Genomic DNA, 128,528 nt, shown 5'->3' with positions numbered 1-128,528 from the left:
CTATTTTTTAAAATTATATTAAGGAACCTAATATAATTATGGATGATAAATTTTAACTTCATATCATAATTTTGCATTAATCAGTATTAAAAATAAATAAAAGTTTTTTGTTTTCGTTTTAAATAATATAATGCTAATTTAAGGAGGTGATTAATTATATCAGATGTTTCCGGAACCGTATATTTTATTCAGTTTTTTGAAGGAACAACATTAGACTTTTCGTTTGCTTTCATTCTGAGTTCAGTGACAGTTCTTGGCTTCTCTGGTTCGCTGTGTGGGTGTGGGAGAAGATGTCTTTTCCGGGTAAATACAGCTTCAAAAATTTGTTCTAAAACTCCATCTGCTTGTTGTATCCAGGTGATGTAAGTAGTATTTTACTTTTGCAGTTGATTTTGCGTTATTATAGTTATATAGCTTTTTTGTGAGCTTTTATTTTGTAATCGCTACTTGTATTTTGTTTGTATTGATGTTTGAAATATTATTGATGCATTATTTGTTAATTTGTCTTACATGCATGTCTTATATTGTCGTTTCCTCGCATATATTACGTTGCAGGGATTTGGGGATTTTGAAGATGGTTTTATGCTGGAATCACCAGTGCAGGAAAGCAAAACGACAGCGGTTAATTTTAACTTTTGGTTTCGGGTGGGTACCCGAGGTATATACTGCCGAGGTAAAAAGACACTACTTTATGCCTTGGTTATTAACCCAAGGCATATTTAAATCGTTACTGCCTCAGTTATAATTCAACCGAGGCATATTAATTATTAAAAAAAAATCATTATAAAACCCACACCTCACTCACTTTCTTTTCTCTCACACACATGGGACCCATACCCGACACATTTTTTCTGTTACGTAACACTCTCTCACCTCACTCATAAAACACACACTATTGACTTCTACACTATTTCTCTTCTCTCTTCCAGGGCCTCACTGCACCACTCTCTTTTTCTCATTCACATGACCCACCCATCACACACTCCTCTTCTCTCACAATCACACACTCTCTCACAGAACCCGCACCATACACCCCACTAACCCACACAAAACCCTCACTTCACTCACTTTAATGCACCACTCACACTCTCATCTCACTGCACCCACAACCCAACACTCACACCTCACTAAAACCCAACACACACACACACACACTCATTTCTCACAGAACCCACACCTGCATAATTCGTACAAACAGTACACAAGCAAAAAATTATTTACAAACTCAATCTCCGTCAAATTACAAATCCAATTTCTACCATATATCTTAATAATCTTAAATTCAAGATTGAAAATACAAGAGCACACAAACAATGCAGAAAATTAAATCAAGGAGAATCCAAAAACAACCCAAAACGTAAAAATAAATATACAAAGGAACGGGATTAAACAAAGGCAATGCTAGCGGTAGCGGCATCGGAACAACCTCCTCGACGGTGCGGTGCATCGGCGGTGCAGGCGGATTGAACGAAACAGCGATGCAAGCGGAACGAACGCCCCGAAACAGCGATGATGGTTGGTCGAAGAAGAAGAAGATGCGGTGGTGCCGGAAACCTCCTTGACGGTGCAGCGACGGTGCAGGCAGCACAAAGGGCTGACACGTAGTGGAAGAGTGGACCAGGTGTGCGGCGCTCAGAGAAGAAGAAGAAGTGCAGAATGTGTGGTGCTACAGTGTGAAAACATTTGGGTTTTTTTAACCCTAAGAAACGATATTGCCTCGGTTAATTCGAAACCGAGGCATATTGGCTTGCTCATATGCCTCTGTTGGCAGGAGGACCGATGCATAAGTCATCTACTGCCTCGGTTATAAAAGAACTGAGGCATAAAAGGATGTAAAAAATTTCAAATTTTGAAAAAGCGGGAATTGTCAAAATTTTTTTACGCTATATGCCTCGGTTAGAATAGTAACCGAGGCATAAAAGTTGACTTTAATTACAAAAATGCCACCGCGTGTTTATATGCAGCGGGTGTGTAAGAACCGAGGCATATACTACGATGTAAAAACTCTTAAATGCACTAGTGAATGGGGAAACAAACTGACTCTTGGTTGGTTTTTCGCTCTTTCTTCTTCTTCATCTCGTCACATTTCTTTGATGGGTTTCCTTCCTCTCCAGATCTCCATCGCATGGAGGGCGAAAATGAGCTTAGAAATTTGTCTAGGTTTTTGTTTTGTGTTCCTTTTTGTATATTATAGTTTACGTTTGTCTGGAGTAAGAAATGAAGGGTTTTGAGATCTTGCAAAAGAGTTTTTCATTATCAAAATGCCTTCTACCACCATAATGACTCATGCTTATGACTTATATATTGAATTTGTTTTGTTTTTTTGGTATTTGGTTTTTGCATTGTAGTTAGTGTTAATATGACTTTTTTACCTATTGTACGAATACCTATTGACTTTCCATTCTTTGTGATGAAAAGTAGGGACAATACCATTTTGTAATTGAAGAGATCGAAGTTTCCTGTTAGGAAGAAGATCGTCACTTACAAAGTAATAAAAAGGTGTGATTTTTTTTTCTTCTTGAATGTTAGTTCCTTGATCTTGATCTTGATCTTTGTATAATTTTATTACTAGAAATCCTGAAAAATTTAGCTACAAGAAACGATTTTGAACCCAGAAAAAAGGTTGTGAAGGAAAAGTTACCCAGGAACATGTAACCTTTTATATTCACTCCTTGTCCCATGCCCCATTTTAATTGGTCCTGAATTTATTATTGTTTCACTTCCTTTGTTGGTTAAATGCTTTGTTGGTTAAATGTGTGATTTGAATCTGTTTCCAAATAAGAGGTAATATAGAAACAATTGCTTACACCCATAATGATTGAGCTTTAATTCCATTAGTGTCACTTTTCATTAGGATTTGTAGTTATAAGAATCTTAGAATTTATTTGGTTAACATAAAACAGCCCAATGGACATCGTAGTGGATCCTCTGATAATGCCTATCAAGATTTTATTGTTGCTTCTGCCAATGTGTTAGATACCAAAAAAAATGTTAGAATTTTTTAGAGTAGCGTGTGATGAAGCTGAGGAGTTTGTGGAGTCTGTGAAGCAAAGGATGAGATTTGAGTGTCTATGAAACAAAGGATAGAAGCCAAAGAAAACTTAACCTCTTTCTGTAAAAATGGATTTGAAAATTTAACTGGCATGTACACGTCTTTCGGTAGTTTTTAGTAAAAATATAGGTTTCAGTAGTTTTCTCTACAAGGCTAAAGTTTTGTCCTATCATGGTAGATTCTAACATTTTAGATGAGTGTGCTTAGTATGTAGACATCATGTCCTTAATAAAGAGACATCATGTGGGCATGTCTTAATTTATTAGGTTGTTTTTGTCCCAAAGACAATTAAGTGTGGCACTGTTCTTCCATACTTCTCCCTCTTCAATTAGAACATACAACTCCCAAAGGAAAGTAAATGGGAAAAAAGTAGCAACCTCTGAACCATAGCCTTGAATATAACAATACCAATAGGAGGATTATTTATGTGGATGAAAAATGAGGTTAATTGTAAATGCAAGAAAAAGAAAAAACTGATTTTTCAAGTAGTTGATGTAATGAAGATTGAACATTTAATGTTTCATCACTGCTTTCTTTGTTATATTGTTCAGAGGTTTCAAAATTTTAGATGCTTTAATCTTTGATAAAGATTTTTTTTTCGCATCGCCTTTAATTATTTGTCTTGTACGTGTGATGAACTGTTAGGGTGGAATTCATGACTTCCTGGGCTCACCAATTGGAGTGAAATTTGACCCAAATGAACAAGAAATGCTAGAGCATTTAAAGGCAGAAGTAGTGTTTGATGCATGCAAGCTTCATGCCGTTATTGATGAGTTCATACTGACTTTTGAAGGAGAGAATGGGATTTGCTCTACGCACCCGGAAATTCTACCGGGTGTTACATGTTTAACTTTATTTTATTTTTAATTATATTATTTTTGTATAATTAGTAGTATGGTATAGTGTTTTAGAATACCTGTTTTATATATGTTGTGTATTGCTTGCTAATGGGATATGTCATGCAGGAATTAATTAGTAGTAAAACCAAATCACTGGGTTTGAGGTATATTGATCCTATTATTTGGGTGAGACACACAACACCATTTCAATTTTGATTAGATATGTTATGGTTGATTGCATCTATCATATATCAGTATAAGTTTATACTCTGACGACTCTTGACCAAACCAAATTCTATCATGATTTTATAATTCATAACACTATTAAAGAAGGAATCAGCCAATTATTTTCTCAACAACTATCATAAGATGGACACATATAAGAAGATTGATTTTTTCCATCACATGATTGTAGTTAGGTGGGAATTTTGGCAGTAGTTACTGAATTTTGTACCTAATAAGCAAAGCTATATTGATATCACTAAGAATGAATGATTTCATGGTACTCTTATAAATTGTTTAGAAATATCAATTGTTTTTGAACATATTGTTTATTGAGATGCAGGTGGTGTGGTCCACTTGCGTTGGCAAATGATGGGACTAGAAAATTGCTACTCCGGTACTCATAATTTTCTCAGATTTTCCTGAAAATGATTTTTTTCATAGCCAATTTTCGTTTTCTAATTTCTTCATATATTTTTCATATTGTATATTGGTTAAATATTTTTACGAAACTTTTAAGAATTTTATATTCAAATAATGTTTCTATGCACCTTCCATGATCGAAGAACAGATAAATACTCTTTCAATTCACAAATATAGGATTGTTGTTCCCCAGAGGTAGTTAATCAATTAAATATGTTGTTGTGTTCTTCCTTTAAATGGATATTAATATTTTATACTAAGAATTCATGTTTCTTTGATGTAACAAAAAGTACTGCTCTTTATTTTCATGTTATTAATTAAATATCAATACATTTGTTATTAATTCAATTTTTGTACATTTTTTAGGTTAAAGATTATAAATGGTAAATGAATAAAACACTCATGATCAAAATATTTTTAAATAGTTATTTAAAATCCAAAAAATATTAATTATTTATAAATATATAATACTGTAAAAACTCTCTGCCTTATTCCCTATTTTTACTCTATAAAAATGACTTATGGAATGTAATGTTCAACTGCAAAGTAAGATATAAGTTTCACTCGGTCAAAAACATTTGTATCTTATGAATATATAAATACTTTTTCCTCATGATATTGCTTTATACATTACATTATTTTATCTTTCTTCCTATTTACAAATAAAATACATGAAATAAATAATTAAAACCTGCACCAAGATGCGTATAACTATTCCACTACAAAAAAATGCATTTTAGCAACCAACCATTTTGGTCGTTAAAAGGTATAAAATCAGTCCCTAAACCGTTAGCGACCGAAATAGCAACCGAAAATATATAGTTGCGAAAACCTTGATGATAAATCAATTAGCAACCCAATTACAAATCAGTCGCTAAATAACAACCGAAATTTCAGTCGCTAATCCGTCACTAAAAGGATTGGTCACCTTCTTCAATGAGACTAATTTAGCTACTAAATATTTGGTCGCTAATTCAGTCGCAAAAATGAAAAAAATTTAGCAACTCTCTTTTTTGGTGGCTAACATGGAAAAATTATTAAATTTAAAAAAAAAATCAGTTACTAATTCGGTCGCAGATATGATAATACAACAACCATTATTTTTTGGTCGCTAATAGATATATTATTTTATTTTAATTAAAATAATTTTCAAATTTAGAAGCATTTAGTGACTATTATATTTTTATGACTAAATTAATAACAAAAATAAAATTGTTTCCATGTGACTATTATATTATGTGACTAAATGACTACATCGAGACAATAACACAATACAGGTAACTAAAGTAACGCCATGACCATTTTAAGTTTCCTAAACTAAAAGCGTATTAGTGACACTTTGTTAAAATGCAGCAATACCTCCAAAGTTCTGATTCAATTCAAACACCACACCCATATTTATTACAAGAACCAATTCTAAAGTCTAGTCCACGAAAAGAATGAAAAAAAACCTACACGATGTAAAAGCAAACATTCTACATTCTACTAACTATAACATTTGCATAGTTGTACCGCAAAGTAATATCATAAAGCTATACAATATTCGAATCTTCAAGCATCTTGGTTAAACTAAGTATTTATGATGCAGCCAACAAACAGATTCGGGCACTAGAGTACCAAACCAAATCAGAAAAAAAAAAACAAATCCTATGGTAAATATAATAAGGCAATAACTATCAACATGAACTACTAATACTCGTTAGCAAAAGCAGTGACACAACTATTAAATATTTCTGCGCTGCATGCTGAATAGAATACCTCTTCGATTGTCTAAGCGAAGTTCCGGCAGAAACAACCGCTTTATCCTCATCTAAGAATTTGGCCAGAAGAGAATTTTCGACGATCTGCTCCAATTGTTTGAACCAAGGCCAGTGACTGGTAGAAATGCAGCCACTGTTCATTTTTTTTCACTCCAATTTGTACCTCTTTCTTAGGTTATCTACCTTGTTCTTACACTGTTCCACGCTCTTCGATTGGTTCTCGCACCGTTCGCTCACCACAAACGCAACCTCCTCCCAACTCCTTCCTCTCAGGTTTCCCCAATTCAGCTGTGTGAACTTCTCCGTGTACGCCTCGAGGAGGCACATGATGGCTGTGTCAAGAACCTCAATTCTATTTCCTCACGAATACCTCACATTCGACTTCAATATTGGGGGATTCATTAGGGTTTGTCAATACAAAATAATCAACAAATTAAAGAAGGGTTTCTATCCTTACCTCGTAAATCTCGTTGAAATGGTTGAAATCAACCACAAGGTGATTCACCTCAACCTCCACGAACGCTTGAATACAAAACCAAGCCACGAAAATCAAAATCCCAATCGGTGCTAGAGAGAAAAGGAGAAAGCCCTTGTGAGAGTGGCGCTTGTGAGTGGTGCTTGCGACAATGGTCACCCTGAATGAAGCCGAGAATGTAGTTGTGAATCCAATGTTGTGGAGCATTTCCAGGGTTTGTCGGAAGGAACATGAAACAGAGGAATGGGGGAAATGAGAGGGTTTCAAAGATGAAAGGGAGGGAAACAAGATTTAACTAATGAATTTTTCTTTTTTACGAGGCGGGAGAGGGTTTGGAAAAAAAAAGATTTAGAAATTAATTTAATAATATATAATTTTTCTTTAATTATAATTTAAATGTAATAATAAGTATAATATTTTTAAAAGAATTACATAAGGTTTTTTATATATTTATCTAATTTTAAATAATTTTATGAATTTAAAAATAAATAATTATCTTCAAAATTATTATTGAAATAATATATAAATATTTTAAATTTTTGCATTAAATTTGATCGAAGTTAAATAAGATTTAAGTAAAATTTAAATAAATATTTTTTATGCCCATTAATTATTTGTTATAAATCTAGTTTCTAATTATATTATTATATTAATAATAAAAATATTTTGGATATGCAATCCAAGTAAGGGAAACTAATATTTTAGAAAAATCATAGTTAAGTGCTTATATAGAGGACAATAATCTTCGTTCAAATTTCCTTCTCTTCAACTATGTTTGCTAGCCATGAACAACAGTCAAGTTGGTTCGGATTCGACCTAATGAGACTATTGCGATCTATGTCTAGCAGATCAAAGCATATCAAAGCATATCAAAGCAATAATAATGATAAATACATGTTTCTGAAGAAAAAAAATTGAAAGAAAAATATTATGTTTGTGAATTTCTTTAGTTATTTTTTATACATTAAGAGAGCAACATACATAAATATATTAATGTTAAAATTAATACTTGATCATAAATATTTTTAAATCATAATTATATTTGTTACCACACAATTATCTTTGTTATGACTATGTGATATTTTCACCATCAAAATGTGATAATCATGACAATAACAATAATCAACATCCTAAAACTTAAGTCCATATCGAACAATTTGGAAACTTCTCAAATTACAAAGTTTTTTTTTTTTGAATAAGACAAAGATTTTAGCATTTTATATAATTCAAAAACAAAACTTTTATTTCAAATTATATAATCATCGTGGTAGATATTTTGTTAATAATATTATCGATCATTGTTTTAGTTGTTACACAAATTAATATCATTACACATTTATTTAGTTATATTTTAGTTAGTAATGAAAACTTGAAACATATTTAGCGACTAAAACTTTTTGGTCACTAATTCGGTCACCAAAAACATTATATTTAGCGACCGAAATTGTTTGGTTGCTAATTACCTCATCATACATATTTTGTGACCACCAATTTTTCGGTTGCTAATAAAATATTTATTCGGTCGCTAATTCGGTCACTAAATACATTACATTTAGCGACCAAAGTACTTCGGTTGCTAATTAACATATTGTATATATTTAGCGACCACCAAATATTCAGTCGCTAATACAAGACCCATATTGGTCGCTAATTCAGTTGTTAAAAATATTGCTTCCAAATTGAATAAATAGCAACCGATTTAGCCACTAGATTTTTGCTACTGAAAAATCCGGTCGCTATTTTAGTTGCTAACCATATTGTTGTCACTTGAAAGGTAATTTGTGACTATTTCAGTGGCAAATTTGCAACAAATATTGTTCAGTAGCTATTTCGGTCGCAAATAGTGACCTAATTTTGTCGGTCGCTAATTTTGGTCGCTAAAAATCTTATTTCTAGTAGTGTTCCTCAAATATTCACTAGGAAAGTCATAGTAGAAACAGTTCCAAGTGAAACAAATTTACAATACAATGATAACAAAGATAATGCAATTAGTGTTGATTCAGAGTGGAACTATCGGGACATTTTTGTTAACATCTTATGAATGTAGATTTCATGATATGAGACCAAATCAAATAGGTTACAAATGATAGATAAGAAGTTAAATTGTACTAAAGCGTCTACAAAAACCAGTTATAAATACAGTTTGTTACTCAACAAGTCTTGGATATACCTAACCTCAAGTTAAATATTACAAGGCATAAATGCAGCTTATATGCATGAAGTCATAAACAATGACGGACCTATGAAGGGACAGGGGGAGCCGTGGCTCCCCAACTTTTTTTCAAATTTTTTTATTTATGTTATATGAAAATTACTTTGTTTTTTATTTTTAAATTATGTATAAGAAATTTGATTTTTTAGAATTTTTTAAATAATAAAAATATATATTGGAAACTGATAAGAATTAAAATAGGTATCTTTTTATTTATTTTATAAAATATAATATTTAATGCTAATAAATAATAAAGTATAAAATTAAATTTAATAAAAAATAAACAAATTTATTAAGATATTTTTTATTTTCTCTCTCACTATTTTTTGAGTTTCTCACATATTGTACCCACTTTGGACTTTTACTTGTTTTGTTTTCTTTTGTTTATGAAGATAAAAAGAAAGTTGAACACAAATTCATTATTTTGTGCTCTCATTTTTGTATGCTTTCTTCAATTATTGAAGAAAAATGTAATTTTTCTTCTCAATTGATAGTGAAATATTAGTTTAATAATTAATATTATTTTTTATCTCACGAGCATTTGGTATATTCATTTTTATAAATATAGAAAAAAAATGCTATGCACTAAGTGTTTTGTAATAACTAGTTTTTAATTGTGTCTTGATTATCATATATTTTTCTTTTATTAATTATGTATCGTAATTTTTATTTAAATTATGATAAATTATCTTTTAGTATTTTTTTTAAAACATAAGTATATTGATAAAAAAATAAAAGAATAAATTAATTATTTAAAAGTGATAAAATGGAAGCTACTGTGAGGAAGAAAATAGAAAAAATCAATCTTTGACAAAAATAGGAAGTCAATTACATCTACTTGATTGATTTTTTAATTTGTCTCGTCTTGTTTTAACTCTTCTTGTTTCTACAACTATATCAGAAAGATAATTTTCTACAATCTACAATGAAAATTATCAAAATAAGATTGCAAAATAAAACGGAAGATGATTTTTTTGCTGACGATATGATTATTTACATTAAAAACAAAATATAACTAAAAATTTTAATATTGATTCAATTATTATTGAGTTCAATAATTTTACGGATCCATAATTAAATATATAAATTTTAAGTATATTTTGGCACCCCACAAATATTGAGTAAGGTCCGCCACTGGTAATAAACACCTCACAATAAGATTACATGCCCTTAGCACCAAGAAGATCAATCCACTGCAACGAATCTTCACTTCATTACATTCCACATTTTGCAATCTAAGGATCATATCTTGCACAACCTTACCATTGACATAAGTGATGCCTCTAATCTATTTAAATATAATATAACTATATTATTCAATTAGTCGATAATCAATAACAACATATGTACTGTACGTCCCTTCGGTCATTCAGCCAGAGTGGAAGAAGTAATAAATTAAAGGCCATCGGTCAAACGGTCGAACAGCGAATCGACTTGGTCGATCAGCCACGTAGCATCGTTAAAGGACCATCAGTCGAACGGATCACGAATAGATTATAAGACCATCGGTCAAACGGTTGAACATATAAGTCATGACCTAACCATGTTCATATCCATCGGTCCATCGGTACATCGGTTCATCGGACAAGTACGTGTTGCACCTAACCAGGACACAACAATCAACGAATCGACCATCGGTTTATCGATATCTTCAGACTTGTGTAGTCCTTCGCACGCGTCTGACGGTCGACCAGACCCACGCAAAGGTTGCATTTGTTACAGTATAACTAATCCAGTCAAGCGGCCATCGGTTGCGCGGTCAAAGGATCAGTCAAACGAGTTAGTTAACGTTAAACGAGTCAGTAACCTTGATTAAGGGATCATTGGACCGTGATTAAGGAACCCTAATCACAGGCCCACACAGAAAACTATAAATAGGACTCAAAGGTAGGTTGGTAAGGATCTTAATTTCGCATTTATTACAGCAGATATATCGGTCCACCGATTGGTCTTTTTCTGACTTAAGCATCGTAGTACTTTAGACAGGTACCCGATCGTCCTCCCAACCGATCGAGCTAAGGATTGGATTTCGCTGAAGTTGCTGGTGTGGAGAAGGATAACACAAGTTTGGAGAAGCTCTTTTGTAGGTGCTTGGTCCCTACACCCGAAACATTTTGGCGCCCACCGTGGGGCCGAGCAGCCTTTTTTAGGAGAGTATACCCTTATGGTGACCACAAGAAACCGGAATAGCAATATGGACGGAGGAAGAACGGCAGATGATCAAGCAGACACTTGGGAGATGATAAGGGCGATGCAGCAGAGGATGGATGAGATGCAGAGAAACTATGAAGTGCAGATGCAGATCTTGCGGGAGGAGAATGCCGCCCTGAGGAGGAAGGAAGAAGGAATCTCGTCAACGCCTACCGTACCCGACCCGCTCGGCCTAAGTCGGGTACGGCAGCATCGAGATGCCGTGCGGGTAGAGAGTCGCCTCCCACCCACGGGACAGGAGCAATCACAGCCGGCTCGGGTCGAGAAGACGCAGGCTTCGAAGGGAAATCCGTCGAACACTATGGCGGAGAGCTCGGGAGCAAATGATGGGGGCCGCCGATCTCGTCAGCCGATCTCCGTGTCGGGAGTATCCCCCTTCACACCTTTTATTTTGGAGATGCCACTGCCGGAGAAATGGAAAATCTCGACTTTCGATAAGTACGATGGCACGACCAATCCGGATAATCATATGCGGGTCTTCATGCATAAGATGATGTTCCATGCAGTCAGTGACCCCATCTGGTGCCGTGTCTTCTCAACTTCGTTGACGGGGGAGGCCTTGGAGTGGTTTTCCGAGCTGCCGGCCGGTAGCATTGACTCGTTTAGCACTCTGAAGGCAAGGTTCAGCACACAGTTTGCGCCCTTGAAGCCGGCCGTTCTGACGATCGACAACCTTGTGAATATCCGACAGGAGGACGGGGAATCGCTGAGGAGTTATCTCGATCGGTACAATCGGATGTCGGTCAAGATAAAGGACCTCAGCGATGAGATCGCACGACACCACTTTTCATATGGGCTCCAGCCGGGAGTTTTCGCGGACAAGATAAGCCGCAAGAAGCCGAAGACGATGGAGGAGATGAGAGAACGCGCAGCCAAATTTATACAGATGGAAGATATGCAAGAGTTTCGGGTGAAGAAGAGGGAGAAGGAGGATGCCGCAATGGCAAAGCCGGTCGCGCCTCGGCCAAACAAACCTTTGTCCCGCTCCAGCGAGAAAAAACCATTGAAGTTCACGACGTACACCCCCCTGGCTGTTCCTAGAGCCAGGATCCTGCAAGAAGCTTTCAGTGCCGAATCACTTCCCGCAGCCAGAAAGAAGCCTCCACCACCCGATGCTGACGGTAGTAAGCACTGCCAGTACCATAGGACGATCGGCCACACTACGGAAGAGTGCCATACCCTCCGCGACAAAATTGAAGAGCTTATTCGGCAGGGACACTTGAAAAAATACATCCGACAAGATCGTCCCCCGCAGAGCACGGTCAGGAACAGAAGCCCGGTGAGGAGAACCCCCCGGCCCGATATGAGAAGCGAAGAGAGCCCGATCGCGAGAAACGAAGAAGACGACCCTCCCGGTCACATCCGAGTCCCAGGAGGAGCCGCAGTCGGAGCAACGATAAACCCTTTAGGGGTTATATCAATACCATTTCCGGAGGGTTCGCCGGAGGAGGATCGAGCTCAGCGGCTCGAAAGAGGCATGTGCGGGCGTTGAAGACGGTTCATCTGGTCGAGAAGAAGATCTGGTCGATGCCCCCCATCACGTTTACGGATGACGACTTCAAGGCGTCCGATCTCGATCATGATGACCCGATGGTTATCTCGATAGAGGTGGCCGAGTATGGGATCGGGAAGGTGTTGGTTGACCAGGGAAGTTCCGTCAATATCTTGTACTGGAAGACCTTCAGGAGGATGAACCTCTCCGAGGACCTCATCGTCCCGTATAATGAGCAGATCGTCAGTTTTTCGGGCGAGCGGGTCGACACGAGGGGCTATGTGGACCTTTGTACGAGGATCGGTTCAAGGAAGGATGGCCGAGAGGTAAGAGTTAGATTCCTTTTGATTGAAGCTAATACCTCGTACAATGTATTGCTAGGAAGACCTTGTCTGAACGCCTTCGGGGCGATAGTATCTACCCTGCACCTGGCCATGAAGTTCCCGTCGGACAAGGGGATAATCTGCACGGTGCATGCAGATCAACAAGTCGCCAGGCAATGCTATGCCGCAGGATTGAGGATCAATCCTTATAGCCGCCCACGAAAACAGCACCGTTCGGAAGTAGCAATGACAGACCTGGACCCCCGAACAAACACAGAGGATCGGCTGCAGCCAGAAGGAGAAACTAAGGAGATCCTGATCGGGAGCCAACCTGGACAGATCACCAAAATTGGGGGAGCCCTGACCGCTGAAGAAGAGGGGCTCCTTAGGGCGGTGATCTTTGAGAACAAAGATCTCTTTGCATGGTCGAGCGCAGATATGCCCGACGTCCATCCAGATGTGATGTCCCATAAGTTGGCCGTCTTCCGTGAAGTTCGGCCGATCGCTCAGAAGAAGAGAAAAATGGGAGAGGAGCGGAGGAGAGCGGTCGAGGAGGAAGTCAGTAAGCTTGAAGGAGCTGGTTTCATCAAGGAGATCAAATACACTACGTGGCTAGCAAACGTGGTCATGGTGAAGAAGACGAGCGGAAAGTGGAGGATGTGCACGGATTTTACCGATCTCAACAAGGCTTGCCCGAAGGACGCATACCCATTGCCCAGCATCGATCGGCTGGTAGATGGAGCCTCAAGGCACAACCTCCTGAGCTTCCTGGATGCCTACTCCGGATACAACCAAATCCCCATGTATGGCCCGGACAGATCTAAAACGGCGTTCATCACCGACCGAGCGAACTTCTACTATGAGGTCATGCCGTTCGACCTAAAAAACGCAGGGGCAATGTATCAGAGGCTGATGGACCGGGTCTTCCGGGAGCAGATCGGTCGGTCTATGGAGGTGTACGTCGATGACATGGTCGTAAAGTCACAAACAACCGACGACCATGCGCGCGATCTCAGGGAGGTCTTCCACCAGGTGCGCAAATACAATATGCGTCTTAACCCCGAGAAGTGCGTCTTCGGGGTGCCGGCAGGGAAATTCCTGGGCTTCATGCTGACGGCCCGAGGCATAGAGGCGAACCCGGACAAGTGTGCCGCTATTGTCGAGATGAGAAGTCCAAAAAACCTGAAAGAGGTCCAGCGGTTGATGGGGCGGCTAACCTCTCTGGCACGTTTCTTACCCAGGCTGACGGAGAAGGTTAGACCGATACTGAAGATCATGAAGAAGCAAACTACAGAAAAATGGGATGATCAGTGTGAGGCGACGTTTCAGAAGATAAAGGAGATGATCAGCAGCCCCCCCATAATGTGCCGACCGGTAGAAGGAGTGCCTCTGCAGTTGTACCTGTCGGTATCGGACGACACGATCAGCGTGGCTTTAGTACAGGAAACCTCAGAGCAGCGACCCGTTTACTTCATCAGTCGAGTGTTGCAGAGCGCAGAAACGAGGTATCAGCTGATAGAGAAGATAGCATTGGCGCTATTGACGGTCGCACGCCGATTGCGCCAATACTTCCAGAGTCATCAGGTGATCGTCCGCACTGACCACCCCATTGCTAGGATACTACAGAAGCCCGAGTGGAAGAAGTAATAAATTAAAGGCCATCGGTCAAACGGTCGAACAGCGAATCGACTTGGTCGATCAGCCACGTAGCATCGTTAAAGGACCATCGGTCGAACGAATCACGAATAGATTATAAGACCATCGGTCAAATGGTTGAACATATAAGTCACGACCTAACCATGTTCATATCCATCGGTCCATCGGTACATCGGTTCATCGGACAAGTACGTGTTGCACCTAACCAGGACACAACAATCAACGAATCGACCATCGGTTTATCGATATCTTCAGACTTGTGTAGTCCTTCGCACGCGTCTGACGGTCGACCAGACCCACGCAAAGGTTGCATTTGTTACAGTATAACTAATCCAGTCAAGTGGCCATCGGTTGCGCGGTCAAAGGATCAGTCAAACGAGTTAGTTAACGCTAAACGAGTCAGTAACCTTGATTAAGGGATCATTGGGCCGTGATTAAGGAACCCTAATCACAGGCCCACACAGAAAACTATAAATAGGACTCAAAGGTAGGTTGGTAAGGATCTTAATTTCGCATTTATTACAGCAGATATATCGGTCCACCGATCGGTCTTTTTCTGACTTAAGCATCGGAGTACTTTAGACAGGTACTCGATCGTCCTCCCAACCGATCGAGCTAAGGATTGGATTTCGCTGAAGTTGCTGGTGTGGAGAAGGATAACACAAGTTTGGAGAAGCTCTTTTGTAGGTGCTTGGTCCCTACACCCGAAACAACATCAATTTAAAAAGTTCCTCAAATGCAATGGTTTACTTGTGGTCATGAAATCCAACAACACAACTTACTATTATCCCTTCGAGCTTATAGTTTGATTCTTCTCAATCACAAATTCAATACATCAAATTACTTTCTAATAGATAAGTAAAATAATATAGAAAGTAATAAAATAAAACATTATATATTTTTATTATTATATAACTATAAGTAAAATATAACATACACTAATATAACATAAACTAATATCATACATTGTTAATAAATATATTTTTCTGTCTGCACCGTTTTTACGAAAATTAATATATCCTTACGTTTTGCAGTGATATTTTATTTGCACAGTAGTAACATTATTATTATTATTAGTAGTAATGTTAGTACTATTATCTTTGATTTTATATATCAATATATTTTAATATATTTGTATGTGTTTGTCGATATCTACATCTGTTTTTATTTATAAATTTTAATATTAATTTCATGTTATTTTTATTTTCTACGGAACCATATTTCGATTATGTGCATATTTTCTACATGATGATCATATTATTATTTAAATTAATATGAGCAGCAGTAGTAGTAACATTATTATTATTATTTAGATTATTCTTATTATTAGTAGTAGTAATGTTAGTACTATTATCTTTGATTTTATATATCAATATATTTAATATTTATATGTGTTTGTCGATATCTACATGTGTTTCTATTTATAAATTTTAACATTAATTTCATGTTATTTTTATTTTCTACAGGACCATATCCGTGCGTACACATTTTATTTTAATATAACATACAAGCATCTATCCATTTACATGTGTTTCTATTTAAAAATATTAAGATCAATTTCATGTTGTATTTATTTTGTACGAGACCATATTATATACTATGCCTGCATTTTACCTTAAGAACAACATGTGTATATGAATTTCATTTTAATATAATATACATGTATTTATTTTTATATGTGTTTTTATTTAAAAATTTTAACATCAATTTCATATTGTATTTATTTTGTACGGGACATTATTGCACAATATACCTATATTTTATTTTAACCACGACCATGCATATACATTTTATTTTAATACAGTATATAACTCAAAAGTATTATTTAAATTTTAATCATGTAACTTTATTAAGCATTACTAATTAATTATCAATTTTATGATTTAAAATAAATAAAATCATATTTAATTATTATTTTTTAATTTTATTATTATTAATATAATCTATTATTATTAATACAACAATAATTATATAATAGTAAAATATAATTATATAAATAAATAATTCATTCAAATATAATAATTATTATATTAATTTTTTTATCTAAATAAAAAAAAAAAAAACGACCCGTGCGTAGGCACGGGTCTCATGATAGTTAGATTTGGAAATATTTCTCAAAGTGATTTTAATTCTCAAAGTGATTTTAAGTGAAAATTAACTTCTATATGTTGACCAATTAAATCTTTTGGCTTTTAGAGCACAAAGAACGAGGTTAACACTAATGGGGGAATGTTTTAAAATCTTTTTGACAATTTTTTTTCTGTTTTGTTTTAATTCATTATACCTTTCTTACACTTTTCTTTCTTTCCCTTTTAGCAGGTGGCTCACTATGTTTAAAAAACTTTACTAATACTATATTAGAAAATAGATTTAAATTTAATTTAATCACATAAATTTAATACTATATTATTTTCCAATGCTCCAGAGAGCCGTCATCTACTTAATCACGTAACTCGTCCATGACATGCTTCTTTCGTTTATTGCGGCACTTATAGTGATATTATTATATATTATTATTATTATTATTATTATTATTATTATTATTATATGCTAATATATTGTGTACACTCTAGTCTAGATTTATACTAACTTTTCGTGAATGACTAGATATTAATATTACCCGATATATATTTTTAAAAAATTTACTAGATATTACAGCCGAAAAAAGTTGTTTTAAGTATTATTCATTTAAAGGGGTAGTTCTGAGAGAGGATGATATACGAACCCTATATTTTCTGTTCAACATTTATTTAATATTAATAAAATAATATTTTTATTTTAAAATATAAAATAATTTAAGATAAATTAATTAAAAAGTAAAAGTATATATAGATATGGTTATCTCCGATTTATTTAGGTTATAATAACGTGAAGAACGTATAACGACAAAGATCAACATTAATTGAAATTCATAGTAATTGAATCACTTACTGATAAATTATTTTTAGTTTTAAATAGTTTCTTTGAAGTAATTAAAATATCTTATATTTATTTTTTTTATAAAACAATTTAATTTTTATTTTAAACCAAATTCAATTTCACTTTTGAACCTGAGTTGTGTTTAGTTCAATCTTCGATTCAGGACGATTTATTTGGACTTTAGTCTGGACCAAGTCAGTTCAACCTTCGACCTAAAACATTTTGGCTTAACCTCGGCCCAAACTGGTTTGGCTTGAATTTCGACCCAGGATGGTTTGACTCGATATTCTTCCGGAGCCGACTCAACTTGACATTTGATCGATGTCGGCTAAGTTTGACCTTCAGCTAGAGTCGACTCGGCTTGACCTTCGATTCGGGTTCATTATGCTTAACCATTGGTTTAGGGCCTAGTCAACTCGACCTTTGGCTTTGATCGAAGGTCAAGTTTGGCTGAGCTCATAGTTGAGTCGAGTCAGGTCGGGCTTAATGTTAATGATTTGGCCTGAGTTGAAAATCGATACGAGTCGACTCTTTGGACTTGTGAACATTTTTCATCTTGACTAATGAGGAATTCACAGCTTGTGAAATTTCAATTTCATTCTTTTTTTAGCAAATTTCAAATTCCATCACTTTAGGTATTTGAAATACATTCTCAAAGATCTTCAATTGCAATTTCCTTATCCAAACAAGCAATTTTACTTCAAAGAATTTCAAGTTCTCTGAATAAATGAACTATTCTCTTAAATTATCTCTTCCAAACATAACATAAGTGTTCATTCTCTTTTTGTGTAAATTAGTTGTCATGGAAGGAAAGTGAAAAAATAAAAAGGAAAAACAAAGGAATAAAAAATTAAACAACATGTGTGATAAGAAAAGATAAAAAATCATAGAGATAGAAGTGAATTGTGAATGGTATAAAAATTATAGGCTTAAAGTTTGAAGGTAAATGGAGAACTCAATAAATTTAATTTTTTAAATTGAATTTCTGTTATTAAATTTTTGTTAGGTGAATGATATGACTCTTTAATGACTAAGGTGTTTATTATTTTGTCATGTCATATTACTCATTTATTGTTGCGTATCATTTATTAATTTATAATTTTATAATATTATATTTTTATAATTTTAAAATTCTTAAATTTATCACAAACTCAATTAAAAGTTCCAAACTTTAAATGAAATCTTGTAGATGTGGTAATCTCAAGGAAAGCTTCAGAAGAAGAACGTTAGAATTGATTATAAGGTGATGAACATTTTAACATTTAGGAAATATGGTAAATAACTTGGATAGACCCTGATATAAAGATAAAAGTGGTGATAATGTGGAATAAGAATAGCCAGAGAAAGAAATAAGGCAGAACATAAAAAAAAAAAAAATATTATGGAGGAGACTACTTTTCTTAAGATGAAGACAATTTAGAAAACGTTCTCATAGTCGCAATAAAATAATAACAGATGTGACAAATATCAAATTTCGGTATTGTTAGGCGCATTGTTTAAAATGATGATGTTGTTTTGCTCACTCAGTTGGAAGCATTTTAATCAAACAAATAAATTAATATGTATAATTTAAATGTTCAATAAAAAAAATTTCTTTCATGAACAATGTTAGTCGTAATTAATATGTTAGCTTTTGTTGAAATAAATTTTATGTAATATTCGAAATTAATTTATGTATAAAGTTGAAATAATTTTTCAAAAAGGAATTTATAAATTTTTTATAAGGTAATCCATATATAACTTAAAAACTTTAATTTATAAAAAAATTTATCTGTGTTCTCTCTTAGAAAAGTTTGATAAGTCAAACTCAGTGTAACATTCTCCTTGTCCATATATAAATATTTTGTAAGACATTATTCTTGTCTATTTAACCACGCTTCTCCGTTTCTGGTTATAAAATTTCCCCACGTTTTCGCTCACAGCAAAGAAAAGAAAAAGGAAGAGTTTCAAGTTTCTCCATTGTCTTGCACGGGCTTTTTTTTTAAAAAAAAAAAAAAACAGGATAGTTTTGAATCCGTAATCGCAAAATAGTTTCAGTTGAATTTAAAAAAAAAAAAAAAGGATGAAATTGTTAAGATTTGTAACGACATTCAAACTAAAATCGTCATAAATTTGTAAATAAAAAAATTGAAGTCATTATGACTTATGGCGGTGAAGTCGTGAAGACTGATGACCATGGAGATCACGATTATATCAGCTGAAACCCTATGCATGAACGGAAAACCAATAAGAAAAGACACATACGTTGTTGTTCACACGCAATCATGCACCAAATTCTTCAAAACAAGGACAGAAGAAGAGGGTGGGAGAAAGAACCCTTCATGGAACGAGGAGTTCTTGGTTGATGGAGCCAACAACATCACGTTAGAGGTGCAATGGAAGACATGGCTGGGTTTTAAAAGTGTGGGAGCAGCACGAATAGCGGTTTCTAAGTTTGTTTCAGAAAATAGCTTGCAGTTTTTGAGTTATAGGATTTGGGATGAGAAGGGTAAGAGAAATGGGTGTTAGAATTAATTGACAAATTAATTCTAGGTATAAATACATATTTGATATCCAAACTTCTTCGGAAAGTTCAATGTGGTACCCGAACTTTAGGAATGTTTAATTTGGTACCCAATTTTCTAAAGAAGTTCAATTTGTTCCTCTCTTGGAGTTAACACCGTGTCCGTACAGGACACGTGTCAAGCCATGAAATTCTTTTTTTTTAATTTTTTTTTCAAAAAAATTAAAAAACTGTCACGTGTTAGTTGATCATCGTGCCACGTGGCAGCTTACAAGCATGACACGTGGCAGTATAATAGTTGTTTTCAATTTAGTACCAAAATTTTAATTTTTGGTTCAATTTAGTACCCAAATTTTTTAAAATGATCCAATTTCGTCCTTTCCTATTTGAGACCAAATTAGTAAATAAGCTTAATTATAATTTATATAAACATGTTAAAATAATTGTTTTGAATTTATACATCAAATCACTACACCTAAATATTCAAATTATTTTATTTTTTACAAGTGTAAAAAATTTCATGTATAAAAAATTACAAAGGTTAAAATGAAAAAAATAAAATAATTTAAGTATTTAGGTGAAATGATTTGATGTATATATATTAGAAAAAGTTATTGTAACATGTATATATAGGTTGTAATTAAGCTTATTTACTAATTTGGTCTCAAATGGAAGATGACGAAATTGAATGATTTTAAAAAATTGGGGTACTAAATTGAACCAAAAATTTAAATTGGGATACTAAATTGAAAACAACTATTACACTGCCACGTGCCATGCTTGTAAGCTGCCACGTGGCACGATGATAAACTGACACGTGGCAGTTTTTTTAAATTTTTTGAAAAAAAAAAATAATTTTTTGAAAAAAAATAAAAATAAAAATAAAAATTTCATGGCTTGACACGTGTCCTGTACGGACACGGTGTTAACTCCAACTTAACAGAGAGGACCAAATTGAACATCTTTAAAAAATTGGGGTAACAAATTGAACATTTCTAAAGTTCGGGTACCACATTGAACTTTTCGAAAAAGTTTGGGTACCAAATGTGTATTTATACCTTAATTCTATTAGTGACTAATATTATGATGGACCCAATTGTGATTTAATAAAATATAAAGACTTAATTGCTTATTATTACGGGAGGTGATAATAAAATAAAATAAAGATAAAGATAAAATAAAAACCAACTTGATGGTTGGTTTATACAAGGAACTTGAGGTTCTGTTTCTGGGCATAAGGTTCTTTTCACACAGTAACTCATCAAGAACGTGTGAGAAGAGTGTGAAAGGCAAAGAGATAGATTGAGAAACGGTGATTGAAGAGCACACAAGATTACAACAACTTTGAAGAACGCATATTCATAGGATCTTTCATGGATAAAAGTTAGTACTCTATTATGTTTTATCGAGTGAGAATCATAACTCTTAAAGATCCTTTATTAGTTTTACCATGTGGTATCAGAGCAATGTTGTAGAATTTATGATTCTTCTATGATGTGATATTTCTCCCTTATCATGTTTTCCCCTAATGCTATAAACCCTAATTTAATTTTATCCCAAATCTTCATGAACTCTAATTATTACTCGAGGGTTATTTAAGTTTTTCGTCGCTTTAAAAGTTGAATGCGAATGCCAGGGCTGAAAATGAGAATTGTTTTTCGTTGCTGAAACTGAATTCCGTTGTGTTGCCATTTAAAATCGGAATTGTTTGTGTGTTTTTACTGTAACATGTTTTTTATTTTGACATTGAATAAAAAAAAATAAAAATAAAAACCGTTCCTGTGCACATGAATGTGGAGTGATGGCATTGAATGAAAAGCTTAAAAACCGTTTGTTTGAAATGAAGCACCGAATGACATAATGTGATAATGGCATCAAAAAATTGTTACTGTGTGAACGTGTGTTGTTATTGTATGAACGTGCGCAATTTAAAGTTTTCCAATTTCATAACGTGTGAACATGGTTAATTAGGATTAAAGTTTAATGTTTTTATTTGTTTATGTTACGAATAAAATTAATATTAATTATTTTATTTATATAAATAATTAATATTTTTATTTTAATTTGTAATAATATTTATGTTTGTTATTATTGAATTAAAATTAATGAGGATACTATATAAAGTTTATAGCAATTAAATATATGTAAATATATGTGTATTTATTTATTTGAAATTAAGTATGATAAATTTTGTTAGTTACCAAAGTGGCCAAAATTTTAAAGTTTATATGATTTCAAATTATTAACGTTTTTTATTTTAATTACCCATAGTATGGATGCTAAATTATGAATAATTAAATTTATGGGTTAATTAAAATTCATTAATTATAAGGCATTTAAGGATCACCCAAAGGTTGATTAATTGTTCTCATAATTAATGAACATGATTATAGATAATTTTGTATGCGTCACTAGTTTTATTTATATACCTAAAGGTAGTAGGTGATTCTAGTTGATGCATATTTTAATTATCAAAAATGTTATAATATGATTAGCATCATTATGTTTATGGTTGTATATTATTGGATCTCCCAAAGGAGAACATTAGTATGCATAGAATGATTGTTTATATCTGAATCTGTTTGTAAGTTTAGTTTTATGACTCAAAGCATTGATGTTAGACATGTGTTAATTGCAATCTCTATTCCGGTATCTTTACACTCGCATGCTTCGTCTGTTCCAATCTTTAATGGGTTGAATTTCCCTGACTGGAGTGAGCAAGTCCAATTTTACTTAGGTGTGTTGGATCTTGATCTAGCTTTTCAAGTTGAAAAGTCGGCTGCTATCACGGATGCCAGTAGCAATGAAGAGAAAACCCATTACAAAGCTTGGGCAAGATCAAACAGACTTAGCTTAATGTTTATGAGAATGTGCATAGCAAGCAATATAAAGTCAGCTCTTCCCAAAACCAATGACGCAAAAAATTTATGAAATTTGTGGAAGAGCGCTCCCAAACTGCTGATAAGTCTCTTGCTGGGACACTAATGAGTATGTTGACCACTATGAAGTTTGACGGTTCGTGTACTATGCATGAGCATGTGATCGAGATGACAAATAACGCAACAAGACTTAAGTCTTTAGGAATGACAGTGGATGAAGGTTTTCTCGTGCAGTTCATTCTGAACTCATTACCAGATGAACTACAACACCATGAAAGACAAGTGGAATGTGCATGAATTGCACAATATGCTAGTTCAGGAGGAGACCCGACTGAAGAACTTAGGAAGCCACTCTATTCAATATGTGAAGAATCAAGGAGATGTTGGAAAGAAAGTTGCTAAAAAACATGGAAAGGGTAAAGGACCATTGAAGATTGACGAGTCCTCAACCAAAATCCAGAAGAAAAATGACAAATGTCATTTCTGCGGGAAGTCTGGACATTTCCAGAAGGACTGCATAAAGGGTAGAGCTTGGTTTGAAAAGAAATGTGAGCATAATGCTTACATATGTTTTGAATCAAACTTAACTGAAGTTCCTCATAATATATGGTGGATTGATTCTGGATGTACGACTCATGTTTCTAATGTGATGCAGGGATTTCTTACAACCCGAACCATAAACCCAAATGAGAAGTTTGTTTTCATGGACAATAAAGAGAAAGTTCCAGTGGAAGCGGTCGGGACTTATCATCTAATCCTCGACACTGGATATCACTTAGACCTTATGGATACTTTTTATGTACCTAGTATCACTAGGAATTTAATTTCTTTGTTTAAGCTTAATGTTGCTGAATACTCTTTTAAGTTTGGGAATGGTTGTTTCAGTTTGTTTAAGCGTACTTTTATGATTGGATCTAGTACACTTTATGATGGTTTATATAAATTGAATTTGGATAATTTATATGCTGAAACTCTTATGACTTTACATCACAATGTTGGCACTAAACGTAGTTTAGTGGATGAACGATCTGCTTACTTGTGGCATAAACGTTTGGGACATATTTCCAAAGAAAGAATGCAAAGATTAGTAAAGAATGAAATCCTTCCGGATTGAGATTTTACTGATCTGAATGTGTGTGTGGATTGTATTAAAGGCAAACAAACTAAACACACAAAGAAATGAGCCACGAGAAGCACTCAACTTCTTGAAATCATACACGCCAATATATGTGGTCCGTTTGATGTAAATTCTTTCAATAAAGAGAAGTACTTCATCACCTTTATTGATGACTTTTCGCGTTATGGACATGTCTATCTACTGCATGAGAAATCTCAGTCAGTAAATGCCTTAGAAGTTTATATAAATGAAGTGGAAAGGCAATTAGACAGAAAGGTGAAAATCGTAAGGTCTGGTAGAGGTGGTGAGTATTATGGAAGATATGATGAAAGTGGACAACACCCTGATCCGTTCGCTAAGTTCCTTGAGAAACGTGGTATTTGTGCTCAATATACAATGTCAGGCACACCACAACAAAATGGTGTATCAGAAAGGCGTAATCGAACCTTAATGTATAGGGTTAGGAGTATGTTAAGTAATTCATGTTTACCTGTATCATTGTGGATGTATGCTTTAAAAACTGCCATGTATTTGTTGAACATGGTTCCTAGTAAAGTTGTTCAAAAGACTCCTTTTGAGTTATGGACGAATAGGAAACCTAGTTTGAGACACCTGCATGTTTGGGGTTGTCAGGCAGAAGTAAGAATATACAATCCGCAAGAAAAGAAACTGGATGAAAGAACAATCAGTGGATTTTTCATTGGTTATCCACAAAAATCAAAAGGGTATATGTTTTACTGTCCTACCCATAGTACAAGAATCGTTGAAACTGGAAATGCTCGGTTCATTGAAAATGGTGAAACCAGTGGGAGTGAAGCTTCACGAAATGTGGAGATTAAGGAAGTTAGAGTACAAGTTCCATAACTAGTACTTCTTTATCAAGAGTTGTTGTTCCACATGTTGTAGAAACTCACAACAGTCAAGAAGGACAACAAATTAATTATCCCGAGATTAATAATGAACCGATAATAGAACAATCACAAGAAATAGTATTAAGAAGATCTCACAGAGATAGAAAGTCTGCTATTTTGAATGACTATGTGGTTTATAATTTATTTTATCTATCACATCAATCAAATCTCTCACTAACTTTTATAAAACTTATCTTCAAATCCTTTCACTTTATCCTCTAAATTTATTAAAAAAAAAAACATAAATTATTCTCTCAAATTTAAACAAATTTATTTTGACACTATCTTTCAAATCTATCAAATCTATGATCTTTAAACGAAGACACCCTGAACAATGCAATGAAAAAAGGACCTGTTCAAACTTCATGATGGTGGTTGCCAACCAAAATGTCCAGCTTGCAGAGAGGGCAGGTAGCATTGATTAGCAGCCAATTTGTCTATGCAAGCGCAATGAAAACGGTGGTTGCAAGGAAGTTCTCTGATTTCAGCACCATCATCTTATATGGCGAGAGACAGATACAGCATTCCTGTCATTATACCACAATCATTCATGTCAGAAGTGGGATTTCTTTTTTAGCAAAAATGAATTTTTCTCTTCCAAATTCAGAAAGTGAAAGTGTGAAGCCATCCATAAAAAATATACAGCTACCTGGTGCAGCAGGCTAAGCATTATAAAGGTAGACTCGGCTTTAATAACAAATATCCAAACTTCAACCAGTAAGATCTTTATATTTCAAATAGACTCGGTACACCAAAAATATAAAGAGTTTAGTTCATGTTTTAAGTATTCTAAATGTACCCAAAACCTACAACTTTTTCCAAAATATTAGGAGTTCCTTCCAACAATTAAACAATAATAATCTAAACATAGATTTGCTTTGACACGATTTGGAGAGATACACTTTTACTTAAATTTGTGTTCAATTGTGGTGAAACATAATGATTTGAGACGAAGGATTTTCTAAATCTAATAAAAACTTCATTTTTTTTTGTTGATGAACAGATTTGAATGAATAAAACTGTATTTTACCAATTTACTTCCTTACACATATTTTCTTTTACTCTCATTTACGTGTTTGTCATTAATAATAGTTATTATTAATAATATATATATTTAATAATTAATAATTAAAATTAAAATATTATTAAATTTAATATTTTTTATTTATTTAAAAATTATTTAATTTTATTTTTATTAAAAGGACAATTTGGTAATTTTTGAATTTTATTTATTATAATTTATTTTTTAATTTATCATATCACTCCAATCATTTATTAACTTTCATAAAATTTATCTTCAAATCTATTCATTTTACCATCTAAATCCACTAAAAAAGAACACATATATTTATCTACACAAATCCACATAAATTCATCTTCATATTTTCTCCTAAATTCATTTTACGGAGTATAAATGTTTAAAATAAATGTTTTATCTGCTATCGTTGATTAATATATTTTAGTTTTAATCATCACAAACATTATTGTTATAAATTGATATTTAACAAACATTATTGTTATAAATTGATATTCAACAAACATTATTGTTATAAATTGATATTTCAAAGTTAGTCACTGTATAACAAGTTGTTCCTTGGACTGAGTTTCATATAACAAAAATTTATGTGTATGTTTTTCTGAACCACAACTAATATGTTTGACTGTTTTGTGGCCACAGAATTTGAATGATCAACTTTTCAATGACGTTATTAGCATCTTCTTATGTTTCTTTTAGGATGTGGCACAGTTTTGTACCATGTAAACTGGGTCTCACTATGACCGACACAACTTGTATTTTTTAATAATATACTTTGAACCATACAAATCTTTACAACTCATTTGATATTATTATTTATTGTCCTCTACTTTCTCGTTTTTTCTATAAATAAAAAATTATTTTTTATGTTTATTTTAATGTGTGTCAAATATTTCTCAAGTGTGTCAAAATCATGACTCGTTTTTTTTTTGGACAATGGGTAATGAGTGTTCTTAGAATCTATCATCGAATAGAGTTTGATTTATATGACCATACATACACATGAATTTGGTGTTTTAGGAGTATTTCGTGATACTCGTTTTGTGGGACAGAATATATTTGGTCAATTTTGTGGCCATTTTCAAATTGTAACTTTTCAGACCTAAAGTGGAAATTGTGGTATTTATGGATTACAGCTAGCCACAGCCATGGCATTTCTAAACCCTTCTTAAACAATCCACTTCCCTATCCTTGTCATTATGTTATAACATACACGTTTGTAATATAATATTTTAAATCACATTATTATTATTATTATTATTTAATATTTACATATTTTATTTAAAATTGCTAATGCATCATTCATAGCTCAAACCATATTAAATAATTATTTAGTTACAAAATTATATCATTGAATTATTTAGTTACGAATTATATAAAACGTACCAAATTCATGAACTTGGGATTCATTTCAAAGAACGTCTCTATATCACGTTAGTAGATGGGATTGATTTGAAGTTAGAGGATAATTATGTCAAAAAATAATTGAGAAGGTTAACTCGTGTTTAAGGTATTAATTTTATTATTTTTATATTGAAAATCGAAATTGTGAGACCCTAGAAAATGGTGTTTTAAAAGTGATAGTGGTTTAAAAATAGTGAGACTCGATTATTTTAATAATAAAAGATTTTAGTATAAATAGAATTGTTATAAACGAGTTTCATTTTTTTAAAACACACCATCTCTCTAGAAACCACTTTTCTAGAGTTCTCTGACTGCTCTCTAGAGGTTCTGTCAATCTGGTCGTCTGATTGAAGAACCGAGACCATAGGATTGATCCTCTCGGTGAGCTCTTCAAATTGGACCGATCAGTTTCTCCGTTCGCGTAAGTTGAGTTTCCGCTCTTTTTTTTAGTCTTTGTCTGTTTTCCGTTGCATGCAAGCCCTCTTCCGCTTGCATGCGACATTTTAATCATCAGTATGAGTCTCTGCTGATCAGTGATCATAACGGTATGTCCTGATCGTTCTTGTGATGTTTCTATGTGTAGATAGAGCATCCTGTGGAGTTAGAGGTGTTGACGTTTTTAAGGCGTTGACGTTTGTAAAACTGTCTAAACAGGATAACAGGTAAGGGAAGCTAACTGTTTTACTTGAATTTCGTATAGAAATCATTTTGATGACTTTGAATTGCATGATTGATTGTTGTATGAGTGCTTGAACTGTGTAATTGAGTGTATGCTTGGATTGTGCTAGATTTCTTTACTGTTGTATGTGAGAACAGATTGGAAATCTGGTATTTTCGCCTAAGCGAGCAGCTCTCGCCTGAGCGAAAACACCAGAAACCCATCCCTTGTCTCTGCGCGAAATCTCGCCTAGGCGAGCCAGTCTCGCTTGAGCGAGAGTCACTCTCGTCTAAGCGAGACAGCTTAGCCTGAGCGAGAATTCGCCCAGAGTTTGGGTTGTTCTCTGTTTCAGGCCTCGCTCAGGCGAGAATGACTCGCCTAAGCGAGAGAGCCCTTTCGCCTGGGCGAGATATTCTAGCTTGGGCGAGAACCTCTGCAGTTGAGTGTTATTTCCCTTGTTTCTAATGGATGAAACTATGTTTAAATGTTAAAATGTGAACTTAGTTATGATATGCATGAATTGTTATGACTGGTAATATGTGTGGTGAAATTGCATGAAGTTGGAATATGAGAAGAAGTGGTTGAATTAGAATTTCAAGGAAAATTCAGAAGAGTATGTTAGTGTGTGTAAGGACATGAGGACTCCGTATGGGTTGGTATCCTGACGCTCCAATAACCATTAAGGCTCATGTAGAGTGTAATGGATTATGTCGTGAGGAGTAGCAGGAGGTCCTAGTCTGTGGACCCGATTCAGTCACAGACGCGAAGGGGACTTACCTTGGGAGTGGTTGGGTGATAACCCCGTGTGTCCAAACTCTGCAGAGTTTGGGAACCGTCACAGGTGCAAGCCACCCAGAGATCCAATGTCGCTTACATAATCCGGATATCGAGTCTAGAGTAATATATCTGCATTGTGTTTGGGGTGGTTTATGTGATTCTGGTGAAAATGAGAAAGATTGCATGATTTCTGTTTATAATTGAACTGTATGATTCATTTAATCAGATTAGCTTACCCTTGCTTTCTGTGTGTCTGTCTCGTGTTGTATGTTTCCTTTTGCGATGATCACCTATTCGGTGGGAGCAGATGTGGTTACAGTGTCAAAGGCGCTTCTGGAGGATGAAGAGTCATCGTTTAAGTGTTGAGAAGGAGGTTTCCAGTGGGAGCTTTAGCAGTGGTCAGTTTAAGTATAGAGTTTATTAGTTTAGTTTAAGTGTATAAGCGATATATTTTTATAGTCATATCTTTTGTAAGACTGTATTAATATATTGTGTACACTGGATTATCTGTTTTGGAACTATAATGAAACTCCCTATTTTTATTAGCTTTAAGCTGCTGAAATTGGGATGTTACAGAAATAATTAACTATATTAATTAAAATAATATAAATGTATATAAAAAATTTTAAAAAGATAAAAATATTTTTTAAAATTTTTAAACAATAATTCTATTATACAAAATAAGTATTATATAGAATTTGTAAGGTCTTTACTAAAAAGTAGGAAAAAAAAATCTTTCTAATATATGACTAACTGTATTTATAATTAAAAATTTTAGATATTAAAATATTGTATGTTTTTTCGATATAAGAGATTTTATAAAGTTAACATGAATTATCCAAAAGGTTATTGAAAAATTAGAGAAAGAAAATTTAAAGAAATTTTAAATTGATAATTTAATTGTTTTTTATTTATTTTTAAATATTTTAGATGTTTAACAGTGATTTTATGTTAATTTAAAAATATTTATGTTTAATTATATTTTAATTTTTAGCAACATAAAATATAATTATTCTATTATTTAATTATTTTTTAATTTTTATTGATAAATGTTAAATATAATATTAAACATAATTCTATAATATTTATGGACATTTAGATTTTTTAAATAAAATAAAATTACAATAATAATTATTAGGTCAAATTTCATTTAATAAAATAATTAATTAATTATGACTTTTCTGTAAAATTAGGAATTTTCTTAGAGCACTTATTAGTCGTGTTAGTCGGAAACAAAAATAAATGAATTATTAAGTTTGAACATTATTTTTGGAGTGTGGTTTTCAACTTCACCAATGATTTCATATTATGGAAAACCTCGCCAATGATTTCACTTTATGGAAAGGAAAATGAAAAAATAATTTTCCTTATGGAAAATGAGATTAACATTTTCCTAAGGAAAAACATTTGAATAATATAATAATATGTATTAGTAGTAACGACGACTACCACTAAAAGCTTATCTTAATTAATTGGTACCAGTTCTGTTTCGTGCCAGTATCTCACGCCTACCATTCAAAGCTTATCTTCATTACATGTTTATTTATAGTGACAAATTTTGAGAGCATAAAAAAGTTAAGCAAAAGAAGCAATGAACACTCCTTCTAAGCTTCTACCTTTATTCTTGGCCCTTCTTCTCTTTCTCATTCCCTTAACATCCATTCTCAACACTGACTTCTCTGTCTTCACTGCTGCCATAAAATTCATTTGCAGACAAAGGCATAAACCCTTTCATGGCCTCACCGCCACAAGTTCCAACCAAAGAGACAAAAATATTGACCACTCATTTTCCATCTCTAGAGCAATATCTCTTAATATAAGCCACTGTTTTCCTGTGGAGTTACCTTCTAATCCAATAACAGGCACCCATTGTTGTCCTCCTACACCGTCTTTCTCCAAGCTCAAAGATTTCAAAGATTTTGCTTCTCCCAATGCAACACTGCGAGTCAGGAAACCATTTCACATGCTTGATGAACAATACATAGCTAAATTTGAAAAGGGCATTGCACTCATGAAAGCCCTCCCTCAAGATGACCCACGTAGCTTTATTCAACAAGCTAAGGTTCACTGCGCCTATTGCAACGGGGCTTATCACTTCTATCCCCCTTTTCAAGACACAAAATTCGACATTCATAGGTCATGGTTTTTCTTTCCATTCCATCGTTGGTACATATACTTCTTCGAACGAATTTTAGGGAACTTAATCGGTGACCCTCACTTTGCTTTACCATTCTGGAATTGGGATTCTATAGAGGGCATGCAAATGCCATCTTGTTTCACAGACCGTAACTCCTCACTTATCACCAACTCCGACACCAGAAACACTTGCCACCCCACGTCGTTGACCTCAACTATGATCTTGAAGATCGCCACGTCCCTTCTCAGCAACAAGTTTCGTATAATTTAGCCACCATGTACAAGCAAATGGTGCTTGCAAGCACCACCGAATTGTTCATGGGAAGCCCTTTTCGGCTAGGGGATAACCCTCATCCTGGTATCGGTTCTGTGGAGGATGCTCCACATAATACCGTTCATAGCTGGGTTGGTGAGGCTGATACCCCACACCGTGAGGACATGGGCACGTTCTACACAGCTGCTAGAGACCCCATTTTCTATGGTCATCACTCGAACTTGGATCGAATGTGGGCGATATGGAAAACACTGGGAGAAGGAAGAAGGGACTATAGTGATGAAGATTGGTTAGATTCTGAGTTTTACTTCTACGATGAGAATGCCGATTTTGTTCGTGTTAAGGTAAGAGATTGCATTGATATTAAAAAGTTGGGGTACGTGTACCAAGATATTGATCTTCCATGGTTGCGTACGCCACCCACATCACGAAAAAGTAAGCTCCTGAGACAAAGGAAGAAGGATGAAGTTCTGAGTTCGAAGCCGATAAAATTTCCTTTGGTTTTGGATTCCGTAACGAGTGTCATTGTTAAGAGGCCGAAGAAAATAAGGAGCAGGGAAGAGAAAGAAAAAGACGAAGAGGTTTTAGTGATGGAAGGGATTGAGTTTGGAAGTGATAAATTTGTTAAGTTTGATGTTCATGTTGATGATGACGAAGAGAGGTTGAGTAATCCAGATGAGACAGAATTTGTGGGAAGTTTTGTGAATGTGCCGCATGGACATGGCCATAACATCACCACTACCTTTAAAGTTGCCATATCCAAAGTTCTGGAGAATTTAGAAGCTGCAGAAGACGATGATGTGCTCGTTACTTTGGTACCTCATGTCGGAAAAGGAGACATAATCCTGGGTAACGTCAAAATTCAGTTTATTCCAAGAGAGTCGAAGGATTAATTAAATTTCAACTCTCCATTATTTTAGGTATTTTAAAGTGAATTTGTGTTAAATTTAAATGAGTTTAAGTATTATTCAATTATTTTTTTCTTCGAGTGTCCACATCTTATTTGTTTATATGTATTGCTATTGGTTGTTTATAGGTTAAAATACTTTTTTTTTTGTTGAGTTTGTTAAATTAGTCTTAATTTTGATTTTGTATTTAAATAAATCTTAATTTTGTCAATTTTGTTTAATTTTGTCTTTTTTTTTAACACGGTTTAAATTATTACACTGACCGTCACATGTTATTTTGTAATTTTTTTTATTTATTTATTTTTTAAATTTCTTTAAATGTTCACGTGTCAAAGTGAGCATGTGTCAGAATTAATTTTTTATATTCAATTTAGTTTCTATATTCATTATTTTTTATCAATTTAGTATTTTTTTTAACATGAACCAATTTTGTCCTTTTCAAAATTGATACCAAATTTAATTTTTATATTAAAATTCATATTTTTTATTAAATATATTAAAATTCACTTCATTATAACTTTTATATAAAATTTAAATTTGGTCCCAATTTCGAGAGGAACAAAATTGCTTAAATTTAAACAAAATTGGAACTAAAATGAACAAAAATAAATATAGAGACTGAATTGAATATAAAATATTGACTTTAACTCGTGATACGTTACAATTTGGAGATGTTACCCAAATGATACTTGTGTGTGACAATCAGGTTGTTCTTCATATTAGCTCTAATCCTGTCTTTCATGAGAGATCAAACACATTGAGATTGATTGTCATTTCATTCGGGAAAAGATCATGTTTGGAGACATCAAGACTATGTTTGTTAAATCAAGTGATCGGTTAGCAAATATTGTTACTAAGTCTTTACTGGGGCCTAAAATTGATTATATTTGTAACAAGTTTGGCAAGGTGGACATTTAAAAAAGTTAAAAATTATAACAAAAATATTAAAAAGAAAACTCCAAAGTGACACGTGGTCGTCTCGATTTATTACCGTCAACGTCAACGATTTAAACGGTATTAACGAGAAAGGACGAAATTAAACAAAATTGACTAAAATTATAACCTATTTAAAAATAAAATAAAATAAAATTAAGACTGATTTGACAAGACTTTACTAAACATAGAACAAAAAAGTATAGTCATTAATTAATTAAAAAAATTAAGCGACAAAAAACTTAATTAAAAAATATAAAAATGATAATAAGTAATCATAAAATAAAATAAAAAATTATAAAGACTTATTTAAAAATCATCATATTTAAGAAAAACTTGAAATTTAATTAAATTACTGTAGAAAACATATATTTTATTTTATTTGTGTGTATTCAAATTATGCTTTTCACTAATTAGAAAAAACATAAACGTATGATCGTCCCCACAACTATCCGAAACTATTATTATATAAAGAATTAAAACAAGATCAAACAAAAGCAAGTTTGAAAAATAATAAATAAATACTGGTACCTCATTATGTGTTCGCTTAACTTTTTCTTCTTGGTGATGAAACATGAAGGTACATATGTATTATTTTCCAACCACTATATCTCTGAAACATGAGACATCGAGTTGGTTGTTAACATAAATTGAGGAAGAAAAAGAATGTGAAGACCATCTCAAATTTCAGACGTGGATGAATGAAGTGGTATCGAAGATCATTATGAACTTATTTGTACTGTCTTTGAACAGTATTTTTTAATTCTAAAAAAAAATTGATGTAAAATTTGCATTTGTGATTCTTTATATAAAAAAGTGATTTCAGCTAAAACACTTTTATTTGGACAGGTATAATAAAATTTAAAAAAATATACTGTCACTCTTATTTTTTAATTTATATTTTATTTATTTTTATCTAGAATGAATAATTGATTAATGTATTATTATATTTTATTTTAAAAAAAATTAATGATTTACATTAAACCACGTTAAAAAATAAAAAATAAAAGTAAAAAAAATAAAATCACATAATTATTTTCTTATAATTTAATATCATTAAAATACAAACTATATTTGGATGCTTTTAACATGAATTGGCATCCGCATGACTTGTCCATATCAACGACGGCTACAGTTATTGAAAGGTTTGTTCATAGTTTTGTTGTAAGATAAGCTTGGATAATATTTTATATCATCATTTATTATTCAATCATAAATATCTTTGTATGCTTATCTTTAATATAGGTTAGATGTTCACCATATTATTCACGTTGAAATATATATATATATATATATATATATATATATATATATATATATATTTATTAAACATTAATAATAATTTAATAGCAATTAGATAACAAGTCACACAATAAAATAAATTAATTTATTAAATAATAAATTTTATAAAAATTTTAAATCTAATTAAATTTAAAATATTAACTTTGTACGATAAAATTTATATCCATTATAAATTCGTCTTATTTTTATGATATAAAATCTTTAAACATAATAGTGAGGATAAATATAAAATTATCTCACAGATTGAGTAAGAATATAAAAATGTAGCAATGTATAAAATCTAAAAAATGTTATGCGTATCAAGAAACTGAAATTATAAAAAAATAATTTTGAACTTAAACATAGACAAGGATAAAAAATTTATGGAAAGTTTTAATTTAACAAGAATCCAAATAATTGTATTGACATTATTGTTTAAGAGGAGAAAGTGACACATATGGCCAGTAGTAGATTGGTCCAAAAATTGAAAATTGTGGAGCATATGGCTAGTAGTTGAGTACATTGGTCCTAAATTTGAAAATTGTGGAGGTTTTATTTCACCAAATTAAATAGCCATTAATTTAAAGAAATTCTTAAAAATAATTATTTTTTAATATGTCAAAGAATTAGAAGGACATCACACTATATTAACTCATTTCATTATTAATACATAAAATTAAATTTAAAATTTAACAACTATATTTTTATTTAAAAGATGTATTATTACAAATTTCAAAATTTGATTAAATTTAGACAACATTTAAGAATATATATATATATATCAACTTGCTGATCTAAATTTGAAATAAAAACTATGTTGCATTCAATTAATTTTCTTTATAATAGATTTTCCATGACTTTTGATTTAGACATCAAACGTGATTTTAATACCAATATATTTTACAGAAATAATAGATATTATTATTATTATATAAAAATCTTATTAAGATTATAGGAATTCAAGATCACACGTTGTTGTCATTAGCCGTGGCGGATCTTAAGCCACTGTGAGAGAAGCTTTGTACTCCAATTATTTTTGTATATATATAAATATTTGTATATAAATTAGAATATTATTTTAAATTTTAAAATATTTGGTGCCGTTAATTTATATACACCTATAAATAAAATTTTGATACTTCCCAACTATTTGTTAAAGATTCGCCGATCTTATAACTTCTAAATTTTAAAATTGAAGATATAAAACTATTTTTTATTTTGTCTTTGACATTTTATATTTTATTTTTGCTATTTTTTTAATGGACCCACGACCCATCCTTTCTTTTTCTTTTTAATTTTCCTTTCATTTTTATGTGTATCATCTTTTTTTCTAGTATTCTTCCTTATTGTACAAGTCTAGTTTTGATTATTTTAAAAAATATCCTACCATTTACACGATGAAAACTATGTTTGATAACTAACTATACAATTGTCTTTGATAAAAACTTATTTTGGAGTAAGTTTCTTTTCTTTTTCTGCTAAAATGTATTATTAATGTTGTGGGTAAGTTCTTTTAGGTTTTACCCGTTTGTTGAAGAGTATTATCTTAACTAGTTCAATCTTTGGTCTTTATTTGTGTTGTTTTGGTTATTTCTAGGTTTAATTAGTCGGATGGTACCCACTTTCGTTTGGATATGTCAATTTGGTCCCCGCAATTAAATGTGTCAGTTGTGTCCCAATTTTGAAAAAGTGTTTCAATTAGGTCCCTTTCAGAAAAAAAAAAATTAACGTCGTTAACGGCGTGTCACGTATCAGTCTATAGTTTTTAATTTTTTTAATTTTTTTTTAATTTTTTTCTGTCACGTGAGGTTCCTAGTATGCCACGTGACACTATAAGTACCACGTGACAAGGTACTGTCATGTGTTAGTGTCACTACCAAGTATCATTATCTTGATTTCAATTTAGTCCACACATATGTCTATTTGTTTCAAATTAATCTCCACATATGTCTTTTTATTCAATATAGTCCAAAATCTTTTTTTTTTCAAAATAGAAAAATATTTTTTCTCTCTCTCTTAAGACGAAATTTATTTATATAAATGTTATATTGATATTTGTTATACAAAATGACTTACAAAATTAATTCCTGATATTTATATTAAATGTTAGTGGTAAAAGTCATGAATAACAAAATATGAGTTAACAATTAAAAAAATGTAATATGTTATAACATCATTTTTAATGAAAAATATGGAATCGTAGGATTGATTTTCCAGGCAAGCTTTTCAATTTGGACCGATTAGTTTCTTTGTTCGCATAAGTTAAGTTTCAACCCTTTTTCTTGGTCTTCTTTTGTTTATGTTGCACGTGAGGCTTTTTCTGCTTACATGTGAGGTTTACATCATTTATATGAGTCTCTTTTGATTAGTGATCATAACGGTATATCCTGATCGTTCTTGTGATATTTCTATGTGTAGATAGAAGATCCTGTGGAGTTAGAAGCATTTTGGTGTTATGAGAGTTGTTTGGGTTTGTGGAGCTAGTTTGTCAAGTAAAAGAAGCTATTATGAGTTATTTAAATTTGGTGTTCTTTATTATAATTTAAATAATGTATGTGGGTAGTGAAAAATTCGATATGTTGTTATTATGTTTGAACTTGTGATGAGGTGTGTTGAATTGATGAGTTGTATGTTGAACTAATTGATATTTGATTTGTGTTTTGTCTTGATTTGAGGAAAAGTCTGAATCTGTGTCTTGAGTGATTGGGTATCAATTTTTAACTCTATAAAACTATTTGCAATAAAAAACACTAAAGGAAAGATGCCTAATTAGTCAATCACACAGAATCAATTTTCCCCAAATTGTTGTTTCTAATACACTGTTGGACAATATTACATGTTGCCGGGTGCTAGGCCACTGACTTGGTGTTTGTGTCGCCGAGCGCCATTTTTGGACCGTCACGCACTAGAATTCATGGGTTCCAGGGGCTGGGTGTCGGGTGCCACTTTTCCAACGTTTAGTGCCACCTTTTTTTTCTAGTCTGCATCATCTTGGCAAAATGAATATCTTGCTTCATTAACCGTTTGATCAAACTGAAATTTTGATAGTTGATCTTAGATATATGATTTTTCATTTTGACCAATGGGATCTTTGTTTTTAAGTCTGTGGTTAGAGAAATGTTTTCATCGTTTTGATGTATTTTATGTATAACTCCATTTGTCTTGTTTTGCATGATTGTCCTGTTTAGGTGTTTCTGAATGTTCTATGATTAATTCTAAGCATATTTATGATGTAAACTATTATTAATTGAAAAGATGATATGATTATGTATATGTATGGTGTTTATTATTATTAATTGAGATGATGATGCAATATGATGTTTAAGGATTTTCAAGGAGAATTTCCTAGTGGTGATGGTTGTGGTGGATTTATTAGTGTATGCCTTGATATGGGAGAATGACAAATAGGAGGTATTGAACTCTAATAATCATTCACACTCAAGTAGAGTAAAATGAGTTATATGGTGAGAGTAGCAAGAGATTCTAGTCTTGAGATGTATTAGGCTCTAGGCATGAATAGGATTAACCCTATGGGTGGTTGGGTGATAACCCTTTGAGGCTAGAATCTGCAGAGTTTAGGAACTATCACATGTGCACACTTCTTGTGTCACCTATATCAAATGCATATATCCGGATAATTGAGTCTAGAAGAGTTTGGTGATATGTATGATTTAGTGTAGTATGTTGTGAATATAAATACATGTATACCTCTTTTCAGCTTGCTTACCCTTGCACTTGTTGATTGTTGTGTTTTGTCTTTTCCTTTTGCGATGATCACCTATTCGATGGAAGCAGACAAAATTGCAAGTTTAGAGACACTTATGGAGGATCAGGAGCTATCAGTTAGAGTTGTAAAAGGTCTTAGAGAGTTTTAGTAAGTGATGAGTTTTGTATAAGCTTGTTAGTTTACATAAATTGTGTAAATGATATATTTTTATAGTCCTATCTTTTGTAAGACTGTATTAATATTTTTTTTACACTGGATTATCTATTTTGAACACTATAATGAAATATCCTATTTTATTTGTTTCAAGCTACTAAAATTGGAATGTTACACCGTTTGAGAGTAAGGTATTTTTTTTATTTAAATTCACTCAACGAATTGGATCCTACTTGATAAATTTTACCTGCTTCAAACATAACATGTTCAACTAAGTTATATGAATTGAAATTATTATAAATTTATTTGTATGTAATGTATATGACTAGCTATTACCGACCCCACAAATTCATAGGTAATACAACAAATTCGTAAGTAAAACTAAGTTAATTACGAAAAGAAAAATTGTTAAGTAAATCTCTGGTATATAATTGATAATTGGTATTAATATGTTTTTATTTTTGTTTATTTTTATTTTTATTGTTATTTTATTATTTTTTTTAAGATATTTTTATTATTAAAAGATGTGAATGTTAGAGTTAGAATTAGAAGTAATTGTTTGGTGTCTTTAATTTTAATTGAATAAAAAACTCAATCCAATGAGGATTTTATCATATATTTTCTTAAATCAAATTAATTTGTTTTTATTGTGCGAAGTTTATAGTTTTAGATTTATTTTTCATTCATCAAAATGTTTCTTTATTTGAAAATGTTTAACCTTCGTCACTAAATAAACATAATTTTATTAAACCACATCAGTTTTTTGAGAATTAATATTTGCTTTTTCACTTTATTACTTACGATTTAGTATATTTGTCAATCCCGTAACATTAATTTACATATTAATTTTAGGAATTTATAGGTAAATTCATACATAAATATTCATAAATGACCATATTTTAACATATTTTTAGTAAAAAAAATATTATTTAGTATTAAAATATTTTGTAGCATATAAATACTATCATAGGCATATAGGTTTGTTTGCCTTTGAAGGTAAATTTGGGTGAGTGGGAATATATGGGTTTTGGGGGATATATAAGAGATCGGTATTGTTTGTTATGAGGGAAGAAGAGGTGAAAATGAAAAGATCTGAAAGAAAAATTTGAAAAGGATTTGATGAATGTAACAAACAAGAAAACTTATAAAGTTAATTTTACGTTATGTTAAAGTTAATTTATAAAATTACAATTTAAAAATAACAGTGATATTTAGAGACTAATTTAATATTTATTTTTATAATGTATAAGTTATCTTTTTCTACACACTTTCCTTAAAAAAAATAATGATAAAGTGGCATAGACAAATTTTTTAAAAGTGAAAGAGTATAAATTGTGGGTTGTTAGCCGTAAGAACCAAATTTTGCATATTATTACTGTATGAGTGTCTCACCACCTTGTGTTAGAAGATAAAAAACAAAACTTAAAATTATATCTATTGCTCAATTTTATTTTTTTGTGGACAAAATATATTAATAGTAGAACATTTGGACAAAATATATTAATAGTTATTGTAAAAATCATTTGATCATTGTGTCTTTCATAGTTTAAACCTTCTTTTATATGTTTTTATTTCTTATAAAATGATAGCGACTCTGTTAAGTATTATATAAGCATTTGACTAGTACATGACGATCTAAGAATAAACCTTGTAAATATTTTGCTGATAGAAGAAAAATAACAAAAAAAAAGTTGAATATTTTAGAAATAAAAGCAATATATATATATATATATATATATATATATTCTTATTACGAAAATTTATAAAATTCATTCTCTACTGCATTCTTTTAGAAATCACTTTATTAAAGTATCGAGTTTATATTAAATCATAAAATTTCTGTGATATCTTAATTTATATTTGATGAACATTGCTCGTAGTTTTACTAGTTTAATAATTATTTATCATCAATATAACTTTTTTTATATGATCATTCAATCAAAAGGAAATACTATTGCTGTGATGTTTAAGATAAATATTTCAAAAGCTATTGAGTTTGGCAGAGTAAAACTAATTTTATGCTATCACAGCTATTATACATTTTTGCCGTTGAACACATTAAAATAAGACATGTTTTGGTGTAGTACATGTTTTACATACATATATGGCCTTGATATTACACTAACAACATAGTTTATAGTTTGGTTTCATCAATTTGTGTTGAACATGAAAATAAAAATTGGAAAATAAATATAGGGGGTGCTTAAGTGGGCTAATAGCTGGCTTGGTGTGTGATTGTTTAACAGCAAATTATTTAAGTGATAATTATAACTTTTCTATTGTGTGGCTTAACTTGCTCCAACTTCGAATAAAACTAAGTACTAAATGAACATGAATGGACAAAGGTTCGAGGAAAAATATGAAAGAGGGAAAGATTTTACGTGAAATATCATGTCATTGTGATAAATAGAAGACAGGGAGTGAAGGGCAATGTCTGTTCATGTTGGGTTGGAACAGTTGGGGCTCATATTACCACTGTCTCTTCACCAACTTGTCATAAACCATTAGTGAAGTTAATCGATTCAGTAGTTGAAAATTTACTTTTTCAGAGTATCTCTTCATCTTTCATCAAATTAATAAGAATTTTATCTGGTCCTTCATTCTTTATGATGTTGTCACTAATAACGTGTATGATTTAAGTAATTATTTTTTGTCAAAATTTATCGTAATTCACCGTGCTTATGTATTTGTTTTTTGGATTTGATTGTATCGTAGCATTTAAATTTGGACCACAAATCTGATTTTTGTAATGATATATATTTTGGATCACAAAGCTGAAACAATTATCTAATTCAATTATGTCTTTTACAACAAGTATTTTAAGAGTAACTAAAACAATTATCAAGAAAAATTAACGAGAAAACCTGAATCATGTACAAGAGTTGGATGTGTCAACCAAAATCTTCTGGCAGGTACTATGATGGTTTAAACAAATTTATCGACTTTGCATTTAGTAATGCAGCACAAAGTAATCAAATTTTATGTTCGTACAAGAATTGTAATAATTGTTGTTGGAGTAACCGAGCAAAAGTGTATGAACACTTAATTTGTGATGGATTTGATAAAAGATATGATAAATGAATTTTTCATGGGGAAGGTGGATCTTCAAAAGTGGATAAAGGAAAGACTAATATGGATGATAATTTGAATGAACTTTTAGAGGATACTTTTATGATGTTTGAGTGTGATTTTGATGACATCTTGGATGAAGATGAAGATGAAGAGTTCGATGTAGAAATGGTGAGGATTTACAATTTAGTACATGATGCTCGTCAAGAAGCATACACGGGTTGTAAAAAATTCTCAAAAATATTAATTATTGTTCGTTTACTCCATATTAAAAATCTTTATGGGTGGAGCGATGTATCATTTAGTACGCTACTATTATTGCTCAAAGAATTGTTTCTTGAAAACTCTTCTTTGCTAGTAACATTCCAAGATTGCAAATACTTAACCAAAGAGTTAGATCGTAATTATGAAATATTTCATGCTTGTCGTAATAACTGTATCCTATGTTGAAAAAAGCATGAGAATGAAGATACATGTCCAAATGTGGTGCTTCTAAATACAAAGAGAGAGTGTCTAAGAAGAAATTTGCTTTCAAGGTAGTTTATATTTAGACTTATAATTTTCATTGAGTATAGTGCTTTTTCCCTCTTTTCTCTCATGTTTCTTATGTTCTTATCTCTCTCATCCATTTCATCTAGCTTTCTCAGAACTTATACTTTCTCACTGGATGGCATTACCCCTATTTCTTTAGCTAGATCCCATATGTTGACACGATCAAAATTTCTCTTTTTTCCATAGCAATCTATTGCAGTTGTTTTTATTTTTATCTATTGTTAAAACTAAAAGATTAAATATGTTTTCAAGTCATACAAAATAATCTCAAATTAATTTTCATTAAAAAATATTTATTTTCCATTCTATAAAATTTAAAATAGTTATTTTTTGTATTTATAAAATATTAAAATTTTAAATTTATATTTGTTTCCCTCCTTTTAAACTGAGTTATTAACTTTAGTTATAACATATATTTTCTAAAAGGGATGTTATGTGTTACGCATTTTCAAAACTTTATTTATTGACACTATATCACAATTCTAATAAAGAAAAGTCCAAAGGGCCATTTTATTTTTCATTTAACACATGTAAATAATAACGCCTGTCACATAATAATTATACGTCAAAAAACAATGATTTTGAGTTTAAATAAAATAAAAAAGTATTACAAAATAAAAACTAAAACATACTCTATTTACAAAAATTAAAGATATATTGTTAAGCTACATATAAAATAAGAATTAACAATGAACTGGAACATTGGAAAAAAATTACGTAACATGAGTTTTAAATTGATTAAATTGTTATGAAATAAAGCGAATAACATAGAAAATGACGACAAATAATAGAGAAGATAAGAAACAATAGAGAATAGAGAATAGGGAGCAACTCATTAGTCTATTATTATTGATAGGAAGAGTTCTATTTATAGATACAATATGTAATCCATAAAGGAAACAAATCAACTTAGTTAATACAAATATTTACCATAAAGAGTAATGAATCATATGAGTAAATGTATCAAATCAATGGATAATCATTAATTCATAACACTCCCCCTTGAGTGTCCATTGATAAAGAATGTGGCTCGTTAAAACCTTACTAGGAAAAACCCATTGGGATAAAAAACCTAGTGAAGGAAAAAGAGTACAACATTCTGTATTCTTTAATACAATATTGTTCATCACATATTCTATTTCTCCCCCTCATGTAAACTTACATCATTAAGGTGACAGAGTCCGAATTTGTGAGTCATTTGCTCAAAAGTTTTTCTTGGCAAAAACTTTACAAATAGACTTGTCATATTTTCAGATGAACGAATTTTTTTTTGGATATCTATATCATCCTTTCAATTGAACAATACACTATTGTCTTCATATATGGTTGTTGATTCCATCTTTCTCGGGGATAGTCACAAGTTTCTTGCACATGTTGAATTATAAACCTTAACCAAACATATTCACAACTTTCCTCGTAATTTTGTATGATTAGACGATGTTGCTACTATGGTTTGTTTCATATACCTTCATGAAACCATTGTACTACCACATGTGAACAAACATCTTGTTTGTGATCAACCATTGTGACATTGTAAGAATATGTAAAATAACATGCATATCCATAACCCATTGGTCTGAATCTGAATCATTTGGATGGAATAAGCTCATATTCGTAGTACCCTTAAAGTAACGAAGTATATGTTTTACTCCAAACCATTTTCTTCTTGTAGTTGAAGAATTATATCTTGCTTAACAAATTTATAGCAAATGCAATATTAGATCGAGTATAATTCGCAAGATACATTAGTGTTTCTATGACACTAAGATATGGTGCTTCTAGACCAAGAAGATCTTCATCATTTTCTTGAGGTCTAAGAATAGTCTTTATCAATATCTAACGACCTCACAACTATTGGAGTGCATAATGGACATGACTTGTCCATTTAGAACATTTTAAGCACCTTAATCATATAAGCCTCGTGATGTATAAAAATACTTTTATTTAAATACTCAATTTCTAATTTCAAACAAGACTTTGCCCTTCAAAGATCATTCATCTCAAATTCTTTCAATTGCCTTGTGAGCTCATTAGTAGTTTCAACGATGTTTATGTAATCTACATAAACAATAATTATGAAAAATTGAATTTCTAATATTTTCATATAAATACAAAGACAAAAAGGATCATTTCCATATCCTTATTTTAATAAGAACTCAATAAGATGGTTATACCACACACATCCTTGCTTTAATCAATAAAAGAGCATGTTCAATTTTATTGAATAACCCTTTTTAGAATTTGTCTTGTTGGGCAAATAAAATCCTTCAGGGATTTTCATATAAATATAATTCTCAAAAGAACCGTACGAATAGGTTGTAACATCATCCATTAGATGTAAATGCAAACCTTGTTGTGCAACTAGGATAATCGAATATTGCAATGTTGTTGCATCCAATACTAGTGAACATGTTTTTTCACTAATCAATACAAGGTTTTATGAATAACCTTGAGCAACCAATTATGCTTTGTATCTAACAATTTCATCATTTTTAATTTGATTTTTGCGCAAAAATCCATATGTACCCAATGGGTTTCACAACTTCAGGAGTGCGAACTATACGTCAAAAAACCTTTCGTTTAGCAAACAAATATAATTATGCTTCTTTGCATATTTTCATTTTGGCCAATCTTTTCTTTGCCGACAATCTTCAATGATCATTGTTTATTGATCCTCATTGTCATTCATAGCATTCATCGCTATGTTATAAGTAAAAGTTTCGTCAATGTTAACTTCATTTTGGTTCCATATTATATGATTCATGACATAATTTATTGAGATCTCATCATTTTCAACCATTTCAGGTACCTGAGGTTCTTCTGGAACCGAACCATTAATTATGTCAAATGAATCTTTTGGGATTTCAACCTTTTCGATTAAGTTATTTTGCATATTAGCCCCCTTTCTCATTCAAGAGTTTTTATCTTTGGAACCAATAGATCTACCACGCTTCAAACGTGTTCACATGAGTTTTCAACCCTTTTTTTTTCACATCATAATAACTGATCATGTCAAACAAGGCAATCATTTTGATTTGTAAACTTCTGGTTTACCATGACATGCATTTAAATTGTACTAATAAACTTGTAGTACAAACTATAAGAGAATGTTGATAATTTCTCCAACACACTTTCTTTTTCAACTCAAACATAGAGATATAAAGATATTTCATATCTTTTTCATTGTTTGTCTCAATATAATATCCATTTAGGCAAATATCATTAAAACTTAATAAGTTTCTATTCAACTTCTTGGTAGAAGTATAGTAGCTCTTTTAGAGTCTTCAAATATATTTGTAGTACTATAAATAATACTAACATCGATGTCTCACATTATCAAACAAGAGAAAAATTTATTACTCTTGAGAATTGTATAAGTTGTTGCACTATCAATAAGACACATATCTTTTGGTACTAGTGCAAAACATTCGTTTTTCATATAAACGTAAATATCAATATGAGATTTTTTTTTTCAACACTCTCATAATCAATTAGGTGATCAATGCTTTCATTTGCTTTAGCAAAGAAAATAACAATATTAAGATGAGTAGCATCCATATGGCCATAATCAGAATCACCATCTTCATAAGCAAAGTGTGTTTCTATGTTCTTCTCATTATTTGTAAGATGCTCTGGTGTACAATAAGTACAACTCAAATGGCCTTTACCATCGTAATGATAATATATACCTTCATCTTTTTGTCAATATTTTCACATTTTCCTTTTACTTTTTTTCACATTATCGTGCCACTTCTGGTGACAAAATGTGTCTTTGAAATTTTCTTTATAACCATGTCCAAAATCAAGATCATGATCGATCATGAAAATATAAATAAAATGTTGCTGCATTCACTTCTGGAAATGGAGCAGAACCAATTTGGACAGGTTTCATGATTTTTTATCAAAAGCTCATTGCTTTGTTCAGCCATACAAAGGCATGAAAGAAATTCATAATATTAATTGCTGCATTCACTTCTGGGAATGGAGCATATTAGGCGGATTTCATGATTTTTCATCAAAAGCTTTATTGCTTTGTCCAGCCAGCCATACATAGGCATGAAATAAATTCACAATATTTGTGAAATCTCTTTTCACAATATTGTTGTCATGTTGCTTAGATGCTTTATTTCTTTATTTAATGGTATCCCAATATCCATTGCATCTAAATATATTTCAACAGTTAAAATCCAATATAAGGAATTCTTCCTATCAAGGGTCACAAATCCAAATTTTGCAACATTTCGTGTGTTTAGAACTAGCACATAAAATAATTATATTAATAATAATAATAATAATCACCGTCAAAATAAAAATAAAAATAATAAGACGAAGATGAAAATTGATAAAGTTAAATAATTCTTATCACAAGAGGAAGAATATAAGGTAAAATTATAATTTGAGAAAGGATTAGAAAGAGCCTGGATTGAGACACGCATAACACTGTCGTTATAGAGAAAAAGCTTTCACTAGTCCTCAATTGGTTGGAGCATCGTGCTGATAACGTGTTATGAAATAAAGCGAATAACATAAAAAATGACGACAGATAATAGAGAAGATAAGAAACAATAGAGAATAGAGAATAGGGAGCAACTCATTAGTCTATTATTATTGATAGGAAGAGTCCTATTTATAGATACAATATGTAATCCATAAAGGAAACAAATCAACTTAGTTAATACAAATATTTACCATAAAGAGTAATGAATCATATGAGTAAATGTATCAAATCAATGGACAATCATTAATTCATAACATAAATATATTTTTAGTACTTACGTTAAATTAAAATTTTAAATTTTGATGTAATTTGATCTTTAAATTAAAGAAAATGAATAAATATAATTTATTAATTTAACTGTGTTAAATTATGACATATTAGCGTTTTAAGTTAATGTTTCAACATTCTTACTCAAATATGAGTTTATATCATCTCTTAAAATTATATTAATTTCTTTTTAAATTTGAAAAAAGACAACAAATTTTAATCTTATAAACTGCAATCCTATTATTAATTCTATTTAATGGGTGGAGAAGTCAAATTAAAATTTATAAGTCAGAGATTTCCTTCTAAAGTTTGGTCCCGCTTCCTGATTTTTCACATTGCATGGGACCCGCGTAAAATTTCCAAACAATGACAACCGTGTAATATGCATGAAACATGAAACACGATACCTTCTATATTATTTTTAAAAAGTAATACTATAAGAAAAATATATTTTAATTTAAAATAACGACAATAATATAAAAATGTGTGCTAAATTTTTCAAATTAAAAAATAAAACAAATATAATTAAATATAATTATATATTGAGTTATGAATTGAGTGTATTTTATTTTATAAAAGTAAACATATCACCACCGACACACGATCTTTCATTGAAAAGCTATAATTTCACCACCTAACAAATTCCTACATTTATTTTTTACTTTTTATTTATTCATAAATATAAAATTTTAACTTTTTAATAATCATATTATTCCTAAAAAGTAAGAGAAAAAATGGAGTGTGAAAACATATAAAAATAAAATAATATATAAAAAATAGGTGTAAACATTTATTGGATATCAAAATTTATTCTATATCTTATTTTTAATTTAAGAACCAATGTAAACCTAATATAGGTTGGAGAACCTGATTCTTATAAGAGGTGTTTCTATGTTTCTACAAACAAGCTGGGGTTTGTAAAGAACCATGTAAAGTAGTTATTAGTGTGATTATGTCATCGATATTTAGGGTTTTTCTTAGTTTTTAGGTTGAAATTAAAGATTTCTATTCTTAATTTGAAAAAATGTATATAAGATCCATTTTAATAATAGTGGGTATATATATATATATATATATATATATATATATATATATATATATATATATTCAATTTTTTCTATAATAACAAAAAATAATGAAATTATTATTGTAAAATTAAATATAAATATTTTTTTAATTTAATTGTATATATTTTTTAATTTATTTTGTAGATATTTTTTATTTAATTTAAAAAATAATTAAATTTTATAAAAATAATTAAATTTCAAAAGATGATCCCTTAAAAGATAAAATTGAAAACAAAATATGAATACAAAAAAACTTTTTATTGATAATCCAACACTTTAAAATATATAAGAATAGAGAAGTTCTATAATTAATGATTTCAAATAAATTTTTATTGTACTTTTAAAATTTTTTAAATGGAGCTCAATTGATTCTCTTAAATATATATTTGTTATTATTGATAAAAAAAATTTATTAATGTTAGTGAAAGAAATGTGTTTTCATGATTAGAGAATACTTTTGATAAATGTGTTTTCTACAAAAATGAATTTCTTGATGTTTTTGGACGGTGAATGCATTCAGATTCCTTTTCCTGTTATGTATTTCATGTTTCACATTGCATTAAGATTTCTTTATCTTTTAGTATATAAATAAGTTGACACATAGTTTTTCCTAATATCATTATATAAAAAGAGTTTACTCTTTTGGTTTACATTTTATTTTATTTTTAATAAATAAATAAATAATTTTTAAATTAACATAGCTATTTTATCAATTTTATTTTTTGAGTGATATTTTTTTAAATTTAATCATTCTTTAATTTGATCATCTTTTTAAACTTAATTATTTTTAAAATTTAAATAATTATTACAACACAATAAATAAATATTATTAAAATGTGAATTTTAAATCTAATTCAATTTTACTGATTTATAAATGAGATTTTCAATCAATTCATCATGTATACAGATCTCAAGACTAAACATTATTCTAACAACCATAAATTGATTCTCTTAAATATATACTTGTTATTATTGATTATTGTTTTTATTAATGTTAGTGAATGAAATATGTTTTCATGATTAGAGAATATGTATTTTCTATTAAAATGAATTTCTTAATGTTTTTGGAGAGGTGGATGTATTCAGATTCCTATTCCTGTTATGTATTTCATGTTTCAAATTTGCCTTAAAATTTCTTTATCTTTTAGTATAGTATAAATAGGTGGATGCCTTCAGGTTCCTTTTCTTGTTATGTACTTCATGTTTCACATCTATTACATTAAAATTTCTTTATTTTGTAGTATAGTATAAATAGATTGACACGTAGCTTTTTCTTATTCGAAATAATTTACTCTTTTGCTTTACATTTTTTTTAATTTTATTTTTCAACAAATAAATAGTTTTTAAATACATAACTATTTTATCAATTTTATATTTTAAGAGACATTGAAATAATTATTACATACAAATACATAAAAAATAAAAAATAAAAAATGTTAAGAAATGAATTTTAAATCTAACTTAACCTTATAAAATTAGTTTATAAAGTGAAATTTGCAGGATATCCCTTACGTCAAGATATATATATACAAATTTTAAGTACTACGATTAAACATTAATGGTGATTTGATAACAAAATCAACAAGCATCAAATTTTGATAGACTATAACCAAACTCAGGTAGGTACCATATTAGAAACTGAACTTAAAGCATAATTTTCAATTGTACAAAATCAACTTGTAATATGAAGTTTATCTCTGTTCATATGTTATAAATTGACTTTATCTCTGGACGATATAACAATACCAATGACAACTATTTATAGTAAAATTATAAAAATTATTTATATTTTATTTTTATAATTATAATTTTAAGATTTTTTTATGATAAAGATGAAAAATCGACAACATGTATAGATGTCACTGGTATAATTAATAAAGAATATAGATTGCTTTAATTTACTTTTCGCGGTAAGATTTGGAAAAGAGTTTGGCTCTATCTTTTTAAAATTTAAGAAACATCAAATATATTCTTATTATTTAATTTAGGGAAATGACAGATTAAAAAAAAAATTTGACAAACTACCAAATAAAGTAAAAAAGTACTACTTTTATTACTTCTTTTTAATTAAAAAATAAAAATTTAATCTACTTTAATCCTATTTATAGAAAGTTTGTCAACTTTGTCAAAATATTTTTTTGTCAAAACCTCATTTTCCTTTAATTTATTCATAGCGATGAAAAATTAAAAATAAATAAAATAAGAAACTTTGTTATAAAGTACATGTATCACTCCATTCCCTTTCTTTCTCCATTAGCAAAACCCACACCAAGTTTTAACCCTATTCTCTCCAACCTTCTCCCATGGACTCAAAACCCGGACCACACGACTCTCTGAAGAGAACCCTAGACCTCACTGTTCTATCGGTGGAGGACCTCCACGCCAACTGGAGGCACGCCGCTCAGAGCCTCTACGTGGTGGTGCGAGCGGACTCCATCGCCAGCTACGCAACCGGCATAGCCACGGTGGAAACCACCAGCGATGGCAGCGGCAACCCGTCATGGAACGAGAAGCTAGAGGTGGACGTACCGGCGCAGGCGAGGTCCATCACGCTGACAGTGAAGTGCAAGAACGCGCCGAGCATGAAGGACGTTGGGATAGCGAGGATAGACATAACCGAGGTTCTCAGGGCGGCGGCGCCGGAGCAGAACCTGCAGATTCTGAGTTACGGGTTGAGGGATTGGGAAGGGAGGCGCAGTGGGGTGATTAAGTTCTCTGTTAGGGTTAGGGAACGGGACATGCTGTGTTCTTCTTCTGCCAACGTTGTTGGAAATGGTTTGATGTATGACTGATTTAAGAAATGTCGAACCAAACATTCTCAACTGTTTTACCTTGATTAAGGCACTCAGATTATTTGTGTAAATAAATAATTAACTTATAATACTAAAATCTATTGATTCAACTAAATATCAAAATTAATTAACCGAGTGAATAAGATGAGATTATTTTACCAAAATCGTCTGCAAATTTATATTTGACTAAAATGTAAGTTTTACAAGGAGTTTACGAAAAAAAATCCAAACCCTGTTTTTAAACAAGATTTGATGCAGAAGAACACTTTTGCAAGTAACTAATTAAGACAACATTCATTTCTCAGTTTAAGTAGTTTTAAATATAGTTTCGAGATTGATCTTATAATTTTGTGTGGTATGCTTAGTTAGAAACTCAATTTTTCAGAATCCACACATGGTCGAGGTCAGCATGTTAAACCTAATTTTATTATCTAAACTTTAATTTATAAATTTTATTCTGAATATGTATTAAGAGCATATTTGGAAAAACATTTCTTTAAATTTTTTAAAAGTAACAAAAGCTTATATATAAGTTAAAATTAACTATACAGAATAAAAATTAAGAATTTAGAGAAGTTATATAAAAATAAAATTCATTGACTAACTTATAAAAGCAAATTACAATAAGGATGAGAAAAATCCAAAGGGGACAAAACTTAACCGTAGGATTTATTCTATAGTTGCAGATCAATTACGTTTCTGCGTTCACATATAAGTATTGAAGTGAAGCGAATCGAAAGAACTGGAATCAAATTTCGTTACCTGCACTGCACGTCATAGGCAACCACAGTCTGCTCTGCTGACAGGTAGAAAGAATTCCCACTTATGGTGACACCAAGTTATGACCTCTAACTACAAAATATATAAATATATATATATATTATATATAAATCACTTTAGTTAAGTTTCCAATCTAAAATATTTTTAGAGTTTTGTTCTTAAAAGATAAATAAAGGATTGGAGAAAAAAGATGCATTTAAATTATCTTTAACCAGACTTTTAAGTATTATGAGACAAATATATATTTGAGACTTCGATAATAGTTTAAATTTTTTTTCTCTTTCACCTCTTTGAAATGCCTTTTAAAAATGAAATTATAAAAAAGTTGCAGACTCCAAAACGGATAATAGCTCAAATGTGTTGATTGACTCTAGTGATATTTTTTCAAAAATTTATGATATTTTGACTACTAAATTTTGACAATTTTCTATTAGAACATGATGTGTCATCTTCTAAGTGATTTTGAAATATTAAGAATGAAAAAATAAAGAACCATTTAAAACATGTCACCTAAGGTTGTAAGAGAAAGTTGTCAAAATTTAGTAGTTAAAAAATCATTTTCCTTCAAAATTTGAGATCGAAACATTAACAGCGCATGTAGGAACAGAAACAAGATTATAACTACAAGACCTTGTTTTCTTAACCTCCACTAAGATGCTTAGATCTCTACTAGGAACTTGTTCCAATATACTCAACATATCATAGGAATCAAGATTGTAAACGGTTCAAATATGGATTTCTTCTTCAACTCTTTGAAACATCTTTTAAAAACAAAAATATTATAAGTTAAAGACTCAAAACAAACAATACTTCAAAAGTGGTGATATCATTCACCCTAGTGATCCTAAATCTTAACCTATTTAGGGTCAAAACATTGAGTAATATATAAAAAAAATCACAAAACCTATTATTTATTGCTTTAATGTTTTGGATTATTGAATTTCTCTGTTAAGTTTAGTTCTTTTACTAATATATCTCTTTACAAATATGTCCATTATGGTGAAAGTGTGATATAAAAAAAAGTACTGCATAATCACTTTCAATTAAATACAGAGAAATGGTCCTCTTAATGATAAGCGTAAATGTTATCCTATTTATATCTACACACATCTAACTTTCTTCTCCGTAGTAAAAATCAAATTGGAATTATTTATTATATAGTTTTTCTTTATTAGTTGAAGGTTTTTTGTATGAATTGATGGTGACTTATCATTCATGATATATATAGTATAATACATTCATTTTTTAAGAGATTTTTTCATGAACTATACGGGTGCTACTTATATTTAAATACATGTAAACCAGTAAATTATTTAGAAATGTATTGCAATACTTCAACATGACGAATAAAAATGGTAAACAAAAATTACTTCACTGCTTATCAATATGAATTATCCTTAAACAACTCTATCGACAACAGATTTTGATTGAAAGGCTACTTAAATAATAATTTTGATTAAAAGGCTTTATCAAAAACCTTAAACAGTAAAATATTGGTGTATTTTCAGACAAACAAAATACTTTGTCATGTTAAAGAAATATATATATTCTTTTATTCCAGAATAAAAGGCATATATAGGTTTTGTCGAGCATCACATTCTTCGATACGAAAGATAATCTAACAAAAACCCTAACAAAGTGAGTTCATACTCATTAGTTTATGGCGCAGATCCTTACGTTCCTTCATCATAATAAACAAAGAAAAATGGGTCACTGAACTTTAATTTAAAGCCACTTTTGTGAAATAAATTCAATAATAATAGAATTTTCTTTTAACTTTATGATCTGGGCCGACAAAAATTGTAGGCAGGCAGAAAAGATTGATGGAATCCTCCAAATGAACGGAAGTTAGAAGGAGGATTTTTTTTTTTTTCATTTTATTATTTTTCAATTGTTTCACTCATTCTATATTTATTAAGGTTATTTAAATATCCTACATATTTTTGATTTATTATAATTTTAAGTACACATATTTTCTTTTGTTTTATTTTTTATATGTATTGCATTTTAAAAAAGGTAATTATTAATTTTCTGAAATTAAATTGTCTAAATTCTTAATTTATTAGATAATTTTTTTTTTGTTCTTAATTTCGTTTATTTGAATAGTTATTTTTTAATTACACAAATCTTCATTGTACAAAATATTTTAAGATTTAAAATAAAAAAATGAGTAATAAATTAACAGAAGGATAAAAGAAACAAGCAATCAATGAATTATTCATTTATCTTACTAAGATATTGAAGATAAAATTAAAAGAAATAATAATAAATTATCTATTATAATAATAAAAATAATAATAATAATATAATAGACTTGTGATATACTTCCATTTTTGTGTACAGGGAAATGGAAAAAAAAATGGAAAAAATCAATTATTCATTCGGTTAAAACAACTACACACCATTATTTCACAATACCATTACATTTTTATCTTTCTTTTTCATTCAAATTTGCAATATATTGTTTCACATTATAAATTACACATCAAATATGAAAAGTAATAATACATATATATTTTTACTTTCCTAATAACTTTAGCATTTCCTATAAAAGAAACAACATGTTTGTTTTAGCTCTGTGACTTCAGAGTTAATACTTCATAATAACTCACTTCTGTGATAATGGACCATGAAGAATTAATTTAAGGATGAGCCGAAACAAAAGAAAATTTTAAATTAAAAAAGAAGAGGAAAAAGTCGAGAAAATGATGAAGGGGGCTTCAAAAGGAGTCGTGACAAGAAAAAAAAGTTAAAAAATGGGAAATAGAAATCGTATTAGGCCTTTTCATAAATTTGATAAATGAGAAATACAGAGATTGCGAAGAGAGTAACTATTCTCCTTTTTTACCAATTAAATATTTTGGCTTTTGGAGCACAAGGAACGAGGTTAACACTAATGGGGGAATGTCTTAAAATGTTTTTCACAATTTTTTTCTATTTTGTTTTAATTCATTATACCTTTCTTACACTTTTCTTTCTTTCCCTTTTAGCAGGTGGCTCACTATGTTTAAAAAACTTTACTAATACTATATTAGAAAATATATTTAAATTTAATTTAATCACATAAATTTAATACTATATTATTTTCGCATGCACCAGAGAGCCGTTATCTACTTAATCACGTAACTCGTCCATGACACGGTTCTTTCGTCTATTGCGGCATTTATAGTGATATTATTATATCTTATTAATATTATTATTATTATATGCTAATATATTGTGTACACTTTATTCTAGATTTATACTAAGTTTTCGTGAACGATTAGATATAAATATTTACTCCATATATATCTTTTAAAAATTTATTAAATATTACTGTTAGAAGTTCCTAAAAATAAGATAACTTTATAATTATATAAGTGAGGTACAAACTTCACTTTACAAGTCGATTTTGTTTTGAGATTGAGCTAGACTTAAAATTCATTTTATAACATAGTATGAGAACCATTGTTTAAAAAAAATTAAAGTCTATTATAGGAACTTTCTTAGACATTCTATTTCACTCGATATCGGGCCGCTAATAGACCATTCATTCATTTCTAGTCTCACGCACGAGATATATACAAACCAATTTTGTGAAGTTAGGCTTAAAGTCCACTTCTAACCATTACGGTCAAAAAATTTTGTTTTTTAGTATTATTCACTTAAAGGGGTAGTTGTGAGAGATGATGATATACGAACACTATTTTTTCTGCTCAACATTTATTTAATATTAATAAAATAATATTTTTTATTTTAAAATATAAAATAATTTAAGATAAATTAATTAAAAAGTACAAGTATATATATATATATATATATATATATATATATATATATATATATATATATATATATATATAGTTATCTCCAATTTATTTAGGATGTAATGTGAAGAATATATAACGATAAACTATATAAATAGATCAACGTTAACTGAAATACATAGTAATTGAATTACATACAATTGAATTATTTTTAGTTTTTAAACAGTTTATTTGGATGGAGTAATTAGAATATATTATATTTTAATTTTTTTTTTGGATAAAACAAATTTAATTTCTATTTTAAACCAAACTCAATTTCATCTTTAAACCCGAGTTGTGTTAGCTCGACCTTCGATCCAAAACAACTTGTTTCGACTTTAGTCCGACCGAGTCAGTTCAACCTCTGACTTAAGACGTTTTGGCTCAGCCTTCGGCCCAGAGTGGCTCGACTTGAATTTCGACCTAAGACAGTTCGACTCGATATTCGTCTCGAGTCGACTCAGCTCAACCTTCAGTTCTGGTCCATTCTGCTTAACCATAGGCTCTGGCCTAGTCGACTCGACCTTTGGCTTTGATCGAAGGTCAAGTCTGGCTGGGCTCGTAGTAGAGTCAAGTCGGGTCGGGTTGATGTAAATGATTTAGCCTGAGCTAAAAATTGAGATGAGCCGACTTTTTGGACTTGTGGACATTTTTCATCCTAACCAATGAGGAATTCACAACTTGTGGAATTTCAATTTCCTTATTTTTTGAGTGAATTTCAAATTCTATCATTTTAGTTATTTGAAATACCTTCTAAAAAATTGTCAATTGCAATTTTCTTATCCAAACAAGTCATTTTACTTCAAAGAATTTCAAGTTCTCTAAATACATGAATTACTCTCTTAGATTATCTCTTCCAAACACAACATAAGTATTCATTCTCTTTTTGTGTAAATTAGTTGTCGTGGAAGGAAAGTGAAAAAAAAAGGAAAAGTAAAGGAATAAAATGTTAAACAACATGTATGATAAGAAAAGATAAAAAATCATAGAGATAAAAGTGAATCGTAAATGGTATAAAAATTATAGGTTTAAAGTTTGGTGGTACATTGAGTAGTCAATCAATTTAATTTTTTGAATTGAGTTTCCGTTTTAACTTTTTATGTTAACTTACTAATGTAGTTATTATCTTGTCATATCATCTTACTTTATTATCGTCACGTGTTATCTATTATTTTATTATTTTATAATTTTATAATTATATAATTTATATTTTTATAATTTTAAAATTATCAAATTTATCTAGAACTCCATTTCCATTAAAAGTTCCCAAACTTTAAATGAAATGTAGACGTGGTAATCTCAGAGATCTTCAGAAGAAGAACGTTAGAGTTGATTATAAGTTCATGAACATTTAACATTTAGGAAATATGGTAAATAACTTGGATAGACCCTAACATAGAGATAAAAGTGGTGATTATGTGGAATAAGAATAGCCAGAGAAAAAAATAAGGCAGAACATAAAAGAAAATAATGGAAGAGAGTACTTTTCTTAAGATGAAGACAATTCAGAAAACGTACTCATTGTCGCGATAAAATAATAACTGATATGACAAATATCAAATTTCGGTATTGTTAGGCGCATATTTCCAAATGATGATGTTTTTTTCTCACTCAGTTGGAAGCAGTTTAATCAAACAAATAAATTAATATGTATAATTTAAATGTTAAATAAAAAAAAATCTTTTATGAACAATTTTAGTTGTAATTAATGTTAGCTTTTGTTGAAATAAAATTTTTATGTACTATTCAAAATTAATTTATGTACAAAGTAAAATAATTTTTCAAAAAGTAATTTATAAATTTTTTATGAGGTAATCCATTTATAACTTAAAAACTTTAATTTATAATAAAATTTATCTGTGTTCTCTCTTAGAAAAGTTTGATGAATCAAACTCAGTGTAACATTCTCCTTGTCCTTATATAAATATTTTGTAACACATTATTCTTGTCTATTTAACCACGCTTCTCCTTTTCTGGTTATAACTTTTCCCCACGTTTTCGCTCACAGCAAAGAAAAGCAAAAGGAAGAGTTACAAGTTTCTCCATTGTCTTGCACGTTAAGCTAAACATTTTGTTTTCAAGCAGGAATGAAACTTTGTTTACAAATGTAATCTAATTTACTTGTTGTGTTAAAAAAACTCTGAAATTTCTTTATTCTCACTAAATATCATATCTTTAGAATTTTAAATCACCGTGATAAACTTGTCCACTGAGACGCACACAGAGAAGAATGAAATTGCTTTTGTAGAAAATCTCCAAATTCTAACAACTTTTGTGCAGAAAAGTAAAGATTCATTTAATCTTCCGTTATACTCAGTGGAACAGGACCATTCCCACTGAAATTTACTTTCCAACTTTTGCTTTTTCTTCTAATTTCCTCCAAAACAGTGACAGACAGAGAAAGCAAGCTCTCCATCAAATACGTACAGTTCAAAAATAGCTGCACCTCCTTCTTTGAAATTTATATATATATCATATTCAATCTTCTCAGAATTTTCGAGTTTGTTAATGTCTTATCCATCGCTATTATTTTGTTTATACAAGACTGCTGTGTTGTATTATTCTTTCTTATTTATATTCAATTTCTTTATTTAGAATTAAATTTTAAATTTAACTCAATTTTATAAAATTGATTTGTAAGATGAAGTTTACATCTATTATATATTATAAACTTTTTTTTATCTCTATTCCATGTAAAAATTTCAACACACTGTTATCACTCTGATGTATATACATGTCAGACGTGAGACTAAATATTAATGAACAGACTGATAGCGGATGAAACAATGAATCCAACAAATAATAAATTTTGGTAGAATAAATTCTAATATATAACTATAATATTATATTAAAAATTGAATTTTAAATATAAATTATTTTTACAAAATTGACTTTTAATATAAGATTTATATTTAGTTATATATTCTAATTTGATCTCTGTAGAACTTACTTATAAGTCTAATCCAACAGTGGAATTTCTTGACTATTGTAAAGAAGGATATTGGTATCTGCATACAAATTTCTATCTTCTTTAAAATTTCTCTATAGACCAAACAAGCACCAATATTATTAAATTATATTACGAAGCCATTTCTAAAGGACAAGAAAGCAAGCACACGTTTCATGTCTCAGACATCATGGTCCTTCTATCTTAATCTTTTTCATTTTCTGTCTCTGTAAAATCTAAATCCCATAGATACTTGCATTCCTCACTCACACCATGGAGATCACGATTATATCAGCCGAAAACCTTTGCATGAACGGAAAACCAATAGAAAAAGACACATACGTTGTTGTTCACACGCAATCATGCACCAAATTCTTCACAACGAGGACAGAAGAAGAGGGTGGGAGAAACAACCCTTCATGGAACGAGAAGTTCTTGGTTGATGGAGTCAACAGCATCACGTTAGAGGTGCAATGCAAAACATGGCTGGGTTTTAAAAGTTTGGGAGCAGCACGAATAGCGGTTTCTGAGTTTGTTTCAGAAACTAGCTTGCAGTTTTTGAGTTATAGGCTTTGGGATGAGAAAGGTAAGAGAAATGGGGTCATCAATTTCTCAGTGAGGGTGGTGAAGGCACCACAGGAGCGTGAATCTTCGTGTTCGATGGTGGAGATTGAAAAGAATTGGAGAGAGTTTGGGATGCAAGTGACAATGGGTGAGAATGATGCTGCACGAACTGTTACTGGGGTTCCTGTTTTCTGGAATTTCCCTCTCAATATTCCAAGATGAATGTTTTTGTTTTCTTCTTGATTAGGTTAAAGTGTTTAGTTGGTAATTTAAGCTTATTGACAATGGTTTAGTTTCTGACACTAGTTGTAGAAGTGGTAAAGTATTTTACTAGTTTGTTCACCTCTGTATTTCGGGTGTCAATAGTCTCTTTAACTATACACGGATGAATGAGTTTATAATGTACCAAAAAAAAAAACAGTCAATGTTTGTTGAGAAAAAGACAGGTTTTAAAATTTTTGTGTATGTTCTTCGTATCGTCTTCTACTTCTAACACATGTTATTTTGAGCACACAAAAGAAATTAGTAAGTAATATGATCAAATTAAAAGAGAAATAAGTGAAGTGTAAGATGAGTACTTAAAAATTGAGATATAAAAAAATAATGAGAGTTAATAGATTGTACCTTCCATAATTTAGGTTTGAGGTATATACTCTTCAAGTCAAGCCACGTAAGTACGTACTTGTGAACTAGTTGAGTATGATTGAACTCAATTTAGTTACTCTAGATTCAAGACCGTGTATGTGTTATGTTATTATTCAAACTATAGATATCCACCCTTACACATGCCCCGTCAATGGATTGAACATTATATGATATACTCTTTACACCGTGCTTAGTAAAACAATTATCAAGCCACAACTTAAACATGCAAAAGGACAACATAACAATTTTCCTTTATGGAGCTTGAAGGAATTCTATCTTTTGGGAGAAGTAGGGCAAAACCATGGCAAGAGATCTCAACTTCCACAAGATTTCATCATTCATAGAGACTGATTTTAACGGTGCATTTGGTTGAAAAAAATGAGATGCTGAATAAGGATAGAATTAATATAGGTGTTTGGTGTAAAATAAAGAAGAAAAATAATTTAAACAAATATTACGACCTTTATACTATATGTCGCCAACTTTTATTTATCTCTCTTTTTCTCACCTTTTCTCTTTTCTTTTTCAACCAATCATCTCTTAATTTTACCCTACTTTTCAGTTCTCTCATATACTCTACCAATTTATTTTGGGTTAAATTGTTTTTGGACCCTCAAGTTTCAGTGAAAATTGGAATTAGTCCCTCTTCAAAACTTTTGACCAATTTAGTCCTTCATCTTTCAAAATGCGAGAATTTAGTCCTTTTAACTAAATTTTGTTAAGTTTTTTTGACGTTTCAAACGCATTTCATGATAGTATTTAAATTATTTATATTGTTTGACACATTTTTGTTTCAATGTTAACTTAAATACTATCATGAAATACGCTTGAAACGTCAAATAAACTTAACAAAATTTGGTTAAAAGGACTAAATTCACGCATTTTAAAAGATGAAGGACTAAATTGGTATAAAATTTTGATGAGGGACTAATTCCAAAATTTACTAATACTTGAGGGACCAAAAACATATTTAACCCATTTATTTTCATGTTACATATTTCTATCTTCTCAAGCAAACAAAATATATGAAGGTAACATCGCTCCCAAATAGGAGGAAGCTAGAAGATCTCACACAAAAAAGAGATGGATATTAGAAACCCATCAATAGAGAGATTTCAGCATTACAGCCACTAATAACCATGCATGAAAAAAAAATGTAGTAATCATCATATTTTATCTTGAAGACTTCGAAGGAGTAAAACAACAACAAAAAAACAATCGCATGGAAATCACAATAAATTTTATTTTTGCTGTACAGAAATCGTAGGTCCAATCCAACAATGTACACGGATTTGGATATTCTCATTCAAGCCTCCACGACCTTGGCATCGCAAGATATACAGTTATACAGAACAGGTGTGAAACCTTGTGCAATAAATACTATTTTCCTAGTATAAGGCATCGTGTCTATCTGGTCATGTCATAAGCTTAAGTGAGAAGGCTTATGTTCTTAATAGTTAATACACATGTAAGTGGAAACAAACTGTTCCCAACATGATTAGGGGAGAGATATACACGGCACAGAAAACAGAGCGATGTCAAAAGTGCTCTGTTTTCCTACTAATCAATGCAATGAAAAAAGGAACCTGTTCAAACTTCATGATGGTGGTTGCCAACCAAAATGTCAAGCTTGCAGAGAGGGCAGGTAGCATTGATTAGCAGCCATTTGTCTATGCAAGCGCAATGAAAACGGTGGTTGCAAGGAAGTTCTCTGATTTCAGCACCATCATCATATGGCGAGAGACAGATACAGCATTCCTGTCATTATACCACAATCATTCATGTCAGAAGTGGGATTTCTTTTTTAGCAAAAATGAATTTTTCTCTTCCAAATTCAGAAAGTGAAAGTGTGAAGCCATCCATCAAAAATATACAGCTACCTGGTGCAGCAGGCTAAGCATTATAAAGGTAGCCACGGCTTTAATAAAAAATATCCAAACTTCAACCAGTAATATGTTTATATTTCAAATAGACTCAGTACACCAAAAATATAAAGAGTTTAGTTCATGTTTTAAGTATTCTAAATGTACCTAAAAGCTACAACTTTTTCCAAAAAAATGAGGAGTTCCTTCCAACAATTAAACAATAATAATCTAAACATATATTTGTTTTGACACGATTTAGATATTTGCAAATGTTATACGGAAAGAATAATTTTAAATCCGTCCGTAACTTTTATGCAAATCCTCTTAATTCCTATAAAAAAAAGTATTAATGCTTGTTTTATTTTGTTTTATATTTTTTTTTTATGAAGGAATAAGAAAATATAGCAAGGATCTATATATATGCGCAAGAGCTTACAGGAATATATAACTGGCTAGCAAGTATCCAGAAACACTATGCCTAAATTTGCATGTTTTTTAAAAAAAACAAAAAGAAACAAAATCATAATAAAAATATGTAAATTAACTTAAATAAATAGAAAATATAAAAAGTAACAAATTTAAGCAGAAAAAATAATTTAAAATGAGCGAATTCATAGTGTGTGTATATATAACTAAAATTTTGAGACAAATTTAAAATTAGGCTGGAATGTGAGGGGAAGAAAGAAATCTTAACACAAAAAGATATGTATTCAAATCATAACATTTGGAGGATAGGATCATTTTATTCTAAAAAACAGTAGGAACTTACTGCATCCTCTAAGGCAACAACATGTTCGGTGGCTGTCCCAGTCTCAGATTCGATCATTATTCCTCTTGAAGATTCTTCAATATCACCTTCTTTTATTATTCTGAACTTATATTTTGGCAACTGGTCAATCTCTTCCTTCGTTGCCCCTTCCTGTTTCCAATCAAAGATCAAAATTAAGTACTTAAAGGTTGGAGAAAAAGAATATGACGAATGCACAAAAGGGAATGAAACAAAATTGAAAATAAATCCATGATTCGACATTGATGAATTTGTTGAAATCATAGAGATTTACGAACTGAAGGGACAGAAGAGATTTTTTTTTAATGATATATAAAGATGGGTTGCAGAATGCATTACAACCTGATCTGTGACTGCGTACAGGAGAGCAAGGATGCATGGTAGACAACAGCAAACAGCAATACCAATAAGGCATGCAACAGCAACACAGATCAGTACAATCACAACGTCGAAAGAAAGAAATGCGATACAGACCCTGCATGACACAACATGCATGATGATTAAATCCTTCAAGGTATTAACTATATATCCGTATAATTTAACCAATATATGTTGTTACAGATTAATTCCAACTAACCAGTAAAGTTGAGGTGCATCCGTTGTCAAACTCTGGCCACCAAGAGTTACCCAGTAGACTCCAACAGTCCACCATATGAATGAAAGCATGGTATTTGCTGACTCTATGTGTTTTATGATGCTGACAAAACAACAAACAGTAAGTTTACAACCTTGCGTAAGGTAAACAACAAAAGATAAACTACTCTCCGAAAGATACTCTCTTTATGAACAGAATTTAGTGATGCGGTTATATTGGAGGAATTGAAACGGATAGTAGAGAATGAAAATGCATCAAGACATGAAACAATGCATAACTGAATGATTCTAAATCTTGTTAGTTTCAATTTCTTCCCTTTATACCGCTTTCATTCATTGTCACTCTAACCGTCCAGAATGATCTTTCTTACACATTCAGATGGCGAAAACCACACACTCGTGAAATAACGTGTATGGTACTGTCCTTCAAAGCATTATTTCAAACCACAAACAAATTTCTCATTAAATTCATCACGAGTTTGCACAGACAAACAGGACATCCACTGTAGCCGTTTCACAATTTAAAGGTCCATCTGTTCCAGTCTGGTAATAAATATATCCTATTATTTTCACTTTTCTTCTATATTTAGAAAGAAAATCATCTACGTGGGAAAAGTATATAATCCATAAATAAGAAACAAAGATAAAAAATGAACAAATCTCGGGTTTTCACCAATTACCCATGTTCGAACGAGAAAGAAAAAATATGACAATGCATTTGCTTTCATTTGATCCAAGAAAATATAAAAATTAAAAAGATAAAAAAATCTACAGAAATAAAATTCAATTTTTTTTCTCCTATCTTTCCTTTAACTCAAATTTCAAACTTTTTTTACCAAACATATTATAGTTTGCTACACTAAACTAAGAAAGGAAAATGCAAACTAACAAAAGATAAACGACCAAATACTATGGTATTGATAATAAATCATCATGTGCCCAGGGAGCTACTAGTGTTCTAAAGGACCCAAGGAAATGTATGTTTTTTCCTATAAAAATAAAATAAAATTATGATATAATCCAATTAAAGTCCAATCAATTTTACAATTTAATTCGATGAATCTCTGACTAAATATAGATTGTGCATTTTATACTTAAAAATTGCAATACAACAATAACAAAAAAAATTATAGTCAAGAAAGACCTTATAATTGACTACTATAATACACAACTTATAACATGATATTGTACATTTGTAGTTAAATTATACTTACCAGCTGCTAATATTTTTATATATACAAGTTATATAATGTGGTGTATAAACACTTGGTAATAATGTGTACACTGTCCAACTAAATTATTTCTTTAATCAGACAAACATGCTTAATCAATGGACTTTACCTATAATCATTTATAAAAAGATGAAATGTTCTGTTGATAAAATTTTGTGTACAATCCGAAGTATTAAATGATCATAAGAGTTGGTACCTGTTTTCATCACCCTGCAGAGAGGATTCGTAATAATAAAACTCTTGGTCACTGTCAGAACTGAAGCTCCATTGAACATGGTTTGGCACATTGGAACGGAAATTGTTCCCACTCATCATTCTCCTTCGGAACTCAACCAGGACGCAGAGAGAGTGGACCATGCCCTGCACCAAATACCCCAAAATCCACGTCCTGAGAGGAACGCTCGGCTCCTCCGCAGCGCTCCGCCACAGCACCGACGCGCCGATCACCAGAAACGCCGTGTTCCACAGGACGTCCACCGCCACCACCGGCCGCGAGTACGCCCACTCGCTCTGCCGCTCCTCCACCTCGGCCGCAGCCGCTTCCCGCACGCGCACCGAAGCCTCTCCCAGCATAAGGCGCCGCCCGCTCGCGCGCCGGAAGAACCTCGCCGCCGTCCGCAGTGGAGCACGGCGGGCGACTTGGCGGCTCTGTGGGAGGAACGGCACCGGGTCCACCGGCCCAGGGGAAGCTGGAGAATTTTCGCTAGAGTTTTGCATTTTGTTTTGATTTGTTGAATTGAATCTGAGAAGGATCTTTTGAACAGTTCACACTGAAGCTTTGGAATCAGAAGAAAAAACAAGATGGGTTTGATTTGGTGTTTAAATTGAATTTGACTTTTCTCTCTCTTTTTCTAGTTTGAATCACAATTATTACATGATTCAGGATACATAGGTGAAAAGAAATCTAAAAGTCTAAATATTTGGTCAAAACTGAGTTTAATTTCATATTTTTAAAATTAATTACTTTCCTTTGTATAGAAGGTGCATTTTGAATGCCTTTTGTTCAATAAATTTATTTTTAACCTGCATATTTTTTTATTTTAATACAAGGTTAATCATGTTTGAGTGTTACTTTTACTTGTTATTAAATTTTTATTATAACTATTCTTTGATATTTAATAGACCATCTTATTACAAGAACTTTTGACATCAAACTCTAACTTTAGTTCAAAATATGTATGAAACAGTATTCAAGTGTAAAATATTGTCATTAAATTCTAAAAGAGAACAATATTAAAACAAGTTATGCGAGTTTAGTTTTTAATTATTTATATTTCCTTTTTAAATTATTAATATGCTTACTTAATTTACACTACCTTTTTAATGTTAGAACTTAGACTAAATATAGGATTTTATCTTATTTTACGGGGTTCCTCACGATTCACATATTTTAAGAATTGTTTCGGGATAGGGACCGAAAGTCTACTAAAAGAACCTCTCCAACCTGCGCTATCCTTCTCCACACCAGTAGCTTCAGCGAAATCCACTCCTTAGCTCGATCGGCTGGGATGACGATCGGGGTACTTGTCTAAAGTACTCTGATGCTTAAGTCAGTAAAGGGCCGATCGGTGTATCAATATATCTGTTGTAATAAATGCGAAATCAAGATTCTCACCAACCTACCTTTGGGCCCTATTTATAGCCTTCGACATGGGCCTGTAATTAGGGTTTCTTAATCACGGCCCAATGACCTTCTAATGAAGATTACTGACTCGTTTAACGTTAATTAATATGACTTAGGTTATTTAACCGTGCGACCGATGGCCGCTTGGCTGGGTTAATGACATTCTGTTTTTAACAAGCTAATGATCTGTGTTTTACCGATCAGCCGACAGGTGCGTTAGAAGGTCCATCACTGCTGTTTCACCGATGAACCGATGGGTCCTTGAGGTTAGAAGGTCCATCGTTGCTGTTTTACCGATGGACCGATGGGCCCTTGAGGTTAGAAGGTCCATCGCTGCTGTTTTATCGATGAACCGATGGGCCCTTAAGGTTAGAAGGTCCATCGCTGCTGTTTTAACGATGAACCGATGGGCCCTTGAGGTTAGAAGGTCCATCGCTGCTGTTTTACCGATGGACCGATGGGTCCTTGAGGTTAGGAGGTCCATCGCTGCTGTTTTACCGATGGACCGATGGGCCCTTGTTTACCAGACCGTTTGGCCGACAGATCTTATCGTTGCTTTTCGGAGTTTATAAAATCTGGTTCGATTGGCGGATTTGGCCGATTGACCGATTGGACATATAGTACACAAGCCCCCCCAGCCTCGAGCGATGGAAACGAAGCGAGGAGGTTTATAGGGGCCGTAGTGCTAATTGGCCGCCAGTTCTTCAACGGTTACTTTTGCCTCGTAGATCGTGCCTGGCAGTTATGATTTGAAGCGTCGCGAAGTGTGGACCGTTGATCTGAGTGTGATCGTAGGGTTCTGGCACTGCCACGTGTCACATGGTCCCCCTATAAATAGGTTTGTGTGGTTGTCGTTATTTTCACGTTTTCCTTTCTCTTTCTATCCGAGCCTCCGATCGTGTTCTTCTGTTTGCAGGTAAAAAAATGTCTTCCGGTGCATCGAGTTTAGATGGTTTGTCGGGTGGGGCAATCGGGACGTTTGGGGGCGGCGGGTCGATCTTCGCCTTGTTCAGTTCTTCCGACTCGGGGACTTCGCTCGGGGGAGTGTCGAGCGCAACAGATTCCCCTATTCTTCTAAGTGGCAACTCTGAAGCCGAGCCACCGATCGCGGACGCGGTGGAGCAGGTCGCCGCTTCTGACGAGAGCGGGGACGTCATAGGCATCGACGTCCGCGACGAGGGAGAACAAGACAATTTACCCGAGATACCAGGGTATGACTGGGCCCCTTATGAGCCGCGCACACACGCGACGAGGTTTCAATGGGGCAACGACCTGGGGGATCTAGTCGAGCGGACCAAGATTTTTAGCGACGAAGTGGAGGATGGACTTCTTCGAGTCAAAGTGTGTGCCGACAACGAGAGAGTGTGCCATGGGAAGGGAGAGGTGAGGCTAGATTTCTTCTATGTGTACGCCTGCCTCTTCCATGATTTGGGTCTAACTGTGTTGTTTGCCGATTGGCAGATGACAGTCCTCCGTCAGATCCAATGCGCACCGACTCAGATACACCCGAACGCCTGGGCGTCTATGCAAGCGTTCGACGTTCTATGCCGAGCGGCCGGTCTTACACCAACCATGCCTTTGTTCCTTCATTTCTACAAGACTCATCCGACGGCGTCGAAAGGTTGGGTTTCCTTTCTCGGGGCGAACAAGAGCTTGCTCACCCTCTACCTCGCCTCCTACAAGGGTTTCAAGACCGGCTTTTTTAAGGTCGCGATTCCTGGTAAGGGAAGGAGATTTAATTTCGATGAACAGAATCGTCCGAAGTTTCCGTTGTATTGGACGGCGTTCCCCCCTCCTACTAATGCCTGGGCTGAAGAGCGGTTGACTCCTGCCGAGCGGGCCGACCTGACCGTCCTCAAGACCCTACCCGACAAGATCCCCCCGCGGCCACTGATCCAATGCCTCCGTTCCCCGGATTTGCCGGGGGCGGTTTATGGTTAGTTGTTCTGATCTTCCTGATCGTTACATTTGTTGCAGTTAACTTATTTGCTTTTCTTGTTTTGCAGATATTATGGCCCGGACGACCGTCTCTAACGTCGAGTTTCTGGCTCGTGCCAAGACTCGACGAAGGGAAGAAGATGTCGCTGAGGAGGTGGCGCCTCTCCAGAGTGTTCTTGCCGCCCCTTCAACCGGTCCTACTCCTGCCACCACCGCCCCGACCGGTGCTTCGGGCGTCGTCTCCAGACCCCGCTTCATTGTGAAGCCTCCCGGTTCTGGCGCTGCTGTTGCAGCGGACAAGGGGAAGAAGTCCAAGAGAGATGACTCTCCCATCGGCCGGGCACCCAAGAAAAACAAAAGGGGGGAGACATCAGGATCGCTGGCTGACGCCCTCCTTGGCGGCGACGTCCAACTCGATGAAGAGGTTTCCTTTCAGCTGGGACCTCGGGTGACGGGCATGCTCCAAGATGTGTCCGAAGAAGAGGCTCTTCGAACCGCCGGGGAGCTGACCCTTAGGCTTGCAGCCATATACACCAAGTTTCCCTGCCCCGACCGGAGCAAGGTGGAGGGCTTGGAGAAGGAGCTCGTAGCGGCAAAGGCGGAGCTCAATGAGGTGAAGGCATCGACGTCGGATCTGAAGACTCAGTTCGACAGATTGAACGGCATTAAGGCTGAACATGCTAAATGTGCCGGTCGGCTGAAGGTTGCTGAGGATCGGGCAAAGGCGGAACAAGCGAAGGCAGGTGAAGCTACGGAGGAACTTCGCAAACTCCAGCGACGCTTTGACGATCTGACGCTGGAGCACATGACTGCCGCCGGATCAGCCTCAGATTGGCAGAAAAAAGCCAAGGAGTTGCAGGCCGAGCTGCAAGTGGCCGACGAGCAAGTATTTGCTCAGTATGAGGCGGGCTTCCAAAGTGCTGTTGACCAAGCCGTCTTCTACTACCAATGCTCTCCCGATCGGTTTGACGTCCATTTGGGGGTGGTTGAAGGGAAGTTGGAAAGGGTCTTCGACCGGTTGGACGAGGTCAATGACCCCCCTGCAAGCACTTGATTTTTAACTTTACTTGTATATTTTGATATAACCGATCGAGCCCGATCAACCCTTTGATTGATCGCGTTCGCTCGGTTATTAGGTTATATTTTGACAAACACTTATATGTAAATGTTAAGTGCCTTATTTTGTTCATCTATCTCCTTTCGTTTATTGTTTCTCGCTGACGATCAGTCATACTTTGTTTGTAGTTCTCCGCGTTGGCGATCGGCCATTTTATTTTTCAACTTGTTGTTTCTGTTTGGCTGCGCTTGGTATTGAACTAGCCGAACGATTGACACACGATTTTTAAGTTTCTCGCCTAGTTATCTCGATTATCTGTCTCGGAGGATTGATCTCTGCGCTTTCAATTTTAAGTTTTAGATCGTAGGTGTGGTACCCCGATCGGCTAGGACAGCCTGTGTCACTTATTTACCCGTAGGGTTAGTTAGATCGTTTAGATCGGTGCTGACTGAGCGGGACTTCCTCTTAGAAGTCCGCATCTCGATCGGTCAGGCTTTGCTTGGGTCCCGTAGGGAGCCCCATCGGTCAGCTTGTTAGATGAGGTTGCATGAAACGCTCATTTTATTTATGTTCAACTATAATACATTTTGAGGTGCGATGCGTTCTATGTATTAGGTATTTCTTTGCCGCTCAGGTATTCTAGCCGATAGGCTCCGTTCTGTAGGCTCTCGGTCACACGAAACGGGCCTTCCCAGTTTGGCGCTAGCTTTCCTTGCGTCGACTTTTTGCGTGCTTCATTAGTCTTCCTCCATACCAAATCTCCTCGGATGAAGTTCCTTGGTTTGACCTTCGCATTATACCTTCTAGCCACCATCCTTTTGCATGCTTCGGCTCGCACGGCCGCTCGCTCCCTTCGTTCGGTCGTCCAGTCCAATTCCTCGCGCAAGCGTCCACAGTTGACCTCAAGATCTTGCATGTCCCGCCGAAGAGTTGGCTCCCCTACCTCAACTGGCAGCATAGCGTCTGTACCATACGTCAGGTTGAAAGGAGTTTCCCCCGTCGTCCCGTGTGGCGTGCACCGATAGGCCCAAAGGACTTGTGGCAGCTCGTCAACCCATGCTCCTTTGGCTTCTCCCAACCTTTTCTTCAACTCAGCCACTATAACCTTGTTCATAGCCTCAGCTTGGCCGTTGGTCTGGGAATGCTCGACCGAGCTGGTCACGTGTCGTATCCCCACCTGCTTATAGAAGTCCTTCAGCTTCTTGTCGATAAACTGACGGCCGTTGTCAGTGATGATCGTGTGAGGGAGGCCAAAGCGGCATATGATGTTACGCCAGACGAAGGAGTGAACTTGCCGAGCGGTGATGTTAGCCAAAGCCTCCGCTTCCACCCACTTGGTGAAATAGTCCACCGCCACAAGTATGAATTTCTTCTGCGCTCGGCCAACCGGGAAGGGTCCGACGATGTCCATGCCCCATTGAGCGAACGGCCAAGGGGATGTTAGGGCATGCAGCTCGGTCGGTGCCCTCTTTATATCATTTCCATGAGCTTGACATCCTCCGCACTTGCGTATCACGGTTTCGCAGTCCTGTTCCATGGTCGGCCAAAAATAGCCGGCTCGGAGTATCCTTGCTTTCATCGTCCTCTGACCGGTATGCATTCCACAAATACCATTATGGACCTCGTTCATAACGTACCCAGCTTCGTCTGCTGACAAGCATTTGAGGAGCGGCGCTGTGAAACCTCTCTTGTATAAATCTTCTCCGATGATCACGAACCGGAGTGCTCGTCGTCTCTCCATCGGTCTGATCTCTTCTCCGGCCTCGCACCTCTTTAAGAGTTCTCGCACCTCCTCATCGGGCTTCTGTTCCTCACCGGGCTCTGTGGGGGACGATCTTGTCGAATGTACTTCTTCAAGTGCCCCTGCCGAATGAGCTCTTCTATTTTGTCACGGAGCGTGTGGCACTCTTCGGTGGTGTGCCCGATCATGCGGTGGTATTGGCAGTGTTTACTACCGTCAGCATTGGGCAGAGGGGGCTTCTTCCTGACTGCTGGAAGTGAATCGGCGCTAAAGGCCTCTTGCAGAATCCTGGCCCTAGGAACGACCAGCGGAGTATACGTCGTGAACTTAGGTGGCTTCCTTTCGCTGGGCCGAGCTGGGACTTTGTTCGGCCGAGGTGCGGTCGGCTTCGGGAGTGCGACATCTTCCTTTTCCCTCTTCTTCACCCTGAACTCCTGCATATCCTCCATCTGTATGAACTTGGCCGCCCGCTTCCTCATCTCCTCCATCGTCTTCGACTTCTTGCGGCTTATCTTGTCCGCGAAAACTCCCGGCTGGAGCCCATATGAGAAGTGATGACGAGCGATTTCGTCGCCGAGATCCTTTATCTTGACCGACATCCGATTGTACCGATCGAGATAACTCCTCAGCGATTCCCCATCTTCCTGTCGGATGTTCACCAGATTGTCGACCGTCAGAATGGCCGATTTCAGGGGCGCGAATTGTGTGCTGAACCTTGCCTTCAATGTGGCAAAAGAGTCGATACTGCCGGCCGACAGCTCGAAAAACCACTCTAACGCCTCCCCCGTCAGAGAGGTCGAGAAAACACGGCACCAGATGGGGTCGCTAACTGCGTGGAACATCATTTGATGCATGAAGACTCGTATGTGATTGTCTGGGTTGGTCGTGCCGTCGTACTTGTCAAATGTCGGCATTTTCCACTTCTCCGGCAGCGGCGTCTCCAGAATATACGATGTAAAGGGGGAGGACCCCGACGCGGGGATCGGTTGGCGCGATGGGCGGCCCCCATCGTTTGCTCCCGAGCTCTCCGCCACCGTGTGCGACGGATTTCCCCTTGAAGCCTGCGTCTTTTCGACCCGAGCTGGCTGTGATTGCTCGTGTCCTGTAGGTGGAAGACGACTCTCCACCCGTTCGACATCCCGGTGCTGCTGCACCCGACTCAACCTGTTAGGGTCGGGTACGGTAGGTGTCGACGGGATTCCTTCTTCCTTCCACCTTAGGATGGCGTTCTCCTCCCGCAAAATCTGCATTTGTACTTCATAATTCCTCTACATCTCATCCATCCTCTACTGCATCACCCTTATCATTTCTCTAGTATCCGCTTGATCATCTGCCATTCTTTCTCCGTCTATGTTGCTGTTTCGGTTCCTCGTGGTCACCATATGGGTATATTCTCAAAGAAGACTGCTCGGCCCCACGGTAGGCGCCAAAATGTTTCGGGGTAGGGACCGAAAGCCTACTAAAAGAACCTCTCCAACCTGCGCTATCCTTCTCCACACCAGTAGCTTCAGCGAAATCCACTCCTTAGCTCGATCGGCTGGGATGACGATCGGGGTACCTGTCTAAAGTACTCTGATGCTTAAGTCAGTAAAGGGTCGATCGGTGTATCAATATATCTGCTGTAATAAATGCGAAATCAAGATTCTCACCAACCTACCTTTGGGCCCTATTTATAGCCTTCGACATGGGCCTGTAATTAGGGTTTCTTAATCACGGCCCAATGACCTTCTAATGAAGATTACTGACTCGTTTAACGTTAATTAATCTAACTTAGGTTATTTAACCGTGCGACCGATGGCCGCTTGGCTGGGTTAATGACATTCTGTTTTTTAACAAGCTAATGATCTGCGTTAGAAGGTCCATCGCTGCTGTTTCACCGATGAACCGATGGGTCCTTGAGGTTAGAAGGTCCATCGTTGCTGTTTTACCGATGGACCGATGGGTCCTTGAGGTTAGAAGGTCCATCGCTGCTGTTTTACAGATGGACCGATGGGTCTTTGTTTACCAGACCGTTTGGCTGACAGATCTTATCGTTACTTTTCGGAGTTTATAAAATCTGGTTCGATTGGCGGATTTGGCCGATTGACCGATTGGACATATAGTACAAGAATCATCTTAGAATCATTGTTTAAAATAAAGAATTTATAAGACAAACTTTAATAACTATTTTATTTATACTTTAACTTTTTAAATCTTAAAAATCAATTTCTTTATTATTATTTTTTTATCCAGAATCTTATTTTGCAAATTTTTAATAAAGATAAAATTTTATAATCATGGTTTTTGCCATTTATACTGGATATTTCAATAGTAGAATTTATAATTATAATCATAAATTTTAGATTTATAAGAAATTTTTATTGAAATGTAATTTCAAATTTAAAATTTGATGTTATAAAAACAAAAAGTTATTTATTAGTTTTGAAAAGTTAAAATTCTCTTATTAGAATAAGAATTATAAAATATTAAAAACATTACCACATATTGAAATTATGTTAAGTAAAATGATTTTCATAAATTATTATATGAAAGATGTTTAAATAATTATCTCATTATTTTAAGAAATTATAATAAATTATTTTTTGCATCTCATCTCAGTAAAGTTCTACTTTTTATATTCGAAAAATAAATTATCTTGCAACATTTTTATTAACCTCTTCATTTTCCTTTCTATTAAATATTAAAAATGTTTTATGTTTTAAGACATTAAATATTTTTTTATTTATAAAATAAAAAAAAAACATATATAGAAAAAAATTATCAGAGAATCGTTTACTCTTTCTGATGATGTTTTTGGTCTTATATATTTTATAATTACTAGTTTTGTTCCTTCATCTAAAAAATTTGTAAAATACAATCAAATTTACTACTAATAAAATATCTCTTTTAGTATGCTCCAAAATGTAATTTCACACCTTCATACCATGATGTCTTATGTTCTCATTTTTTCATTACTAAACGGGAGTCTGGGTGAATAAAACATTCTAATATTCAAGTCAATCAAATGTGTCAAATAATCTTAAATATTATAATAATAAAATGTAATTAATTCATCCTGTGTGTTATTCATACCATGTTTATGAGTTTTTGTCTTGATGAACCTCATCTATATGATCAATTACTCTGCTTAACTTTATCTAATTTATGTTGATACTTTAGCCATTATCTTAATTTAATTACATTTTGAATGAATAATGATTTGGCCAATATGATGTCATAATGTCATGCTATACTTAAATCAAGTACATCTCAACCTAGATGTATAATACAACTACTAATTAAAATAAAAATAATTTTTTAACAAAATTCTTTTGACAAAATTTTCACAATGTCCTTGTGACAACATTCAACTAGTTTGATTTAAATATTTAATTGACTTGAAAAGAAAAGAGAAAACACTCAGTTGACTTCAAAAGAAGAATTTGTTAAAATTTTGTTAAAGTATCAACATAAAAATATAAAAAATAAAACCCATTTTACACACTAAATGCAAATAACTAACATAAGGTTGAAGAAAATGGGGCTGAGTTCAGATATTTTTTTCTTTTACTTTTTTTAATTGAAACAACTTAATGAAGCCAAACCAAAAAGAAAAAAGCAAATGAGGTTTGATTATGATTTTATGCATTTAAGAGAAAAAAGGTTTATAAAGGCAACACTATAATTTGATTGAGAAAGTGACATATGCTTCATGATTACGAGTGTGACCATTTTTGGATTTCTTGATTTTGACATGGAATCTATCCAGATCAATCTGTTTTTTCTTATAATTCTTACTATTTTACTACGAAATAATATTTCTTTAAACTCTGGTTTTTGTTTTAAGAAATAGGTTTTTGTTCTTTTATTTTAGTTTTCATCGATAAGTTTAAATAAAATTAAAAAATAATTAATATAAGATTAATATTTATTATTTCGACTTAATTTTCATTTTAATTATTCAATTTCATTTTTTTTATTATTTTTTCTTAATTAAATATAACTTTTGTTAAAATATTTTAATTAGAGAAATTGATAATAACGATTTTCATACAAATTATTTATCAATTCATGAATTTTTTTTTTATTTTTTAAAGTTTTTATGTTAGGCTGTTATAATATCTCGTGATATGTCTTAGAACAATGTTATATACATGGCTAAATTCCAAATTAATAATTAAGTTCTAATTATAATTTATAATATATATATATATATATAATAATTTATACATTAAATCATTCACTTAAATATTGAAATTATTTAAATTAAAAAATAATTTTATGAGATTTTTAGTCTTAATATAATAGATTTTTAAATATACTTTAAAAAAATAATTACTCCATAATTTTAAGATAATGTTAATTTATGATAAAAGAAGTATAATCTTAAGAGATATATTTTTATTAAAAGTAAATTTTAATTTTCCAAATATTGTGAATTTATACAATTACTAATATTTAATAAATGTCTAAAGCTTTTTATAAATTTTGCTATATTGAATATTAATCTTTAGATGGAGAGCATGTTTCAAGAGATTTATAAGCAAAATATTCAATAAAAATTGACCGCTTTTTAAGAAAGTCAAACACCATTTCTATTCATGAATTTGATCCAATGAACTGGAAATTATTATTTGGGAACAAGGAATTGAAAAACAAACAAATCTTATATACGTGGTTTTTTAATTGAAAACCAAATATTGCTTTAAATCTTACACGTGGCTCATTAATTCAATTGAACACATAATTACAAAAAAATATTAAAAAAAACGATGTAACAAAAAAAATTAACTAATTAACAAATGTTTTAACCCTATTATCTTGGTATACATTTTAAAATTTGTCATAAAAAATCATGTACGGAATAATCTGACAGACATTATTATTTATTCAATTTTTATTTATTTTATTTTATTGTTATATTTTAATAACATAGTATCGTCAATTGTTATATGTATTAGGATTTTATTTTTTTATAATTTCGAATGGTATATTTACGCAAGAAAAAAAAAAACCTTATTTTATTGCATTTCAGGTTCAATGTCTTTATTTTGATATTAACTACCATTGGTTTAGAGAATAATGTATTTAAATTTTCATCCCTCTAAACTCTAACTTTTCTAATATTTTTTCTGAGCTAATACTTTCAGTTGTATGATTATATTTAATTTTTGATGAAATAACGAAAGATAGATTTAGATGGAACTATCAAAATTTTAAATAGGGGTAATTTTTTTATTCTCTGTAGTCTAAATTCTCTCATTGCTTTTTTATTTTCTTTATGGTTAGATTCATGTTGTAAGGGTTGAAACAACCCTAACATCAAGAGTAAGCTCATTCTCTATTCCAATGATTGAAGTGAGAACATATATACATGAAGAAATAAACCTTGTTCTAGAATATATTATTAAGAACTTGATGCATATAGACATTTGTCAGAAAAAGAATGGTTAGCAGTTATTAGTAGAAGGAAACATAAGATAGAGAATAAAAGGAAGATTTTTTTTTTATGTTATTACAAAGAATGAAATACACAATAAATAGGAGCCGAAAAAAAAGAAAAAAGATGCCTACTCATCTTATAATTCCACATAGTCCACCTTAAGAAGAAGCAGCCTGAACTATATGAAACATGAGCAAAGAATAGTAAGAACTGATTATCTTATACAGCTGGTGCATACATGAATCAATCATAAACTAGTTAAAAAATGATTGCAACCCTATATCACCAGGCAGATCTACTTCATTCATCAGATTGTCACCAAGAGGTTGCATTGTATATATGGCTTTAAGGTTCCTATAACCTGAATAGTCATATGATTGTGTAGGATGGACAGCAGAGACCTAGACTGTTAGGGAAAGTAGCATTGCTGGTGTGGTTATCTATTCATCCAAAATCCCATTTACAATGCTGAATCATTTGTTCAACTTCTTGCATGATCAGGAATCAGACGCTGACGCAACTCCTCCGTTGTGCCTACTAGTTCTGCATTTTTTTCACTGTAAGTAATGGAAAACACAATATTTAATTTAACTCAACACACTTGCATTATCACTTCCTTACCTTGTGCACTGAAATCAAACAACGGAGGCAGTGGTCGACCATTTGGCAAGCATGCATTTGGGTCTCGCAGATCATCAAAGAAAGGGTGTGCACAAGCCTCCAACTGCAACACAATGAACATACACAACTCAATATCTATCTTCCTAGTTTTAATAATATCAAACTGTGTACAAGGATGGATGAAGTTAAGTATGATGTAGTTGATCTTCATATATACAATTAAGCTGCTAAGGGTAACATTTGTAAAAGCTAGTTAACTTCTTACAGCAGTGCAACGTAGATTTGGTGAATACTGAAGCATCCTCGACACTAGATCCACTGCTTCTGTTGGCATCTTCTTGTGGAAAACCTGATATAAATATACAGAGTGGTCAAATCAGATCTCCAATTGCAAGTATTTCTCAAGTAATTACGAATTGCATAGTCTCCACGGGCACAGAGAAGTAAATAACTGCTAACCTTGTGCCACGGGTGAGCTTTTATCTGAGGAAACTTAAATTCAGTGTAATTTGGATTCATGCACTTTATTTCTTCTCTGGTTGGTGTTCCCAAGATCTGCAGTACACATAACTATACTCAGATTGAAGAACCAAAGCCAATAGGATGCAATGCTCAAGACAAAAACATATGTTCAAGCAAAAAGGATAAAGAACATGAGAAATTTTACCTTAATGATCTCAACCAACTGATCAACCCCACTCTCTCCAGGAAACATTGGCTGCAAAGAAAAACACAATCACAGATAAGCATCACTCTGAGAACATGTCATTTATTCAATACTAGTGCTTGCTGGGATGAAGTTATCTTCTACTAAAAACACATTGGATACAATTGGTATTAAGTTCATTGTATGTTGTTACTTCTTGCAGTATTTGAGTACCAAAGAAGAAAACAAGAGAACCTTTTGAGACAAACAAGTATCCATCAAAATACAATATAGCAGTATGAATTGCAAATATCACCAAAAGAATTCTCACACAGGGAACTTCGTGGAAATGTAATTTTTACAAAAATTGAAATTTTCTCTACGTATGAGATGGAGAGAGGATTAATATAAATTCTCACATGTCCTAGAAGAAGCTCAGCCATAACACAACCAGCAGACCAAATATCAATAGCAGTTGTGTATTCTGTTGCACCAAATATAAGCTCTGGAGCTCTGTAATACCGCGAGCATATGTATGATATGTTGGGTTCACCAGGCACCTAAAGCACGATAATATCACAAGCTCAGGCACAAACTATTGTATGACTTCATATTGTTAAGGAAAAACAAAAGAAACATACCAACATCTTTGCACTACCAAAATCACATATCTTTAACTGATGACTCTGGGGATTAACCTGTGAAATGCAATCACGTGTCAGTTTAATACACTATGGTATTATAAAGAAGAGATCCAAGAAGTAAACAGAGTCAAAATGATCATTATCGAAAAAGCATAATCTATAATGAGTAGATCAACTCAGCCCTTCCACATTATCAACGAGAACAACAAATTAAACAGCATGAGGCACAGTTTACTCAGAACCTAGCTTTTCTTCCAACCAAAAACATACAGGATATCGATATTTTAAAAACGTCTGCCCCCAGGAAAAATTTAAATGAAGTTTAGCATCCAAATTTTTGATCAATTGATTCAATTAGTGATATTAAACATGATACTTCTAATGATTTTTTCTTGTGCTTTCAAGAAATATATAAAATACATTTAACAAACAAGAAATTTTAAAGAAAAAAAAGTTCTTACCAATAGATTCTGGGGTTTGATGTCCCTATGACAGACTCCAATCACGTGATGCAAATAATTTAAACCCCGACATATCTACAAGAGTTTTAGCATAATCATTCAATAAAAGCACAAAAGTTATAAGCTCAAAGCAAATAACTAATTACTACAAACACAACCAAGGAAATTCATAACCAAAATTTAATGAAAAAAGGTCAATTAATAAATTCACAATTACCTGGTACAAATACAGTTGCACATAAATGATAGGCATATGTTGGTGCATTCTGATATAGTGCTTGGAAACTCTGTAGACCGTTTCAGGCACATACTCCAAAACTAGGTTAAGGTACAACTCATCTTTCTCTGCCGCTGAGTAGAAACAGTGCTTTAGTCTGAGAACATTGATATGGTCAAGTATACGCATAACCTGTAGTTCCCTATTCTTATATCTCTTGTCTTGCAATACTTTTTTTATAGCAACTGCTTCACCAGTTTCAATGCACTTGGCCTACAGTATATTCAAGGCAAAGTGGATAAGCAAAAATGTAACTTGACAAATACAGAGAACACTGAAGCAATGGTTCAACCATTACAAGTGAAGAAATACTGCAAATCAAATATAAATACCTGATAAACAACACCAAAAGAACCTGTGCCAACTATGCGTTCTGCCATGTATGAGATTGTCTGAACCAGGCAAAAATAAAGTTAATCAATGCAAAAGTATTTTCATAGCAAGTCATTAACACAAGTAGTTATACATTTGTGACAGCAAAGTAAAAAGAATATTCTACCTAAACCAAATATGCTGTAGTTACAATACTTTGTCCCATAGTAAATAGAAAGCACTGATAAGGTAAGTTACAAACATAGTAGGAAAGTTTTTTCACAATACCAACTAGTGAAATTTTACAATAAACAATCTAATTTTCAATACCCAAGCAACAAAAAATAAATCAAAACTACAGAAGTGATATTCTTTCACCGTATACTCTTTTTAATAATATATAACAGGTAGGGTAATACTAATACATAAATAATAAATTTAAGAAAAGGGATTATAAGAATCTAACTCAATCAAATAAGATTTACAAATAGGGTAGTAAAAGATCAAGTAAGGAGGAACTCATGGAAACAATACCCGCTTTGGTTGTCCATCTCGACCACCGATAACAGTTGTAATTATTTGGCCTGTTTCTGTTCCATTACCATTTACAATAGTAGCTTCCATATCCTGCACAAGCAAATTTTTTATCAAACTCAACGATTGCATTTAAAAGAAACAACTTTGCAAAGGATACAAAATATTCATAAATGATTTTACCTTTCGGGAACTATAATAGTAATGACCAAATATCAAAAGTAAGAAAACAAGAAAAATGAATCACATAAAGTACCTTTTCATTGTTATTTTTTCCTTTGTCGTCTCCAATTTTCATTTCATTTAATTCCTTTGGAAGTTGATCATAACCCGACTTCTCAGATCTGGTTGTAGCAATATTGGAATTAACACTTTCGGCCGATGCATCTCCATACTGCTCGTTATCATTTCCACATTTCTCAATAGAATCTGTTTCCTCATTGACCATTTCTTCTGTTCCTTGATCAAACTTAGGTCTTTTTGTGGTACAATCACCTCCCTGAAAAGAAATGGTTGGCATTTTTTACCAGGCATTAAAAATGGAAGAACAAATTGAACTCCAAGGTAAACAACATTTTCCCAACTTGCCACGTAGTTAGACTTATCATAGTTCTCGCAAAAATCAAATTGATTTTACCATGACAATGTCCAACAAACCAACACAAAACTAATACAAACATGTAAAACTAACACAATGGTTGTGCCTTCATTAGCTTTGACAATTGATCGAATCCAAAACACAAATATATAAATAAAACAACAGCAATGAACACACAAATGGTCAGATCATAAACCATCTTAAATCAAATAAAGCTATATCACAAAACCGATATATGAAAAACAAAAAACAAAAGAAGTATCAAAACCACAATTACCTAGGCAAAAAGGAAACACTCACATCTGGGTGCTAAATCAAATTCATAACCATATTATGAAAAAATAAAGAAAAAAAATGTTACCCACAACAAGTATAATCCAGATAATCCAAATCAATGAACATGTTGATTTCTTGTTTCTGGATCAAAATTAGTTTTTCAATTTTGCAAACAACAACCTAATGGAAAAGGACCTTCCTCCATAAAAAACAAAAATTAAAGCTTTTGATGGGGAAGAAAAAACCAAAGGATGTTAAGCTTACAGAATCTGATGAAACGGAAGTCCTCCCAGAAGCAATGCTTTTCAACCTTCGCATCATATTCATAATAATAGATTCTTCCAACCCCAACAACGCAACTCAATCAACAACCTAAGCACCCTCAAATCCCACCAATTTTTGTTTTTTTTTGTCAAAAAAATGAAGAAGCAAAGAGAAAGAGAGAGAAGTTTCTCTCTCTTCTCCTACAACAGCTTTCTGCAAATACAAAATGATGAAGAAGATGAAAGCGAAAATGGAGCCAAACAACACAGATCTTATGAACCCACTTTCTCAAATTTGGGTGCCAGGTGGAATTTTCAGTTTTTTTTTAACAATTAGTTATTCAAATTCTCAAATTTCTATGGTCAAACTTCCATCAATTCCAATCATTCCAGCTTCAAAGTCTGTACCTCAGTCAAACGTAAAATTTGGACCATCCATCAATCGTTGATGCAGATTGGACCGTTTCGATCTTCTCGTTTTGACACAAAAGTTGGTATTGGTTGTTGCAGTTACCAAAAAACCCTTGATTTTTGGTGAAATAATAGAAAAGGATTCTTCAAACAGGTATGAGGTATAAACGGAATATTTGGAGGAATTATCGTGTTTCTACTGTGAATCATGCGCCATTTTAGGACAATACAGGACAAAGTTTGAAAAGCAAAACAATTTTAGTTGACAATTCTGTTTATTAATTTTAGTTTGAATTTGATTTTTTTTAACATTATTGTATGTAAGCATCTAATAGGAATGTTAAATTACATAATTTTTATGGATTTTTTCCATCTAAATTATATGCCATTTTGCTATGTAAAACCAACAATGGTATTTTTCTAATTAATGAACAAATAACATAACTCCTAAAATGTTTTCTTATATTTCCTTGTCTAACACGTAAGTAAAATTAAATGTTTTCTATATGCAAATTAACTTTTTCTAAAGGAGGTGTACATTGTCATTTTATTAATATAAAATAAGATTAATTATATATAACAAATTGTTTTACATGTTTTTGTGCCTCATTTTATTATTTAAAGAACAGTAATAGAGGATAATAATCTGGCACTCACAAGCAACACTTGTTTAATTTAAAAACATGTAAAAAATCATTATAATTATTCATTAGGTTCTAAATATATTGAGATATCACTATTTTTACTTTACAAAACAAATATCATAAAAAAAGGTTAATTTCCTTTTGTAGTTTTAAAAAAAATAACAAAATAATAATTTGTTTTAACAGATGGGAAGTGGTTTCAATTCATGAAAAATGAAAAAAAAAAGAGGTATTATCTTGTTAATAAGAACTGGATAAAAATATAGTTAAAAGGAAGTATTTTGCTAAAAATTATCCATATATAAATTGCATCCAAGATTAACTATGACTTAATGAATATTAATATTTCAAAAAACAATCTCATTACAACTTTTTTAAAAAAAAAAACACTTCAGATTTTAATCACTTGAAAAAAAAAATGCCTTTGAAAATGTTTACGTTAATACGCTCCACAATTGAAGATTTGTAATAACATTATTGAAGAATCCCAATATGACACAAAAATATTAAAGGTAATAAAGCATTTTTTTAATAGTCTCCATACTTTTCATCCATTATTTTTTAATTTAACTTATTTAGATGTCTCACATTTTTTATGGTAAGAGAAAGAAAAAGCAAAGTATTTTTTATGTCTATAAGAAAGAATAATACAAAAATAGTTACGCTAGTCAATGTCTTTTAATATAGAAATTCAAGCGATGAAAGAATTGATCAAAGATTCAACGATTTACTAACCTCCATCATGACTTTCTTTTTTTAGTAATTTTTTCCAACATTGATTTTTTGATTTATTTAATTCATACGTTTTCCTATTGGGGGAACTTAGTTTTCAAAGTTATGCTCTGAGTTTCTCCATAGAATATACAATAGATATGCTTGAGAAATAATGAAAAATTAAATAGTAGAGAAACATAAGTTAATGTAATTTTGAAGTAGTTGTTGTATTCTCGTATTGCTAGAGTTAACTTCTATCCTTTTTCATTCGTTGATAAAAGTGACTTTAATTGAAAAGATATATTATCATATTTAATGTATTATTTAAAAAAAATCAATACACTATGTTTATATATTGGTTTGAAACTTTGTTTCATATATACCAATCATTAAAAAGAGATAACACTTGATCTACTTACAAAAAGGTCTTTTAGAGTTTTGTTTTGTTAAATTTACATAAAATGACTATATTCAAATCGTAGTTAGATGTCATCATTAGACATATAAAATTATTTATCTTTCAACCAAATTGACATTTCTAGAAATAATAAAAAAGTATATTCTGAAATAAATGTTTCAAAAAGTATTTTCAAATCTAGAAATATTTTCCAGAACACTTGTTTTAGAATTCTTTTTAATATTCTGAAATCACTATTCTAGAAATACTTTTGGATTTGGAATATAAAAAAGTTCTAGAATAAATATTCTGAAAAATAATTTCACATCTGAAAATAGTTTGAAACACACATTTCGAAATTTTATTTTTATATTTTCTAAATTAAATATTTCAAAAAATATTTTTAGATTTAAAAATACATTTAAAAACACCTAATTCAGAATATAAAAATATTTTATTAAAATAAGTATTTTTGAATATATTTCTAAATTCAAAATACATTCCGAATTGGGTGTTCTAAAATCTACAAAACACACACTGAGCCTCTTACAGCACCATATTTTTCTTCCCCAAAATTCCTTCTCCTCCACCATTTATAGTACTTTTTTTAATTTTTTTGCATGTTATATCTAACTTGATGAAGTTTTCAACAACACAAAAAATGGAAGAAGGTGCAAGACGAAGAGGGGATGTGAAAACAGAGGGAGGGAGGTGCGGCCCAAGAGTAAATGGGAAGGAAAATTAGGTTTAGAGTTTTTACTGTTGACCCCAGGCTAAAATAGACATTTTGAAATTAGAGGGTCATGGGTCATAAATAATGGGCTATTGGGTCATGGGTCATGAATAGGATGGGTTGGGCTACCTATATGAAAATTATATGTTCTGGGCTACCAAGGTTCCGCTATTTCTTTTTCTTTCTTCGGTCTGTTCCTTTTATTTAAAAATGTCATCTTTTCTAAAAAAAAGTTAATTATCTTATCTTGTCACTGTAAAAAAAACTGTATAATCGACCAAATAAGTTATCTTTCAAATAACTTTTAACAGAGTTAACAAATTCAAATTGAATAACTTTTGACTTGTGTGTTTTATAATGAATAAAATCAACGATGAAGTGAAAAAAAGAGTTTAAATTAAACTAGTTTTCAAAGTTAAAAGAGAAAGAAATATTTTTTTTATCGATAAATATTAGTTGTTATTTTTTTTTTTGTTAGGAAGGAGTTGAATTTATAATCTCTTTTATCTTTCCTTTCAAATTTACTAAACCAATCTTATTTCTTCAAATTATTAACAAATGATCGAACTTACGATATTTTAATCATTTTTCTTCGATCCGACCACTTTATGACTTCAAAAAAGAAATGAGGGTTAACTTGCATATTAGTCCTACTAGTCTACTTGTTATATCTACAAGTTGATCCAAATAGTGAGAAAGAAAGGCATCTTGGAAAAACATTCCCATGATGAGAAGAAAAAAGTTTAAAGGCAAGATAGCAACTTGTGTAAGCAATAATAGTGTAGTGTAGTGGTTTGTATGTTGTTTTTGGAGTGTTGTGGAGACTATAGTGACAATTGTGTTATTTGTCCCTATAGAATAGAGGGGTCCTAGCATTTGACCTACCACAAGAAACCCATGTGCCTAATCTACCTCCTCAGGGTACACATATATACAAACCAAAACCAACCTCATCAATTCTACCCTCTGCTTCTCCTCTATTCAAAACAACACACACAATTTCATCAACTTAATTCCAATTCAACCATTCACTGTCTCTGTTTTACATCAACTTTTACGCTCATTACTTACTTCTCCTACATGGAAACTAACATCACAAACTATTCTAAATTGTGTCTTTATTTTATTCATATGCAGCAAGCATGCATGCTGCATAAACAACCCAATTGAGGCAATGCAATGCAAATTTGCTTTTTCTTTTGAATATTTGAGTTTGGATCACGTAATAAAATTGTTATACTTAGTTAATGCATGAACTTTGAACTTGTATATATTTATAAACCTCGTCTGAATTGCAACATCATGACATACATCAGACACAAGTTTATGACATGAATCTTTGGGTTAATGCAGGTATAGATGAAGATATGAGATGTTTGCTGAACAAAATAAAACTGTTTGATCTAAAATGTTTTAACAAACAGAGAAACAAAGCATGCCAAGTTTTGCAAACCGATTTTCTTACCACAGTTTCGTAACTACTGTTTCAGTTTACACCAATTTGTATGAACATATGCACGTCATAAATTAATTGTATTACGTAAAAGTGAGTGGTGTGTTGTTAGAAATGATGGCCATTGTGTTGGGAACATTAATGAGAAGAGTTTGAGTGTTAAGGATATCCAATGTGTAGGGTGTAGATAGGACATGATGAGAGTGAGACAGACATCAAAAGGTGCATGCAACTTGCCAGAGATAGAGACACCATTTGTCAAACATGTTTCAGTGGCGTTGTGCTCTCGACTAGGTTTGAAACACTGAACTAGTAGTAGTAGTAGTAGACCAAACTAAAAGAATTACAATATATAAATTAAATGCTAATATTATTCTTTAAAAATGTATAATAGTACAAAAGATATATAAGAATTTTCTTCACATTTAAGAAATTAATCATGATTTTTGTCAAAATTAAAGCAAAATTGCACAAAACTTCTGCACTCAAATATTCCAAGTTCTGTTGTTGGGATCCCAAATGGTCTAGTAAAATAGAACCATCTTTAAGTTTTTATCACAAGTGTTTATTTGTTTGAATGTGATTTATTTGTCTGAATACTCTAATGAATATTTGTAACAAATTAAGAATCCATTTAGTGTCTAACAATTATCACGCTAAAGAGTCTAATAGACCACATGCAATGTTCATCTACATTGTGTCCTAAAAAGTTTGTAACGATCAAATGTTTTCTAGATAAATAGGCTTTCCCACCAACGACTATAATATCTAAAATTAAATATGCTTTATAATTTAATGGTCTAAAAGATAGTTCAATAATATCTAAAATTAAAGATGCCTTATAATTCAATGATCTAAAAGATGGCTTTTTTTTTGTATTTGGAGGTCGATTTTAACTTCAATTTGTAAAAAAGGGTCCGTCTAATTTTATTTTATGTTTTGCGAAACAGAATCAAGTCGTCAGGATGGAGGATGACATTAAAGGTGAAGTCGTCCTCCATCCAACCGGTTTTATATTTTTTTTTTTCAAAAACTAAAGTCGTTAAGGACGAGACCAATTTTTGTTCATGTGAATAGTGAAATTGTCTTCATAGATGACGACTTCACTTTTAGGTTTTTTTTTTTAACAATAAGTGGTAAAAACAATTAAATTAGAATAAAAATAAACATTAATATAGTTTAACATTATTACGTAATTTTTATTATGTCATTTTTATTATCTAATATATTTTATTAAATTAATTTATTGTACCAATAAAAAGTAATTACCAAAAAATAAATATAATCTCTACTGTTACCAAAATTTTGTAAGAAAAATATATAAAAATTACAAGGTTAAAAAAATTGAAAAGTGAACAATTTGAAAAAATAAAATAAAACTGCAACAACGTTAAAAAGAAAAACTAAATGAAATCATTATATGAGACGACGATTCACTCTTAGATGTGCAGAAATCATAGTTTGCCTTACGACATTGCTTTTTCAAAAAAAAAAGAATAAGAAATCGGTTGAGGGGAGGACGACTTCACCTTTAATGTCGTTCCTCCCCATGACGACTTAACTTAATTTAAAAAAAAAATTCAACGGACTCTATATTACAAATTCATGATCAAAATGATCCAAAAATACAAAAAATCCTCTAAAAGATAATTGAATAAGGAAATAAGTGAGTTTATCCAAATCTATTAGTGTCATATATTCAAATATGTTTGAGTTGTTTATTGAGCAAATGAGAAGTAAGACCAATCAGAAAGAATCAGTATAATCAATGTTTAACAAATACATAGTGTGTGTTTGGATCTCTATGTGTAATTTCTCACACATCTCCTTACACTCAGAATATCAGGTGTGAGAATTAGTGATTCATCTTTGATGAATATTTTCGGTACCAAAACCTTTCTATAGATATATAAAAATATTTGAAGAGTCAAATATATATAAAATATATGTTTTAAATTATATACTAATTTATACATATAAAAAAAATTGATCCCTACATGAAGATCCGTCCTAGATAAAAATTGAGAGGGACCTGACAGCAGGAGGTGGCATATGATAGGCCAAAATTTTAATTAAGATGAATTTTTATGATTCTAATGTGATATTAAAATGAATTTGATACCATCGAAAAAAAACTTGAACCAATTTGTTTGAATTGAATATGTGAGAAACAGTGATAATATGAAGGTGTAAGGAAGCAACAAAGATAATAGCTAAGCCACGTGAATGTGTAGTTTTTAGGATTCCTAAATGCACAACAACATCACCGTCTTCAAAACCCATTTACGCCATTCTTCTCCATACGGAATGAAAGTCAATACATGAATCCGTAGGCCCAGATTCCACATGTTAACTCATTTTTCCAAAAACAAACTATTTTAAAACAAGATACTTATTTTAATATATTAATTTTGAAAATACATGGTTGTCCGAATAATATCAAAATATTTTACTAGTAAGTAATACTAACACATAAACGATAAAAAATATAATAATAAAAATATCTTTTAGTGTCAATTGACATTCACAACCTTTAACTAATTAGTGTTATAAGACATTCAGATGTTCAATCAATATGATATTTTTATTCAAGCATTGTTTTTTAATGCTTAAGCATGACGCAAGGGTGATGTACACGTGTTTTTGATGTGAGAGTTTGAGACACATGGTCTAGGCGCTTAAGTTGTGACTAGATGTTGAAGTATTTTTTTTTTTTTTTAATTTGTTAGATATTTTCTAAAATTATGATAGTCACTGGAGCGTGTTGATATAATTTGGAAGCAATGAAGTCAAGGAGAATCATGAAAGGATGTTGCTTTCAAGTTGTCTTTTGGTTAAGTATTAAGTAATGAGTGTGTTGCTCTAACTAAATGTGTGCCCTTATTTATAGTGACGAGGTTATTTAAATGAGAAGATTTTTTCAAACCACAACATGTTAATACGTTGTAATCACCTTTTAATAAGAAAAATGTTGTAACATGATTATTTATGTTGTTTATAGATATTGCGATGTATGTTTTCAATGGTTTGATAAAATAAAAGGTAAGAGTTAATTATACATGTTCTTAATATAGTTAACATCGATATGCATGACATGATATATGACATAGTATAAGAAAAGATCATATTATCGACAAAATTTTACACATAAAAAAATATTTGTGTGTAAAATAATATTTTTTTTTGAAAATTTTACTAATAGATTTTTGTATATTAATTATTGATAGAAATATCTATTATTAGTGGATCTGTTGGTGAAATTTGTTAATAAATTAAAAATGTTATTAGTAATGAAAAGACTCATTAATAATTGATTCGTTGATAACATCTGTCGATAATTTATAATATTTATTACCGACAAAAGATAAATACTACCGTATAATAGGTTTCAAAGTTCTCGCTTTGGACTTTTATCATGTCATGGTAAAATTTGTTAGTAAGTATGTCAATAATTGAATTTTTTAAAAATTTGTTGCTAAATTCGTTGTTAGTGGATTTTTTTTTTAAATTTATTGTAAATTTATCAGTAATTGAATTTTTTGAAAGTTCATCGATCGATAATTGTAGTTTTTTAAATTCAAAAGTTGTGAGTAAAAGAATGTCAATTTTTAGGTCAAACAAATAATTTAATTGGAAGAATGTAAGAAGAGAAAAAAAAAAGGAAGAAACAAAAAGAGAAGATGGAGGAAGAGGAGGTAGCGATAGCAATAGTGGTGGGAGTAACTATGTAGGCGACAACATTAGCCGTAGAGGCGGCGACGACAAATAACGATGGAGGAGGACAAGGAGAAGGAAGAGTCGGCAACAATGATTACCAGGGCATGACGACAACTATGACAGTGGAGGAGAGGAGGGAAACGAGGAAGAAGAAGAAAAAAAAAAGAAAAAGATGTGGAAGAAAAAGACCAATCACGATTTTTATCGATAGATTTCAACGATGGTCAAAATTCAATAATAAATATCAATAGGTTTTTCTATTTGTTATTAAAATTTATCGATGAATTTTTTATTGTTGACAAGTCATTGAAAATTTTAATTTACCGATGATTTTGTTTATTATCGATAAATTTTGCCTATCATTATTCTGCATTTTTGTAGTTACATGCTTCTACTAGAGATATCCTTAGTGGGTAGTGGATCCTAGATGTATAACTTATGTATGTATCTTTATATACACTATAAGAAAATCCCTAATTGAATTATGTGACTAAATACGAGTCTTTAATTTCATACATCACATGAAAATGTTTCATTAACAACCTATTATAGCAACAAAAAAGTTGTTAGTCACTATAATGATCAATTTAGATATTAATTTATAAAATAAAAAATTATTGGTTACTAAAATTGTCACTATTATAAATAAAAAATTATTATTAATTGCTAAATTGGTTACTAATTAATTAGAAAATAATTTAGAAACAAATGTTTTTGTTAACTAAATTCTAAAAACTAATTTAAAAACTGAATTATAATTTTATATTTATAATAATAATTATTTTAATAAGTAATAATTTTTATTTTATAAATTAATATTTAAATCAGTTATTATACTGACTAACGATTTTTATCTGAGATTTTTCTTACGATGTAAATAATTGATGTATATAATTATATACGTAATATAATGGTGCTGCAATATAATATAATATTATGTTTTAATTTCATTAACCCAATCTTATATGACGCACTTAATATTACAAACTCTTGTACTATAATGATAATGCTTTCAAAAAAGTAATTAAAATTATTATATTAGGTGCATATTTTATATTTTATATTTGAAAGACTTTTACATTCTCATAATATTAGTAAATACTTCATGTTTTAATTATATATATATATATATATATATATATTACTTTATACGAAATATGATAATAATAATAATAATGATAATAATAATAATAATAATTGATGAGACATTACAGTCAGAATCGCGAATAATAAATATTTTGTTAATGAATGAATAATTTCGTATAATAAAGTGTATTATGATTTCTGTTAAAAAAAATCTATTAACAGTTTTAAATAATTTAAATAAATAAAAATTCTAAGTCAGTTCAATCATTGCAACTACGTATGGATCATTTATATATTAACAGATAAGATGTACAATTATCACATATATTTTGATTTATCTTATTATCCACAGCAATTTTATCAATCTCTATTGTAAGAACACTAAAAGACCTCAAATTTTTAATCAAGAATTTAATCAAAGCAATAATTAATCGAATCAGTTATTTACATCAAAAGTAAAAATTGGTAAAAAGATTGTGTTGAATTGATGAACAGGAATGTTAGGATAGGAATTAAATAATTTATGAGTGAGATAGGTAGAATATTGAAGGGAGGAGAATAAATAAATTGGTAAAGGTTTGAAGATGTAGTTGTAGGACAATCCCATCAAGGTCACTTCATGCCACACTTTTGACATATTTCTGAAACAAATTTGAAGATAGGGCGTGGGTTTCAATAACCCCTCAGATGTAGTTGTCCAATTCCATCTAATACCTCCAAACCCTCCCATCGTTGTCTTAATATATAATAATAACAATAATATTACTTCAACCATCCGATGGAACCCACAACACAACAACGTTCGAGATCCATTTTCACAAACCAGTAACTTCTGTACTACATTACATGGTAACAAAAAAATGAAAAAAAACAGGACCATAAGATAATGTCCTAGACTACAACACCCACCAAACACCCATTCCCTCTTTCGGATAGCCTTTCATTTTCTTGACTTTATTACCTTCATCGTCATCAACAACTCGAGTAGTGTTGGGATTTGAGAGATGGATTCGATCCTGTGATCCTCACTCACGTGTACTTTTTTCTTCTTCTTTTTTTAATTTTGTGTATGTGTGTGTGCATGCATGAGACTCATCGCCAAACATGCATACAAGAATTATTAGCTTCTTGAAAGAAAATATGTGCATTGCTGGGGCCGGTGTTCATTGGGTTGTTTATGGTTTTGTGTAGTGAATTCAAAAGTGGGACCTTCACTTTCGATAAATCAGGAAAACAAAAATGGCTTGCTACTCATTTCGACCTTTACCATTCACACTCACTCCTTCCTTATTATACGTATGTATTAATCAATTATAATATGAGTGATATGATTGAAGTCTCGCATCGACTAGAAATAAAATAATTTTATAATATATAAATAAGGTACAAATTTTACCTTATAAACCGATTTTGTGGGATTGGCTTAGTCTTTAAATTCACTGCTAATATGGTATCAAAGTAATTATTTAAAAAGTCTATCCTAACGAGATTTATTCTATTCACTCATGTCAGACTGCTAACGGATAATCCATTTCTAGTGAATAATATGACAATTTTATACTTTATAAGTGAAGTACAAACTTCATTTACAAGTTAATTTTGTGTCATACTTAATAAATGAGATATAAATCTCGTTTACAAACTAATTTTGTGAAATTGAAGTTTATTGTTAACCCAATTCGTTTCGTGTTAATTTGAAATTTGTTTAAAATTCGCGAAAAATATTATATATTATGTATAGAATAAAGTGTTTCAGACACACATAGAGTATGAAATAAAGGGAAAAAAGCAGATATTTAGGGTTTTGTTGGGAAGGGGTCCACATATGAGTGAGTAATTGGGAGTGAAGAAGAGGGTGATGGTGAATTGTCTACAATAATATTGGCAATTTGGATGAAGTGTAAGACAGTGATTGAGCGATAAGTGGTAACACATGGCATATTTTTCAATGGAGAAGAATTGATTGAAGAAGAAACTTATAAAAAGAGGTTTTTTACCCACACATTCATTCACATTATTTGGAACTGTGAAGTGTAATTATCAGCTAAGATAGGACATCTGATTTTTTAAGCAATGGTCACTTTCCCACTTACAAATTCACTTTATAATCTTCCAAACCTCACACTATTCTCAACAGTACCCACTTTCAATCGAATATATATTTCCAACTTCTCTTATTATTTCTAGTTAAAACTTATTTAGTTTTATCAACAATATGCTTTTCAGTTTTATCTAACATATATATAATACAGATATTTGTGTTCAGTTTCCATGTTAATAGGAGGAACTTACACTTTTTGAGAGAAAGATAATGATATATTGGTTGGATTTTTCTTACTATTTGCTGATGATTATGATTTTATCGGTTGATATGTCTACTCTTAGCATCAATAAGAATTCCCACATAAAGAAGTAAAAAAGAGTTGTACATATTGTTTTAGATCATAAATACAACTATATTTATTTATAGTTACTAACGAGATCTTAGCAGTCAGTTTTACTATTTCATTTTTATTTTTAAAGTAAAATTCTTTTTTATTTTAGTTTTATACTTAGAAGATATGAAATTTCTTTTTGTTTTTAGTTTCATATAAAAAAAAAACATGTATATTGGCTTATTTATCTACTAAATATTAATTAAATAAATTTTAAAAAATATGTTGATTATTTAATATTAAAATATCTTTTTTATTTATAATTGTATAAATATTAAAAAATAATTAAATAAAAGTTAATCATTATAAAAGTTTTAAATGTAATAAGTTACAAAATTAAAAATAGAAAAAATAATAATTTGTAAAATTAAAAATAAGTCACATTCATCTCTGTCATGTAACAAATTTTAAAAAATAAATAAATATTATTCATATTCATACTCTGTACAATTAATACAGATTTTTTTATCAAAGTTAAAAATTAAAAATTATTCATATTCATATTATAATAATAAAAGTCTAAACATTAGTATCGAATAAATTTACAAAATACTACCATGTAAAATCAAAATTTACAACAGCGTCAAGCATAACTCATATGTGGACCATATTAATATTATTAGGTTGAGAGTATATTCAGGGGCTGTTATCAGCTCAAACCTCCTCGTGTTACAGCTGGGTAACCAATGACACTCTATGCTACTTACATATTTTAAAACAATAATATTCTAACATAGTGGTACCTTGTACATTTTTTATTCTTTTTTTAAATGTTAGAATATTTCAAATACTCTATTCTTATTATATATATTTTTTCTTAGTAAAGAAGAAACTCTATATAGTTAAAGTAGTTCATTCAATTTTTTATTGTCCAAAATCTTTATATATGCTAGCTTTATATATACTAGCTTAAACACAGGTGTTATCACGTCTGTATATATATTTTATGAATATGTATAATATTATATTAGTAATTGATGATATTGTAATGTTATTAAGTTAATAAACAAAATAAAATTATATTTATCAAAAATAAAGTGAAATGTACGGAGAAAATATGAAAAAATAATTGTTAATGAATATGAGAAAAAAAAATAAAAAAATAAATAATTTTACAAAAACTTGTAAAAATAATAGTTAATTTTTAAAAATTTAACAAATAATTACATTATAAATAATAAAATTGGAATTATATTATAAAAAATAAAGTTAGAATTATGAGATGTAAACACATGAAGGAATCTCTTTATATATAATTATATATATATATATATATATATATATATAATTACAACATAATTATATGCAATTTATTCTTTTACGCAATGAGAAAACAAATGACAATTCTACTGTTAAATTTTAGAAGTTTGTCAGAAGATTTTTGTTATCAACAAATAATTAAGAATGATTGACACTCTAAAGAAAATATAACAATTATTTTTGACATTGTAAATTACGACCAGAAGTTTACATGTGTGTGACAAATCAGCTTTAAACTATTCAATTTTAATAATTCAGGTTAAAATCATATAGCTATATCATATTCAAGAGTTAAACTAAATGTTTATCCACATAAGATACAATAGAATATTTTTTCAATAATTAGAAATCTCATACTGTTAGAGGTATGATTAAATTAATTCAAAATTTAACTATGCAAACATCGTAATATAATAAAAAGACGTGGTTCGCATTCTTCAACAATTCTTTAATACAGAAACAAATACAAACCCTATTTATTAAAATATGTAAACCCTTTTTATATTTAATAATCCAAATGTGAATGGACAACATTGCTTTCACAGTAGAATTCAGTTATGGCAGAATATTTTGCTGGCTACAAAATAGACCAAGTTTCTTTTCAAAATGAGTCACATAAACTTCCTTTTCCTCAGAGTAATATTAGCTTTTATCGTTTAAGAAATATTGTCTCTTTCAGAAGAAAAGAAATGAAAGAGCGTGAAATATTTGAATCTATGTAATAAAAAGTTGTGATAAAAAGTGTGATATCTGAAAATTTATTTACAGTAAGGAAGGTGTGGTGACGTATGTAGCATGCGATGCCAAAGCCATTGCATTAAATGATGGCAACGCTTCTCCCAACACCTTCTGCTCCCTCATTTAATGCAATCACACGCTCATCACCAACTACTTCCATTCTATTCTATCTTTTTTCACTTCTCTCTAATAAAAAAAAAAAATCAATTGTTTTTTTCAAGAATTTAATGGTTCATGTAAAATTTACATGTTTGCAAGTCTTAACTTTTCTGAATTATTGCTGTAATGTAACTATAGAAACAGAGTGCGACAGAGGTGCTTAAGAGATATTTTAACCATTTTTCCATCTTCACGTTAACAATATTAGGGCTAAAAGTTAATTATAAATTGAGATTTCTTATTAATTAAAAATCTTGAAATATTTTTGACAATTATATTCACAATTAGTACACGATAGTCATATTTTTTTTAATCATAATAAATGCCATATTTTTTTTTATTATTTCCTTTTGATATAGTAGCGTATGTGTTCTTTATTAAAGACCTTGAGATTATTTACTCTCCTAATATTACTTTTATGTGCAATAATACCTTTGCATGCAAAATTGTCTAAATTGTAGTTTTAATTTATTTCTAACATTCAGAATAATTAGTTTGGTCGTTATATATTGTTTTTTAAATGCTCAAACTATAAGTAGTGTATAAAATGTTAGTTTTAAAGACTTAAAATCGGGTATTTCGATCAAAATTAAGAAAAAAAAAAGTAAAAACATGACTAACCCATTATTTTTATCTGTAGTGATTATCTTTGTGTTGCATTTTTTTTCACTATTATAATTATAATTTTGTTTGTTAAGAGAGAAGTATAATTTGTGAGTTGATAGATAGTTATCCACAACCAGAGCTATTTATTGTCTTGTTTATTATTAAACTCTCACTATCAGCAAACCGCGCGTTGAATAACAACCACCCATCACCATTATTTATCATCTTGAGAACACAAGTCATGTGTTCATATTTATAGATTTTAAGTTACTTCATTTCTCAAGCAAAGGAAGAACGTTAAAATGTCACTTTTTCCACATGCTACTTTGAAAATTATAGTAGTCGATTTAAGAAGTATAAAATATTTCCATGAAAAATACAGAAAATATATTTTAGTTCACAATAAAATAAAATAAAACGTTGTTAACCATGTGCTACTAATTTTTGAAAGTGTTAGTGTCATTATTATTATTAAATGTTTATAGGTGATGACAAATAAGTTTGAAAGAAGATGAGACATGGAGATACTAAAATTAAGAAAAGAAAAAAACTGTACGATCTAAAATCTGAAAAAATGAAAACAAATTATTGATTTGATCATATGCAACAAACTACTAGATCCAATTCTAGCAAACTCTCAAGTCAATACAAATAAAAATGATAACCAGAAACACAATTTTGTTCCTTTTTTCTTTTTTCCTCACATCTCCCTATTCTTTTTCTTTTCTTTTTCTTCTTCTGCTGCTACTACTGGTGCAGACAAAGGGTCGACCCGAGTCAATACCCGAACCACCACCCCTGCCATGTGTCAAAGATCCTAACCCGACCCGACCGAGTTTCAGACCCTCGCCACCTTGCAAGGAGTTTCCACACTCACGCGCGGTTCGTTCTTGACTCAACACCCCCACCCCTCGCGTCTTTCACACGCGCCACCTATCGCAACTTTAGCTACAACAAATCTGAACTAATCCCCAAAACAAAACAAAATAATAGTAATAATAATAAACAAGTCACGTGAGGCGCCCGTGACACTCAACTCTCGCTGTGAAGCGCTGCTTTTATCTTCTGCACGGTGCACGAGATGAGGTTGTTCACGGTCTCCACCGACTCCACCGTCAGCTTCGCCGTCGGGAGACTGTTCACGAGAATCTGGAACGCCACCGTCAGAAGACATCCACTCGCCCTCTTCTGCGACGCGCCCCCGTGTTGCTCTCCGCCGGCCGCGGATCCATCCGGGACGATGGCGAACCCCGACGGGAGAAGGGCCACGTAGGCAGAGTCGCCGCCGTTCATCACCACGTGCATTGCCGGAATGTCTACCGGCGCGTACACCACAAGCGACCCCGAGGCGTCGGTGCACGTCTCCTGCAAAATCAACATGCTGCTCTGGTTCGCATTCATAGCCTGCAACAAGAAAAATAAAAATAAAATAATAAGCAGTAAAATTAATAAAGAAAAATAAAAATTCAACTTTAGGTGTTGTCGTTTTCGTTAAGTTCGGTGGGGGGTAGTCAAAGCCCGGTACCACCTTTTTCCCCCAAATTTAAAAAATAAAAATAAAAATTAGGGCAAAATAATGAGGTCAGAAGAGAGGAAAATAGAAAGTTGACAAAAGTCCTGAATTTTGACTTTTTATAAAAGTTTGCTGAAACAAACGCTGCCCTATTTCTGGTGCCAATTGTCTTCATAGATACTTCCAAAATTTCCAACCCTGTCCTTCTCAATTTCACCTTTTTTATCCTCACACTCCGCGACAATTCATCATTCACGTTTCCTCTTCTCGTCCCCATTTTCCTCACACAATGGTAAAACTAACCCTCACAAACACCACTTCCCCAACATTAAAATACAAAACCAATCTTTTCCTATTTTCTATGCATGTCTGCAAATAAAAATATAACCTTTAATATAATAACACAAATTAATTCTATAACCTATGTTCACTCATGATAAAGGAAATTTGCATAATTGTATGTGTATGTATATGTATAAGTATACACGTACGCTGGCTCTGAGGAGGGAGACACAGTTAGCATGGTCTTGTCCCTTGGCAATGTGAGCCATCTCTTGCATGGGTCCACCGTTCGAGAGGATGTCCCACTCACTCCGGAGCCGCTCGTCGCGAAGGAAGTCGAAAAGTCTTTGCGGCGACACCGGCAGCCATACCGAGGTGGCGGCGCTGAGAACAATACCCGGCGGCTCGCCGGGGTCGTCCACGCTCTTCCTTGTCATCACCCTCACGTCCTCCCCCACGTTCCCCGCATTCAGCTTGTTCCACTTGTGCACCGTGGAGGCACAAACCCCAGCACAGAAATTGTTCGTCATGCGTTGTGCTAGCTTCAGCATGCTCCTCCTTCCACCTGAGCTTATTGCTGCAACATAATGTGATGCCAAGATTAAAAGATTACTAATATCCAATTTTGATTATCTACGAATGATTGCATGGTTAAAACTTTTGGGTACCTGAATGTTCTCTGGAGGGAACTGCTGAGGACATTAGAATGGCTAAGCACTCGCATTGGCGTTGAAGGGTGGCAACCCAACGTTGTGCACCAAACCCCGTGCCTGAGCTCAACAGGGGTCTGTAGAGCTGGTGAACTTGGCTTTCGTCGTATTCTGCATGTTCCACCCATGTCACCTGTGTGTAATTGAAACAATGTTTGTTATATGAACTTAGAATTAACTAATTTAGTCATCGTGCTACAAAGTGGAGCATTTGGGTTAGTTGATTAGAAAAATTGAGAGTTAAATTAGTGTTAGGATGCTGAATATTTGGGGGGTTTAAAGAAGATGGTGTGATGAATAATAGAAGAAGCATGTGGAAGGGAAATCTTGGAATATGAAAGAGAGACAAAGTATCTGTGGAGCCTGGAGGAAGTACATAAAATATAAGGTACTAGATAAAGTGACCCGGGATATGGAGTATAGCTACTACTACGTGCAGTGTAAAGGGGTATCGAGATTTGTTACGACAGAGTGATGAACTCATCCCGAACACCCGAAACAGACAAAATGTTCAGTCTTTGATCTTGACTCAAAGGGTCCGCATTGAATATTTTTATATAACAGACCTATGGACTATAGGGCTGGAACCAGGTCACGTATAGTCTACAAAATTAAATAATGCTTAGGGAATGACAAATGTAGCATAAAAGAGTGGAATAGAAACATCATATGAATTGTTTATGGAATAAAAAAGTAGGTGAAATATTGCAACGCAAATTGCTCAAAGGGGGATATCTAATTAATGTGTTCGTGCTGCAAAAAATTAAGTGATAGAGACTTCCATGAATAAATTAATGGGATAACCTAGATTTGTGCAACATGGTGGATTACTCAATTAGTTTATGGGATCAAAATCAGTTGTTGAAGATTGAAGATTGGAATATAATTGAGACAAAGGGAAGCATACTATCTCAGGGTGCAAATTCTTTGAGAGACTAAAAATATATATCGGAATCATCACTGACAGAGTGGTTCTATAGTGAGTAATCACTAAACAAGCTGAGTTACTTAGAACAAGGAGCCTTCTATGTAGCTTGGAAAAGCAAAAGCTCCATGATTCCTTAGCCTGGTGTTTTGCCCCCCACTTTAAATAATGCACAATTAAGCTACCATGGTGCAGTTACTTGCACCCACTTGGAAAAAAAATACAATAAATGTGATGAAAACATGAAAGCAGGTGAGATAGTACGGTTCAGTAGGTGGCCTATATATACACACACACACATATATTTAGAAAAGTATTAAGACACAAGGCTTGGCAGAATGTACTGGTAAATCATTTTTACTGTCTTCAAAAAAGAGAAAATTGGGATGCTAAAATTGCAGTGAGAACATAAAACCAGCCATTAACTAAGAAGAATATTGGTAATTAACTTACCTTAGAGTAACCATTTGGCATATCTTGCACCACGCAACCAGAAGGAAGCCTCCTACAGTTCACAAAAGTGGGTGCACCAGAAGTTTCTCGGATGGTGTCTATGGACACATCCACCACTGCCCACAACCCCTCTGCGTGCTGCTTGCAGAAGCGTAGAAAATTGACCTCACGAACAGGAACCAAGGGCGAAAGGACTTGAAGTTCAGCATGCATCTGAGAACAAATTTCATGTCAGTGAAAAATTCAAAACATTTTGTTTTAAAAGGAAAAAAAAAAGTATTTAGACTTACAAGCTGAAGGGCACCATTCCTAGTTCCGTTTATTCCATTAGATATAACTTCAGCGGTTGAGGTTCTAGCAATCATACAAGGGAACATCTCTGACCATCGATTCTGTCACAGCAGAAAGTAAATCAGTTTCACACGCATTCAAAATTAACAGGGACTGGCATCTCTTTTCTCATACAGTACTCTTTTTATTATACTATTTATGTTAGAAATGACACCCCCAAAAGAATAATAGAGATGTTCACGTTACTAACATTACTGAAGAAGAACATCAACATAAAATGAGAAAATAACAAAACCAAAGGAGCCAAGAACAATAAAAGGTATTAAATTAGAGGGAGGAAAAGTTTGAGAAAAGAGTGAAAGGTAGTTGAAGGGCTTACCGAGTCCATTAATGTTTCAACAAGAGCCAAGCTGTTTATGATGACCATGCCAGTTTGTCTAGAAGCCTCGGTGACAAAACCATTGGGTCTCAAACCAATGCAAGGTGTCATTGTCCTTGTGTACTCCTCATAGTTGAGAATTTCTCTTCCCCCTTCCAAACTCCTGATCCAAAGAGGCTCACCGGTCTGAGCCATCTTCACCAGCTCATCCATTGCAGCCAAAGCAAGTTCCAAAACAATAGACCTCTCCACTGACCTGTCAAGGCCAGGAGTCACCACAGTGGATGTTGCAGTTGGTCTAGTTGAAGGTGACATCATAGCTAAGGGGCTTGATATTCCCACCCCAAAATCTGGCAATGTTGAAGGCACAGTGCTCAAACCCCCAAAACCATTGCTCCCAACCCCAAGCTCCAAGCTTGAGTTTGGCAATGGAGGCCCAATTGAGCTTGTTAAAGAAGAAATGGGGCGACCCAGAAACTTGCCGGCGAGTGCACAAACACGATCTAGTTCATCCTTCAATCTAGCATTCTCGATCCTCAGATGCTGTTCTTCAAGTGAAATCTCACCAATCATTGCAGGACCACCACAGTTTGAGCACATAGGATTTCTCATAGCCTCCCTCATAGACATGTTCTCCGCTCTAAGCTTGTCGTTCTCTTGCCTTAGCAGCGAGTTCTCGTGCCGTTCCAATTGTGTCTAAACAACACACAAACCATCCATGGTTTCAGAACTCTCCCAAAAGAAGGAAATTGTAAGAGAAGAAAAAAGGTTGAAAGAAGGAAAACTCTTGGTTTTACCTTCATTTGTGTTCTTCGATTTTGGAACCAAAACTTTACTTGCCTCGTTTCCAAATTCAGCCTTCTGCTGAGTTCAAGCCTTTGCTTCTCATCCGGGTGAGGACACTCCTTGAAAAGCCTAAAACCCAGAAAACGCAAAAACAAAAATTCAAAACAACCCCTCCATAGAAAAGCAAAAACACTCGACATGAACCTTAAAAAAAGATTATTTTTTTTTAATGAAAAAACCATCGTACGCTTCAAGCTCTTGAATTTGCTGAGGAGTGTGTCGGTGATAACGCTTTTTTCTTGGAGGGTTGTCGGCGGCATCAAAATCATCACCGGAAGCACCATCCATGTTATCACTTCCAGATCTGCTTTCATGCTCCTCTTCCCGGCTCCTTCTCAACCCATTTTGCTCAAAATTCTCGGGCATTAATCTGTTCATATCCCCTTGTCCATCGACATCACTTTGCTGCGTTTTTTTTTCAAACAAAACAAGAAAACCAAAGTAAGAACCAAAAAAAACCCTTGTGAACAAGAAGAAGAGAAGCAAAAGGGTAGGGATGATTCTCACAAGCGCAAGAGAGAGGCCAGGAGAGTTGAACATGGATTTGGCCAAAGTAGGAGTGGCTAAACGAGGCTGCGAGATTGCACCAGAGGGCATTATATCGTTGCTGTGGTTGGAACCGTTGCTGTAAGGAATATCTGATACGATCCTACCCCCTCCACCACTTTGTTTGGCCTCAAGAAACCCCCCAAAACTCATCAAAGTAGCCACTTTTGCTTTTCTTTTTTCTCTTTCTCTTTCTCTTCTTCCTTTCGCCAATCAAACAAAGCACACACCCCCACGGAGACTGCTACTACAACTCAAAGCCCCTTTGAAAAACTCAAGCTGCCACTAATAATGACTCAGCCTCGTCGCTGAAACTTTTAATCCTCGCGTCGATTGATTCGTCCAACCCCAGAATTTCCCAGCCATGTAGCACCACAAAAGATGAAATGGGTCTCTCAGAATCTGCCTTATATACCTGAGAGCGCAATCAAAAAAGAACCTTTTGAAACCAGGGAAAATATAAATAAATAATAATACAGAGAGAGAGAAAGATAAGTAGTAGACAAAAGGATAAAGCCCAAAACATAAACAAATAAATGCTGTCTTTATTTTTATTTTCTTCACACTCTTATTATTTAGAGAGAGAAAAAAACAAATATTATTACCAGTTACTAATCAGTAATAACAACAACAAGAAGAAAAAAAAAAGTTTATTACTTTGGCACCTTTTCCTTATAAATGAAACGATGGCATGGAACCCTAGTGTTTCAGTTCAGTGTGTGCTGTCTTGTTCCCTGCATGATAACCGCTATGCTTGACTATGGTAAAGCGTGAAAGAGAAGGAAAAGAAAATGAATATTTAAACAAAAGGTTGTAGATTTGCACAGAGACAATTGAAAAGAGAGAAAGAGAGAGAGAGAGAAGGGGAAGAGTTGGAGAAGAAAGCACAGATAAAAGGTAACATGTGGACACTTGAAAGCCTTACAAACACATGCATCCAAAAAGGGTTTGGTTGACTCTTCACACTGTGATCACACACAAAACTCTCTCTCCCTCTCTATCTCTGTATATCTATATATCTATATATCTCTTTCCACTTTAACCCTTTTAAAGTCTGTGAAATTTGCAATATACCTTTTGAATAACTTTTTGAGGATATGAAGGAAAATGAAAAGTTTAGTTATGATGGTGTTGCTAAGATGCACGGGCAGGCTCTTCTCAGTGTTTCCTATAAACTGATATTGGGACTCTCAATAATTTGACTAATTTAGCTTAATTCACTCATATGGCAACAAAATCATCACGGAAGTTTACACTTTTACAAATGTGAATATCAGAAACTTGGGTCCATTTTCTTTTGTCCTTTTCTTCATACATTATCAGCCTATAAGCTGTACCACCAAAATCTATAATTCATCTTTTTTACTACTCAATTAATGTTTCTTAAGCTTCATTTTTGTTCCATGTACAACACTTTTGATGCTCTCATTTCAATGAACCTGATTATGAAAATAATCAGAAGAGGAAAGGTTTTTAGTTCTGTATGAATTTTGTCTCCCTCTTTCTTTCCCTTGCTGGTTTTATAGTAGAAAATATTTATTCAATGCGTTTAATTTTTTAATATGTTAATAATTAAACTACAATTGGGTAAGTGGATTTCAAGGAAAATATATATATTAATTATTTTTCTCCCAAGCTGATAACTTAACTAAAATGCTCATAATAATCAATTCTTTAGTTTCATATATGTCAAGGAAAAAAAAAGGAAATTTTGAAAAAAAACGAAAACAATAAATAATCTTTTAATTTTTTTTGAGGCACTGTTTTTCATGTATCTTCAGAGCAATTGTTTACAAAATAAATATTAAATCACATTAATTACAGGAGAACATAATTACGACTAACTATATTAATATTTTACCTTTCAAGCAAGTTAGCAGATCAAAATAAGATAATAATCATCTCAAAATATGGTTTTAATAATTGAATAAATTTAAAATTTATATAAGAATGTCATATAATTAAAAAGTTTATTTAAGTTATTTTGTAGTTATTAGCCACCTTAAAATATATATTTTTTAAATACTTATAATTTAATAAGTTAGTTTAACCATTTATATCTTTCAATTATTGACTGTTAATAACTAGAGAAAAAGAAAAATCAATTAGACGTCAAAACCTTACCTAGTAGCAAAAACTGATGTAATTAAGTTATTCAATTATAAGTACTTGATAAACGTCAAAGGAAAAATATATGATCTTTTATATTAATTTAATATAATTCTATTGATAAAATATATGTTTGTGTAAATATAAGCTTTTACTTTTTATTCAATTTTATTTTAATTTTGGTTAAATTAATTATTTTAACTGTACTTTTTAGTTTGAATAATTTGGATGGTAATAGGATATTTATATGTTTTCTTATATTTTTCTTATTTCCATAAGTATGAAATGTGTGGATATATAGTGAATATATATATATATATATATATATATATATATATATATTCTCCCACATTATTCTGGTTATTAGTTAAATATCTAAAAATATATAAATAGTAAATAATCATGTATAACTGAAATCTCGTGACAGTTATAATTTTTTTTTTTTAAATATCAATAAATAAAAGATCTTGAGAATTTGAGTAAACTTAATAGATATTAAATGAGTTATTGAAAGAGAAAATGAAAAATTGTGTTTTAAGAAAAGAATTACTCAAATAAAATGAAATTGAAAAAAGGACAAAAAATATACAAAAAATTTATCTAACTTAATAAATTAAATACTCAAATTTTATTGACAAAGAATTTCATGTAGTAAGAGAATTTCATTGACAAAATAAAAATATTAAATAAAAGAAAAAATATCAAATGTGATTTAAGAAATATTTTAATTACATGAAAGTAAGGTTTACATTGCATAAAATGTAATACATTATATCAAGAAAATTGGAAAAAAAAATATCTAACTGAGATTGTCATGAGAAATAAAGTATCTTGCAAGTTTAGAAGAATTTGATGGCACTGAATTGAGAAAAAAATGAATAATTGTGTACCAGGAGAAACATTATTGAAATAAAATGAAACATAGTGAAAAAAAAAATTGTAGGTTATTTGATAAATTGAAGTATTTTAATCATTCATAATAAATACAAGTATGAGAATAGACAAAAAGGAATATACATACATATATCATCTTATGTCCAATTTTAAAAATTTGATATTATTCGTCCTAAATGAATTTATAAACTTTCTATTAAAATCGAAATATATTCAAACATTACATATTCGAAAATGAGTTTATTTATTGTTCCTATCAATAATAATTATATTTTCGCATTGAATATTTTAATATTAATGTTTTATTATACTTTGAAATATTTTTTTACTAAGTTTTAAATAAACAAAATTAATATAAGAGATGCAATATTTTTTATTGTGCTGATTATAGTATATGATAATAAAATCACACATTACGTAAACAGATAACAATTAATTTGAATAAAGATTTTAAGACAAAACTATATAAAATATAGAAAGTTAATTTTGTGAAATTAATTACACACAGAAAAAAAAATTATAATTAAAAGTAAGACAGTAATGAAATTGATTGATATCATAAAAATTACGTAATAATAAAATTAATTAAAAATGACAACGAATTAAATGCTATCATTCAAAAGAACCAGATTCTGAAAATATTCAAAAGAAGAAATAGTTTGAATTGTATATTTATTATTCTCAACATTTCCGTGACTAGTTTTAGTATAGACAATACTGAATGAACTTAATCTTAAAATTTGTTATTTAATCTATATTTGGATTGGTGTAATTTATTTTGTTTACATGGGTAAGTGGGTTTTAATAGAAGTAAAATAAATGCTATATTTTTTAGACATTGATAGAATTGTAAATATTATAAAAAATCATCAATTGTATAAAAGAAGTAATTATGAGTTAATTGAAATGGTTATGATAATTTACAATTTTTAATACTATAATTATTTAACAAATAAGGAATATTTTACTAAAAAATAATAATAATAACTATATTAAATATTAAATGGCATTATTTATTTGAGAATATACTTACAACTAACAACATTAATATTTTATTCCAACACCTAAGTGAACATTTTACCTTTCATGCAAGTTAACAAATCAAACAACTATTAAATTGTTCCAATTCTTAAAAAATATGGTATTAATTTTTGTTTTATGCATATAACACTGATTACCTAATGATTTCATTATTCTTTATTAAATAAAGTATGTTTGTGGAAACAATTTAGGTAACTTCTAATTTTTTTTATTGATTACAAAGTTCTTGTAATCATATTAGTGTGTTTGATATAAAGTATATATATTTTTTTAATAATAGGTAATACTTTTAGATGTTGCTTTAAATAGCTTTTTTTTTCAAAATATCTTCAAATATCTCCTTTTTTATGTTTTTTACCCTTAAATATTTCTTACAATACCCTTTTTAACATGAGAGAGAATTTTATTGATCATTTTTCATTTTAGTTTTTCCACTTATTTACTGGTTACCTTCTTTCACATATTTCTTTATTTTCTTTAATTTTTTTATTTTTGCATATTTATATTTTATTTTTTTAAATGGTATACACTTTGCATTTGTTTTTCTATCACTGTAACATTATATAAACACTATAATGATAAAATAAAAATATAATAATCATTTAGGTCTTTTTTATTTTTAAATTGGTTAAGAATGTTTTAAGATGTTAAGGAAGATTAAATATAGAATGCACAAAATGAAATATATAGTATCTAAGTAGTTTAGAATTATTGAAAAAGCAAATATTATAATTAGCTCAAAAAATAATTAATAAAATAAAATTTCAATTTCAATTTATATAAAATATCATATAAACATTGAACGAGAACACAATTTCAATTTCAATTCCTTTTCTGCTTAAACCATTGAGCGGGAACACAAATTTTTTAAATTGTCATCTCTAATCTTTGTAATAACTGTACAAATCACACAAATGAATATAGGCTAAAAGATTAATCAAGTGGATTTAAAGATAACCCATAAATTATGGTAAATTCATCACAAATTTCAAGTTGTACATCTACACATCTCATAACATGTGACCCATAAATATTCTTAATTCATTTATAACAATAAAGTTTACTAAATAAAAAAAAAAACACTTAATTTAAGATTCCAAGAGAATGGATAATAACAATATCTCTATATGATAATTTTTTTATGGATCTCTTTATTATAACATAGGTGTCAATACTTAATTGACAATTCAATCAATAATTCACACATTATCCCAATAGTATAACCTCAAATCCGTGAAATGTTCATCAATTTTGAAAATTATTTTCATAAAAAATGGAGATTTTATCAATCTAAATAAACATTATTATACAATATAAATAATTTAACTAAAATAATAAATCAACCATAATTTGTAAATCATTCTTTACTTATTTCAAATCAATATTGGTCATATCAATTTTCATAAAATATTATGAGAAAATATATAAAGACTTTACTTTACTTATATAAATTATATTTAAAACTCAATTCAAAAATTTTGTATGATTCCCGTCCATTATTTAGTTGTCAGATCAACATATCAAAAAGAATATTCAATTCAAAACATGTTAAACAAATCATTTATCAAATACAACAATATTCAAGTTCAAAAATTAAAACTTCTTTTCAACCAATCACAATCCTCCATACAAACCAAAAATGAAATCACCAAGTCACCTTCACATAGAGTTCATTTATCCTATGGTTTTATAAACAAATTTAAATAGGAAATATTCAACTTCAAAGCAATTTACAAAACCGAACAACCATATTATTTTAAAATTTAAGGACTTAGTACAAGCTATCCAAACATAATTGAATTTTAATATGTAATAAAATAAGTTCAGAGAATAACATTTTTCAACTAATCCTACTTGGATTGATGACAAAATCAAGAAGAAAAAAAGAATAAAGAATCTTTAAAATAAATAGGAACTTACTTTAAAATTTTAGATATGTAAAAATACTCTCTAATTCTTTAATTACTATGAGATGCAATCAAATTGTGAAAAAAGATGAGGTATGAAAAATAACTTTTAGAAGAAAATAAGAAAATTGATTTGAAGAGAGAGAAAAAAAAACTAAAAGGAAGAAGGATCGAGGGGCCACGGGTTTCATAATAAAACAATTTAAAATTAAGAAATTTTAGATAAATCCTTCCAAGAAAATATATTTTTAATAATTAATTATAATAATAAAATATTATTAGTCTTTAGATATTAATTTATAAAATAAAAAATTATTAATTATTAAAATAATTATTATTATATATAAAAATTATAATTAATTATTAAATTGGTTATTATTTAATTAAAATACTATTTTAAAAGTCAATTCTTTTAATAGAAAGAAAATTGATTGCAAATATTTAGTAACAAATTTTATTCGTTAGCTAAAGTCCTGTAGGTAAAATTTAAAAATCATCCGCAAATAGTCAGAAACCATCAAATCAATATTACAATTTATTATTCAATAAAAGAAAATATTTTTTTAACAATTTGACAATTTTTTTAATATCATTTTCTAATGGTTTTTTTATTTTTTATTTTATCATTTCTCTGTATTTCTAAACTAATTAGAAAATACCTATTATAAAGAAAAGTTGTCAACTCCTTCGATAAATTAATCTACCACGTACTAACATATATCAACGTAATTATCGCATAAAGAAATGTTCTTTAACGTTCTTGCATTTTACTTGTCCCCAGAAATTTGGTAGGACAAATAACTTGTATGTTAAAGACAAACCCTTGAAAGGGAATTTAATCACTTCTTCCTTTTCTTTCTGCTACAAATATGACTGGCCAATTAATGCCTTCTTATATTAATTAAAAAGGGTTATTCATGAAATTAAATTAAAACTACTATTTTACTTTGTTAATATTAACCAAATATACCCTTTGTTATCATGGAATTAAATTATTCTTTATTAATATACGTTTTATTTTAGTAAAACTACTATTTTATTCATTGTTAATATTAACCAAATATAACTTCAATTAAAGAAAAATATTATACCATATTTTCTTGAATTCACTGTCAGATAATTGATCTTTGTTATTTGATTTGAATTTGGTCCTTTTGATGTGGACACCACGTGGAAGAACATTCAAGACATTTCCAATAGTACTCTTCGCAAGAGTTTCTGAAAAACAATTTGAGATCTCCATAAAACTTTTTGTGGCCTTCATAGTATCACATCATTGTTAAGAAATACATATTCCTTCAATGACAATTTTTTTTTTAAAACCCTCAAAAAAGGTTATAAATTTGTGTATATTCTTATTTTTACTTAGTTTGGTTTCAAATACATTGTAACTTTAAGTTTAAGTAACTTTTAAATTCTTTATAAATTTAAGTAATTTTAATAAATTTTATGGATAATCGCATATATCAAGAGTTATCTTTCCAATTTATTTTCTCTGTATATTTATTAAGAAATATAAAGTTTTATAGTTAAAATAATATTGTAGTTAATGTAAATCAACAAATAATTTTTATTGTTTTAGATAAAAACATGTTAGATAATAAAAAACTGTTGACGTAACCTATATCGACAATGACTACACTAAATATCTTTTAGTCATTGTAAGTAATGACCTGAAAGTTATATAAAAATATATCGTTGCCAAATATATTTTCGATAAAAATAATAAAAATTATTTATCATTGTACATTAATGACAATATCATTTTATGTTAATAAAAAAACTAACATTTATTGTACGAAGACAAGAAACAAGAGAATGTGACAATATAACACATCATCTACTTGATTAATAGAATAATTAATCAACAATGACTCAATAAAAAAATATTAAAAAATATAAAATATTTAATATAAAAAAGATAATTTGAAACTCAATTTAAAATATGTAAATTTAGGAAAGATATAAAACTTAATTAATGTTTAGATTTTACTTAATTTTTGATAGCTTTATTTATGAGCTCATGTTTTACTTGGAAAATTGTTTATTATACAGAAAAATGTTTCTTAAGTTGAAGAAAATATTTGTTTCTCTGAAAAAATTACTTTCTTTTAAGTCAAGAAACTCATTAAAAATCATAGATACTTTAAGAAGTATGTAAACATTCATAAATCCTAAATTAAAACTTTTTCCCTTAATCAACATTATAGTGTATGCATACATTAACAGAAACATAATTATGTGAATATGTTATAATTAAAAACATTAGTCAGCTAATAATACATCAATTCAACCTTTTTCTAACAAACAAATAAATAAAAATAAATATCCATTCTTAAAATAAAGAGTACTTCAATCATTGCCGTGAAATGAATGCATTTTATTTGTAGTTTATAATAGTCTTCAATGTATATAATATACATGGCTTGTATCATATACTGAAATATGGCATGTATGAATTGTGATTTTCAAGTACCCAACATTAGGATTTTGATTCACATGATGAAGAAAGATTTTTAATTGCGTGCTAAATAATCAATGATTGTTCCTTTTTTCCGTGAAAGTACGTGGTACATACTATATCTCTGTAGTTGCACATTTGAGGTTCATTTAATTTGGTTCATGCATATTATGCATATATATCATATCACTAACTAATTTCTATGTTCTTTCATCCCTAACATTTTTTACTAATAATCAAAATAAAACAAAGGTCAAATAAGTGAAGGAAAAAAAAAAAACCACTAGCATCTTGTTTGCATCAATGTCCAATCGTAATTTATATGGATAGAGGAGTTTCCAAACAACAAACATCTTTACATATTTATAAATGGATAATGTTGCACATAAATGTTGTTCACATGAACTTAGGGGAAATGTATATTTGATATTTTCCAATACGATGTTTTTTTTTTTTAATAACTTACAATTATTTCTATTTTCATTTATGATAAATGTGTAAAATAATTGAGTATAAATATGTCCACGCTTATAGATATAAAAAAATGTTTGTAATATATATATATATATATATATATAGATTTTAAGAGCATATAATTTTGATGATATCATGTTAATTTAAGACAACTAATTTCATAATTTACTACTTATATGTAATTTATTGTTACATAAAAACCATATATTCCAAAAAAAGTCAACGCAGAAAGAGTTGTTGGGAAATCACACACTAAAAATAATAATCTCTTCAAGCGGAAGCACACCCACAAATAAGAGTAGAAAAATAAATAAAAGCACAAAGGAAATTTAACGTGATTCGACACCTCAAGGCCTACATCCACAACCACTCAACAAGAAGTATATTATCACCCAAGTGCAATTTTTCTGGCAAAAATTGCAAACCTTCATACAATTTTTTATGGACCAAAACTGCAAACCCTTCATAGTACAATTTTTGTGGACCAAAATTGTAAACCCTTCATAGTACAATTTTTGTGGACCAAAATTGCAAACCCTTCATAGTGCAATTTTTGTGGACCAAAATTGCAAACCTTACAATGACACACAACTACCCAAGTCCCTCATACACCCAAGAGACCTATTGAGTTGTGGTGACAACTCTAAAATCAACTCTTTACTTTTATAGTATTTTTTTTGCTACTCTCTTCTTCATATTACTCGATGTGGGACTTTGGTGAATACCCACTTGAGAACCAACAAGAGTTAAATATATTTTTTATTCCTTAACTTTATGTGAAAATTAGAATCATTCACTTTTTAAAAATTTTGATTAATTTAGTCTTTTCATTTTTAGAAATTCGTGAATTTAGTCATTTTAATCAAATTTTGGTAAATTTATTTGACATTTCAAATATGTTTTTTAACTAACATTGAAGTGAAAATGTATAAAAGGTGTAAAAAACTCAAATATCATCATAAAACTCGTTTGAATATATAATTTTTTTAATATATTTTATATACTTTTGAAAATTTGTAATTTTTATATATTTATCTTAAAACTCCAAAATATCTTAGGAAAGTCACAACTACATTAAAAAAATGTTACTCAACCATGTCCTTACAAGAAGCTTTCACACAGAATAATACACTATAAGAAAATTTTTAAATAGTGACCAATTTTAGTGTCTAATAAATATTAGTAACTATAGTGACCAATTTAGATAATAATTTACAAAATTAAATATCATTAATTACTAAAATAGTCATTATTATGAATAAATTTATAATTGATTACTAAATTGATCTTTAAAATTAGCTATCCTAGTTTTGGCTACCAAATGAAATTGGTCACTAAAAATTAGGTACATAAGTTTTGATTACCAAAATAAATTAATTTTTAAATTAGTCTCTAACTAATAGTGACTATTTTAATAACTAATAAATTTTTAATTTCATAAATTTATAGCTAAATTAGTCAAACTAAGTATTTTTATTTTTTAATCGAGAATTTTACAATTGAGAATTTTATTGAATTTTATTTGGTGATGTAAATAATTTATATAAAATTTCAAAAGTTTTACCACAAATTCGACAGAATGACGTAACACACTTTCAGCATTAGTTTGCGAGTGCTGTAAATTAATTAAGCATTTCGATTATATATGGCTGGCATTTAATTCACATCGAATATATATATATATATATATATATATATATATATATATATATATATAATATGATATAATATCTAAGAGAAGGAATGTTTGTTACTTATTATGTTTCTTTTTGAGTTAAATAATTTTTTGTCTTTACCTTTAATTTAAAATTATAATTAATTCACATCGAAACTTTGGACCGATTTAATATTTTATCATTGGAAATGTGTGAAATTAGTTTTTTTAACCAAATTTTGTTAAGTTTATTTAAAAAACATTTTAGAATAGTATTTGAATTAACAGTGAAGCAAGAATGTATCAAACCGTGTGAACAACTCATATACTATCATGAAATATGCTTAAAATGTCAAATAAACTTGACAAAATTTGGTTAAAAGGACTAAATTCATGTATTTATAAAGTTTGAAGACTAAATTATGTGAAAGTTTCAAAATTGACTAATTCCAATTTTCACTGAAAATTAAGGGACGAAAAATATATTTAACTTTTTTTAAATCTCTAATTGAAATTCTTTTTTATTAATGTTATGTTGTAGCATATGGTGCTCTGTCAAATTAATTTTTGAATTTTCACTAATACTTAAGATTGTCACAAAACAACACTTTTGTTGTTTTATGCATTTATTTACCGGGTGCAGGCTCTTTGTGGAACAGGAGTAATTTTTTATGGAAGGAAGAGACACTAAGATAATGTTTTGATACTGTGTTTTCCGAATATTTTTTTAATTACATTCATATCTTCATTAGTATCATTAGGTTTTAGGCTCTCTTCTTGTTTATGGAAGTGTATGCTTGCAACATCTTTCATGAAATTTTCTCTTGATTGACTTTAGAGGAGAGGTGTTAATAAGGATGTTGATTTTTGGACCTTCTTTTTCTTTTTCTTTTTTTTTTCTTTTCTTTTTTTCTCTCTTTTTTTATCTTCTTGTGTATTGGCTGAGCTGTCAAAATATTTATTGTTTAAAAATTAAAAAAATATTAATTTACCAATAATAGTATTATTTGTTGATATTTCACCTAAATACTTACTTTGAATTCATTGCTATATTTAACATTAATAAATGTATTTTGTCAAAGAAATTGGTTATATCATAATAAATTATACAATTAATAAAATGAAATGAGAGACATGGAGATGGAGTAACAGGAACATTAAAAGACGCAATTAATAATATTATCATTTACAGAAAAAAAAATTGTAATTACTTAATACGACTTATTCTTATTCTTTTTCATTGTTAACTTTATCTTCTTCAACATAAATATAAACATCATTTTCTTCAATAAATCAAATAATGTTCTTGCATATTGTTATTATATAGAGAACTACGCTGACATAGAAAACTGATGTTGGATTAGTACAAACATCTGGAAGCAACCAATTAAGTGTAATGTTTGAATGGATGAAAAAGAAAAACAAAGGGGTAAGTTGTTTCTTTAATAGCAAGTTAAAGCCTTGACCTTCCTCCACAAATAACTTCTACTTAACCATATGGATAGTGATTTCTTTATTGCTATCTCAACCCACCTCAGTTTTTATAAAACAAACATATAACTTTTATTTTTAAACAATAACTATATAACTTTTACGTTAATTAATAATTCCAATTAATATCATTTAAACCTATTAATTATATTTAAATATCTTTTTTCCTAAAATGTCTTTTGATTATAAATCACTTCTAGTATTTTTCTTATTTTCTGGATTTTTTTTTACAAATTTATTGGAAAATTTTATAAGAAAAAATATATATATTTTTAAAAATTTTAATTGATAAAAAAATTACTCTTAAATAATTATTTTCTACAAAATTATAAATTCGTAAGTATTTTTATTAAAATTTTCTGTAAAAAGTTTTGTACAAATTCTTAACATTTTTCATTCAAACAAAATTTATAAGTAATTTTTAAAAAATATTAAAAAAAAATGACAGAAAATATGTGTTTTTTTTAGAAAATTGTAACATCAAATATATAAAAAAGGTCCTTAAAAATAGAATATCAAAAATTGATAAGATGATATCATTAAATAGAAAGAAAGTGGTTAAATTTTGTTTATATTTAAGGTCACTAATTTTCTTTGTCGCTTATAACTGAATCACTAATTTAGCTTCACAAGTTTCACTAAAAATAAAATCACAGCTAAATAATAAAAAAAACGACATTTTAAAAATATACTTGTTAAATGAGGTAAAACCTAATTGAGATTTACCTATATATTTTGAACCAATATTCAAAAACATTAGTTTTTACAAATGGAAGAAGACCCAAAAGGTATAATGACATTAATTCCCAAGTCATCTGAAATTTTAAAGTTTGCATGCACCTTTAGGTTTAATTAGTTGAATGTTACTCACTTTCATCTAGATATATAAATTTAGTATCCGTTTTTAAAAGTGTGTCAATTGAGTTTTAACTTTTGAAAATATGCCTTAATTAGGTACTTTTCAGCAACAAAAAAAAATTATTAACACCGTTAACGATATTAATATTTAAAATAACTTACAAGATTAAATATTAATATTTATATTAAAATTTAGTAGTAAAAGTCATAAATTAAGTTAATGATTTTAGTAATTTTTGTTTGAAAGGGATATGATTAAGACACTTTTTCAAAAGTTGGTATTAGATTGACACATTTTATAAACAGGGACCAAACTGACAGATCTGAACGAAAATGAATACCATCCTACAAATCAAACTTTATATTTATAATAATGCCTCCAAAGCATGTTATGGAGGAACATTTGGTATATACGATTCTATTGAAGGTGAAGAAGGGACTTTAAATGGCTTGTAACTGTAACATGTTTATTGTCATTAACTTAAACACATGAATCTAGTTTGGCTTAAAGTGGTGCAAAAAGAAGAAAAAAAAGCCATAATTGAAGTGAATAACCAATTCAGACAGAGATTATTACTCAGCAAATTATCCTATTTGCTTAAACCCATGTTGTTCATCACTAAGTTGTTCTACCTTATATGGTATGCACCTGCAACTTGCATTAAAAATTGCACATGCTGTGCTTGGTTTCTGGCATATGAATAAGAACTATATTCATAACCATACCTAGTTAAATCAACATGTATATATACAACATTCCTTGGTGGGTATATTCTTCTTCATTATTGCAAATAATCAACATGTTCCGTTTTGTTTTTCTTTTCCTTTTAGTTCTTCCTATGCAGAAGAATTATAACATCACTTGTAGTCTTTCACCGATAAAATATAAATCAACATTAAAAGCTGATACATATGCTACTTTTCAAATTAAAAGTCTAATTTTTTATAGTATGGTCAGCATTTAAACATGAACATAAGTGGTAGTTCGTGATTTTCGTGTATTGTTTCAGTGTTTCAGACAGTGTGCAAATTAATGCTGCATGGTTATTGTGTTTTTGAATATTTATTTGTCTTTAAAATGAGGTGCAACAGTTGGTGCTTCTGAATCTTTGAAAAGCAAAAGTGCATTTAGTATTGTGTGTGTGAAGAATAAGAAAATGGTAGGGGAAGAAAAGTCATTGGCCATGTTGAAATTCTACTTCTGGCATGAAATATATATATATCATAGGTTGCAGCAAACGGACATAACTGCAACTGTGACATCTCATAAATAACTATACGTGCTTTTATTAATCACTTATGACAAATAATTTCTCCAAATTGAAAATCTTGCCTCCTATAGTTACGTAGCCATTGGAAAACCATAAAAAAAACAGTCAACTACTTTTGCCATATACAACCTCCAAGAACATTTTTTTTTATCATTTAATAAAATATCTAAGGTATTTCCACCTGTTTATAAACACTATTTTAAAAATAATAGTTAAAAATTAAGGTGTTCATGACAAATAAATAAATTAAATATTTAAACGATTTAAATATTATTGAACAATGTTTGGATCTTTAAAGAAATCAAATTCTTAATAATAAATAATTATAATAAAAGAATTTATGAAAAAAAATAAAAAGATTGTTGTTGGTGAATAAAGAGTGAATCCAATTTCAATTCGACTTAAAACCATTTAATCCAAAAATTATGTGAGTTAGATTTAATTTGACTCGCATTTAGAAAAGTTGATTTTTTTTTTTTCTAATTAAAGTTTGATAAATTCATGTGTTTGAATCGATTTTGACATATCTAATAAACTATTTAAGTGATTAGAGAGAAAAAAATCATCTTTTTTTAATTATTAAACTCATTTTCAATTCGACTTAAATCCGTTTAATCTAAAGATTATGTGAATTAACTCATGTTTTGAATTGATTTTGACATCTCTAACAAACTATATAAGTGATTAGACAAAAAAAATCTTTTCTTTTTTTATAAAAAAGTGTAGCATGCAATAACAAATATATTTCAACATATTTTTAATACAATTGTGCTCAAGTGTATACCAGGTTGTGTAAATAATTCTTTTTGATATGCATTTCTTAGAGCTACAATACGATATATCAAAATTAATAATTGTTATTGCGTTTAAGAATTTGGAAAGGAAAATTTTATATGAAGAATGAGATAAAATAACAATTAATAGCGTGTAGATTTTAATTTTTTGTATGGATGTAACGTGTAGAGTTGTTGAATTGCATACGCACGAATTAGAAAAAAAGAATACATTTTAATTTATGGTCACATTGGAAAATTTTCGATAGGTTATTATTACCAAGTATAAATTTTTGCACAAATTTTTAATTATGAGCCGCATTAACTAATACGAAAAGTTTACGTTAAAGAAAAACAAAGGATGGACACAGTCTTAAAAATATTCAACGCGAAGTGAAAAGTTTATAGTATATATATATATATATATATATATATATATATATATATATATATATATATATATATATATGAAATTATTATTGAGTTTTCACATCTTTGCACCAATTCAATTCATTGGGCTAGTTCTGGATCTTTCTTGGCGGTCATCAATTGTTAGTTTTCTTGGTTGTTTTGTATACTTAGGGCATGGCATGTAATTAGAGATGAAATGTGTCTTATGAGCTCATTGTTAAAAAGGTTATAAATTATAAAAGAAAAATTGATAATGCTAATTTGTTTAATTTATGTGGAGGAAATAAGCTATACTTTTAATATGTTCTAACAATGTAGAAAAGACATTATTAGAATTGGAAATAGTATTTTCACGAAATATTAATATTAGATTTATAAGATATAGAGGGTTGAATTCACTTATAAATAACTCACTTTACTAAAATAATAATTTATAGATCCAGTTTGGGTCTAGGATTGCTTACATATTGTAATTGCAATTGTTTGGCAAATTTGTGAGAAATGTCAGGTAGGCAATGGACTTTTAGGATAAACTCAGAATTACATAGTAAATACTTGTCAATTATGATTTGTTTCATGCCTTAAAATTTTAAGCACCATAGTTTAATATTGACTTAACCTACCTGACCTAGGTTATAAAATAATTGATGGACTTTATAATAATTTTTACATTAATAATTGTTCCATTAGGAAACAAACCATTTGATTGTAACTTGGTTTATTTAGTCTCCATAATAGGATAATTGATGAATCTGCAATAGTCTTTCCCACCCCTTGATTTTAAAATAAGTTCAGATTCTCTTTTAATTTTTTTGGTGTTGTTTTCTGTTATACTTTCAAAATATATTGATGTTGATACTTTAAAATACTTTTTAGTATATTTTAAAACATTGAAATAATGTATATCAATGTATTCTACAGACACAACAGAAAATCAGTACAGAAAAATACAGTAAAAAATTCAAATTCTTCTAAAACTAATTGATAGATTAAAGACTTATCCTTTGGTCAAAACTTTTACCTTATATAAAATAATCGTACAAATACCAATGATTGACATTTTAGTTATTTCCGTTAAGGATAAAGTTTGTTAATTTTACTTATAGTATCATAAGCTCAACATTAACATAAAAACAAGGTAAATAGGTATATATTTGACATTTATTAATTATATTTTCTAATTATTTGTCTTCGATTACCATTTTATCTAAATTGTTGTCTAGTACAATTTAGTTCAAAAAACTATTTTTTTTTCTAATTTAATTCAATTATTATACATTATAATGGGTTCGATATTTATAAATATCTCTACTGATAAGAATGTGACTGTATCATATGGATGTAGTTCATAGTGATAGATAAGCAAAATTAGAAATTCTTATAAGCAACTAATATAACCTTTATTATTTTTTCAAAAAATTATGTATTTACTTGACAAAATTATATTCACAATTTAATTTATATTGAAGGTATTAAGAGAAAAGAAATAGTTGACACAGATAAATAACAATATCTTTAGAAGTTAAGAATGAATGAACATGCAAAACTTCTTTCAAAGTTTGAATAATATAGTTATTTATGTGTATTATAAAATTTAGTTACAAACGTTTTAAATTTTAAATTATATTACTATTTATTTTTTAATTGTAAATATCATAAATTATTATAAAACAAATAATATATTAAAAATTATCATATTTTCTATATCAGTTTTCACTAATGTGCTTTTAGTATCATACATTACTTAAAAAACTCATATTTGTTTTGTCAATTGTGTTTTAATTTTTTTTTAGGAAATACTTATAAATTTTGTTGTGAAAAAAAATTTGTAAGAAATTGCTACCAATTTTCTTTCTAAATATTTTGTATAAAACACTTTTCACAACAAATTTCGTAAGAAATATTTGTAAATTTTATAATTTCGTAGGAAATAGTTACACACGAAGAAATTACCTACCAATTAAAAAATAACAGAAAAAAGTCTTTTCTTGCAAATTTTTTTAACAAATTTGCAAGAAAAATTCCATATAATTGTTTTTTAGTAGTGATATGAGAATTTCTAGTAGTGATATACCTATATATAAATAAAATTTTTATTTAAGTTAATCAATTTTATCTTTTAAGTAATTGTTTTTTTAAACTTAATCAATTTTTCATTTTACTATTTTTTTAAAACTTAAAAAATTTTAATTATAAAATTATCTATAAAATAAATTCAAAATATTTACAATAAAATTAGAAAAATATTATATTTAATTTTTTAATGATAATAAATCATAATTTATTTTTTATTATAAAAAAGTAAATATACGTGTTTTCACCGGTATAAATTAAATATATAATATCAATTATGAGCATAATTAAAATTAAATGTCAGATATTAGTTATGTTCGTAATTAATATTGAAAGTAAACCTTCTACATAAGTGATGTTAAATAAAACTTTAAAGTGTGTCTGTTTTAAATATAGATTCAGTAATTAATATAGAAATGTACTTAGAAGTAAAGGTAAAAATCTCTTTCAATTATAAATTTGATCAAGTTTCACACACCACTGCACTACTCTAACTAGTTGTCGCGTCAATGCAGTTATTTCCATGTACCTAGCCAATATATATATCAAGTTATTAAGATATTAGATCCCTAAATAGTATAAAATAACTTTTGTTTTATAATTAATTATAAATTACTATATATTATTTATTTTAAATGCCGAGTGCAAATATCCACTAATTACTCACTAATTTTCCTAATTGAATAGCCTAATTGTTTTTAATTAATTAAGTCTCTCTGATTAATTTATTATAATCCTTATTTTAAATCTTTGGCAAGTATAATTAATTGAGTAAATATATTTCTTCTTAGTCTGAAGTAAAAAAACTTAAAAGAACATAACCAATATCTTTTAAGTGATATAAAATTGAGATATGTTTTGTTTGTATTCGATAGAGGAGCATTGAATGTGAAAAGTGAGAAAGTTTAACGTAGAATAATGAATTAAAAATGATAGACAGTATAGAGTTTTGAAAGTGAAGATGAAAAAGATGGAAGATGCATGCATGTTGAGAATGGTATGAAACATGAAGATATGGGTGAGTGGAAGAGGTGAAAGCTGTGGCGGTTGTGAAATTCAAAGCCAAAATTAAGAATGAGTCACTGTCATGGTGGCACTGAAATATAGGAACATATATTTATAAATAAAGTTGGATAGAATTGGAAGACCCAGAACCCCACATGACCTTTCACACTCAAATTTCAGCCCTAGATGAGGACACCTTCTTCACCCTTATATGTCTTCACTTTCTTTGGACTAGAGAGAGAAAGAGATTAGGTATAGGAGAAGGAAGGACCACTAAGGTAGTGTGGGTTAGGTGTGGCTATTTGTTTGCATTTATGAATGGCAATTTCGTGTTCCAGCACATCTACAACTGTTGTGGTCTGGCTTTGTGTTCAAGGAACCCTCCTTTGCCCAACCACACTACTCATGTTTTTTCACTTCCTTCTTAATTCTATACATACTACCTACCAATAGGCTATTGCCAAAATCTATTTTTTAGCCTTCAAACTTCAAAATCACTTTTTTTCTTTTCTTTCTCTCCTTCTCAACTTTCAAATTTTAAGGTTTAGTCTTTTTATAAAATCAGCAGAGAACCAGATACGAAATAAAAAGGCTCTAGAAAAAGTAGTAGTCCTAAACAATCAAACTATTAAAACTAAAAAAAAATGAAAAACTTATTTAAATTTAAACCGTTCTTTTACTATTTTTTTTGTTGTTGTCTTTTTTAAATACATTGTATATTAATTCCGGTAGATTTGATGAGTATTTCTTTTCATATATATACAAGTCATTTTGTTCATTTTTATTTGACATGACACTTTGAACTCATATTGCATCATTGCAAACTCTCTCTCTCAATACATTTACAAGTCATTCTACTTATACATTAGTCATGTTACTCATTTTTACATGATTTAGGCCTTAGGACATGCATTGATTCCTAGAAGTCATGTCCTAAATAGGTTTTATTAGGGTCATTCTTCTTATATACTAATCACCTTTTTTACCCTTCTACTAAACCCTAACCCTAAACTCTTCTACTCATGTATACAAGTCATTTTACTCATTTTTACCCATAGTGGGACTTCACAATTATATTGATTACAAACAATCTACACCTCAATAGAGTTGATGAGTCATTTTACTTATACTGTATTCATCTTACTCATTTTTATATGCTTCTACTAAACCCTAAAACCTCTACTAAATCCTAAACGTTAAACTCTAACCCTTAGCCTAACCCCAAACACGAAACCTAAACCATAACCCTAAACCATAATTCTAACCCTAACCTCAAGAACTAACATTAAATGATAACCTAACCCTAACAATGAACAATACCATAACCTAAACATATACCCTAACCATATCCCTAACCCCAACCTTAAACCTTAAATAATGTAAACCACAATAGATTTAATGAGTCATTTTACTTATATTGTATTTATCTTACTCATTTTTATACCTTTCTACTAAAACCTAAACCAAAGACCTTAAACCCTTCTTCTAAATCCAAAACCTTAAACCTTAAAACTAACATTAACAATAACTCGAAACCCAAATTCGACACCCTAACCATAACCCTAATCATAACCTTATTCTTAAACCATAACCCTAAATTCTAACCCTACACCTTAACCTTAATCCTAACTATAAACCATAAACCCTAAACGTAAAATAAACATCAAACCTAACGATAACCCTTACAATAAATACACATAACCCTACTCTAATCAATAACTTTAACCATAATCCCTCTACTTATATATACTAGTTATTTTATTCATTTTTATCCAATATTTAGAATCATATTGACCACTATAACAATCTCCCCCTTAATGAATTTGATGATTCTTTTTCCTTATATACTAGTCATCTCACATTTAATTATCTGAGGTGGGACTTCAGACTCACATTGAACCATAACAATATCCCCCTTAGTGGGTTTATAGGTCATTCACTTATGGATTCACTCATTTTTACCCGATGTGGGACTTCACAATCATATTAATTACTAAAAAGACCTACACCTCAACAAATTTGATGAGTCATTTTACTTATATTGTATTCATCTTAATCATTTTTATACTTTTCTAACATACCTAAACCTAAACCTAAAACCATAACCATTAACCCTAACCTAAACCTTAACCATAAGACAACCCCAAACCCTAAACCTTACCATAACCTTATCCTTTTATCATAAACGTAAGCCGTAACTATGTATCTTAACCCTAGCCTTAAATGCTAAACCATAAGCCTTAAATCCTAACCCTAACCCCAACCCATAACCTGAAACCTTAACCATAACTACAAACCATACCATGAAACCCTAACCTATAACCCTAAACTCTAAGCCTAACCATAACCCTATCCCTAACCATATACCATGACACGAAACTCTAACCTTAAACTCTAACCATAACCTTAACCCTTACTCATTAAGACCATAATCTTCTAGCTTTCTCTGAGCTAACACAAAAGAAAGATGGCAAGAACACTTCATTTTAAAGGTGCATATAGGAGTAGGTTTGAAGTTTTTTAATTTGTCCCATATAACTCTGAGCTTTATGAAGTAATCTGGAACAAAGAGATCACCTTGATTCAAGGTAGTTGCTTCCATCTAAAGATTCGATATTTGTGAACAATCTCTTTGAGAAAAATTATTTTTGAAATCATTCTAGATTTTGGCAGGCTTGATCCATCCAAATAACACTTTGTCAGATAAAGAGGTAAATGGAATGCACCAACCAAGATACAACCATGCTATTACATATGTACCAAGAAACAAATTTTGGATCATTCTTGGCAAGTCGAACGACAATGCCAAGGACAAACTGTATTTTGTTTTTAACACTTAGGGTTATGAGCATAGACTGACTCCAATAATGGTAATTAGAGCCACCTAAAACGAGAAAAACAAGGGAAACAATTGGATTTCCATTGGACTGTAGATTCAAGAAACTTTGCACTGGTTAGTCTTCTGCCATGCAAAAAAAAAAGGACAAGAAAAAAAAAACAAAAACAAAAAAAGAAAGAAGAAAACAAGGACAAGATATCAGAATGGCACAATAGAGCCCTTCTAAATAAGAACTTTGATGCCATATCAAACCGTATTCTCTTTGATACGTGTGTGTGTGTGTGTGATGAGCTTTGGATGTGAAGGAAGAGAAATATGAAGTTGGTCGCACAATGCATGGCACAACAAAAGAAAAAAAAAATGAGAGACTTTATTGAGAAAGGTTCAAGTGTTCATGCAAATGAAAAGGAGAGAAGAATAACTAGGGATGTTGAACATGCTTCTGTCTAACTACCGCCTAAAAAAGCCAAAGAAACAAAAAGGCATGTCTCTTAGAGACCATGATCAAACACTTGGTCAATACTGAGCGAAATAAAAACACTAAGTCATTCGAAACTAGGCAACAACGTGTGTAACAATATTATTAGGGGGTTGATGAAAAAATTAGTAAATTATTTTATATGTTATTGGATAATAATACTACAAGAAAATGTCTCATTAACAACCAATTATAATGATAAAAAATTGTTAGTCACTATAGTGATCAATTTAGATACCAATTTACAAAATAAAAAATTATTGATTACTAAAATAATTACTATTATGAATAAAAAATAATAATTGATCGTTAAATTAGTCACTAATTAATTATAGATTAATTTAGAAATCAATTTCTTTGGTAGCAAAAATTTTAGTAATTAATTGTTAGTGACCAATTTCTTTTGATAGCTAAATTTTAGAAACTAATTTAAAATCAATTATAATTTTTTATTTATAACAGTGACTATTTTAATAATTAATATTTTAGTAATCAATATTTAAATTGGTCAGTGACTAACCATTTTTAATTTCTAAAATTGATTCTTAAGAAGAATTTCTTTTATAGTCTATATTATGATTTACGGACAAGCAATTGACAAAAAATTGATATCGAGTTTCCTAAAAATAGAATTCTTAGCAAGAATAGTAAACCATATCATTTAAGTAAATATTTCCGACGAAATTTTACTGTACGATACCATATTAATTTGTCGATGTTCTTGTGTAATAGAAACTAAAAGTTAAAAATATTAAATAGTTAGGATTAGTTAAATTGAATTATATATATATATATATATTTTAGTGGTTTTTATTGATAAAAACTTAACTGCTCGGAGAGTATTGCAAATTTTGACCGAATTATATTATTCAAGTTTTTCCAATCTGAATTTTCATTTAATGCATTAGTTAAACATTTATTTCATATAACTGTTTTGCAGATATAATACGAACACTTTCTCAATATCATAATACTATACCCATCTTTAGGTCGTTTTGTGTGGCTTATGTTCGTTATTTTAGAACTCAATTTCTTCTTGTTTATTTGTTTTTATCTAATTATTTTAGTAAATTCGTACACATTCGATTTATTGATAACTAACTCTTTTAAATACTTTTATAATTATTTTAATTAGGGTTTTTCTTACAACAATGTATTATTTCTAAGAGATTCTAAATTTTGGACTCACTTTATTAAACAATGAGATACCAATTCAGATTCTTTAAAATATATAGATTTAAATCTATTTAAATTTTTTAAAATACCTTAACATATTAATATATTTTAAAAATATAATAAAATAAATAATATCGTAAACTCATAGAAGAATTGAAATTCCTGACATAGCAAGAATCACGGTGTCATGATCAACAAAAGCAATGCCGACATTGCTGGAACGATTATGTAGGTTTTGATAAGTCAAATGTTCTTCATTTTAATAAACAATATAAGTCAATTTTTCTGTGTTTCACATTGCATCGATGGCCAACCTTGAAACTCGTTTGAATGCTATTCAAAACATTAATGCTGTGTTTGGGCAGATTATAATGGATAATCTAAATAAAATTAGATTATATGTTATTATATTATTGTACTTGTATTTCTTTTTCAAATATCTTTTCGGTCACATATTTTATATGGATGATAATTTTAAATTTTGCTGGTATTATATTATGTAATGACAGGTATGGTTAAAGCTTTAGGTAGAATTTATATTTAATATAAATAATTAATTAATCAAACAAATTTATTTATTTATTTAATTCTTTCTAATACATCGCTGTTAACATAAAAGTAATAAAGTGATTGAATCTACCATTTAAAATAGTTAATATAAAATAAATTTTGAATACTATTAATTTTAAAAGAAATACATTCAATAATAATCACTACAATTATATTTAATTGTATTTTGGATATATACTTTAATTTATATGCAGTGTTAGTAAATTTGATTAGTATGTTGTTTTATTTATTAGTATACTGTAATTTCCGTTGATGTAAATGTTTTACTAAAATAAAAAACTTGTAATAACAACTTTTAACATTAACATGAATTTGCACCAATCACTTGTAATATATATCAAGAAAATCATTCACCTTCAAATACAAGTAAGAATAAAATCTTACTAAAAAACACAATATATTATATTATTTGGAAATTTAGATCACTATGGCACCCCTGTATTTGATAAGTTCACGCTATTTATTATTTTTTGAGTCTATTCTCATTTCAGCTAACAACTCAAGTGGGCCAACTAGCTTTTACTATATTCAGGACCCCAAATTACTATTCGTACCCCTCTTTTTAAGTATCTATAACTATATATAAAGGGGATTCCCTCTTTTGTGTCCACATTTCATAATTCCAACTTTACCCTTTATAATTTAATTATTTATTAAATTTTTAAAAATTAACGGTTACTTTTACAAGTTTTTATAAAATTATTTACTTATCTCCTTTTTCTTTTTTTCTCTTACTATTCATCAACAGTTATTTTTCTCTTATTTTCTCCGTACATTTTATTTTATTTTTTATAAATATACTTTTATTTTGTTATTTTGTTTATTAAATTAATAACATTACAATATCATCAATTATTAATATAATTCAAAAAATGCGTACACACAGGCGCGATAGCGCCTGTGTTTACACTAGTAGTTTGAAAAAGGAGATCAGTTCTTAACAAATTCAAAATTTGAATTCAGTTATCCTTACCAACAAAAGGAAAGAGGAAAGCTTCAACTTTAGACAAATATATAGATGATTTATTATGTTTATTATAATACAAACTGATTAAAATTTATTATCATTGATATATTTTTGCATTCACCTAAAATTATTTAATACATCATTGAAGTATATCAAAATAAAAATGATTCGATTAGCAATTTATCAATGTCAAAATCTTATATGAATTAGTTCAGATAAACACAAAGAAGTTACATGCTCAAAATACTAAAACATGTCTGAATTTCGTGTGTATTGAATGACATTAAAAAGGTAAGGGCCCACGTAATTGTATAGTCTTAATTATTGTTAGACAAATGAAAAACTATATAAAAAGAGTTATGAGTTTTTCATAGTTTATGTATAAATTTATTTATAATATATATTTTTATAAATTTTATTTTTATCTCAATACAAACTAATACTAATTTATAAAAAAACAAATTATTTTAAATTGGTTTATAAAAGCTGCTCTAAACAAACTTTACCTAACATGTTGGAAGTGAACAGGTATTTAATCTCGTCAAATTTTATTTAATTTTGATTAAATCATATTACATCTGGGATTTAACATAAATAATTGATCACCTAACCGTTAAGGTATTGCATTAAATTGAATTCATTTGATCATTAAAAACAATTAACTCAATTTATTTTAAATGAATTTGTAAGGATTTTAGTGTGTTTATCCATTACAATCTCCCCAAGCAATTAAAAAGTAACTTCTCAAATTCATTCATTCAATGTGGCACTAATTCTTCTAGGGGGTATTTGTTGTTTAAACAAGTTTTCTGTAAATATTTTTCAAAAACTAAATCCCTTTTAAAAATGTATTTGATTTATACATAAAAAAATATTGTTTATCTCTATTTCTAAAATCTGATTTATTCCATCCATTGTATAAATTGACTTAGTTTTGAAAAAAAAAAATTAAAATATTTAAACTGCTAAACTTCTTTTGAAATTAATCTTTCAGATTCATCCGTCTAGATTTCTATCTTTTCCTTTACCATAATGAACTTATTCGGTGGCCGCGAAAATAAGTGCGTTTGGTACAAGCTATTCATGGTTCGCGCTAACGTGACAGAAAACGCAGTTTCTGTGTACGGTTTTTTTACCATTGTGATTTTTCAGGATAGAAACCTAAAGACTGCGTCAAGAACACCCTCACACAAAACCAAAACAAGGAAATTTTTTCCACTTGATTCAAATACCAACAAAGGGTGAAAACACAATGCATGAAAAAAGTTGACAATAAAGTACAAATAAAAGGGAACACAGAACAGTAGTTGAATTATAATCAATGATAATTTCTTTTCAATAAAAAAGAAGTTTTGAATTACATCTCACATCCTTAAAGTTTAGAGAAAATATAAACAACACTGTATTACATTCTCCATGCAAAAACTGCACAAGGGTCTTCCCATCTTTTTGAAATCTTACCTCACTATCTTCTTTGTATGAGAATATTATGAGTCAGAAAACAGCATCTCTTTGATGCATACCTTCACCCCCACATGATGGAAAAAGGGAAGTTACCTATAAATTACAGAGCTGTGTGAATGGGGTGTGACTTAGAGCTTCCAGAAAGTCTTGGTTGCAACAAGAATCTTCTCTCTGCCGTGTGATTCAGGTTCTTTATCATAAACGGTAGGCTTCCACCTCACTCCTCCGGCAATGCGAGCTACTTTGTCGATCACTTCAGGTGCATCCCTAACCACCACAGTTCCCTCAGGACGCAACATTCGATCAATTTCTACCATCAAATCAACAAGACTACATCTGCAATCAAAGTGTGAAGCTACCCAGGTGAGATCATTGTCTACTATTTCGCATCAAAGTAAAGAATTTCTAAATGCAGAGAGAATGAAAACACTCTATAAGTCTTGAGTGAATATAATTGTTTCTCTTGAACATCACAATAGAACCACTAGTTCGGAGGCAAATGAAGCACTGAAGATATATGCTTCAGTACACATGTAACATGTTCATATGTAATACTTATAACTTAGTTTCCGTAGCAATGTTTCTTTCTATCACGCTTGCCTTGTTTGTTCTCTTTGTCAACAAATATCTATATGCAATGACCATGAGTTTTCATTTAGGAATTCAATATATTCACCAGGATCTTGTAGTACAGTCCCTTTATGCGAAAAGTAGATATCCCAAATCAATACCTGTTTTTACCAGAAGCTGGATCTTTTATAAGGGATTCGATGCTGGCTACGTGGATTAGATCATAGCTACGAGGGTATGTTGAAAATGGTTCACACCTGGGAACAGAACCATAAAACTTAGATCCAATAAAATTCATCCATTATAAATTGAAAAATCATATTCAAATATATTAAATAAAAAATCAGATGCAGGATCTAGATTAAAATTCAAAGTTAGAGAGCTTATGTGCTTAATTTTTTATGTTACAATGATATGTAGAAGACTTTCACTCCTTTTCCATAGAAGATTCGCTACAATCACAAAATGTTACCACTAAACTTTTATTTGAATAAGCCATATGATTAATTGGGCAGTTTAACATAAAATTTAGATCCAAAAAAATCTAAAATGAGAACAAAGTTAGCTTGACACACCCTGAATTTCTTATACAGGCATATCAGTTAGCACACACATACAGACAGATCCATAATACAGCATAAGTCAGTAATTTTCAAGCGTAGTAGAGCGACAAGCATTGCAACCAAGTAAAAATTGGAGAACAAGAAGGAAGCAACTTGCAAACAACATAAAACCACTGAATACCATGTGGATAATCATTGCAAACCACAAAAATTTCTCACAACATTTCCTATTTTCAAATTATATTATCAGTTCAAAAATGAAGGCTTATTTTCAAAGACAAGTGCCAAAATGATCAGATAAAGATCAGAGCTCACCAATCATGATAGACTCCAATGAGACCTCTGTCAAAGATAACATCAAGAGTGGGTGGCTTTTCAGCAGGAACTACATTCATCACCCACACAGGATCAGATTTTAAGGCAGCAGCAAAACCCCCAAATAATGCATTCATGTCCATGACATTGCGTACAAATTGAGTGCCCAACTTGATTTTTAGATAATTCTTATAGTGAGCCACCCTCCTTACCCATCTCTTAGTGTCAGCCTCAAACAAATCAACACCATTCTTCAGGAGGGTGGATCTTGGAGGTGTTGTAGTTAACCTCTCCGGCCACTTGGGAATTACCCCAATAGCATAATCTCCTTTTACAGATGTCCTACTGACACATTTCTTCAATTTCAAGTACCTACAAAACAATCAACTTATGTTTGAATTTAAAATAATCCATAAGATCTTTTAACAATGGCAACATATACTCTAGTAGTACTATACACTGATGCCGAACAAAGCAAACTGCAAAGCACTGAAAATAAGAGCAGAAATAACTTAATCTAGCTAGTCTGCTGGAAATTACCAAGCTTGACTTGGGTCATCTGATTCATCACATAACTGAAGACCAAATTCATTTTCATTAGGAACACAAGTTTCTCCTGCAGGCTTCTTCCAGATCACAGTGTTACCATCTACAGCAATCAGTTCATAACACAAGATTCTTGCCACAGCCTGGAGATCAGACCATTCTTTATCTTGTTTATGCCACT

The 128,528-nt window shown here is 30.8% G+C and overlaps 9 protein-coding genes across 10 annotated transcripts in view; 4 read left to right on the top strand and 5 right to left on the bottom strand.

The window, feature by feature from the left end:
• The first annotated feature begins 19,759 nt into the window (after nt 1-19,759).
• Nucleotides 19,760-20,092, top strand: LOC114183179 (BON1-associated protein 1-like). The gene has a single exon (XM_028070101.1). The coding sequence runs from the start codon at nt 19,760-19,762 to the stop codon at nt 20,090-20,092; it is 333 nt and encodes a 110-aa protein (XP_027925902.1).
• Nucleotides 20,093-30,430: 10,338 nt separating this feature from the next.
• On the top strand, nt 30,431-32,274 carry LOC114183813 (polyphenol oxidase, chloroplastic-like). Its single transcript, XM_028070962.2, has one exon. It carries the CDS (start codon nt 31,282-31,284, stop codon nt 32,170-32,172), a length of 891 nt encoding a protein of 296 aa, XP_027926763.2. The 5' UTR covers nt 30,431-31,281; the 3' UTR covers nt 32,173-32,274.
• Nucleotides 32,275-49,951: 17,677 nt separating this feature from the next.
• LOC114183176 (BON1-associated protein 2-like) lies at nt 49,952-50,556 on the top strand. Its single transcript, XM_028070099.2, has one exon. It carries the CDS (start codon nt 50,038-50,040, stop codon nt 50,524-50,526), a length of 489 nt encoding a protein of 162 aa, XP_027925900.1. The 5' UTR covers nt 49,952-50,037; the 3' UTR covers nt 50,527-50,556.
• Nucleotides 50,557-58,044: 7,488 nt separating this feature from the next.
• LOC114185795 (BON1-associated protein 1-like) lies at nt 58,045-59,067 on the top strand. The gene has a single exon (XM_028073713.2). It carries the CDS (start codon nt 58,312-58,314, stop codon nt 58,822-58,824), a length of 513 nt encoding a protein of 170 aa, XP_027929514.1. The 5' UTR covers nt 58,045-58,311; the 3' UTR covers nt 58,825-59,067.
• Nucleotides 59,068-60,463: 1,396 nt separating this feature from the next.
• Nucleotides 60,464-64,594, bottom strand: LOC114183449 (E3 ubiquitin-protein ligase At4g11680-like). Its single transcript, XM_028070471.2, has 5 exons — nt 63,922-64,594; nt 62,477-62,596; nt 62,242-62,374; nt 61,882-62,031; nt 60,464-61,005 (listed from the first exon to the last, which is right to left on the bottom strand). Exons 1-5 carry the CDS (start codon nt 64,440-64,442, stop codon nt 60,838-60,840), a joined length of 1,092 nt encoding a protein of 363 aa, XP_027926272.1. The 5' UTR covers nt 64,443-64,594; the 3' UTR covers nt 60,464-60,837.
• A 5,523-nt stretch (nt 64,595-70,117) lies between these two features.
• On the bottom strand, nt 70,118-71,335 carry LOC114183170 (uncharacterized). Its single transcript, XM_028070086.2, has one exon. It carries the CDS (start codon nt 71,333-71,335, stop codon nt 70,118-70,120), a length of 1,218 nt encoding a protein of 405 aa, XP_027925887.2.
• A 4,217-nt stretch (nt 71,336-75,552) lies between these two features.
• On the bottom strand, nt 75,553-80,425 carry LOC114186160 (shaggy-related protein kinase epsilon-like). Its single transcript, XM_028074187.2, has 13 exons — nt 80,141-80,425; nt 79,259-79,501; nt 79,003-79,095; nt 78,489-78,548; nt 78,097-78,369; nt 77,880-77,954; nt 77,416-77,472; nt 77,194-77,334; nt 76,796-76,846; nt 76,588-76,683; nt 76,394-76,477; nt 76,129-76,231; nt 75,553-76,050 (listed from the first exon to the last, which is right to left on the bottom strand). Exons 1-13 carry the CDS (start codon nt 80,201-80,203, stop codon nt 75,989-75,991), a joined length of 1,401 nt encoding a protein of 466 aa, XP_027929988.1. The 5' UTR covers nt 80,204-80,425; the 3' UTR covers nt 75,553-75,988.
• Nucleotides 80,426-95,059: 14,634 nt separating this feature from the next.
• On the bottom strand, nt 95,060-101,270 carry LOC114186019 (homeobox-leucine zipper protein ANTHOCYANINLESS 2-like). 2 transcript variants are annotated; one of them, XM_028074011.2, is made up of 10 exons: nt 101,103-101,270; nt 100,399-100,852; nt 100,079-100,296; nt 99,843-99,960; nt 99,046-99,741; nt 98,666-98,767; nt 98,376-98,588; nt 96,956-97,130; nt 96,497-96,864; nt 95,060-95,896 (listed from the first exon to the last, which is right to left on the bottom strand). In XM_028074011.2, exons 2-10 carry the CDS (start codon nt 100,588-100,590, stop codon nt 95,525-95,527), a joined length of 2,454 nt encoding a protein of 817 aa, XP_027929812.1. In that variant the 5' UTR covers nt 100,591-100,852; nt 101,103-101,270; the 3' UTR covers nt 95,060-95,524. The 2 variants fall into 2 exon arrangements, with proteins under 2 accessions (XP_027929812.1, XP_085529913.1); XM_085673787.1 differs by lacking the exon at nt 101,103-101,270 and having other exon boundaries at nt 100,399-100,893.
• A 24,926-nt stretch (nt 101,271-126,196) lies between these two features.
• Nucleotides 126,197-128,528, bottom strand: part of LOC114185288 (putative pectin methyltransferase QUA3) — a 5,386-nt gene continuing 3,054 nt past the window's right edge. Inside the window, exons 4-7 of the mRNA XM_028072933.2 lie at nt 128,342-128,528; nt 127,802-128,173; nt 127,085-127,180; nt 126,197-126,689 (exon numbers count right to left, since the gene is read on the bottom strand). The exon at nt 128,342-128,528 is cut by the window's right edge and continues 75 nt beyond it. Coding sequence (XP_027928734.1) covers nt 126,482-126,689; nt 127,085-127,180; nt 127,802-128,173; nt 128,342-128,528 — 863 coding nt within the window. The 3' untranslated portion in view covers nt 126,197-126,481. The remainder of the gene's footprint in view (nt 126,690-127,084; nt 127,181-127,801; nt 128,174-128,341) is intronic.

This window comes from Vigna unguiculata, chromosome 5, assembly GCF_037176805.1.
Source record: "Vigna unguiculata cultivar grain cowpea cultivar isolate G323 ecotype 2 chromosome 5, ASM3717680v1, whole genome shotgun sequence".
Lineage (NCBI taxonomy): Eukaryota > Viridiplantae > Streptophyta > Magnoliopsida > Fabales > Fabaceae > Vigna > Vigna unguiculata.
This window is presented reverse-complemented; position numbering and strand designations above follow the sequence as displayed.

Coding starts and splice junctions, on each gene's coding strand:
- LOC114186160 (XM_028074187.2), bottom strand. CDS start 80,203: ATGAATATGATGCGAAGGTTGAAAAGCATTGCTTCTGGGAGGACTTCC. Junction 77,955..78,096: donor TGCAACTGTATTTGTACCAG/GTAATTGTGAAT, acceptor AAACTCTTGTAG/ATATGTCGGGGTTTAAATTA. Junction 76,684..76,795: donor AGTTGGTTGAGATCATTAAG/GTAAAATTTCTC, acceptor TGTGTACTGCAG/ATCTTGGGAACACCAACCAG.
- LOC114183176 (XM_028070099.2), top strand. CDS start 50,038: ATGGACTCAAAACCCGGACCACACGACTCTCTGAAGAGAACCCTAGAC.
- LOC114186019 (XM_028074011.2), bottom strand. CDS start 100,590: ATGAGTTTTGGGGGGTTTCTTGAGGCCAAACAAAGTGGTGGAGGGGGT. Junction 99,742..99,842: donor ATCGAAGAACACAAATGAAG/GTAAAACCAAGA, acceptor TGTGTTGTTTAG/ACACAATTGGAACGGCACGA. Junction 95,897..96,496: donor TCTCCCTCCTCAGAGCCAGC/GTACGTGTATAC, acceptor TTCTTGTTGCAG/GCTATGAATGCGAACCAGAG.
- LOC114183813 (XM_028070962.2), top strand. CDS start 31,282: ATGTACAAGCAAATGGTGCTTGCAAGCACCACCGAATTGTTCATGGGA.
- LOC114183170 (XM_028070086.2), bottom strand. CDS start 71,335: ATGCAGATTTTGCGGGAGGAGAACGCCATCCTAAGGTGGAAGGAAGAA.
- LOC114185795 (XM_028073713.2), top strand. CDS start 58,312: ATGGAGATCACGATTATATCAGCCGAAAACCTTTGCATGAACGGAAAA.
- LOC114183449 (XM_028070471.2), bottom strand. CDS start 64,442: ATGCAAAACTCTAGCGAAAATTCTCCAGCTTCCCCTGGGCCGGTGGAC. Junction 62,032..62,241: donor TGTACGCAGTCACAGATCAG/GTTGTAATGCAT, acceptor GATTGGAAACAG/GAAGGGGCAACGAAGGAAGA. Junction 61,006..61,881: donor TTGTTGCCTTAGAGGATGCA/GTAAGTTCCTAC, acceptor GTATAATGACAG/GAATGCTGTATCTGTCTCTC.
- LOC114183179 (XM_028070101.1), top strand. CDS start 19,760: ATGGAGATCACGATTATATCAGCTGAAACCCTATGCATGAACGGAAAA.